We start from the raw sequence: 110,323 nt of genomic DNA on the forward strand, positions 1-110,323 counted from the left end.
CAGTAGAAGGCATTGCATACGCGGCTCTGTGTATTTCATGCAAAAAGTTTTTCAAACTCAGCATGATGGGGATCAAGGCAGTGGAATACCACATGCAGAGAGAGAAACACATAATCGCCAAAAAATATATAAATTGATTAAAAAAAAAATTTAAAAAAATAAACCCCACCAAAAAATGCCAGATATTTCCCAGTTCTGTTCTTCCCTCGTCTTCTCCACCATGCCTGGATAAGTAAAAAGTCATGTTTTATGTTACAATAAATTTGTAAAACAATTGTCCCTAACCCTATGTAATGGGTGTTTTGTTTTTGTTTTCAATACTGGTAATTGTAAAATTTATCTTACATTAAATTACAAGTGGCATTTAAAAAGTTTTTAAAAGTCTTAAATCTAACTTGACTCGAGATGTAGGAAACCTGGTTACCACATGTAAAAATACATCCGTCCAGTGTATATCCTCTAAAAGCATGACTTGTTTTGTATTTTAGCTTTCTCTTAAATTCATTAATAACACCACTAGTTTTCTGTAACAAAGCTTCAGAGCATCAAGATCAAGATCAGTTTATTAACAACTTAACATCCATAACTTCAAAAGCTGTCCTTATAAATAATGTATTACTGAGCTATAAAGCCTCAATTAATGATTAATTTACTATCAATGAATCCCACAATTGCTGAGTTTTAAGAAGTATTAATTTTATGGGAGCTATGGAACAAAATGTAAACACAACATCAGTATATTATCACCTTGTAGCAGTATAAACAGTTGCCTATTTACACATCCAGCAAACACGCAACAACATAAGCACTCATTTGAAGATGTATTATCCGCTAACGTGACGACTGCAAATCCAATATTTACACTCTTTTTTGCTCTGCGGGTCTCCACCAACTAACGAGAAACAAATATCTGCCTCTATAGCTCCCATGCTCCTCTGTGGTTATTATAGTCACTACTGTAACGTTGACATTTGTTTGGTGCTGGAGAGGTAATGACAGCGTTATGATTGGACCAAGATGGTAAAGGAGGGGGCCATGTAAAACCAAAACAATGAGCTAAAAGACGCCAAAACTCTCGTTCAGATGAGAATAATTCTGTGTGTTTGTCACAATGAGTGACAAACAGTCTTTTGTCCTTTAGCTACACTAATTTGGTTGGATCATCAAACAGCTTATTTACTAACAAGTGTAAGAGCAAGCACAAACTCATTAGTGTCATGAGCAAGATGTACTTTAAAGTGTCAACAGTAAAAGTACTTGTTTGCCTCTAGAGAGATATTATCACTGTAAACATAATTTTAATATTGTAGCTGGTGGAAGTGAATCTGATTTTAACTACTTTATATTCTGCTCAGTATTTTAATCTATAAGCATGCACCAGTGTTTATTTTATTATAACATCCCTTGTTTTAGGAAGTGGTGCTGTCCTAATGTGTTCCACCAGCACTGACTTTAACTTTACAAACTAGGTCAAACAATGCAGCAGCACCTTCTTTACCAGACAGAAAGCATTAAAAGCCAGCGGTGAGGCCTCAAAACGGGCTGAGTCCTGCCTCCAGTACAGCCAAAAAGCTTTCCAACAGAGTCAGGTCCTGGTAGGGGCGAGCAGGCTGGAGTGGCCCTCATTTATCAACCTCTTCAGCTCCTGCAGACAGCTGTGGGGAGAGCACAGAGGAGCCGGCGTGTTTACACCACAGTTCAGCCGAGGCCCTCAGGACAGAACAGATGAAGATGCTTGCACACACTCATTTACACATCCTTACATGCACTTACTCAAACAGTGTCGGGCCCAAGTATAATAGCTGTCTGTTCGGTTGGGGTTCACATTGACATTTATGATAGGATGTGCGGCCTCGCCCTCTGACACAGAGCTGGCGCTGTGTTGCAGATATTTTGTGTGTGAGTCATTTGATCAAGATATATTTTACCTTTAATACAGAAGACATTGCTGTGCAGAATAAACTCATGCTATCAGTAGCTGTGGTCAGTGGCTGCTGGCCTGGGAAGCTCCTGATACTATCTTTAACGAGGCTGTGGCACCACCTTGTGGTGAAGTGTGTTATTGCAGTGAAATCCTGATCCACCCTTTCACCGCCACACATTTGTTGTGACATTTGTCAGTCACGCTACAGAGGCATTCATTGGCCAACATCCCCTGTCTGTGTGTTGTCTTGAACTTTGACCTGACTCGGATCAGTGCTGGGATTGGCTTTACTGATACATCTAGATTCTTATTGGTAAACCCGCTCACACCCACTTTACATCTCCCAAATCCAAGTTGAAGGTGAACGTCCTCTTGCATCCCGTTAGCTGTCCCGGTACCTGCTCATCGTCGCCACAGTCTCCAGTTAACAGCAGCCATGTCGGTGTTTTGTGAGGTCCCTCAGGCAGCCCCTGTAGCTGTCTTCAAGCTAACGCAGGACTTCACTAACGACCAGTTTCCCAAGAAGGTGAACCTCGGAGTTGGAGGTAAGATGTCCACTTTAAGTCCGAGCAGCAGCCGTGTAGCTAACGACACCGTTAGCCATGGTTCTGATACGCTGGGACCAACCGTTTTTAGCTAATGTTAGCTTAGCTAGCTAGGTGGTTCTTAACAGAAGCAGGTGTTACGACGAATTCTGTGACCTGTTGAGGAGGTTCCCCAAATTATCCTGCCTTTTATAGCATGTAAATTGTGACACACATACTGGCATGTGTTATCCCAACCTTGTGACCCTCTAATACAGTATTAAAATAGGCTAACACATTTTGATATATAGTATGTTTGCTCTATATAAAAGTATGACTAGTCAGAATTTGACGGGTCACAAATTTCGATGTAACACCTGCACCATTTTCTAGTTAGCATGAACAGGTGTCTTATTTGGTGTAACTTTACAGCTGTGACAGGTGATATAATGCCATTATTTAACCTCCATTTGACATGAGGATTGATTCACAGCTGATTGATCATGTTACTTGCTACTTAGTCACTCCATACCAACTGATTGCAGCTTTGTAGATAATGTATCCCTGTTATATAATAATGTGGGACAAAGGGTGTCATCATTTGTACTCTCTGCACAAACTGCACAAACCCACTCACTGACTGTGGACTAAGGAGTTGATTGGATTGCTGTCCCCTCATGTTGCAAGATCAAGCTCCCGGCAGGAGTTTAAATATTTATTACTTGGTTTCCCTGGTAAAGCAAGCTATTAGCACATTTCAGTCCTCTGTTTAACCGTTTTGAGTGTTAATCGTATTAAAAGTAGTAATCCTCGCTGCTTAAATTGCAAAGAAACAGTGTGAGAAACATTGCTTAGCTCTGTTGTGGCAGTGTGTTATGGCACTGCAGGATGAGGCTGCCTGAGTCCTGTGATTAGTACAGGAGGCTGAGGCCTTATAATCCCCTTCTCTCTGCAAGAAGCTGTGCCGCAGATGGTCATTAGCTAGTGGGCAGCTGGGAAATGTAGGCCAAGCAGTTTCTAGATATTAAAAAATAATTAGAGCTCAAACAACTAGTCCATTAATTATTAGTCGAGTAATTGGCAACTATTTTGATAATCCACTACTTGCTTAAGTTATTGTTGAAGTAAAAATGACAGAAATTAACTTGTGCCAGCCTCTCAGTGGTGAAGATTTGCTGCTTTACTTTTATGTTATATACTGAGTGTCTCTGGGTTTTTGAAGACGTCACATGGGTCTATAGCAGGGTTGGAAATGAACTTTTTTGTCCACCTGACACTGCGGCTGGTGTGGCACTTGGCTGGTTAGAGAAGCAAACCTAGCAGCCACTTGCATATGTCACCAGCATTTGTCTGGTGGCTGGTGCTAATTTCCAACCCTGGTCTACAGAAACTTAACAAAACTTCATTTTACTGTTAGGCATTTTATAGACCAAATGATGATAATTAAAAACAATCTGAAGAAGAATCAGTAATGAAATAATGGTTTCTTGCAGACCTAGCTGTATTGGCTCAAGACTGATTATTCATTTTCTCAGATAGTCTCATCTTTAATGCAGGTAGATGAAAAACAAGATAAAACTCACTGTAGACAATATTTAGCCTGAAACTTATGAGTGAGCTGCAAAGCAAGTTGACGGTCTCTGTTCTGAAGATAAAAAGACTATTGTATACTCAGGTCCTTATCAGGTGGTGACATGGAGGTCAGCTGGCTGAAACACTCAACAGAGAGATGAAAGTGCATGTGTGTGTTACAGTATCTAACTGATCTTTCCAGGGTCAATGTGACAGTCTGCTTAAAAGTCATACTTGAGGCAATATATCAAGGCTTTAATCTTTCCTTCACTTCTCTGTATAATATTGGTCTCCTTAAATTGTTCTTTGCAGCCTACCGGACAGATGAGGGCCAGCCATGGGTTTTGCCCGTGGTAAAAAAGGTGGAAAAGATCATTGTGCATGATGACAGGCTAAACCATGAGTACCTGCCCATCCTGGGCCTGCCTGACTTCAGATCATCTGCCTCTAAGATTGCACTGGGAGAGGACAGTCCTGCCATCCAGGAGAGCAGGGTTAGTGTAGTTTAAGACCACATTATATTTCAGTTTTCAGTGTATTTGCATTTAAACTAACTGTCTTTTCTGTCACTGCCAGGTGGGGGCTGTCCAGTGTCTGGGAGGCACAGGTGCTCTGAAGATGGGTGCAGAATTTCTCAGGCGTTTCTACAATGGAAACAACAACACCAAAACACCCGTCTATGTGTCTGCACCTACCTGGGGTAAACCCACACATACACTCAAACAAACAGTAAAGTAGCACAGAGTGGTAAACATAGAAAGTAGCTCCTCATTCAAGGACTTGGTATCTGAATCCTTTACAGAGAGTTCTGTAGATGTGAGCGGTCAGTCCTCTGTAAAGAAATAGTTTAAATATATTATTTAGCCTGTTATTAATATTTACTCTGTACCTATACACTGTATCGACAGACTTATTCTTTGCCAGTGCCACTATCAGCATGTGGTTGTTATATGTTTTGTCCACTAGAGGGCATTCCAACATTATCAATGAACATATGGAATTACCAACAGGTGATAGCTTTTTTACTCAGTAAAAATCAAGCTTAGTCACAAAATGAATAATGTTATCTTGAAAACTTAAATAAACATTTTAATCTTATATCGTTTATTGAAGGTATACCATGCAGGATTATTGCATAATGCTTGTAAACATGCTCGTCTAACACCAGATTCAGTCTCGTTTGGCGTTTCGCCTCACTATACTTGCGTTTTTTTTGGTGCTGTGTTGTTTGGATGCCTGCTGCTTATGTTCTTGCACCTGGTTGTTATCTTTATATGAAACCCCAACCTCACCTGAGCAAGGGGGTTTGTTTTAGTAAACTATAGACTTCAAAGTGTTGGAGTGTTTTAAGTTTTTATGTTAGAAGCATTTATAAAACAACATATATATTTGTATCTAGTGTACCACTGTATCAGACTTTTTGTTACTGTTTGTTTCAGAAAATCACAACGCTGTATTTGCAAATGCTGGCTTTGAAGATGTCCGTCCATACAAGTACTGGGATGCAGAGAGGAGGGGCCTAGATTTGGATGGTTTCCTTGGAGACCTGGAGGTAAGCAGTGTGTGATTAAGACTCTGGTACAATTTGATTTTGGTCATTAGTCATTCTCATTTGGAGTTTACAGTACTGCTTCGTCTCTCTGTGTCCCACAGAGTTGTCCAGAGCGTTCTATCTTTGTCTTGCATGCCTGTGCCCATAATCCCACTGGAACAGACCCCACACAGGAGCAGTGGATGCAGATTGCAGAAATAATGATGGTATTATACACGAACATGCTCACAAATACAAAACAACACAGTGTCCATACTGTTGTCTGAACTACCACTGCTAACACAAGTGTCAGTTTAATCAGGACATGGTTTTGCATACTTTATTTATCGCAGTTTGATGATTGTTTGATCTTGTATCCCGTTCTTTTCCAGAGGAGGAAGCTGTTTGTGTTCTTTGATTCAGCTTATCAGGGATTCGCCTCAGGGAGTCTGGATAAAGATGCCTGGGCGGTCCGCTACTTCGTCTCCATGGGCTTTGAAATGTTCTGCGCCCAGTCGTTCTCCAAGAACTTTGGCCTCTACAGTGAGTGACCCTTGGGTGCTTGAGTCATACATCACTTGCTTGCAAGAGAGTGATAAAGACTGTTATTCTTTGTACTGTTCTATGTCACACAGTGTTTTATATGGCAACATTTTAATAGTAGAATAAAGGATAAGCCCCAACAGATTGCTGTAACAAAGCAACAGCTGCAACATTGATTTATATTCGACACGTCTTTCTCGTTTCAGATGAGCGTGTAGGCAACCTGACCATTGTGGCTCGTGATGCAGACAACCTGAAACGAGTTCTGTCCCAGATGGAGAAGATTGTCAGGACCACCTGGTCCAACCCACCGTCTCAGGGAGCTCGCATTGTTGCCATCACTCTTAACTCACCTGAGCTCTTCACTGAATGGTCAGCACAAAATATCCCCATAAAAAGAACACTCAAAGCACTGTATGTATATATGTAAAAACAATGTATTTTTTTCCCCAGTGTAGAGATACTCTTTTATTTTTGTTTGACTTTAGGAAGGACAATGTGAAGACCATGGCGGACAGAGTGTTGTTGATGAGAGCTCAGCTGAAAGCTAAGCTCCAGGCTCTGGGGACACCAGGCACTTGGGACCACATCACAGAGCAGATTGGCATGTTCAGCTTCACAGGCCTCAACCGTGAGTACAAAGACTGTACACAGGCAGCAAACCTTTTCTCTCACACACATACCCCCCCCCCCCCCCCCCCAATAGAAACCAATATATTCAGCACTTCAAGGTGCTGCAGTTACACCAAAAAAAAGCTGAACTCAGCTGTATGTCTCGGGGAAAAACACTCTGCTGTCTTTTAAACCTTTTAAGCCCTAAGCCTATTTTACAGGCCTCTGCTTGAAAATTGCATACCCATAATGAAATATGTATATCTCTGCAACCACAACGTCTATTTGAATACTTTTGGTGTCATAATAAAGGGAACATGTGTGAGATTTGTTAAGATGTAAATATCAGTATATGTGTTACATGTGAAGAGTAAATGAAGATGGCACACAGCACAAATGAAAACGTTTCAGGTTCGCCTAAAAAAAAAAAAAAAAAAAAAAAGTATTTTCAGGATGAGTATCCCTTTGGAATGATGCAGCTGTAGCTCTAAACCTCTATCAAATCATAGCACAATATGTGAACATTAACTCTGCAAAGGTTGATTTCGATAAAGTGAAGCAGTACAATATTAGAGAGGTTTTACTACAGACAGTTCAGACAAGGTCTCCATGTGTGCCATTTTGGCACAGTTTGGCACCATGTGTGCCATTTGATTTTTCCCATGTACAAAACTATTTATTTCATTTGTATATCACTAATGGTGTTCAGTACATCCAAATGCAACAGTTTTGGGCATTTTTTTGAAAATTTTTTGAAAACAGATTTGTTTTTTTCATTGATATAAAAATTTATATAAAATACAGGCACATAGAAGAACATGGAATGATGGCAAATCTGGTTAGCTCAGATTGTCCTGAAAAAACAAAACAAAACAAGATATAGCATGTGTATGTAGCCTTTAGAATGACTGTGATATGAGCTTAAAAGTAAAGGCAGTAAAAATACCCCAAAAAGGCCTAGGGCCCATAGGGTTAAGAAATACGACATAATAACAAATCTTTACATGTCCACAAGACACATAACTTCAGAGACACAAGATAAAAGGTGTCATATGTCGACTGTATTCTTGTCAATTCTGCAACAATAATAAGTGCTGGTTGGTGGATCAGATGCACGTCGATAAACTCACACTCTTGGTCACTCCAAAGCTCCACTCGTTTTTCCTCCTTTTCCATAGTTGAAGAGAACCGAGACTTGTTTACGTTATTGTGCCTCCCCTGTGTCCCCTTCATGTTCGTCATGTGTACGTGGTTTGCTGCGTCCTGTTTGGTGCTGGAGAAAGTGCACATATTGGTTGTTGACAAAGCTCATGTCATTGAACTTCCATATTTGCTTGAGCTAAGAGTAAAAACTAAGGAAATGTGTCTGCAACAATAAAATCACTGCAAAGGTCATTTGTTGTGATCGAAAACCAATATAAAGTTACCAGACAAATCCAGGATGTATCTGCTTTCACACATCTCAGATAAGCAACAAATTCACTGTGCACTACTTTAGAAGTTTAACAGTTTTAGCATTTGTTCATAATACTACACAATATAGTATTTCTTGATACACTTCAATATCTTTACAGGATCTTTAAAGTATCTAATCATTAATCAATGAATGATTAAACCTGACTTCTGTGTTTCCTGCAGCCAAACAAGTGGAATACATGGTGAAGGAAAAACACATCTACCTAATGGCCAGTGGCCGCATCAACATGTGCGGTGTGACCACCAAGAACATAGACTACGTGGCCGAGTCCATCCATGAGGCCGTCACCAAGGTCCAGTAGAAGACTACACCACCCACAGCTCTCAGTACTTCCTCCTGCCCGGCCCTGAGCCACCAGATTTCAGAGAAAGTGTTTGTTTCCAGCTGATTTTGTGGCACAAACAAACACTTATTTGCACAAATATGCAAACAGCCCTCAGCTAACTTATCCCCCTCCTTTCAGTGTTCGTGATAAGCTAGACCTGTTTCTGTCTGAATGCACAAATGGCAATTATTCCTTTAAGTAATTATGTTTTTAATTTGTCCTTCTATTTTCTTCATGTTGGTCTCTCACTTATAGTGTGTACTTAGTGTGATTTTCTTTTTTTTTTACAGTAGTGTTCTGTAAGTGTGTGTCTCAACTGTGTCACGATTACCTCAGCAATGCTGACTCAACTGTCTAAAAAATGTTTGTCATACTGTTAAGTTTCATCCATTCCAAGTGTTACATAACAACACATTTTGAATTTTATTTGACCTGCATTAATTAGCATTAATGATTAACAGCACTGACTTACTGTAGCTTTGATTAGACGAAGCAATAATAGTAAATGTAAGCGTTTACCACGTCTATCATGAATGAAGTAGCAGTATTATGGTAACTGCTGAATGTAATGTGAACAAATGAGTTCTCAGGAAGATATTTTTTAACTTGAGCTATGTAATTTATTAATACTACTGTCTTATGCCCAGAGCGGTGACACTAATTACCTCACTTTTAATCAGTATTTATGGAGAGTTTTAACTCGGTGAGCACAAACAGCACTGAAATTTCCTCGCAGTCGTCCAGGTGACTCCGGAGTAATCTCTGTTTTCGGCTCACAGCTGAGTTTTGTGATGTCAGGCACCTGTAAAGTGAATGTTGAGTTTGCACAGCGTCTGTCTGTCCGTAGCACTGGTGCACTATTACGTAAGACCCTAACGTCTGTGGCACAAACACTAATGATCAACCAGTTTGCTATCGTATCACTGTGTACAGTACACCAATACAGCAGTCTTACTGTCCTCAGACCTTCTAATAAGATGAATGAACTCTAATAAAGAACTATAAATAGTATGTTTGTAATGTCGTCACATATGTTGGAATCTGTACACATACTTTAAAGTGAGTGATCATGCTGTATGCACATTTTAAAGCAGTTTAAATTTAAATCTATAAACGGTGGAAACAAGACAAAGCAGACAAGAATAATAGTTCAGTCAATTTATTAATAATTTAACCATCCCTTGTGTAGAACATATGGTCCGTCTCTTGATATCTTTGGGTAGCTTATATAATCATGTGAATAATACATTACAAAACTTTGCCTTTTTTTTATCCTAAACAATATATCAATCCTCACAAATATAGAAATCAGTGTTGACTAGATGCAAAATCTCTCTTCACACAAATCCTCTTACTGAGAGTCAGTTGCCAGATCAAAAGACTTCCTCTTGCATGCTCTGTGTATATAGAGGGGTCAATGCGAATAGCTTAGCAGCGCAGTATCCTTTGTACTTTCATAGCCTTACCAGGCAGCATGAGTTATGTCACTGAGTGTCCCGAAACACCACCTGCGTGTGTGTGTGTGTGTGTGTGTTTGACGGGAGGCGGTGGCTTGACGTCAGTGTGCGTCATATTGCTTTCCTCTTTCATATCTTTCTCTCTGTTCTTGTTGAGCGGTGTACCTGCCAAGATTTCACAACGCAGAGCAGCTCAGTCCAACCTGAGCCACTGCGAACACATTTCAAAAAAGATCAAATCACTGTTTCATTATTGCGGATTATTTATAGAACAATGGCTTAATTTTTTCCTTCAGTAAGCAGCATTGAATGCCCCAGATATCCTCTGCGGTAGATACAGTGACCTTTGACCCTTTCTCAAGTCCCTTTGTGCTGTAGTAGCAATAGTTAAAAAGAAAACTGCCTCGCTGCAGTATTTATTGCACTTTAACTCAACTTTTTCAAAACCTCAGGCTCATTCTAAAACATACCCTTTCTTTAGATATCAGTAAGTGGCACACTGCGCCCGTGTGGGGAGGAGTTACTGCAAATCATCCTACTCATGCATCCCTTTACTTAAGCATGCATATGGGAAAAACACAGCTCTCTACAGGGGGTGTTTCTACAGTAAAAGCAGCATAAACAAACATGCAAGTAGCAACTACTCTGTCCTTGAGAATACTCATAATATCCACCTGGATCCAGCGACCCAAAGACCCCGAACCCATAGCTTATATTGAATTGGTGTATGCAGCTTTGGTGAGATGAACTGTACACAGAAAAGTGGCTTATATGGCTTCTAATGGTGTGGAGTTGATCGCCGCTACGTGTTCTAGGCTCATGTTTTTTAAAAAGGTGACAACATCGAGAGAAAAGGTGGATAGAAAGACTAAAATTGTGTCCATACAGGTACATATGCAGTGTGAGGGAAATGTTTTAATGGGAAGACATACTAGACAGATTCAGTGTGGGAAGAATGCATGTACTGAGTGTGTGTGTGTGTGTGTGTGTGTGTGTGTGTGTGTGTGCATGTGGTAGCCATTTACAATATGCAAGATGACTTATATTGCTATCATCAAATTACTTTAGGTAACTCTGACACTTTAATATAAAAATCAGATAAGAAATTGTTTTTCAAGCACAGGCAAAATTGCATGCGCCCCTCTAAGCTTTCCGAGAGGTCAGTGTTTACCGTAAGTAGTCATTCAAGCTGGAAATTAATTTATGGCTTTCTTTTATAATTGTGTTCTTTTAATCTGGCTTAAAAATTGTGCTCTTGTTGGCTTGATGGCTAGTGTGTCTGTTGGCAGTAGGTGGCACCTTTATGGCAACATTAGGACAATTCCCTGTGCAAACATTTTCAGTATTTGGGAACTGCCGTATAATAAATAAATAATAAAAATTGTTTTATTCGTTGTTTGATCAAGTAAAATCTGGCTCAGATATTATTTAAGGACAGTGTAGGGCTCCGTATTGAGAGATCTTGTAGAGTCCGGATGGCTTAAATGAGATGATTGAATGGATAAAGCTACTATTAGAAGGCTTATATGTCAAGATTTGCCCCGTTTATGACAAAACACGTGAAGAGAACCTCCGTACAGTCCAGTGTAAGGCTGGATAAATCCAATACTATGTTGTTTAGATTTGTCCAATCAAGTTTTTTGTCTGATCTGTCCCACTTATGATCAGCAATCACTTTAAGGGTGTGAAGTCAGGCAGAGGTGGGACAGCGTGTGCCAGTGGGGACCTGAGTATTACTGGTGGCTACATCACTAAGATGGCTCAGTCTCCTGTGAGAGTTGTGTCGGAGCATGGAGGGAGTCTACGAGGGGGTGGTTGTTTACTAAGGAGAACCAGTAAGTGATGCAGAGGAGGAAGCTTCATCCTCAGTGTCACTGTGCTAGCTCGTCACCGGCGGCTGCTCTGAACCTTCCTCCAAACTCTTGTCTCCGTCGCGAGACTTTTTCCTCCTCTTGTTACCTAGAAACGGAGGAGAGATTCAGGTCATTACTGGTTAAAACATCATGCGTTTTATCTTTCCTTTCTCATTAACCCTGCTGTGATCGCCATTAACTGGAATAACATCAGCTGCACTAAGCATCAGGGCTGCTGCCTCAAACCATTAAATACAAGTAAATGAGTCATATGGTTGCATCTGGAGAATCTGCTCTGCTGAGGAGGAGTAGGTTGCAGCGAGGGACACGACACATCACCTGTTGCTAAGATACCCCCGGCACTGTTTCCAGAAGTTTGGGCGCATCTAATGGCGTGTGTGGGTGTGTGCTGTCGCATCAGTGTCGGTGACAAATGGTTTACTCACTCAATTTACGCAACAGCTTTTTCCCGATGTTCTCCTCCGAGCTGGACAGAGACAGAGAGCTGATGAAGGGGGAGGTGGAGGGCTGAGACTCTGTAGGCACGTCTGAAAGAGAGAGGGTAAGGGAGGGAAGAGTCATCAACTCTGCAATGTGACTCAATATAGAATCGAATAGAGAATATTTTGGGATGGAAATTTGTCTTCGGCTCACCAAACACACAAGAAAACATTACAAAAAGCAGACAAGTACTAAGACAAGCATATAGAATCATTACAAAACAACTAAACACGAGATCAGCTCATTGTCTGTCTGTGGTTTAAAACTCAGCAGTCACCTTGTTAAGAATACTGAATGCACTTGGGATGATATATTAATATCTGAAATATATTTTTAGTTGCCAGAGGGACTCTATAGTGCCTCCCAGAGCTCAAGCTCAGACTGGCTGAACAGAGGATGGGAGCTATCTGCCAAGAGACTCCTTGCTTCCTTCCTCATCCTCTCTGTAAAGAGTCGGGTCAAGGCATTTTGTGGCTTGCCAACTATTTTACTTGCCATATATAGAGTGTATTCTTGGATGTACTGTTTAGGTGACAGTACCATACAGAAAGGTGAAAACACTCTCAACCATAGTTTGCTACACTAATTCTAAAATCTGCGGACTAACACCAAAGTCTCTGAGTTTTCTAGGAAGCTAAAGTCACTGTGAGCATGTCTTGAAAATATACTCGGTATTTCCGGAGAAGCTCACATGGGTTTCATTGGTTAACATTAGCCTAGACATAAAACACACAACAACATACATTATCGATTTAAAAGGAAGAACAGTATTACATAAAATGTCTATTTTGTCAAATTTGGAAAGAGGAAAAGAGGTAGTTATGGGGGCGTTGGTAGCGTAGTGAATAGTGCCGGCGCCCCATGTACAGAGGCGATGCTTGTATTACTTTAGTTTAGTTTGGTCATTTTCCAACTTGTAAAACACAAAATTTAAATTTAACATTTATTGTTTTTGTCAGCTCCCTTTAAATCATACATAAATATAAATATGAGTGTATGTATATATACATTATATAGGCATACTGTCTGCCCAAATATCCCAAACAGATTTTGTGTACCCTTTTAATGTTCATATTTAAGTTTTATATTTGTTAATCATCTTGTGTTTAAATAATTTATTTAATCTAATGTGTGTATTACACACTTTCATTTCTGTTTCTAACCCATTCCACACACTAAATAACTACACATTTTAGAATAGAATTTAAAAAGCATTTATGATTTTTGTAAATTTGATGTATTATTACTCTATTAATTGCACATTATGACTTGTAAGGACAGTTTAGGACTAAAGACTTCACACGGGACTTGAGTGCAAAGGCTTGAGACTTACTTGTGACTTGCAAAACAATGACTTGGTCCCTCCTCTAACAAAAGCTGACAAGTAAAGTCATAGCAGCAACATTCCTGAGTGTACTGACTTTAAAAAAAGATGGGGTTTATTGTATGTGGACTAAACTGTTCATGTGTTAGAGGAAGAGTGTGTTATTAGTTCTTTCAAATGCTTCATAATTCTTTGATGTCATTTAATTACACTGCCTGAAAACTTTCAAAGGAAAATACTGAGCGCTGGTTTGTTTTTTTAATCCTTGTTTACCACCATTTTTTGTATATTTGCAAGTTAGACATGCAATTAAAACTGATTCTTAGTGCAACTTCTTTAAATCATCCCAGTCGATGTATCTTGAGTACATAATTCTTATAAAACAAACAAACAAAATGAAACTTTCTAGACAGTATATGCATTCCTGCAGAGGAACAAACTAAAGGTCAGTTAGACTCATGAGCCTGTTTCCTCCTGTCAGGACGCATGCTGCAGCACTCACCATTCTCTCCATAACTTTCCGGCCGGTCCTCGTGGATGTAGGGAATCTCATCCATGCGGAGGAACACAGTGTCGTTCGGACTCCTCTGTCCGTCAGATTTACTGCCTGTGAGGACAGAATTGGATCAATCAGGCATAGCCGCATAGCAGCAGCTGGTTTATAGCTCTGCCTGCAGAGGGAGGTAGAGAACTATATCAGTTAGTGGGTTTTTAAGGGTCCAGTCAGAAGTTGAATAAGACCGTGGGTTAAAAGTATGAGGTTTAAATTCCAACTAAAGATGAGCTTGAACCAGTGGAGGAGATTTAATTGGTAGAATCCGCTGCGTTGTGACTGAATATAAAACCTGGCGGTATATAAGTGGATGCTTCTCTTTTATTGACCACCAACGGAACCATCTGTCCAGTGATTTTCTTTATGACGTTAACGCAAACATGCACAAAGTGGGTGGCGTGTTGCACACAGCATAAGACAGATGGTATGTGTGAAATCCTTTAAGCCTTGAAACCAATACAGATTGGTTGATGTTTGCACCAGTGAGTGAGTCACTGTCAGTGTTTAATTTATAGGATTCCTTTTTTACTGATGTTATAAATATGAGCAAGAAATTCTGTTGTCAGGGTTGGTATGACGACTTTGGTTTTTTATTTACAGAATGTATTATCATTGCACCTGCCAGTCATCAGATCATCAGTTTTCAGGGTGTTCCTGACCAGTCGGACAGTTACATTAATCATGCATTGCTCCTGTCAGACAGGTTTTTGGCCCTTAGCCCACAATGCACTCCAATCAGTGTGTTTGATCCTTTGAACCTCCTCTTTCTTCCTCTTCAAAAGAAGTCTCCACCACAACGATGAATTGTGAAATTCATATTAAGCCTCATGGAGCTGGCTCATCATTTACATTTCAGGGCTTTGGTGCTGCTTTTATCTGTAGAGACTAACTGTGAGTGCAGCAGTAGAATCCCCTCTGAAAATAAAAGAGAGCAGGGGAAATGTTGTGGTGCTCGTAACAAACTTTGTGTCTGAGCAAAGAGCTTGTGGAGGAAATCCAGTTTTAAGCCGAGGAGGGGAATAAACAGATGTTTTTGAGAGGGAGTGGAGGAGAGATGGTGTCACTGAGGGAGCAGATGGTGATGTCAGGTACTAAAGATTTTCATGTCACGTCATCTGAAGGACATGGGAAGTCCAAACGGTTACATGTAGGGCTGCAAGGTGGTTAGCATTGTCGCCTCACAGCAAGAGGGTTTCGGGTTCAAACCCAGGGCGGGGTTCAAGCGCGGGGTGAAGGAGCCCCTCTGTGTGGGGTTTGCATGTTCTCCCTGTGTCAGCGTGGGTTTCCTCTGGGTGCTCCTCCAGCTCCCCAAGACTCCTAACAGGATAAGTGGTTACGGAAAATGAATTTTCATTTAGGGGTTCTTGGGAGTTTTGATGACTGAATGCCATTTTTAGGGAACCAGCGTATGACTGAGGGCTGCATAGGAAAAATGCACAGTATTGTGGGGTGTCACCCCCAATCTGTATTATGATTACTGCCTTGCATCACAGTAATGTAAACACAATTTGTACAGTCAGCATGTTGTCATAAGCATCTACACTACTTACGAACGATGCGGTTTCTTTCGTTGAGCTGGGAGGTGTTACGAAGGCCACCATGGGGATGGAGATGTGCAAGGCGTGCCAGCCCCAGTCGAGTGTGTGTGTGCGTGAGGGGGAGGGCGATGCTGTGTGAGCGGGCCTCTGGGACAGGAGTCCTCCCCTTAGCATCAGGATCCACCGCATCCGGTGTCTGAGGGGAGCTGTCCATCCTGGTGGCAGTTAGGGCGTTTTGGTAGTGGCTCCTGGTGATCTGTGGGGGCATAGACAGCGAGTATCAGATCTGTGTGTGTGTGTGTGTGTGTGTGTGCATGGCTGCCTTTTTACCTGTCTAACCCCAAAAAAGGGCAGAAGAGGTGAAGCGAGGGGGCGCATCCATCATTGAAGGCTAAAATATTCATGGTTGAAATGGAGCTCAATTATCCCCAGTGATTAAAGGGAAGGGGATGTACAAAGGGGAGAGCGAGGGACAGGATGTCTGTGTTCAGTCAGAATCAGGGATTAGGACATATCAAAGGCAAACGCTGCAGCAGAGGAAGAGTTTGAATTTTTAGGAATTTTGAAGATTAAATGGGGGGAGCTTAAAAGTGCAGTCGCCCGCTTGTGCTCCCATTTTTTTTACTTTAACTGTGCAGGAAATTATACATTTAATTGAGACTATAATAACAGTAATTTATGTTTTTTCAGAATGTTTCTGTGTTGTGTTTATCGGTGTTCATGTTTATAACCTTGATGATCTGCAGGTCTGTGAGCTGACGGACTGAGTAGTCTGGTAAGTAGGCCCCTCCTCCTGTGGTGAGCTGACCCACACTGCCTCCACTCAGTAAGGAATCTGATTGGTTCAGACCACTGCCCCGGGAACTATACCTCGCACCTGAACAGAACAGAAGAAGAAAACTTGTAATGTCTTTTGTCTTTTACTAACTTCCTTTCAATTAAAGGTCCAGTGTGTCGGATTTAGGGGGATATATTAGCAGAAATGGAATATAATATAATAAGTATATTGTCTGTAGTGTTTAATCACCCGACAGTAAGACTTGTGTCGAATTGTGTTTTTGTTAGCTTAGAATGAGCCATTTGTTATATCTACATAGTTTCCTCGTCCAGGGAGATCACCATGTTGCACCACCATGTTTCTACAGTAGCCCAGAATGGACAAACCAAACACTGACTCTAGATCGGGCCATTTGCATTTTTGTGACAGCCACCATAGTTAGCAACTAGCAGCGTCCGAAATACACTGATTTTTTAATGTGAAACTGCTTCATTCAACTCCCAGCTATTCAGCTCCTGGTAAAAAACCTCCTGAACATCTTGGGCCAGTTGCACAAAACACCTTAAGTTAAGATTTCCCTTCAAGTCCATGTTAAGGCTTTGTTAAATAAAATCAGTTGCACAAAACATGTCTTTTCCTTCAGGTTTCCTTAAAATGTTCACTTAAGTATTTAGGGTTTCTTCTTTATTTCTTGTTTATGTCTGTCTTATACTTTAGGAATCCCTTGAAGTTAGTTAAATCATTACACAAAAGACTCTGTGGGACTACCACTCGCAGCGTCAGAAATCAGGGTCTGGTACACTGTGTGCCAGGCAGCAGGAAGGGGCGGGGCCCCAAGTGTGCTGATCCCTGGCATCGCAGACTGGCTCTGGGGATGTGAAACGTCACCTCTCTGGTGTGGAGGGAGGTGGACGGTACCAACTAGACATAACTTTGGGCTCACCTCCATGCCCAGCACTGGTTCTGGAACCAATCTCTTGGAGCCTGGGCGCCTCCCATTGGAGGTGTTTTGGGCATGTCCCACTGGCAGGAGGCCCTGGGGCAGACCCAGAACATGATAGAGGGATTACATATCTCATCTAGCCTGGGAACGCTTTGGGTTCCCTCAGGAAGGGCTGGAAAGGGTTGCTGGGGAGAGAGACGTTCTAAGGAATCCTTCTAAGGGATTCTGTGCAACACCCTCAAGTAAGGAAAAATTAAGTCTTTAGGGTCATACTTAAGGAGAAAACTTAAGGTGTTTTGTGCAACTGGGTGCTGAAGTTATCACAGAAGAAAGGTGAGCACAAACTAGCAGGTGCAGGGCTAGCGGCTATCTCAGAGGAGCCGAACAACATCAGAGAAACAATGATTTGTAGCATGAAACTGCTTCATTCAGTGCTTTGACCGCTTTTAATCAGCTGCTCCATTTGTTTTGGAGAATAGGGCACCTCTGCTCATAATTTGGCTCCTAGTAAAAACTTCCTTAACAATGAACACTGAAGGAAAAACCGGGAGAAGTTTCAGCTGGTTGCAATTTGCAATCCTCACCACTAGATGTCACTAAATCCCCCAAAATCTGGACCTTTAAAGCTAACAGAGTAGGGGAAAAAACATGGATTTCTGCAGCAATTATACATCTCCAGGGCATATAGTTTGAAGAGACGATTGATGGTGTTAGACATAGAAGTACTCTGTTATGTAGGCTAGGTCTTTTCCATTCACCTATATTCTGCATGGTTTTCTAGCCGAGTAGAAAGAAATGCTGTTGGAGAGTAATGACTTAGAGAGAGCAAGAAAAAAAGACCGCTCTTTTGAGATGTGAGACTTCTGCAGCTGCTTAAGGGAAAATTCTGGATTCTTTAATGTCCTAAGAAGGGATTTTTCGAATATTTTAATGGGGTCCAATTTGCTTTAAGCTCACCCTGAACATCACACATGCAAAACATGCAAACAACTGCCACAAGAAACAGAGGGGGCTAGAGAGAGAGACAGGCTGTCTGCTTGCTCTGCAGTCTTAGCTGGATTTCATATAATCCTGCGCAGGTCATGTCCTTCCACTGGGAAATTCTCTGAAATCACTTCTTTTAATTACTTACTTCCCACGGCTGCGGCTGCTGCTCTTGCAGGCTGACGCTGTACAGACGCTGGGTGGGATTTAGACAGCACATACACGTCTGCCACCGGCACCACATTTGTTTTCTGATTATTATTGCTAAACTGTCGGCGTTGTCATCATCATCGCCCTCATTGTGATATCGATCTATAATGCTTCATGTGTGCACTTACTTACCAACAGGCAGGGGTGAGATGAGGGCCGGCATGCCATAATAGGAGAATGCTCCATTTTCAAAGCGAAGAGCCTCCTTTCCTATCTCTACCTCCACCCGGCCCTGCAACGTCAGCACAGCCATTTACATGCATTAGCCCCATGCTCATGGTGTGACATACACACTGAATTGATTACTCATCTAATGGCCTCCCACACAGAATTATGCAGACAAACACTGTAATTATAACAACTACAGCAAAGAACAGAGTATCGTTTGGTTTCAGGATTCATCTGCAACATTCTGCTTTACTGTCATTAGTGTTATTTGCAATAATTTACCTGCAGAATAAGAACAAAGTAGTCCACAGGTTTGCTTCTCTGGAAGAGGTAGTGTTGAGGCGCATGCTTGTTCTTGGGGTTGAACTTGAGCTCCTGCACAACGCTGGGATGTTTGATGAGACGCAGCAGGATCTTTTCTGACAGGTGACACAGCCTAAAAGGCTCCACCTCTAGATGGATGCATGTAGACACACACACACACACACACACACCAAAACAAAAGTCAGAGAGAACACCGTGTCCCCTGCCCTGTTACCTTGTCCTTTATCCAGCACTCTGCTTTCTGCACCCACAAACACTCTGCAGCACACAGTAGATGCAAACATGTATAAAGAAAATGCTACCTGTCGACAAGAAGCGATGTGTTGCGAGCAGTAACTGCGGCGAGATCTTCACCTTCAGCTCATTTTCTGCCACTTTAAAGATGGAGAAATCCTGCTGCTTCCTCTCGTGGTTGGATACTCGCCTTTTGTTCCGATTATCAGCTGTGAACGCACGCAGATCACAAATCACATGAACTGCATGGTGTGCAGTGCAGATATCACGTTTCATAAATGCTCTGCTAATAGCTGAGGAAAGAAAAGGTGTTAATCTGTCACTAATTTGGTTACCTGATGAGATATGCCACATAAGTACAGTATTCTTGTTGGCACTACAAGGAATTAGAAGCTGCTCTAAGGCGCTGCTGACCTCATTAGTTGCTGCCGCTTTATGTGCTGCGTGCCACCAAACACCACACATACAGTATATTAGTATGTTTATCCACAGCTGCAGATAGCAGGAGATTATCCACCTCTGATTGATAAATTGACTGATCCTCTGCAGATGCGTGGAGCATTAAATGCATTATATTCCATTAAATACATCAGAGCTGCAGCAGGAACAGCTGGTGTGCTATAAATGCCTGAAGTCTGGAGAGATTAGCTCGCCTGTGCCATACACACACGTAATTATGCACATGCAGACACACAAAAACTAGAGTTTATGAACACCCTCTGCATGTAATTAAAACTGCAGCACACTTAAATGTCCATAGTGTTTTTGTACTTGTTTCCTCGTTGTGCTTTGCAAGTAGTGAAATTCAGTGAGGGAACTAAGAGACCAGCTTAGATATGAAATGAAGGGAGTTTGGCATTTGACGTCCTGTCTGTGAAGAGCCTTTCCAGCCAATTAAAGATGAGAGGATTATGGTGATTATCTGTGAGATTGGGCCAGTTATTCACATTATTTAATTATGCATCAGCAAGGAGCTGGGAGCAGCAGGGGAGGGAACGTGGGATCAATAGTTTAATGAAAAAGCAGAACAGGAGGTGGTGGAAGAAATGAAATTCCAGTGTACCATCGCTGTATAGTACATGTTGTTGATTTGAGCATTTTGCTGCGATGTGGTGGACCACAGAGCTGAATAAAGTCTGTCAGCTGCTGCGACAAACAGAGAAAATCTATTCAGTGTGGGAGCAGGGAATATAATTACATTGATTCACAGCTAATGCAACAGTGACTTTGAAAACTCAGAGTTTCATAATCAGTGCGTTTCTGCATCGTACGTACTATACAGGTCTGTCTCGTCCACAATCTCAGACTTGATGATCTCTTCTATGACGTCCTCCAGGGTGACGATGCCCATCACTTCATAGAAGGGGTCTCCATCGCCTTCGCTGTTCACCCTCTGCACCACAGCCAGGTGGGACTTACCTGCAGTCATCAGGGGAGAAAAAGAGGAGTGAGTTTGTTTTCCACAGTGTCAGTTCAGGCTAAAAACTGCCCGTGCAATGGGGCTGAGAGGCAACGTCACCGGATAAAAATAACACGAGTCAACAGCCTCCAACTGGATCTGTGCAGTCAAGATGAAAATCAGCATTAATACACCAACTGGAGCCGAGAGGCCGTAAACACAGGAGAGATCTATCTGAGAGCTTGAATGTGAAATTATGCCAATGTCAGGACTGCCCTTGTGTGTGTGTGTGTGTGTGTGTGTGTGTGTGTGTGTGTGTGTGTGTGTGTGAGAGACTCAGACGAGGAGAAAGTGGGCATTTGGGGGATTAGTCTGTAGACACTCTGACAGTTTGGAAGACTTGGGCGCTTACGTAAACACTGACATTACGCAATCGGTCTGGGGATGCCTGCATCTGCTGACTAAACTGCCCATGCTGCTGCCACCTCTGTTACACACACATACATACACACATATACGCTTTACACATCCATGAGCAGACCCAGTGCTCCCTCTCAGTGAGTGTTAGGCTGAACATGACAAGCTTGCCAGATACAATGACACAGCTCGCCAACAGCGTCTCCGGAACAAGCTGATGAAACGAATGTGACAAGAAGTTAAAGTTGCCACCACACTCGAACATCACCGGGAGAGAAGGACGAATTCTCATGAACACATTAACAACACACTGTTACTATGCTTGATGGATATAATGTAGTTTTTTTGTTGTTGTTATCATTACCATCACTGTCATGGTTCGTCTTGCGTCAAACAAGTTATCTAACCAAATTTATGACATCACCAGAGCACAGATTCCAACGGTCTCCGACCTTACTTCGAACAAAATCAGCGGCTCATATGAGATGGGCCGATTTAGGGGATCACTGCCAGGGGATAAAATGGATCAAATGCTTTAATCCACTGCAACAAGACAAAAAAAAAATCCTGATTGACTGACAGGCAGCAGCAGCCGCCATCTCCCAATGTGAAACTCCGACTGTGTGAGATTGGCTGAGATGACGAGCTTGTACTCGGTGCTCAGGTCAGCTTGTCTGAAGAGCTCAGGTGAGTCAGAGGTGGATTTGCCATCAGCTGCTGATGTGCCCGGGCACGGCATTACATCATTCAAATGTTACATAATACTCTTGCAGAACGACACACACGCACACACTCACCAGACTCACACACGCAGACGCACATGCCCGGGGCAAAACTGGGTCTACCATGGATGTCCCCTTTGCAAATGTTTCTGCTCCGCCAGTTTCCCAGGCTCCTCCAGTCTGTGTTGTTGCACATTCATAATGCATTACACTGTGTGTTTGCACATGATTGTGCTGCATGATGTGCATATTTGCTGACTTTTCTGCAAACATTGCAGCCAAACAATACAGAAATAATGCATTGTTTATATTTCTGCAACTATTTTTTTCTCCCTGTTATCTTCACATGCAGACACAACAACTTATGCACACGTTTATACCATCATGGATGCCTTCTATGATGTTGTATGTCAATTAGTGTATTCTTTGGTAGATTTATATGCAGTGTTGGAAGTAACTACATTTTCTCAAACACTGCTCTTAGAGGTCTAGTGTGGAGGATTCAGTGGCATATAGCAGTGAAGTTACAGATTGCAGCCAGTGAAACTTCCCCTGTATGCCAAGCATGTACACGAAGGAGAACTACAGTGGCCGATGTGAGAAAACACAAATCTACACGATCTAGAGCCAGTGTTTGGTTTGTCCATTCTGGGCTACTGTAGAAACATGGTGGAGCAACATGGCAGACTCGTTGGAAGAGGACCCTCTTCCTATGAAGATATAAACGTCTCATGCTAAGGTAACAACAACATAATGATTCTTATTTTCAGGTGATTATACACTGAAGAAAACATATTTATTATATTTAATCCCTGCCATTATATCCCCGTAAATCCTACACACTGGACCTTTACATAAAATTTTGAGTTGTATTTTTGAGTTTAGCGAGCGAGCATTTATGTATGCAGCTCTTTATATGTGGAATCTTCTGCAGAGGGACTTTAAGTTGCACTCATTGGTTCCTGGAGAAGCACTGCTGCGGGATTTTTGGATACAATCATCTGTCATCAAATGTCAGGGTGTATCTCAGCTGGTCTTTGTAATCATCTGTAGTTTTTATGGTTCACTTATAGCATATGTCAACATACTTTTTGGCCTTTCTTTATAGTAATATCATTTTGTGTTTTACATTGCTTGTTTTAGAGCTATATATTTTTATTCTGTGCTTTTGTTCTATGTTGTCTGTCTGTAACTTACATTGCTGCCTGTCTTGGCCAGGACACTCTTGAAAATGAGATTTTAATCTTAAGAGGTTTCCTCTGGTTAAATAATAATAAAAAAAAATTCTAAAATAAATGTTATACTACTTTACACTTACACTTTGGTACATTTCAGGGAGAAATATTGTACTTTTTATTCCACCATATTTATGTAACGCCCATTTTTACTGCTTACTGTTCAGATTAAAATTTTACATTCAAAATACATGATCCACTTATAAAATATGAAGCATTTTGTTCTTAATTAAACTATCCAATGGTGCATGGAACTGTTAATAGCTCCATCCTAACCAACTACAAAATCAAAGTACCACTTACATGTTAGTGCATTAATAATTAAGATTGGATTGCATAATAATATAACCTTAGGGGTGGATTTCAGGGGGACATGCGCATTTGTGTCTCCCAGTAAAAGCACGAAAATAGCAGAGGACTTTTATTTTGACAAAATTGAAGACATTTAGGCTATAAACCGCAGACAAGACAAATTGGTGCAGAAAAATTGAGCGTGTTTGTTGCTCAATTTTGTGGCATATGTCAATTCAGGTCAATTCAATTTTATTTATAAAGCCCAATATCACAAATCTCAATTTGCCTCAGAGGGTTTTATAGCATACGACATCCCTCTGTCCTTGGACCCTCACAGATAAGGAGAAACTCCCCAAAAAGCCCCTTTAACAGGGTAAAATGTGGTAGAAACCTCAGGAAGAGCAACTGAGGAGGGATCCCTCTTCCAGGACGGGTGGACGTACACTAGATGTTGTGTGTACAGAACAGATCAGCGTAATAAATGTGATAGATATGTGTTACCCCCAATGCTGACATGACACCTAAGCCCCTGACGCCCCTGATTTAAACTGCAGTACTTTCACTTGTGTAGAATCTACATAGTGTGGTGCTACTTTTACTCAAGAACATTACCTGAGTCCTTCTCCCACCTCTAAGGGAATATCTCCCCCTGATACGTTTAAAGATTTACAGCAGATCTTGTATTGCTGATAAAACCTTTTCGCCAAAGATGCAAAAATTAAAAGGCATAGCTTCCTGTCTGAATGATTTTTGTACATACTCTCTGCTGCACAGTATGTTCTTAGCCTTCCCTTACATTTCTTTCATTACTGCTGACATTTCCATCCTTTCCTCCGACACACACCTCACCCCAGCTCATCACCTCTCTCAGTGAGACGTCCCCCACAGCTCCCAGCCAGGCTTCCTGAACAGCGGGAGGCTTTAATCCATTAGAGCAAAGTAAGAAGGAGGCGAGAGGGGAAGGGGAAAGGTCGGAGCTGAATTTTTCATGGGTTGCTCTGCAGGTTTGGATGGCGACGACCTACAGAGTGAAAGAAGCTTTAAAGTCACTGTGGACTGATAATTAGGTTCACACACACACACACAATCTAAAGGTGAAGCCTGATTTTACCTTTTCACCTCTGCTTATCTATAAATAACACAGTATGGAAACACATAGGCTCAGGCTGGGGGCCCATGGATCATATGTGTCAGAGCAAAGCTCTCCTTCATAATCCTGAACGAAATACAGCTGTAGACCTCCTGACCTACAAGTGGCAAACTAATTTATGACCGTGCCAGAGTCACCACAGCCTCCTTTCACTGTCTCATTGGTCCACTGCTGCCTCCAACCAACATCTATTGAGCTCTCTTTGTCAATGAACAGATTCACATCTTAATCCCCCCTCAACACAAGCCAGTGTCAATGAAATCCTTACATAACAGCCACTCCAGTAGCTTCTCATATCTCATATATTCATCTCCATTTTACCTTGTGACAGCATCAGGAGAGCAGTTTGAGCTGCACACCGCAGGGCATCCATTCAGCATCACAGTCAATGTTATCACTGAGACTGAAGGGGGTCCCTGGGGAGAGGCGACACACTTTTGCTCGGTAGTGCATCACTGCATGTGTACGAAGGACGGCATGCTGTAATACTGTGACTGCACTTACCAGCGGAGATGCTAATCAGACAAAAGATGTGTGATTCAGAGGGAGATAGAGATGCTATTGATCGCCTCTGCCGCCATCCCTGGGAGGGTAAATGCCTCCGTTCATGCTAAATTCTTTTTTGACATCACATTAAAGCGTGGATCCGATAACTGATACACATGGTCTGATAAATAAAGAGGAAACAAGCAGGAAAGGGAGGGGGGGGGGGGGGGGGGGCAGATAAAGTTCAGAGTGTTTTTGCCATGGGAAAATGACTCCTACTACATAAATTCTTAAGATAACCCCACTCTAGTCTGTGGTAGCCTCTAACTTCTGGCTGAACCAGACTCACTGTGTGACACTATATCAGATTTCACATATGGCTCTCACTGCTCTGGGGATCAAAGGGCTTTACTGGCAGGCCCACTGTGGGCCAATGGGCTGATGTATACGTTGACTTCTGCACTGAAATTTAGTTTCTAAGTATCACAGTCACTTCAAAAGAGATTTAACTCCTAGGTAGCAGGATGCATAGCTTTGAGACGGTTCCAAAACACACACATGGCGCCTCACACACCAGACACTCCTTACTCATAAGTTCTGGACATGTAAAAACAGAAGACACACCTCCCTCCTGCAGAGTGCTTCATGAAAACTGATTTTAAAGTGGGTTTACCTCTCTTGAATTCCTCCAGCATCACATCCAGCTTGGTGTCATTGAACACGCAGTGCATGGGATGCTTGTAAAACTGAGTGATTGTTTTCAGGGGAGTGCAATCATCCGGATCCACGAAGGCCAAGTCTTTGACAAACAGGATGTCCACGATGTTGGATCTCTCGTTCTCGTAGACCGGGATGCGGGTGAAGCCGCTCTGCATCACGTCCGACATGGTACAGAAGTCCAGCACGGCGTCCAAGGACAGCATGTAGCAGTCTGACAGCGGGGTCAGCACGTCCTCCACCGTCTTGGTCCTCAGCTCCAGGGCTCCCTGGATGATGTTGAGCTCCTCTTTGACCAGGTCGTGGTACGGGTCTGTGACGCGCAGCATGGCCACCAACTTCTCCCTGGTGTAAAAGTTGCTGATCTCCTGGTGCAGCATGATGTCCAGGATCTTGGAGACTGGGTAGGCGATGGGGAAAAACACCAGCATAAGCAGGCGGGTGGCGCAGAGGGTCTTGGAGGCGATGGCGAGACTGTGTCTGGACGCCACGGAGTGAGGTAAAATCTCGCCTATGAAGAATATCCCAAAGGTGCACGAGGCTGTTGAGAGTGCAGTCATTCCTAAAATCTGGCACATCCACACCACAAAGCATGTGTTTGTAAGCACGTTGCCCAGCACCACGGTGCAAAGGATGTAGTTCCCATGTTTACGCACTGACTCTATTTTCCGTGCGTATTTCTGCTCCTTCTCTGTGCCACTGTTCTGCAGGACCCGCAGCTCCACGGGGTCCAGGGCCAGGATGCTGATGTTCAGACCGCTGCAGAGCGCGGACAGCCCCAACAAGAGTATCGAGACACCCGCCTGGAGCCAAACATCTGCCTCTGGAGGTCTCTCCACCACCGCCAACCAGAAGTCTTTGGTGCTGAAATGCTCCCATTTCACTCCATCAAACGCGCACATGGAGTAGTATTTGATCACCTCCCCTCTGCGGAGGTCTTTAGCGAGCAGCTCCACCAACACTGAGTTGTGACTTGAGGTGGATCTGAAAGAGCCCAGCAGCTCGATGTCAGAGCTTCGGGCATTCTCCTCATCGCACGGATTACTCGTGGACCGGAGCCGCCTCTCCGTGTCCCCGCCGTCCCCATCTGGCTCCTCTATGAAGGCGATCCACGGGGCGGCGGGAGCCGCGTCAGGTCTGCCGCTGATGTTGGGATGCTGCTCCGTAGCTGGAGATGCGGAGTAGTAAACCCTCAGCATGAAGCGGGTCCCCTCCAACGCTCTCAGCATCCCATCCTGCACGGACAGCTCCCCGCTCTGGGTGTCCTCCGGCCGGACGCCGAGCAGCGCTGCTGTCGGGGCCGGCAGAGAGGAGAAGGTGACGGTGAGGAAGAGCAGGGAGAGCCGGCGCGGATGCAGGATGCAGCACAGAGCATCCGCAGCATCCGCAGCCATCATGCTGAATGAACTATTGAAGGACATGGGAGAACTGGGTCACGTGGTGTGCGGTTGGGATGGATGGAGCATCTGGGTGGCCATATCCATGAAGAAGAGGATGGGTACCTTACAGAGGGAGAGAGAGAGGGAGGAAGAGGAGAGGGGCACCAGAGTCCTTAAATATACATGACAAACCGTGACGTAAGCCTGTCATATTTGCTTTCTGCCACTTTCTAAAAATAGAAGGCAGGAAATGCCCAGCCATGGACGACTAATGTGACACACACGGGATCAAACATGACCCTCACCATAGAAACCATTTATTAGGCAATAAATAAACAAATAAATAAATGCTGAGGAAAAAAAAATACACATAAAACATAATTTAGCGGCTGACCACAAACATAATTTAGATCATATATAAGGAACAACATGTTTTATCTGTGAGGCAGCATCTGTGTAAGAGCCACAAATATTTTTAGATAAATACATTGCTGTCCTGACTTGTCCACTAGATGGCAGCATTATCACCTGTTTCACTGCAGCCCAGTTTGACAAGCACTGTTCACTAAACCTAGTAGACTTCAGGCTCTATACACGGGGCAGCTTAATGTGTGGATTTATTTATTTATCATAAAATTATAGTTTTATTTTTAACATGTCCCTTAACAAATATAATAATTGTTGCAATCTCTTAACACATTTTAGAGGAATGCATTTTGATCCAACAGCTTTAAAATGGGCTGTCACATAAACTTTTATACCCCATTGAATCATATTATAGGCTACACACAGACCGACCTGTTAGTAAGGCCACTGTATATGAAGTAGAAATGTTAATATTAACAATATGAAATATGAATTCATATCCAGAAAAATAGGTCATCATTATCCCCATCACCAGGCTGTTTACCGCACACTGATCAGCTGCTCTCGGAGCCCTCCAACAGCCCGATGGTCACAGCCTGTCGGGTTTACGAGGTCGGAAACTGAAGGTGAGAACAGAGTCGTGCCAAGTCTTAAACACTTCCACGCTCTCTCTGCTCTCCATCAGCCACACATCCACCAGAACATTTGGAGGAAAAGACTTTCCACACAAGAAATAAACAATCCCTCGGCTTGCCAGCAGCTCTCATCGGAAGGCAAAAAATATAACCTAAAGAAAAACTATCATGTAATTTTAATGAATATGTAACCTTCGGACTAAATAGTACATTTATTTGCCTGTCAGAAATGTTTAAAAATATCCGTGTAAAAACGCACATGAATTTATTCTTTCATAATAAATAAATAATAAATAGATAGAAGCTGCATTTTCCTCGTTTTTTACATTATTTATGTCGTAATATAAACTTCTCTCGATATCACATATCCATAATGATAGGTTAACAACAGAATCACGCAGGCCCAGGCAAACTGAAACAAAGACAATGGCTAATTTTGGACACACATCTCACATAGTGCTCAACAGGATATGCCTGTGCGTTCGGCTAAACTTATTATAATCGCCTTATAAACTTATAAGAACATGTCATTTTCCTTTGCTGTCAGGCGATCAATAATTGGGAGCTTGTGGATTTCCCACATTTTATAGTCTGCTTTTATTACAGTGTTAAAATTCTGGAATATAATTACAAACAAATACGCGCGGGTGTCCTCAATGTATAATCAATGCAAATGCAAATATGAAATTAAATCAATACTGACAGCAATAATGTGTACCCAAACAAAATGTTTTGAAGGTCACAGTCAACATAAGAGAATGTTTCTCCATAAACTGAGTCATTTTCGTATTTGTGCTCAAAGTCAGCCTTCAAAACTTATAATTTAAGGGATATAATGGTGCTTGTTTTTCGGAGAACCATTGGTGTCTGATTTTGTTTTCACACGAATAAGGAGATTTTCGTTTGATTAATTATTTTAATTCATAACTGGCTGCAGAAATAAACTGTTGCCTGAACCGATGGAGTAAAGTTACACGTTTCAAACTATACCCCAATATATTTGTATCTTTCCTTTGTGTATTCAGTAAATTATATGAGCCAGCAAAGTGCGTGCAGAGCCATGGTGCTGCTTTTTAGTTTTAATCTCAGCCTCTTAAAACAAAGACAAAAGTTAGGCTAAAAACTTTTCACTTTTTATCCAACTCTCGATCATTAAGAGAGGTCATCCTACAGCCGGTGCAACATCTTCAGCAAAAACAATATAAAGACTATTATGGCTACAACAGTCAAAAGAAAACCACGCCATACTCGCACAGGCCCACGTGTAATTTCCTTTTTTTAAATATTCTAAAATATTGACGTTTCGTTATCTTTTAATTTTCTTTTACTATCAGTGACACGCCAGATGTGTCAGAGCACAGTGTCACTTTTAAGAGCTAATTCAAGCAATGTATAAATATATTAGTTAGGAACAATAGAAACCTTTCTATTGATAATAAAACTTATTGAAACCACATGTTGACTGTGACGTCCAGCTAAGCGACAACATGACGCAAAAGATCATCTGATTTTTGTATATCATGGGACAGATAAAGAAGGAAACATAATGAGTCTCAGATTCTGTTCATGCCGGATCCATCTTTGTGCCACAGCTGTATTTGTAAAGTGGATCTGGCACTCAGAAGTGACTCACTTGCTTTTTCACGTCTAGTTTAAGAATTAGCACAAGAGAAAAACACCCTGCTGGAATCTTTTAATGGGAACGTTCGTGCGTAAAACATGAAACGTTAACACCTTGGATAATTTTACGGTTTATAGTATTCGTGAGTAGGTGTTATAGGCCGGGATGAAAAGATTAAATCGGGCCTTTACTCGGTACATTTTCTTCTCATGTAGTTTGCTGCTCATCTGTTAGACAGCAGTGACCTCAGACGACCACTTTTTGCTACACTGACCGCCGGAGGAGACTTTGGAGCGCTGCGCCCTGGAGAAATCACAATAGGCTGCACTTTGTTTGGTGTGTTTTCTTGCTCACCAGTGCACCAAAAACATCTGGATCGGTCATATAAAGAGTTTATAGGTGAGTTCCATGTGTAGAAACTTAAATCCCAAATTGGTTCTGAATGTATTTGAGAGGGGGCCAAACTGTTCCTGTTGCAATCTCCAAATGTCAGAGTCTTAAAATGTGCAGCCAATCAGTTGTTTGTCAAAACAATTTAGGCATGAGATATCCTGTTGACAAGATTGCATCTTTTCTCTTTTTGAAGCACGTCTCCTTTTGTTCTCTTGAACTTGGTAGCCCAGAGGCTCCTGTAGGCGCAACATCGGGTTTCTGTTGGAACATGAACTTACAGTATGTCTGCACATTGTAAATATGATGCGATCTTTCGTCAGTAATCGCTTTTAAGTATGGTGTGCATTTGAGTTTAGGCCTTTATAGTGAATGTATGATGGGAAAATCTGACCTTCAGCGAGTGTAACATCAGCCACATCCCTGGATAGACCTTTACGCAGCCTTTAAATTGCATGAACATGTTCTGTAGTTACTTTTTTCATATCAGTATTGTATAAATTTGACTCTCAATCATGATTTCCTTCATATGAATAATTATCTTTCCATAAATTATAGACAGTTATCTTCACAATAGCCAAAGTTGGTGCGTCAGCCAACGCGGCTTACTCATCGAGTCTTCATCATTAACATCATCATAATGACCTAATAACATGTACACGTGCGCAGCTGCTTGTTAATGCTAAGCACTATTCTGGTTTTACTAAGCCTAATTGCAGGATTTAACTTTGGTTGCCAACAAAATTATATTTCGATTATTGGATTTCACACATGATTTAAGAGAAATATTGGTGTTAACTTCATCGGAACAACACTCCTGTCTCTTCAGTATTTAGAAGACAATGCGTCCTCACCTCTTAATCCTATAGAGAACTAATTAGGAGCAGTTTGTACCCATGTACTTCAGAGAACCTTAGAGGGGCGGTGCTGCCCCCTCTCCTCCTCCCAGCTTCTGGCTCTCGCAACCGGGAAGGCAGTCTCGGGGCGTGCGCTCTTGTGAGCAGCTCCCAAAAATACTCAGAGGGGCGGGGGGCAGAGGGGATGAGACAACTAGACAGGAAGACAGATCCAGATCGATGAGACCGAGGTAAAGAACCACCATCGAACTTCGCCGCAGCAAAGTTTGTCAAGTTGTTTATTTCTTTTTCTCACCTTCAAGCCTCATTACGCGCGCCGATCCCCCTGCTCTCCAAACCAAAAAGATGCCCAAATCCTCCCCGTGCGTATTCCCATGGTCCTCCCTGTGGCTGGCATCTTTGGTTACGTTGTTGGTGCAATCGGTGCTCTCTTCCTCCTACTCTTCTTCTTCTTCCTCCTCAACATATCAGAGGTCTGCAGCCGGTGGGAAGCGGCCGGGCTTCATGGAGAGGACGCTGGTTCTCCTGGATGTCAACACACGCAGTCCGATCAGAGTCCTCAACGACAACTTCCTTTCTCTGCAGCTGGACCCCTCGATCATCAAAGACGGTTGGCTGGACTTTCTCAGGTACCCCAAAGCTTTCGCGCTCACCAACAACATCTGTATGTATCGGTGACCACCTCTGAAATGTTTGCTGGTTCTTTTATTCATTACGCACGCAGCCACGTTGTCTGAATTGTCATGGAGCGAGCCAGCACATTTCCTCCTCACTCAGGGCAGTGAGTGATCCGGTGCTCCACATTGCTGAATGATTTTCATACACTAGCAGAATCCAAACATATCAGATAATTTAATAAGGCGTTGCAGAGGGTGAACGACTCGTCCAAAGGCTTTTTATTCCGGGTTTATTGCTGCTATAGTGCACAATAGAGTATGCAGCGTGCCAGTTAAATGTGTGTCCGTCTAGTCTATAATGCAAAATGTTAATTTCAGCTATTGCGGTTGAGGGTTTATTATTTTCTCTTAAAACAATTTTAAAAATCCACTTTTACTTCTTGCTCACAATGCCACCCATGTTGTTGTAATATTCTTTTACAGTGCATTCTAAATTTTGACTAACTTTCATTCAGTTTTGCGACTTTTCACCTCAGTGCGTTTCTCAAAACAGTCCAAATTTCACCACAGACGCACAAACATGCGCCATTGGCACATGTTTTGACCTTGATTATGAATACTGACGTTTTAAAATACACAATATGGCCAAATCACTCATCCAAACTTTTGACTGACAAGATTATAGACTCATTGCGTGATGGATTGGAAGGGGCATGTTAGTCACATTTAGTTCAGCTTCTAAATCACATTGTATCACCGTCAGATCTAAATATGACCTATACAGAAGATGATCTATAAGGCCAAGTATTACATAATTTTAAACAGTGAATTTCATAAACTGGAAACATACTGGGAAAAAAGTGAGGAGATCATGTTTTACTCTTTGTGCCTCCTAGAATAAAGAAAACTGTATTATTATTTTACAATAGATGCTTAGGAACATTTTTAATTTTCAATTCCACATGTCCACATGGTGTCATTCCTATTCACCATTTCTCTCTGTCACATATACTCCATTACAACTTTGTTCTGAGCTGGTTGGTTATTATTCAATCCATACAGAATTAATATAGTTACCTTAATCAACTACAGTGTGAGAAATGGTTGATGAGGCTGAATAACATCCAGCGGTGTCTCCGGCATTCTGCAGGCCTGTCGTCCGCCACTTGGTGCATCTTCCGTCATTTTATTGTGTGGAGCTTAAGCCGACTGCCACGTAGGCTGTGATAGAAAATCCAATATATGCAACAAAATAAAAGTCCTCCATGTACTTTTAATCGTTTTTTAAACATTAAAACATCACATGTGCTGGATTGTAACTTTTTAAATGTCACATACAACTAAACTGCTATTTTTCCATGCTGTTTTATTTGTAGTAAACTATAATTTTTAACAATTATATTTGATATCAGCGGCAATTTATTATGTTTCACATGCAGAAAGCACAAAAAGGCAAATGTTTTTAATAGGTCAGTGACAGCTGAAAATAAAAGTAGCAGCTACAGATTATTGGGGGAATTCCTTGTTACTTCTAATTTAAAACAGTGCAGAGTAAAAACCTTTCAGACATTAGCTACATATGTGTGTTGTTTTAATCCCTCGCCTCTCGGACTTCACTGTAGGCCTACCTGCTGTAATGTTTTTTCGTCAGGATGATGGATGAAGTTGAAGTTGCTGCATGTTTTTTGGGCCCGCTGTCAAAGAGAAAAAAGTGTAGTGATGGGCCTTTGGTGCTTTAACAGTCACAGCAAAGATAAATGACCTGTAAGCTGTCTGTTAAAGTGTTAGGCTGTCTTTATTTGTGGTGGACACGGGCCTGTGAGCTGAGACTGCTTTTCTGCTTCTCTTAAATCTGAATGTGATTATAAATTGAAGCCACAAATACAGATAGCCTACTATTTTAAGTTGTGCCTTTGCGTGTAATATAACTTACGTGTGTCATTTTGTCCTGTGTGCGTGTGTCCGTAGCTCCAAGCGGCTCGTGACCCTGGCGCGCGGCCTGTCGCCTGCATTCCTGCGCTTTGGCGGAAAGCGGACCGACTTCCTGCAGTTCAACAACCAGAAGAACCTCGCCAAGTTCAGAGGCCCGGGGCCCGACTACTACCTGAAGAACTACGAAGACGGTGATTAGACACGACACTTCTCTTCCTCTGATAATGTGTAGGCCTGTTTGTGACGAACTTTAACAGGATATGTAGGCGTTTGTTCCTGTCTGTCTCTGTTTTTCCGTACCGAGTACAGTTTAATGCAGAATTAATATTTCCTCCTAATGTGACATTGTTAATTCACCTTACATAGCCGCCATTTTGTGGTAAAATGTCGTTAATTAGCGCGAGCGCTTATAACCGAACACCAACCGTACAATGAATCCTCCTTAAGTGTTATGTGAAATTTTTATTAAATAGTTTTAGGGAGGTGTTTCTAATATTTACCCTCATTATATGGAGGGGACAAAATATTAAAAAGACCTCTCAGTATAACACAATTGGCTATGTCACTGCACCCTTACAGTACAGGCTCCAAAATGGCCGTAAAAGTTGAATTAACACCTCTTTAAAACAGTGTCAACAAAGCTTGGGCTTATCATGAGGCTTATGTATTTGTATTGTATTTATTTGTATTAGTTTCAGCTAGGTGTAGGTGATACTTAGCCATCTGAGTGTATGGGGCACTAAGGATGTTTTTGTAACATGATATATGGCTTGGTAGCCTATAACATACAGTGGTGTTACTTTAAAATAAATATATGTCTTATAATTACCATAGAGATTTTCTGTTTTTGTTTTGACAAGAGGTGGTCCAAGCTTTACTCTACTCTTTTTTGTCATTTATTTTTTATTGAAGTTTTTCTTTTGTAAGATCATCAACACAAAAGACAAATACATAAACACAAATATTAAGAAATCATAAGTCCGTTAGCACAGCACCAAACCTAATATCATCAGGTCACCTATTCTACATAGAAAAAGCCTGAAAACAAACAAACAAACAAACAAACAAAAAAAGGTCCCTATGATACAACCAAAGCAAAAGCCCACATCTCCATCTGTATTTTATAAGTGTCGTACATTTCAGTACAGTGTCTAGCTCCTATGACGTGTAGCACAAAACAAACTTTAAATCAAACTGAACAAACAAATGTTTTACTGTTTGATGAAAATAGCAACATGAATATAATATTGTCAAGTCCACGACACTAACAACTTTAAAGTAACGTTAATTTCTTCTGTGTATGCCTGCTTGCAGATATAGTGCGCAGTGACATCGCACTGGACAAACAGAAAGGCTGCAAAGTGGCCAACCACCCTGACATAATGCTGGAGCTGCAGAGAGAGAAGGCCGCCACCACACAGCTCGTTCTGCTCAAAGAGCAACTGTCCAATATCTACAGCAACATCACAATAACAGGTAGGAGATCACACACTCAAAAATAGGTCTTTGTGTGCATGCGTGTTCATATCCTGACAAACATGTTGTCCATGCTCACATAGCAAAGTCAGGACTCTGTGGGTCATGCACGATCATGTGTGTGCGCACTCACACAAGGTTCAAAGCATGCCAATGTAAACCATCAGCTTTCAGAATGACAAATGTAATTTGTAAAAGAGGAATGTGGGGATGGATAGAGGAGAGCAGTGGCAGAGGCTAGTAAACAGAGCTCTGACGTTCTTGCTGGTTACAGTTAACTCAACCTGACCGCAGAAGGAACTCTGGAGTCCTGATTTTGGGTGGGCTGCATTTCTTATCTGTTATTGTGATTGACTGGGAACTGCAGCAGAAAGGAGTGAATGAGGGATTTGTCTGTTAAAATTACTGCAGTTTTTGGGATCATGGTAGTGCATGTAAAGACGGAGTCAGGGTCAGGAATGATCAGTTAACACCGTGTGTGGTTTTAAAGAGCTGGGAAGTAGAATTTGGTTGGTTAAGGGTTAGGGTTAGGTGAGAGAGAAAATGCTTTGAAGCTCGAAAATAAATATAAGGACATCAAAAAGTATAAAAAGTTCAACCCCTAATGCTAATGTAAGTCTTCACTGCTCTGTTGCCTCTTCATACGGACACGTACATACTTTCTATCCTCTTTTGTATCTTGAAAAGACAGTGGGTGGGCAGGATATTCCAAAACAGACAGCCAAAGAGCACCTGGAAAAATAATTGTGGACTTGGGAGTTAACCGGCAGTCCAATCAAAGACAATACATTATCTATGTGCTACATGGGAGGAAAAGTCAGACTGAGAAAGCCTTTAAATGTTAGTGTAATGTACACAACCCCATGTTCACTGCAGATCCAAAGAAATATAAAATATTTTGAAAAGACATTGATAAATTTATGAAAAACAAAGAATCTGACTCTACCTTAAGAGAACCCGGTTGGATGTGTCATGAATATGTTTGGTAGTTACACACACAGCCTGTGGTGTGTTTTGCATGTTTGCAGAAGGTCTCGCTTGGAGACCTCGCTGGATGTTGCCGTAAGCGTGATAGATGTGGACCAACATTTATCAGCTGCGTATTTTCACGCACTCTCATGTGCAACAGTCAAAACATGGTCCTGTTGCATTTATCAATGTAGGAAAATACACAGAGGAGGATTTTGGACCTGCTCGTGTGAGGAGAGGTGGAGGTCAGGAGTCACGTAGAGTAGCACCCTACTATTAATTTTGTAGTGTTACAACTGTGCTAAATGGCACATGGAGCTTGCAGTTAGGGATGCACCGAAATGAAAATTTGTGGCCGAAGCCGAATAATATTAAACGCTTGGCCGAATACCGAGTACCGAATACCGAATATCGTTGTTTAGTTTTTTATTCGTTTTTGCAGATGAACCCCCTCCAGATTAGTGTTGTCACGGTACCAAAATTGGATCCCACTGTACGATACCAATGAAAATATCATGGTTCTGAGTAGTATCACGATACCACAGCGAAAATGAGGCAGATGTGCCTTTTGTCATTCATGAAAACATAAATCACTTTTCTATTATAGGCTACATCAATGATATTTCAATGGAATAAATTACTTATTGACTTATTCATGCTTCAAAAACAGCATCAATGAGTGATGAACATAGGGGGCATCAAAATAAAATAAAATAAATAAATAAAATAAGAATCAACCAGCCCCCCTCCTCCCCTTCATAAGTAAAGAGCAGTCCCTAAAGTGCGGTGAGGTTTGTGGGCCGTGAACTGCTCGTTTCTCCTCTGACACATCACATATGACACATCACAGCCAGCCGAACACAGGGTTCGGCTGGCTCGGCCGTTCAGGTACTTCTGGGCAGTCCACACGCCAAGAAGAGGATATTATTGGAGCCGACTTATCCGTTGCCGGTAAGCCGATGGCCGCCGTATTTGACAGGAATACATTAACGTTACTGTCTGTGTCTGTGACCCCCATTCAACCCACAATCGGTGGGATTCGCCTTTCGTTTCTGCTGCTGGTTGAAATCTGTAGGCTGCTCGCACAGCGTGCTAAATTATTTAAGCCTATTTTGCTCGCTCAAAACTATTTTTAGTCGCAAACGCGAGTGCAGTGAGGGACAGATCGCCACACTGCCGACATTTTACTCCGCGCGTCACGGCACGCTGTTTGATTGCGTTATCAAAACACAACGCTATTATTCAGCCTTGCTTTTAACTTATTCCACTGAATACCGAATGTGTGTTTTTTTTGCTATATTCGGCCGAATATATTCGGTTACCGAATATTCGGTGCATCCCTACTTGCAGTGTTTAATGTTGTTGCCACAGGAACTTAAGGATGTTTCATGTAGGTCAAGCATTTTCAAATGTTTATGTTTGACTTTGCAGTTTTAATCAATCAAGCATATTTTTGGTTAAGCATGCTGATAGCGATTATATGATGATATTTTTGGTATCGCGTATGAATAAAAGCACTAGCAATGTGGATATGTTGGCCAGAGAGGCCATTCATTAAGCAGGAACAGTCAAAAAGTACAGAAAATAATATCACGTGACTATAAGGCTGGGCAGTATATCAATATTATATAATTATTGTGATATGAGACTTGATATCTTGTTAGATTTTGGATATCATTATATCGTAAGTGTTGTCTTTTCCTGGTTTTAAAGGCTGCGTTACAGTAAAGTGATGTAAAGTAAAGTAACTTATCGGACTGTTCTGATCTATTATTTGCCTTTACCCATATAAGCCAAACACTTTTGGTATGACACCTTTGGAAGCAAGAGTATCTCTTCATACATGGTACCTCGACCTTAGGTCCATTTAACGTTTCGTCTGCAAACAGTACCCTTAGAAGATGTGGGCGGGATTGTTGTCCATCACTGGTCCGTCCAGCACTCATTGTATTTCCCCATCTCCGTTGACACCGATGGAAGACTGCACCTCATTTATCATACACAGAACGAGGCTACGCGCTGACATTTTCAGGGCAAAATAAAACAGGCTGCAGTGAGAGTCTGTCTCGATGGTAAATTTAAAAATAGCGGGTTTGTGCATTTAGTCCTTCTCAGGCAAACATAGCCAGCTGAAGCCCATAGGAATGATGCTCCGCAATGCTTTTTTCTTTTTCTCCGAGTGAGGATTAGAATATATGCAGTTCACATAACTCGGTCGAAATATTTTTAAACACTTAAAGATCCACGCATTACTTAAATTCTGTGTCATCTAAGAGAGACGATAAAAACTAAAGTAATGGTCAAAGTTGTCACATTGAAATTTAAGGTATGTTGTCGTCAGCTCATGCAATGTTCCGCCTTAAATGTTGGCGGCAGTCTGTCCAATGAATTAAGCTATTTTTTCTCAGACTACAGCTGCTTCAAGAGGCAGTAAAACATCCTTTCATTTTATAGTTATAGTTTGCCACAGTGTGAACAGAGGTTACAAAACCAGCCACAACTCAGCCCTGAGCAGAGTGACTGTCCGCTATTGGCCAATCAACAGACTGCAGTGTTCACAGCTCCACCTTTTAGTACTGGATCTGTGTGCTAGGTACCCCAGCAGAGGGGTGACCAAAAATGGGGACGGTACGGAACGGTTCCATTGGTACCATCCACAACTTTTTACAGTGGAAACGGAAAAAATGCATATCGAACTGAACTGTATCATACCATACTGCTCCGTAGCAAACCGGGCTTTAGTCATTTTACCCATATTACTGATGATTATAAGTATAATATTTGATTTTCTCCACATTGCCCAGCCCTACTGGACTATCACGTTGACAAAAGACAGAAACTGCCGTACAATACAACAATAACAAAAGTCCCAGACAAGATCTAGTTTTATAGTAATTATCATTATTGCCTAAATTCTTGTAACTGTAAACTTATAAAACCATGGTTGAGACAACTAGCCTCTGTCTCACACATGTGGTATTGCTACAATGTATCCCAAAATTAGGACCACATTTCCCATAAACCCTGCTGCTTCCTGTCACTAAGAGGATGTTACCACTTGCGCTCTCTGCTCAGCTGCAGCGTGGAGGCCTATTTAGTCAAGTAAATAAAGATGGCCATGATTTACTGATGATAAAATATGCATAGCTTCTATTAACTTATTCTGCTAGGTGCTGACTAAAGATGAATTTCTAAAATTTGAGTGTTGATATTTAAACTGATTTCACAGGTGGGAATATGATGAAATATAGTTGACATTATTGATGCAGTAAAACTTATTGTAATGATAAATCACCACTGAATGTTATTTCATCCCAAGCACTTGACATTTTTGCATCATTTTACTGATTGATTAGGACCATATGGAATCTTTTAAAACGTGCACTCTTGGTGTGATGGTTCCTATTAAGGTGTAGAAGTGGTGTTGAGACACAGAGAGCGGCGCCTTGCTGTTTTTTAGCAGGTGCCATAGTCGTTACCAGATTGGTTGGCTGGGAGAGAGGGCGGTCGAAGCCAGGCAGAAGGACTTTATTTACCTAAAGCTGATTTACTGTGAAGTGTTCTCACAGAAACACTCATTCTTTCGAGCACAGACACAAGCTGCAAGTTTGCCCCCTGGGAAATGTTCTTCAAAAGTCTGAAGGATATTTCTCAAAGATTGTTTGGGAGGATAGAGCAGCTGTTTTCTTTTTCTGGTACAAAATGTGGTCTCTAGTGGAATTAACATACAATGACTGCTTTAGTGGGGAAATAAGCCACCAGAATAAGCACTAATGACGCTGGAAAAGTCCTGAGAGTGTGAACATGGTTGCGTTATGGTCTTATTATGGTCTTATTTAACTCAGTTGAACTGTTGAGCATGTTGTGTAAACTAGAATCTGTGGTGTGGTGGTGTGGAGAGTAACAGGGGTATAGACGCATTCGGGATGTGTTTAAATACGGTCTGGTAACAATCAGCCAGGATTCATTGTGTGTGTGTGTATGTGTGTGTGTGTGTGTGTGTGACGGCAGTAGGTGTTTAAGGGACCCATAACAGTCTCGCTCCATCCTTTTCCACTCACCACTGTCTGACCTTTGACCTAGGCTTGTTAGAGCTATCAATAATGGGGCCACTCCAAGCTAAAGCTCACACACACACACACACATACACACGCACACACACACACACACACACATATTCAGCAGAAGAACTAAGTCAAGAAAATACCCCAAGCTCAGACAAGGTCAGGGTCAAGGTCGTCTCATGTCTCTCTCTGCAGGAGTATATCCCTCCATCAGGCATCACTTCTTTAATTCTCTGTTCCCTCTTCTCCACAACTTAATACCTCTCCCTCATTTTCTCCCTCTCGTGTTTACTGTTAGTGTAGCTGTGTATATTGTGACTTCATGTGAAAGTCTGATGTTTATTTGACACTTCAGAGAATGAGGCAGTCAGTCCGCTCAGCTTGTGACCTCAAAGGCCTCGTCCGTGTGTTTAAGGCTCAAAGGATAAACACAACTCAATTTAGGAATTCCTATATTGTATTATTCTTGTAGTCTAAAGCCGGACAATCAATATTTGAGAACACGGACGAGAAGAAAGTTTTCCCAAAACAGAAAAACTGAAGAAGAAAAGGTCAAACACAGGATGTTTTCAGTTTTAAGGTCTGCAGCTGCTTGTGAGACAGCATTGGAAGTATCTCTTTAAATTCTTTCGTTGATTTTCAAGAGAGAGGAAATAATGTGCAGAACTGAGAAGGATACATGACTTTAATCAATCGGAGCTAAAGACTTAAGTGATAATTGTTGCACTAACAGAAAAAAGTTGCATCGTCATGCCTACACAATGTTTATATGGTAGACAAAAGCCATCACATCTAACATGTGGCGTTCCTTCACAGATGTACAATAAGGAAAAACAAAATAAGTCATGATATTTAAAAAAGAAAAAAAAGTCAGTAAGGAGAAAAGGAATAGCTCATAATAATAAAAAAATAGTCATTCTTTAACTTATGATTATATATCCAAAAAAACAAGATTAAAAGTGAATAGGTTGGGCTGCAATTAACTATTATTTTCAGTACTGATTAATGTGCCGATTGTTTTCGCATTTATTGGATTAAATGTCAAACAATTGTGAAAAAAAAAATGTTCCTCACAATTTCCCAGAGTCCAAGGTGATGTCTTCAAAATGCTTCTTTTGTCCAACCAAAACCCAAAGACTCTTTATTTACAATCATAAATGACATATAAAAGCAGCAATTTCCCACTTAAGAAGGAGAAACCAGCAGATGTCTAAATTTTTTGCTTGAAAAATGACTGAAATTATTAATCAATTATCAAAATGAATTAACTGACTAATAGTTGCAGCTCTACTGATGAGTTTGCTCTAGTTGCAAGGATTTATGTGGGATTTTTAATTGGACTGTTGCTGTTGGGTCAGTTATTTTTTGTTTCTGGACTGAGGCGGCTCCTGGACGTCAGTGTGGGAGAGGAAAATTGGGAAAAAGGGCCATCTGGATGGCGGGGCTAAGTAGGACATATTTTTTAGGAAGGAGCTAACCTAGATTGGAGATGAGCAGGAGTTCAGCATGGGCCAGAGCCAGGTTTATGGAGAGGAAATGAAAATGAATTATGCATGTGAGATTAAATGTAGCAGTTCTTTAAATGAATGGGTTTCCTTGCAGAAACTGGAGCACAGAGTAGCCATTATAGCTGTGTGTTGCAATGAGACTTAACAAAGCTAACAAAGAGGCCCAGCAGGCTGGTTTGACACCACTTGATCCATGATGTCATACTTTTAAAACGTCCCAAGTTTTGGTTGGACGCATCGCATTAATGAGCATTATTTTAATGTTCGCTGAGCCAGAAGTTGGTGTCATGATCAGGCGGATGGTATGCAGACTGACATCATGATTTCAACTCTCCTCTTTCTCTCCTTCTCAGTCTGATCTCACGTGTGTAGTATCAAATGACACAAATGTTTACAGTGTGTAATCAGTTGTTAGGTTTAAGTAAACATTGCTGAGAGTACATCAGACACTAATACCTGTGCCTCTGCCTTTGAACTGACACAGAGGAGCAGCAGTCACAGCCAGAAGCCTCTCACTGAGAGCTGCAGGGCTCCACTGAAAGGAAACATGAGAAGAATGACAAAACAGAAAAGTGTGAAGCATTACTAATATAACCCTGCTTTCACAACAAACGTGCAAGTGCAACAGAGCGAGGCCATTATTTCCAACTGCGGTAATGGCTACGAGCTCCTGAGCAGCTGCACGAGTCAGAGTGCAGAGTGTTACACACTTTCACGATTTTCCACCAATTTAGTTTATCTAAACTTTAACCCCAAATGTGCTGACCTCCAGGATGCACATTCTGGCATTGACAGAGGTGTTGGACGAATCTGCAGCTCACAGTGGATGGTGGGTGGGTGTGAGGGCGCCTTGACCTTCATACAGGCGGCTGGAGTTTGCATTTTGTCGCAGACCTGCAATTAACTTTTGCCTTTTTATTAACTGTTAACACAATTACTGGGCTAACCCCCTTCACTTTTATCAGCAGGTGACAAGTAAGACACAGGAACCTGGCTTTTGTATTCACTGACAAATAGTTTAAACAGTACACACACTGCAACGCTAAGTTTAACTCCATACTCTCCACTCTGGTTGCTGCAGCCCAGGGTTCCCACACTCATGTAAAACCTGGAAAATTCATCTCACAATCTCATTTTTCAGGCCTGGAAAAGTCATGAAATCAGTAAAAGTCATTGAAAGTTTAGGAAAGGTCATGGAATTTTATGTAAAAATAATTTTTACAGTAATCTTCTGTGGTTAACTTTCCATGTAATGTAACAGTGCAACAGTTAATGTGTTTTCTGTAGGCTAATTGTTGACGTAATATCGCTCTAATATGCGTCGATGCGTGACACTTTGTTTACCGGCGCGAACGTTTGTTCATTTTCTCCACCCGCTCCGTCTCCCTCCATGTATGCTGGCTAGCAGGAATTATATTATGTTTGAGTAACACCAGGCAAGTGGGGCAAGGAAAATATTGTGACAGTGTGATTTTACGTTTCCATACCGATGCCCCACCACTTCTTTTAAATTTTACGGCATTTTTGGAGATGGAGCAATTGGCATGGACAGCGCAGGTCATTCAGTTGTTACTTAGAGAGCCAATATGCACTTTGTTTCTGTTTTAACTGTTCTTCTCTGAAAGTGGAGGGTCGAACAAATTAACCAACAAGCCAACCGATATATCGGCTGTCACTCCCCCACTCTAGGAGGTCTGCTGCTCTGAGTCCGCCGAGTGCTTCAGTGTTCGAACTGCGTTATGAATGCTCTGGATAGCAGAAGGGTGAAAACAAAACTAGAGTGCACTTGGCTCATGCAGTGGCAATGTATATATGCCCCCGTTTTTTCTTAATAGTACCCCAAATGTTAAAGGGCCAATGTGTAAAATGGGTTGAAAACCACTGAAAACAGTGACATCAGTGGTCAAATTCTAAAACCTTGCGCAGACACAAGTTTTTCAGGAGTAGGTCTATCTAGCGATGAGGTGAATATTTATTTAGAAGTCTAAACCATGTTACGATATTGTAATGAATCACTCACGAGCAGGAGACCAGAGTAGCGTTCGGGAAAAAGGCCCGTTTATTTGAGCACTCCAAAAACTCCGGTAACACTCCAGGGGGTAGCACGTAAAAGACTCCGTCCCAAACTCTGACTCTTCTAGCGTAACACACACACTTCATACACACATGCTCGCTAACAGTACCCAGCGGGGCAGCCCTCCCCTCTCTGCTCCACCAATCTCCAGTCCGCACACTGACTAACAGCGTAGCCTGTAAACAAAACTCAGCTGTTTATTTAGCCTAGCAATATCTCCGGACTATAGTAGCTGCAATGGACGACTTTGAACGCGATTTTGAAGAGTTTCTTGTAGCGGACACAGATCCACAGCCATACCTGTTTGAGCCGGAGTACACAGATGAGGAACTCCATGTGTTGGATGCTGAGCGGGCGAGAAGAGAGGCTGAATCCTCCGCTCCCATTTTGCTGCACAGAATGGGATTCGGTGCTACCATCGTTGGGGAGATATATCACCAGGAGGAAAAGCGCCGTCTTCTTTTCCTCGCACATGACGATTCGGGTTCATTCTCTCCTGTTACGTGGTAAGTGTCGTCCATTCGCAAACTTTATAACTAAAAAAACTTTTCACTACTCTCTATCGACGAACTACTAACACTCTCTGCTGTTTCCTCCTCCTCCTTCTTCCTTCCTTCCGCTGTCTTAGTTGGTTTATTTATACACGCGAAACGCATTCTCTGGCTGGCTGGATTGTCCGCGCTGCCGTACATACATGGCGGCGCAAGCAAGGCCCTTGCTATATATATATATATATATATATATCCAGTACAGGCCAAAAGTTTGGACACACCTTCTCATTCAATGCGTTTTCTTTATTTTCATGACTATTTACATTGTAGATTCTCACTGAAGGCATCAAAACTATGAATGAACACATGTGGAGTTATGTACTTAACAAAAAAAGGTGAAATAACTGAAAACATGTTTTATATTCTAGTTTCTTCAAAATAGCCACCCTTTGCTCTGATTACTGCTTTGCACACTCTTGGCATTCTCTCCATGAGCTTCAAGAGGTAGTCACCTGAAATGGTTTCCACTTCACAGGTGTGCCTTATCAGGGTTAATTAGTGGAATTTCTTGCTTTATCAATGGGGTTGGGACCATCAGTTGTGTTGTGCAGAAGTCAGGTTAATACACAGCTGACAGCCCTATTGGACAACTGTTAAAATTCATATTATGGCAAGAACCAATCAGCTAACTAAAAAGCTAAGAAAAACGAGTGGCCATCATTACTTTAAGAAATGAAGGTCAGTCAGTCCGGAAAATTGCAAAAACTTTAAATGTGTCCCCAAGTGGAGTCGCAAAAACCATCAAGCGCTACAACGAAACTGGCACACATGAGGACCGACCCAGGAAAGGAAGACCAAGAGTCACCTCTGCTTCTGAGGATAAGTTCATCCGAGTCACCAGCCTCAGAAATGGCAAGTTAACAGCAGCTCAGATCAGAGACCAGATGAATGCCACACAGAGTTCTAGCAGCAGACCCATCTCTAGAACAACTGTTAAGAGGAGACTGCACGAATCAGGCCTTCATGGTCAAATAGCTGCTAGGAAACCACTGCTAAGGAGAGGCAACAAGCAGAAGAGATTTGTTTGGGCCAAGAAACACAAGGAATGGACATTAGACCAGTGGAAATCTGTGCTTTGGTCTGATGAGTCCAAATTTGAGATCTTTGGTTCCAACCGCCGTGTCTTTGTGAGACGCAGAAAAGGTGAACGGATGGATTCCACATGCCTGGTTCCCACTGTGAAGCATGGAGGAGGAGGTGTGATGGTGTGGGGGTGTTTTGCTGGTGACACTGTTGGGGATTTATTCAAAATTGAAGGCACACTGAACCAGCATGGCTACCACAGCATCCTGCAGCGACATGCCATCCCATCCGGTTTGCGTTTAGTTGGACGATCATTTATTTTTCAACAGGACAATGACCCCAAACACACCTCCAGGCTGTGTAAGGGCTATTTGACCAAGAAGGAGAGTGATGGAGTGCTGCGGCAGATGACCTGGCCTCCACAGTCACCGGACCTGAACCCAATCGAGATGGTTTGGGGTGAGCTGGACCGCAGAGAGTGTTGGAAAACCATTTCAGGTGACTACCTCTTGAAGCTCATGGAGAGAATGCCAAGAGTGTGCAAAGCAGTAATCAGAGCAAAGGGTGGCTATTTTGAAGAAACTAGAATATAAAACATGTTTTCAGTTATTTCACCTTTTTTTGTTAAGTACATAACTCCACATGTGTTCATTCATAGTTTTGATGCCTTCAGTGAGAATCTACAATGTAAATAGTCATGAAAATAAAGAAAACGCATTGAATGAGAAGGTGTGTCCAAACTTTTGGCCTGTACTGTATATATATATATATACACATATATATATAAAAGCATAATTATAAGGCTACGAAAACCAAACAAATTTTATTTTATAGCGATTATACACTTATATAAACATATTAATGGGTAGAATATTCAGATTCAGATTTGACAATAAACCACACTGGCCCTTTAAGTGAGTCCTGTTTGTTGATTTGCAAAGCGACAGTTCACAATAAATGTATTAGATAATAGTTTAATTTCAGCTATAGTCGGCACTGTGTTAGATAGCAAACTGCATGCATTGAAAGAAGGCGATTGATAAATTGCATTGAAAGTCTTATTGGATATATTAATTGAAAGTATATTCATGGATTGTACCGAGAGGCTTAAGAGGCACATGCCTACATACTTAAGTTGCTGCATTGTTTTTCAGCCTTGCCTCCAAATGAGTTTATCATCAAATGCATAACGAACACACTCATTAATACAGTTGGTTCAGTTTTATCCTAATGCTTGAAAGCCAGTGCCAGACTTTTTTTTAATTATTTCTTTTTTTATGAGGGACAATGTATTGACTGTGCCTTGAGTAGTAGAAAAGGATGCTGTTTAATTTTCCTACAATATTTAACATTTGCCATGAAGTATAATAGATAGTTCTGTTTGTGTTAGACGTTGTGAATGGTCATGGAAATTTTATTATAGGTGCTAAAAGAGTCATGAAAAACTTTAAAATGTGTGGGAACTCTGACAGCCTCACTGTCATGCGTTACCATCACACACAAGCTCTTTGTCTCACTCTCGCAAGGCGCCCCATAGGCGATGCGCTGTATGGTGTTTATGTGAGGTTTAAGGGGTTTTATAGTTGTCATTGGAAAATGTGCCAATATGAGTGACCAAAAGGGGCCCCTTTTTCACAGCTTTTTGGGGGGCTCCAAATATTTGCCTGGTTTGCTTTTCTTGATGGTGCACCTCTGTTAACCACACCTAGGTTGCCATGCCCAGATGTTGTATGAAGCAAGAGCTGAAAAAATGTTGCTGATGGACGTTGTCTCTGGACACAGGCTTTGCACTGCTGAGCATGTCTCGACCTTTCTCTGATCCTACCAGGACTTAAAAATAAAAAACTGAATGAGTATGTAAAAATTAAAATAGGACACAGATGCCAAGTTTAACATTAACACAGTGATTTTCTGCATGTGGTTTGTAGCATCCTAATTAGCTGCTTTGTAGGATGGATAATACCTATTGGGCTCCTCTTGATTCCACTCTCTGCCTTGTGAAAACTACAGTATGTGTGCTTGACGTAAAACTGGTGTAACTAAAGAGCACACATTTCTATATTTTCTCATTGCTTTGGCTCATCAGAATTTTAATGAGCAAAACTCTCTCTGTAATGGAATAATGGAGAGAGGACAGAATGGAATTCGTGTCTCTGACAAAAGCTATTATGAATCACTAAACAGGACATAGAGACGGCAGAAATTTAAAAATCTGGGAAGACAAACATGAGGAGCAGGCACAGAATGGGGATTTTAGCAAACATCTGTGAATGGCTCGAATATGTTTTCATCAAAACAAACTGGCACAGCTGTCTATAGTCAGAGGGCCTCTAGTTATAACTTTCTGTTTTTACTCATTTGAAAATCAAAACATATTTTCTTGCAACAGTGGGAAACATGCACCATCCTTCATATTAGTTCTGCCATATGACTCCTCTCAGCCCTTTATCCACTCTTTCCTTAATCTCATGATCAAACCTCTACAGTAAGGAAGACGAAGAATTATTTCTCCAACATCTGCCTTATCTCCTTTGTTTCAAATCCCCTCAGTGAGTGTGCGCACAAGGTGTGAATTGTGATGGATTCAGTTTTTGGTTTTGCAGCTGCCTCAGTACCCGATCCATCTCCAGTTCACTGCTGAATGCAGATTTATGAGAGTTTCTCCTGCCAAGTTTCACACTGTAACACCACAGTACAGCCAGTTGCTATCACGGCAAGAGAATGAATTTAATCTGCTTTGATTTGTTGATATCCATAATGATATTATTGGATATGAGCAGTCATTGTCGATTTTGGAGAGTGAAGTGGTAAAACAAAGAACATTAAAGGTTATGTGTATGTTTTTACACATTACGGATTGCCCGACTGTTTGCTTTACTGCGCTATTTAAAGAAAGGGACCTGGAAACCTGCTGGGCTTGACTGCCAACAACTGAGGGGAGTCGAAACTCATAAATCTGCTGTGAGCAGAACACCCACGGGTTTTATACAAATACATTAAGCTTTGGAACATCATCAGATACATACAGTGATCTCGAACAGTGATTCCAAACTGAGTTATTCAACAGAGGTTTTCTGTTTCTGACCTGTCCACACAGTTAGGTTTAGTAAAACTAATAACCTTTTTTTCTAGAGGGCATGTTTACCATATATTAATGAATGTTTGTTTTGAAGAGAGATGTTTGTTTTGTGCTGATCTCTCACCTCACAAATTAGTAATTAAGTGTTTTGTCTTTTTTCAGTTTTGCCACTCTTTAAATTTTCTGTGCTTCTATAAGCAAAACAAATTGAATTGAACAGTTTTGTATGGATTAAGACAGTGCTTTTGTAAAAAAAAATAAAATAAAATAATAATAATAATGACCATTTTATGACATTTTAGTCTTTCAACTCTTTATTAATAATTGGCGAAGAGAAAGGGAGCATGAGACACACAGTAGGAGGAGATATGCTAATGATCTGTAGTCAGATATGAATAGAGATTGCTCATACAAATGGCATAGTAGCAAATTGAACTAAGACTAAGACAAGCCTATAAAGGAATCCCTGAAAACACAACGCTGAAATGTAAATGACCTTTGAATGAGCTAAGCTTTCCATGCAAATTGACTTTGGACTCTGCTCAGTTTGGTTTTAGGGTTTCATGGCAAATTATTTGTGGCATTGGGTGAAATGATGCTGAGACGACCAAGGACTGCCGTGGAAATTGCCAAAAAATGCTGCTGGCATGAGCCAGGCACAGCAAAGTGAATTCTTGGCACTTTAGTGGAATCCTAAAAACAATGTCTGCCTGAGTTCAGATATTACAGCCAAGCCCACCTGGCAGGTACTGAACGAAACCAACGCCTAAAGGTCCAGTGTGCAGGATTTAGGGGGATATATTGGCAGAAATGGAATGTAATGTTTCCTTTGGTGTATAATCACCTGAAATGAAGAGTTGTTGTGTTTTAGTTACCTGAGAATGAGCAGTTTATATTGTCTACGGAACTCGCCACGTTGCACCGCGGTTGTTTCTCCAATGACCCATAACAGACAAATCAAACACTGCCTCTAGAGAGAGCCATTAACATTTTTTATGTTAGCCACTGTAGTTAGAAGCCCCACCGTGACAAGCTGTTGGAAAAACACTGAATTTTTAAATGTGAGACTGCTTTATTTAGTGTTGTTACTGGTTTAAATCACTCTGTCTGTTTGTTTGTTCGGGGAAGAAAGAGACCTCTGGAGATGATTCAGCTCCTGGTAAAAACCTTCCAACTGTGTGGATTTTAAGTTATCAGAGAAAAAAGGTGAGCACACATTAGGATGTGCTAGGCTAACACCCCTTCTCTGGTATGCCTGACAGCATCAGAGAAACACCACTGATTTGTAATGTGAAACTGCTTTATTCTGTGTTTCTTACTGGTTTAAATCACCAGGTCCATTTGTTTTGGAGAGGAGGTAACCTCTGCAGATAATTCAGCTTACGATGAAATCCCTCTGAACATCTGGATCAGAAATAAGGGTAGCACATATTAAGTTACTAGAAAAAAAGGTGAGCACACATTAGCAGGTGCTGGGCTAATGGCCTGTCTGCAATGTGCCAAACAGTATAGAAGAAACACTGATTTGTAACGTGAAGCTGCTTTATCCAGTGTTTTAACTGGTTTTAATTGCCTGTTTAATTTGTTTTAGAGAGGAGGAGACCTCTGCAGATAATTTTACTCTCAGTATAAACCTTCCAAACAATGAATACTGAAGGAATTCTAACCAGAAGAAGTTTCAGCTGGTTGCTATCGGCAGTCCTCACTGCTCGATGCCACAAGGGTTGCAGTGATATGCCAGTTTTAAGGTATACCGTGATATAAAATTTGGCGGCTATCATACTGTGTACATTTGTTCTGCATTACTGAAAAAGACTTGTAAGTGGACAGATAGTGTCTCTTTTATTTTAGTTTTTTTCAAAGGGGAGACTTTTTACACATACTTCCATTAACAAAAAAGTTTCAGTTATGGTAATTAAAAGTTTGTTCAACCCAAAATAACCCTTCCATTTTCATTCCTTTAAAGGTCATTCTGACTGATAATGATGTAAGTTGTGTAAATAGTGTAAATACTGTGATACAGTGAAACTGTGATATTTTTTAAGACAGTTATCCTACTGTGAAAATCTCTTACTGTTGAAACCCTGGATGCCACTAAATCCCCTAAATCTTTTATACTGTTCCTTTAAGTAGAGAACAAGGAGATTCTTAAAATACAAACATAGTTGGTAGATTTTAAATTAGGTCATGGAGGACATAATCAATTACAGCTGAGCAGTTTTGTGCATTAATTGACTTCAATTGCATCATATCTACTGACATCAGTCTGAATGAAGGGAGACATGCTCATTTGTGTTATTTTTTAATTGAAACCATACCAACAACTAAACTTCCCTGCAGTGAAGTTTCAGTGTCATACATCTGTGGTTTTTAGGGGTCGAGTTTGCTGCAGTCGTCCTCTTGGCAACCACTTGCCTCTTTTTAGCACAGTTGTGTTTAAAGTTAGCCTTTACGTATATATCGAGAATAAGAATCAGTCTTTAAATACCTTGCTGATTAGATTACTCGTGTCCATACTCTGCAAAAAGTTTTGGACCCAGGATTAAGCCCTGTGGCACACCACAGTTTCACACATGGAGCCTTTTTATAATGCAACTCAGGCCAGTAGTAGAAGTTGTATTTTCAGTCAAAGGAGCTCTGTCAGAGTGTGAATACAGTAAATCACATCACATTATATTTTATGTGTGTTTGGCTGAAGTTATTACATGCATTTTTTTTTTGTCAGTCCTACCTGTCAGTTTACAGTTCAGCAGTGATGTAAGCTCAGCAGGACACGCTCTTGATTGCCATACTGTCTGCTTTTTTCTTCACTCTTTCCACATGGCCCGCACAGATCCATAAGTGTCTGTTTTTCCTTGATCGAAAGAATACCTAGAGTGTTTAAATCATGGATGGACATAACATGTAATTCCATGTGTTTGCAATATGCCCCGAGACAAGTGCCAGCAACCTGCAAACGAATGTCATTTTAATAGCCTGATGCATGGGAAATGTTTGAAAGCAGTCCTTCCTCCCCTATGATTGTTTGGCATGACATCCAACCTCCACATTTTTCCTCAGAACTCTAGAAAACATACGTTTTGTGTCAAATTTCAAATCATGGCATGGTGTTCTTGACTGCTCTGAGCTAGTTCGTACCAAAGGGATGGATCTGAAGCAGGAATGCTGGTACCTTTTGAGTGTGTGGTTGTGGATGTGTGTGTGTGGGTGTAAGGGTCCAGATGAAGTTGTTATCCTGAGGGGAAACATGCCTCCTTCATTACCAGCGAGACACATTTTATTTCCCTAATTTGACTCTCAGGCTGTCATCCGTTATTTATGAGATTGTCCTGTGTGTGTGTGTGTGTGTGTGCGTGTGCATGTGCCTGCCTGTCCATATGTATTCATTGTGTGTAAAGTTTGTACTGGAAATAGAGGCTAGTAAGGGTCTAGGAAACTGTTTCCACTGTTCAGGGAGGTGTTACGCTAATGTTTTTGTCTTTCAACTACTTACACTGGAATTTAACACACTCATTAGCGTCACACAATTATTTGCAGCATTTTTGCACGTGTGTGTGGATGCGCATGTTCGAGGAAAGAGTCTACACACAATGTAGTTGTGAGCTAATTAGTCAGTCACCATCAGGATCTTATATTTTTTTAAACATGAATAGAATAATAAAATTATTTGAAATTACATTAATTTTCTTATTTAACTTCCTTTACTCTGAATAAATGTAAGAATGGTCACCGTGGTTATAACATTTCTGGAAAAGTTTTGAAATTAGAAAAACAGTTTTTCAGGCCTGGAAATGTTTTGGAATTAACACAATGTTTTGTTTGACTTGTTTTTTTTTTTGTTTTTTTAAAATATGTTCATAAAACTCCCAAAAATATGACCATTGAAACGTCAATAGTATCACGTGGTACACATAGAACAGACCAGTATTGTGTCATCGCCAAAGCTGCGCCTCATTTTGGAGGAAAGAAAAGTGCTGTTATATCAGAGGACAAACTGCTGCAAAGCTGTTGTGTAGCCAGTTAACCCAGGCTTTCAGAGTGAGATTTGAGACACATAAGATTCGTGAATGTTGCTGGTGATAGTTACTGATGGATAGCTAACGTTAGCTTAAGTGGAAGGCTGCTGCAGTTATACAGTATAGTATGATGACTGTCATCTCTCACTAAATTTCATCCTATAGATCAAACAATTGGTAATTAAAAGATTGAGTATTTACAGACAACACTTAGCGTAATGATACCTGGTGTACATTCAGTATACATCTGACATCTATACATGAAATATGCAATGACTGTATTAGGTTATTGAGCCACTTGGACGGATGGAAGACTGAAGGCACGTGACATCAATCAACCTTCATCTATTAAGGCATTATGTGAGGTCAGTTTCAGGCAAGGTTGCAAAATAATTATTAGACAGGTCCATAAAACAGACATTTATTTAACAAGACATAACTGCATACAACTTGGTTGGGTTTTCTAGTCCCCACAAAGATGCTTGGCCTTGACGTTTTGCAAAGTGTCCATATGTGCTGGTCTGCTAGCAATGGGCATAATTGCGCAGCTAGTGGTGACAAGAATGTCAAATGAATGAGTTACGTTAGCAAGCACCAGCAGTTTGCTTATATGCAAATACCTGGGCAGTGTGTTTAGGTGCATCGCTATATAGGCCGACCCATTTTAAAGTACTGAAATAAAGTTATGGAAGAGCTTTGAAAATGCATTGGTAAACATGTGTAAAAAGTCTGTGTAAGATTCACTTGGAGAGATTTTCTCCTAATGCTTTCCGTGTAAGCCAGTTTCCTGGAGATTGCATTTACATAATATTCACTTGCAACTGCAAATTTGTTCAGTAAGAGACGTAATGTCGTTCAAACCAGCTCCCAAGCTTAACATGATAGAGTTGTATTATTTTCATGCTGCCTCTTTTTAAAACATGATCTGTTGCTCATTAATTCAAATCCAACATGGTAGCTTCGCTTAAGTTTTCTGTCATAGTTTGAAATATATGTTTTCATCAAACAGATTGTTTCTTTCTTTTCTTTGCATCGGGGACATCAATCTCATTGTCAAAGCCTCCAGTATATTCCTATAAACTCCAGAAAATGTTGCTTGCATAAGAGTTTGGCATGTTTCTCTTCAGGCCACTTGTGAATCCTGTTTAATTCTTCTAGTTTTTTTTCACTCCGAGCATATGGCTTGTTGGATTGTGTTGGACCTTGTCATGGGCCATCTATCACTCCGCGGTGTCCTGCTGAGCTGGAGATTCACACTGCAGCTCTCAGCCCTTGAAATGGGAAAACAAGAGCGAGAGGGAACAAAGTCAGATTAAGAGAGAGGAGACGGAGGGAAGGGAAAAGGGAATGGAAGGACTGAGAAATTAAATAACAGCAACAGACAGATGGGGAACAAGAGGAGGCGTGAAAGAGCAAAGACAAAAAAGAACAACACGTATGAGTAAAACGTTTTTCCTCATATGAGACCAACAAAGACTGCTTTCAGTTTTTCTCTGAACCAATCTTTTTACCATCCTAGCTCAGAGAGTGTAGACCCATCCCAGTCGACTCCTTTGGTGTAAAACTGTGCCTTCAAGCTTGAGCAAAGCTGTAAGTGCTCAGGGTTCAGTTGCTTCACACTTGTTAGATGCCTCAATAGCCTCAGAGCACAAATAACATCTTCAGAGTTCTCTTAAGAAAACATCTTTAATAAAAAAGGGGTGTTTCCAAAGACCTTTCACAAGCCACTAACTTTGAAATTTGCATTCATTTTGGGTCACCTCTGACACCAACAGATGGTAAACAGAACAGTGTTTCATATTATTTATTATATGAAAAGCGCATATTCCTAAATGTGACTAGAATAACAATTTTTGGTTTCATGTATATCAAATGTACAATCTGATTTTATGTATACTTAAATAACTGTTATATTGTTCTCCATGTAAAATCAAAAAAGAACAATAATTGAGAAAACATGTCCCTCCTTGTTGAAGCGCTGAGAAAAAGACTAAAGCTCTACCTGCTCCAGAGGCGTGGCTCCTGGCTGTGACTGACCTCTGACCCTCACATGAAACAAGAAGGGACTCCCTGAAAACTTGGTATTTCACCCAGAGGTGATGCCTTACGCCCTGCGTCACACAGTGTTATTTGCCTGTCTCGTTGGCCTGCACTGGGTCGTCTCAGCATTTTGTGGATAAACTAAAGGTAACCTAACCCCAAAATTAAACGCTCATACCTTAATATAACTTCAAACAGAGATGATTTTTCAGTTTTTTGATCATCTGTTTATGAAGATGCACTTACATTTTTGCTCCTCCTACTGCTGGCATGGCTGCATCTGCAACTACACTTCCCTACAGATTATTGAATGGACTTATCTAACTGCTGATGAATTCTCAAATAGCCCAAACAGGCTTACAAGGCAGACTATAAATTTCTAATGCACATCTGAGGCCACATATACAAATTATAGGAAAACACAAACAGTATATTCTGTATGCCTTCATACTTGTAGTGTATATTATTCAGTCCAGTTAAATAAAAAAAAAAAAAAAAGCTCCAGAAATAAAACTGGCCTACACTTTGCCTCTCAGTCCAAACTTAACATTTCCACCAAACCTAAATAATTCAGGATATTTGCTCTGCATTCTTACGAAGGTGCAGGCAGGTTATCATACAAAGTTTAAATGTGCACTCAGAGCATGGGCTAAGGCGGTCACAGACTGGTTGAAGTGTGCACTGCTACGATTAGCGGATGTGGGTGAAACACAAAGTTTTTGAGAGTCTGGAAATGAGAGGGTGTCTGTGCCTCAGAGGGATTTGAGAAGAAAGTACTTCCCAATGTAGGATGGTGTCTGTAGAGCTCTGAAAACATCTGGTTGATACAACCGAAAGTAAGAAAAAAAAAAAGATATTCATGAGCATGAGACACATTACTTACCAAGAGATGTTTTTGTCCTTATGGGTTTTGAAATACTCCTAAATAATATTTATGAGATGGTAAATTCAGACAGAATTTTAATGAGGTGAGAATAGATGGATGACAGATAGTAAAAAGTGGACTTAGTGATGCCTGAGTTTGCTCTTCACCAAAGCTGCATTTAAGCTCAAATAAAGGAAAAGCATGTTCTTCCTCCATTATAACGAAAATTTGTGCCTCACTATGGGAATAAATTGAGATGCAAAATCTCCTGACACACCTGCAGGGCTTCTTTGTTGCCACTGGGTGATCATGTGTTCAAGAACCATATTGGTTCGGTGTAAATAATTGCACCGGAGTTCTAAATTTAGCGGCTGCTCATCATGAAGTGCTTCTGCATTCAGAGAGATCATGATCAACATGCATTATTCATGCAGTGGAGAAATTACCATGTGGCAGTTTGCAAATTGAACAGATCAACACATTTATTCTTTCAAATTCGTGTTATGCAACATGAATATGCAACATCATGCACAGCTGTAGCGGACGCACATAGCTGACTGGTGAGAAAAGCTGCATAAGAGTCTGAAATAATGCAAACGGGGAGATAGTGATTCTAATTACATGTTTGCTTTATCAGCTCATGACCTGTCTTTATTGCTCACCACTAACATCAAATCTCTAATGCATCAGTAAACAAATCCAGGCAAGGACCTGATATCATGTTTCATTTTAGAAACTCCAACACTCCAGGTGCTCAGCTACCTTCCAAAACGATGATTCAGTGCAGACTTTGTCGAACAAACAGCCAAATAACAAACAACCCTCGTATCCAAACAACATACATAATAGTTCCAGGAAACAGCTGAAATGTAAAATCTTAAAGGGAAACCGACGTCATGGCAGAATTATCTCCTCGACACGTTTTACTTTTCCGTTTGTTGTGAAATATACTGGTTACTGAACAGCTTTAGGTGGTAATGGATTACTGTGCGGCTTTTTATTTACACTTGTTTGTGTGAAGTGAGAGAAGCATGATAGGCTGTGTATTTTCTTGGTCAGACAGGGCTTTGAAAAGGTCTTTAAGTCAGAACCCACATCTCCGTTGGAGCAGGGCATTTGTTTGTTTGTAAATCTTAAAGAGTATGCTCGAAACTTGGCTGGACACATATGGAAGCCAGTTTGGGTTTGGCTGTTAGGATGGTAACCTACTTTTACTGAGACCAACAACAGATAGTGGTTTGGCTACATCTGAAGATCAGTCACCTCCGAAAAGTTTATTGGCTCATTAGAGAGGTAATGGAAGCTTAATGTTAGATGTGTGACCAAATTGTTTTCTTTCTCGTTTGCCAAAGTTTCTCTTTGTTTCTGTTTTTGTTAATTGGCTTAAGTATCCAGTAATTGGTGCCTTGGGTTTTTATTTGGAGATTTTATTAGATCCCAGCTGATGTATGGTCACAAGATGACAGGGGAAAATATGTCAAGTATTTTATGGGCTTTCATCACTTAAGCAGTGCAACACATTTAAAATATATTTATTTTATGTCCTAACTGTAGTATGCAGCTGTTTATGTGTCGTAAAGAAATATAGAAAGGACGAAGAAAGAAACTGGACTACAGTCATGACCGGGTTTCATGCACTGAGGCTCTGGTTGCCCTCCAAGCCCTTTTACTCTGAAACTCAGTTGTGCAGGACACAGCGCTGTGTTATTGAAGGAATTTTATGAGTCCATAAGTGTGTAATGAAATTTGCCTCGGTCAGAGGAGTGAAGCACGGAAAGGAAAAGTAGAATTGAATTTTTTGGTATTTTCCTCAGACCTGCATTCCCTGAGGGAGCGTACAGGACTGCTTGCAGTGGCCCAGGCGAAGGGAGGCCAAGTGAAACCTTTCCCTGAGGTTTTGAACCTCTGCTTTGAATGGCAGGAGCCAACACCTCTAACCAGGAGCAGATGTTTGGCTTTGCTTGGCTTTGCTTGGCCTGGTCCTTCCCCTGGCAGAGTAGGAAACCCGGGGTCTGATGCAGCCAGCATGCCCCACTCGCTACGCTAATAGCCTGGCTCACCATCACTTGTTCTCTCCTTGGTGAACTCCACTGCCTTCAAAATCCTTCACCACAGGTCCAGAAAAGACATGGGAACACATTCACAGCAACATTAGCAACTCAACACTAAAATGATGCTGCAGGTGATCCTGTGGTCATGTTGGACAACTAATAGATTCACCGTAATCTTCTTCTTCTGTGCAGCTTGCAGGAATAATTCAAACAGAAGTTTAAAAATAGGAGAGATCGTTTGCAGCTGGCACACACGGGCAAAAGTTTATAAAAGTCTTCAACATGCTGTTGCATATATTATATTACATTTTACAAGTTACACATTTGAAAGTAAGAGTGAATCAGAATGCATTGTTTAATGTCAAAAATATTTTATTTCTTTTAGACTTATATTTGTCAAGGTTGACTTCAGTATCAAGTTACTATAGTGCTGTCTAATCCAGAGTCTTCATACACATTTATTTAAAAATGATAACATAACCCAGAGAGCATCAGTAATATAAAAAAGATTAAAAAATATGCTGGATTCAGGCGAATCAAATGTTCTGTGAGCAAACAAAATACAGCCGTCGCCTGTGTTTAACAGCGTTCAAGATATTACAGGACACTTTGTCTTTTCATCTTCTAAAACCTCTGCTGAGGTTCTTATCCTCCCAACATGAAACATTTTTGAAATCCTCCAGATGTAACCTAAACATCTTACTCTTACCAGATGTGAAGCAGTTTCTCTGTGCTGACCTCAAACCCTTTAAAATATAACTTATTCTGTATAAACTGACTCGCACATATTTCTGGTGTCACCTGCAATAATTTTTATTTACTCACTAACTTGCTAAAAGTCCATGTGATACCTCTAGTCTGTGGATTTTGCTTTAGTTGGATAATTGTTGTGCTCCATTTTCAGCACCAGCTCATTTTTCTACAAACTACAGAGCAAATTTTAACAGAGGCTTTGTTAATATATAAGTATATATAAGTGGTATTTTGTATCATATAACCACAAACATCCTGAGGAGATGTTTGAAATAAGAAAATATATACAGTATCTATATGCGGTATCTCACTATCCTCTATGCAGATTGATCCAAACGACAGAACCACATCATAACATTCATATTTTTTTATTTTTTTTGTAACTTGTGTGGCTCATATGACTTGGACTTGAGTCACACTTGGGTCACTTTTTTTTTTTTTTTTTTTTTTTTTTTTTTTGACTTTAGACTTGAATAAACAAAATCAAGAATGACTTACAATTTGACTTGGACTTTAACACCAGTGATTCGTGACTTCACTTGAACTTGAGTTTTTTGACTTGAAAATACTTGATATGTTCTCCCAAGCCCAAAAATTAAAAAGTATGATGTTCCAAAAGTGTGTCATGAATCAATTCATTTCCCCTCATTTCCTGAATTAACTATCATAAATGCTATTTCCAGCAAGCTGACACTCAGTACTCCAGATACACTTTGTTTGAACCAATCAGACAGCATCCAATCAAAATGCAGAGGAGAGAGCCATGAAGAAATAATGTAACATTTCCGAGCACCAGTTGGAAAAAAATGTCACCATAGATATTTTTGTTCATGTACAAAACCTATGCAGTGCTCAACCACAAACAAATTGCAGAATGCAAAACATGTGGGTGGAAAAAGAGACACAACAACTTCCAGCGAACTTGTTTTGACAAATAAATACAAATTTCTAAAATCAAAGCAAGATGTTTGTGAATTTAATAGGTTATAAATCTGATGTTAAAATTGCATCACGTTTAGTAAAGAGCGCATTATGACTTGTTTAGGTATCGAAACCAGGACTTGGGACTTGACTTGGGACTTGACTTGGGACCTGTCAGTCTTGGCTTGGAACTGAGGTGCAAAGACTTGCAAAACAATGGCGTAGTCCCGTCTCTGTCTCTGCCACTTCTGCCTCTTGCATTTTAATGACCTTCACTGTTGTTAGTCATTGTCAGAGTAGATTATTTTGTAATGATAAACTAATCTGTGACAGAGACTTGGAAAAATGGTGTAATCTAATATCAAATCACTGCATTAATATTATTGTTTAGAAATTTTGAGAAGGTTTTGTTTTGCTTTTTTTTGTATTGGGTGTTCATGTTGTCAGTACTGTCTAAATTGTGCAAACTAATCAATGAGACAAATAAACACTAAATGTGTTTATTTAGATGGATGATCTTGCAGTAATGATTTGACAGGTCTGTGTAATTTTTAGTTTTCCCACAGTGGGTGTAAATGAATTGGTATTTATTTGTAAAACGGAAAAAAAAAAATCCGTGTGGGATTGCTTCCAAACCCCTTTAGCCTGCAATATGGTTTTTGCTTCAGTTGAAAGCACCACCGCAAGTGTTAAAGCATTAAAGCAGAATGTCATTTTTCCAAACATCAAACATCTAAACAGACTAATTGACTAAAACACAATAATAAAACAAATCAAAATCGTACTTGCGTGCAAACGTCTGCCAACACGTCTTAGTGGAGATGGAAAGTACAAATGTGAGAAAGAAAAAAAAAGGTTTCAAATGTGGAAATGGGCTCAGATTCCAATAATGCAGCTTTATGTGTTCAGCAGACCGCATCGAGGAAACTCAGCAGGAGCCCGAGACTGATGAGAAGACAGTCTTGAGACATTTGGGACATATTTGTTAAGGTGAATGGTGGAAAAAAAGTCCCATTATCTTTCTCCATAAACATCTGGCAGGAATATCCATCACAGTGCTGGGACAAATCCCAGTTTTATCATAACGAGTTGCTGTAGAAACTCAACTGGGACTTAAAAGTGAAGAGTTATGAGAGGAGAGACTGTCCGGCTGGCTGAGGCAGGTGCCCCCTGTAGTGTTTGACCTGCACTGGCCAGCAGTTTGGAGAGGATTGATGCAGTGATTCTTTAGTTTCTTTTTACACAAGCTGCATTGCTATACCACTAAATCATTATTTTACTGCTGTAATAATGAAGTAATAGCATCAATTAAGGTGAAAGTTCTCTAATTTACAGCCTTGAAAATTGGTCTTTGATCATCCGAAAACTGTGCTAAATTAGAGGGTTTGCATCGACAGTTCAAGCCTTTCACGAGGATTTATTACATGCAGATGTTTCGGAAATATGTGAATTACAGACTGGTGAGGAGTAACTAGTTACATGTAATGGAGTTACGTAATTAAATTCCGAAATAAATGCAATTGTTATCTGTTAGTGTAAAAAAAATCTCATTAAATTACAGTTACTAATCAAAATGTTGGTGATTACAAATAGGTTATATCCATATTTATATACCTTTTGGTAAAAAGGTTATATGTAGAATTTAACTATTCCTTTTATTATTTGCATCTCTTTGCTGCGAAAGAATACCTCCTTTCGGCATATTTCAGGGTAGGCAGGTCAGCAAAACTGCTGGGACAATTTTTTAACAGTGCTGTTATTGGAACTCAGCATACCCACGGGCACCTTGAAGTTACACATTCTTATACCCACAATAGTAATTTAGCAACCACAGCAGCACAACTAAACACCACATCATTACAGTTCAACAGACATATTACACACGAAAAAGCATGCCCTCTTAAAGCTTTCAACTTCATTGCTGACCCTAATGTGTTTGTATCAATTTCTAACATAGATTCCTTCCATTTTTCAAAATCTGGAGGTGATGCACTCTTCGAGAATCTGAGGACCACTCGAGCAGCTGTGATGACCCCTACATTTATCACAACAAGGTCATATTTTGATACGTTCGGCAATTCTGCATGGTCCTCCAGAAGGCATAGCTTGGTGATTTAGGTACCGTCATGTGCATCCTCTTCCCTGTGTGATGCACAACTTTTTCCCAAAATAGATTAACCAGTTTAAATTCCCAGATTGCATCTAGAAATGTTCCTGTGTCCTTATGACATTTCCAACGAAAATTATCAGTCAGTAGACCCATCCTGTACAGCTTAGAAGGAGTAAACTAAAACCTATAAATTAATTTACTGAGTAAATTTCCTCCTCACCTCCTTTATATATTTCCCAGTATTTCATAGTATTTCTAACCATCCCTCATTGTCTAATTCACACCCAAATTCATTCTGCCATATGATCCTTAGGTTTTTACAAATATATTTTGGTAACCCATTAAAGATTTTGTAGAATATAGCTGCCCTGTGTGCTATACCAGGTAAGCCAAAACATCTAATACTGGGTTCTTATCGTGAATGAATTGGCACTTAGTGATACAACTTCTGATTTGTAAATACTTCCAAAAATTACCTTTATAGTGCTGCTGGGACATATTTAAATGCAGCACCATCAAGGGTAGGATGTTTTACATAGGGCTGGCAACATGTCCTCACATTTTGAGCAATACTTTTGATTGGTTCTCTTTTTTAAAAAAAGGTTGTACACCCTCTTGGGGGGTGGCTGTGTCGTTGGACAAGAACGCCTTTAGTGCAGAAAATTCAACAAAAAATTCTCTTCTGAAATCAGAAAAGGCTCAAACATCACTGTACAATGTAAAGCTTATTTCCCAGTGGAGAAAACGTCAGCATTAAAATGCTTGATGTCAAAGCCGAAGAAACATCTGTAGGCTAGTTAATGTCAGCGCTGTCAGTGACAAATGTTACATTATTCTGGTAAAGTAACAGAAGTAATTACATTACTTATTACATTTATAAGATATAATAGTAATCTGAAGCTAATACATTTAAAAAGTAACCTTCCCACCACTGATAACAACTGTGTCACGCATTAAGAAGTAGAATATGAAATTCTGGCACACATGTTAAGGGACCGTGTATAGAAATGATGTCCTTGGCTTAAAGTCATTGGCAGATGTTTGGTCACAGGTATTATCACAGAATAACTGTGAAATTATTGCATAAACTTGTGAAATGTCGTTCCATCATTCATTCAATTAAATTTAATTAGATTCATTATCAGTCATTATATTTAAATTACAAAATAGCCAATAGCTTACATAGTAGGTGTGGTCGCTACATTACGTAGTAGCATTCTCAAAACCTTTTGTAACTTTTATCTGATATTATAACTGTGTAATTAGATATAGAACTGTCGTAATGCAGGCGGGTGACTCTGTAACTGTTTAATCTGGCGTTGCTGGTTTATCTGAAGACAGAACCTCCAGTTTGAAGCATAAGTAATGTGTGTGGATATAGTTTAAGAGTGGAAGATGATTGCTGTGATTATGGTGATTATTCTAGCAGTGAAAGGGAGTCTGGGATACCGTGTGTTTGCTTTGCTGCCCTGCTCGGGATCTGGTCTTCATAACCCTCATCCATCACACAGCCTGGGATCAAAGATCCTGAGCTGGGAATGTAGCAGATGTCCTAAATAGCCCATAAACAAATGTTTTGTTTGCTTGGTTTGTTGGTCGTACGTTTTTTGAACATGATGAATTTTAAGATGTTAAAAGAGGCATTTGTTAAGAGCTTAACAATGTCCTGCCGTCGGATGAGTAATCAGGGATCTGCACTGTGTTTGCAGCCTAAGCAGGTGTTTCGTGGGAAGGGCTGCAGACATTGTTTTATGTCCAAACTCTTTGATGGTTCAGGGGCAGTAAAGCCTTGGGCTACGCTCCCTCTTGTTTCACTCGGTCTGCCCGCGGGAGTCTTGTTTCTCTGCAATTACAGAGCAATCAGAGCTCAATTACAGCATCAGCAGAGGTGTGTGACGAGATGGCTAACTGGATAAGAGGTGGAGGCTTTACAACCACCCTCTCTGGGAGTGACAGTCTTACTAATCCCTGGTAGTAAAAATGTCAGGTGTGGCTCTTACATCCCTATCTTTAAAGGCTTTACCTTAAAAACAAAACAACATTAATGTTTTAAGCACTAATCACATTTTAAGTGTTCAAAGAGATGCTGTGAACACAGCTACTGAAGATATATCGTTTAAACTCCATCTGCTGCACTTCAGGGAGTTTTGTATTGTGTGGCCTACAATATATTTCCTTATGAAGAGCTTGACTCTCTTTCAACCCTGTCTTCTAGAAAGTACATTTGTATATTACTAAATTCTTTCCATAATTACGTTGTGGTTCAACCAAAAATATGCTTAAAAAATGACGCCGTAGAATTTGACTAAAGATGATGACCGTGAAACCAATACAATGAGCTAAAAGTTGCTACAAAGCTCTGAACAGCTGAGAGGAACTGCAGAGTTGGTGATCATTATTTGTGGTTTCGTCCTGATGAGCGCTCCTTTCACGTTGCAGAGTATTGATGAGTGCAGCTTTTAGGGCTTTACCGCATGCCATTCTTTTAACATTCGAAGCTTTTTATTGAGTTTCTCAAATGAAGCTTTGATTGTCTTTCTCCATATTTTATGACATCATGGCGCTAATAAAACTCCTCTAACAAAATCTTAAGTGATTCATGAGGCAGTCTTTTTTTTTTTTTTTTTAATCAACTATAAATGCAATTTATGGTGCTGTTAGACTGCTCTATTAACACAGCTGTGTGCCTCACCTTGTGTGTAGCAAGTGGGAGAGTAAACAGTTTTTTGACCGCAGTGAAAATGTTTTTAAAATAGCTCAACACCAAGAAATATGGAAGCAGAATATTTTGTTAGATTGATACATGTTGTGAATTTTGGAAATGATTACATCTTTATTCAGCAAATTTGGTGGGGCTGCCACCTGAAGGTCATGGGTTTGAATCATCAGTCCAAGATGCCTCAGTTGACAGAGAATCTTCTACTTGAGCAGTTTTTTTTCCCTTCAGTCTCAGCTGACTTCTGGGAATGTTTCGGTCACCAGATGTTGAGTGCTGCTGAGTGAGTGGCCCTCGCTTTCACGCTGCTCTCTGTACAGGCAGCTGCAGACCCAGGGTGAGTCTGAGTGAGACGGAGGCAGCTGCCTGGAGGAAGAGAGGCTTTTCCCCAGTCAGACTCTGAGATAACGTTATCTTCCAACCCGGTCACTCTGAAGTTGTCAAAATCTGGCGCTTGGTCAGTGACCCCTGGTGTCAACCACGGATGGAAAAGCAGTCCTTTCACATCAGCATGATACGTGGCTGGTCGTAGTTTTAGTTTAATGGTGCCCAGTGGTGTCAGTAGGTGGAAGGCTGAGTAGGGTTGGTGGGAAACACTGACTTTCATCTGGGAGATCGGGGTTCGCTTTCTGTAAGATTGTAAAGCCAAACCTTTCCTAAACCCAACTTTGTGCATTTGTATTTAAAGGAAAAAAAAAACGTCAGTTCACGGTGTTGTACCAACGTAGTGCGTTTATTGTGAAACAGACTTTACGAAAACAGTAAATTTCCTGTTAAAACAGAAGTATATTTTGAAAAGACAATGCATGTAACAGGCAGAACTTCACCGAAGCACCCAGGGTACCTTGCACATCGTACCTTGACGTGGAAAGTCGATGACCAAATGTCGATATGTGACGGGGTTGGAGTGAGGATGTCTTTTTGCTCAACTCTGCTCAGTAGTCACAAATTTACAACTCACAACAAATTAATATACCTACTGCATGTTTGGATGGCACGATTCGGAAACAATCCTTCGCAGCCAACACTGGAAATTAATTCTACAAATAGTATAATACTGATAATATTAGTGTAGCTTGATCTTTTTCTGCAAATGTGCATTAGTACTGGGTTTAAACAGAATGAACAGACAAATGAAACAAAAAAGGACTGCACAGTATTCGAATGTTGATTTGGATGCTTCAGATGTTAAATGTTGTTGTCCTTATTCTTCAGCACCACTGCTAACAAAATGTTGTCTGTCCTTGGCTTTTAAGCTATAGTTACACAAGCTTGTTTACATTTTGTCTAAACAGCCCTGCCAGCTCAGCTGTCAATCAAACATGTAAACAGGTCCACCCATTCAGAGGTTTGGATGCTAAACAAGCATCTGATGCATCTTAAAAGACCTTTTTTCCCCAAATTTCATTTCAGTAATAAGATGAGTAACTTTCAGAATCACTTTGACAGAGATTTGTTTGCTTTAGACAGAGATGGACCTTCAGTTAGATTCACGAGTTACTAAACAACCTGTCAGTTTATAATAACAGGATGATTCATAAACAGCTTTTTGCTCGCGGTGAAATTCCTTCTCCTCTGGACGTGTTTGGTTGTGGTTTGTAGGTAGTCGCACAGTGCAAACAAAGAGAAGAGACAGACATGGTGATGTTTCTCCCCTGGGAAACAAATACTTCCACACACCTTTGTTGCTTTACAAGCCAAACACAGTGAGGTCATTAGTATCTAAAAGCGTACTTTTCTCATTAGGGAGTGATAGACAGCAACCATTGCCAAACAGATGTGAAAACCACTCACACCCCATACGCATTTCCCTCACACCCTGTTCCCCTAACAAGTGGTTTGAGTTACATGGCCCAAAGCCAATGAAAAGCAGTTGATGTTATTTTGTCCACTTCTCTGTCTTTGATTTGTTGTCTGCGGCCGTCTGTTGCCTAGGCTGAAGTGCTCATGCACACACACACCCACACACACACAGAGCAGCAGAGAGTGGATGTACTTTACATAGAGACCAGTGTATGTTAACATACCACTCATCTTACTCACCAGCTCTGTCGACTTGCTCTGCGTCTCCGTACACTGGGTACACAGAAGAGGGCCACACGCAAGTCTAGTCACAGCAAATTCACAGATTGAGGTAATCTCTCTCTCACACACACACATTTGTTTCCATACACACGCACGTGCGTGCACACATACATCGGTCCCCCTCTACTGACAGAATTGAAAACAGGTGCCCACCACATATCTTGCATTCTTCAAAAATACAAAAGTGGTTTGACCTGAATGGTTTCGCTGGAGTGGAGCCATCCTGTATGAAAGAAGAGTCCATGCGGAGATGTGTGTGTGTAAACATGGAGGCGTTGGGTTCTGTGCAACACGCTGGCGGAGCAGCACAGGCTCACAATATATTGGAACCACATTTCTCCCTCTGTGCAACCCTAACATGCAGTGTCAAGTTAACGTCAGGATAAGTCGCAGATACGCCATGCGAACATAGCAAACACCGCATTTAATAGCTTTCGATACAGTGACCGTAACAGGATACCAGTCTGGCTTTGACCGATACGGATGACTGATCAAGCTGCGTCGATAACAGTTCTTAAACTTTTGGCGATCTTTTTCAAAAATTGCAAATTGGAAACGTCAGTCTTGAGATGACCTTGCTTCAGTCGCAGTGTCTTTTTCTGCAGCCACAGAGGATCTGGCTAGTGGAGTAACTGGGCCAATGAGAAACAGAAGGCAGAGAGTTGCTAGACGAATCGAAGGAGCTGGCGGTGAAAATAGATTGAAGCCATGATGGAGGAGCTGATGATAACTGCGCCACACTTTTGGTTTTCCCAGATATTTAAGCAGTTTACTCCCAAATTTTTCATGAGTGGTAATGCTGTTTGTCCGCGACTGCATGTGTGCACGTGGTGTGTGTTAAGGAATAAATGTGAAATTACTCCTCAGACCATCTGGAAAAACCTGAAATACTGTCATCAACAATGGCCCCCAGCACTTAGATGGATGGACAGTCTGAGAGTAGCCGTTTACACCATGCTTTCCCCACTGAGGTCACAATGCAAATGTAATGCTTGTGTTTCACTGCCCACTTCAAGCCGACGTAATGTGAGTTGCTACAGCTGACAGAGAAAATTACAAGCATCTATGCTCTTACATATGGGAACAGTGTAATGGTGTAATTTCATGCACATGTCTTTTTGACTCACAATCAATGCTGAAATCCACAAAGAATGAAATTACTATCAAAAATCCAAAGTCATTGTCTCACCAGTCTTTTCTGAGGAATGTTTTGAGATCATGTTCATTAGCAGCGCGGACACGCTTATAGTGCATTTGAAGAGCTTTGGAGAGCAACATGTGCATCTTTAGATATGGAAAAACATATTGTATTCATAAACAGGAAAAAAGGCTCAGAATTAATTTCTCTAAACAGCCTTCTCCCCTGTCTGCACATGCCTCTTGAGGATTCGGTTTTGATTTGGCTTTTAAAGCAAGCCAGAACTCAGCTCAAGTCTCAAGTGTGTGTGTGTGTGTGTGTGTGTGTGTGTGTGTGTTTGTGTGTATGTACTTGTAGGTTCCAGGCTGATTTTGATAGGACTAAACATCCAAATTGACATTTGCTGTTGCATTAAGCTGCGTCTGGCAGCAAGTCATTATTTTTCTGCATTACATGAAACCAGAGACAGAAAACAAAGCTTTTTTGCTGTGCTCCCTATTTTCTCTTTGGAGGCGAAAATGATGGGGAATGTAGGAATAAATCAGCATTTCTGAACTGAGACTTTAACGTTGATGACAAGAATTGTTTTCACAAATCACCTGAATTTGTATTTGAGGGAGGAAGTGTAGGAGATGCAGATGCACAGCTGTAGGCTGCGTTCATTTTCCTCTCTGTACACAGAATATTTTACAAAGCAGGCTTGAATGGACGCCAGGTAAGTTATGAATGTAACTTGTGCTTTCAGATGAACCTTGTTTAAGATGACTAAACCTGACTTATTCCCTTTCCTGAGTTTAGAACTTACTAGCAAAATTAAATATGTATTTTGTAAATGTAGATTTAAATGTGTTCCTCTTTAAAAAAAATCCATCTATTTAAAATTTGAAATAGAAAATCTTGAATTCAAAACCCTTATATTTTACGATTTAAGCAATGAGGTGCAATCCATGCCACGGTAGATCAAGTAGAAGACTTTGAGAACCCCTTTTTTACAGTAACGTGAAAAATAATCCCTTACAAAAAAAAATTGCTTCAGATTTTTACATTTTTGGCCCTACCTCCCTTTTCCTGGCCACACTGCAAAAATAAATGTCAACATGGGAAATGTTAGCGGACCGATGTAGTTGGCAGTTGATTCATAACACAGCATTAAACGTGAAGGGCACAGGGTTTATGTTTGTGGTTTACCATCACTAACATTTTAAAACGTGTCTTCCTCCTCTCAACCTGCTTTTCATAACTTTAAGTGAAACCGTTTTGCAATCTGAACACTTTCCAGGTCCTAAAAGCAGGTCTGTCTCATAAGTAACAACACTTTGCAGATCTTTCTTTAATGAGGATAATCAGTGTATTATGAATAAACTGCAGCTTAAAAGTAAAACAGAGCACAGTTTACAGCAGTACCAGGAGAGACTGTCATGCAAAGATTAGTATGACTCAGCAGATGTAGACTATTGCTATTAGGCTGCCAGTGGCTCACTGTTTGGGGCGGCATTTTTCCTCCCTTCTGCTATCTGCATGTTACCATTTTTTAAACCCCCTTTGCTACAGAAAACAGTAATAACAATCTCGGAGCTAAAAACCTACACTCTGAAATTGGTAAGTTTTAACAAAGACTTGGAGCGTGGAAAAAAGCATGCCTGCTTTGTTCTTATGGTGAATTTTTTAAAGATCTTCAACAAATTGAGCATAGTGTTAGTTCAGGCAGGACATGATGTCAAGCTCAGCTCACATCCCCAGCTACATCAGCTGATTGATTAAGGGAGTCAGCTGATAGATCACATGATTCCTTTCTATGCAGCGAATTGGCAAATCTCATTCAGGGCACCCTATTTAAACTGCTCTGGTCTGCCTACGGTTGTTGCTTCCTCTGCTGCTTCCTTTGCAACCTGCCTCCACCCCAGCTCTTCCTTTTTATGCTGTGTCTGACTTATCAATGTCATTTATGTTTGTCATTGATGCTGCTCTGTTCTGTTCCCAGGGTTTTTTTTTTTTTGATTTTTTTTTTGCTGTTGCTGCTCTCTCTGCCTTAGGCTTTTAATGTAGGCGCATGGAAGGGCAGGAAGGTTTGTCCCCTCTGCCTCAGGCTTTTTCTTGTTTGCACGTGGAAGGGCAGAGAGGTGTGTTCTGGAAGAGGCTTTCTACGTAGGCCCGAGGAAAGGCAGAGAGGCCCCAAAACAGAGCCATACTGCCAAATATAATACCGCACATGGAAATAAAGTTTTCTTTGACTAAAGACTGAAAAAAAAAAACTTGTCAACGACCACGGTAAAGCTGCCTTTATTAGATAGGACAGTGTAGGCATGAAAGGTGAAGATGGGGGATGACATGCAGCAAAGGGCCACAGGCTGGAATCAAACCTGTGGCTGCTGCAGCAAAGACATTGCTCTCATACATGGGTACGCCTACTCTACCTGCTAAGCCACCATGCCCAATTGACTGTGGTTTGAACCGGTTGAGTGAGCTCCTCCAAAGCCAGATATAGTCAAGCCTCACGTACAAGGCACCAATTATCAAATTATGTTTTTCTTTTTTATCAGTAAAAGTTAAATCACATTGACATACGTCTGTTACAGTTTCTTTGTGGCATTCACAGAGAATTAGCTATTTTGATGACAGTGCTCGCCTCCTCACGTGTTCCACCAAAACAAGTTAATCCCCAACACTGTTTTGCAAGGCCACGGTCGATGTATTACAGGCGTAGAACTGTCCAAGATGACTGTGATTGGTTTAAAGAAACACAAACACACCAGAGCATTTTTCCCCTAGCTGACTGATAATGCTCCCAGATCTTTCTCTTGCAATGACCCAGTCCTGTGACAATAGGTTTGGCCATGTGAGACTATGTAAAGATACACCTGTCTTGTCAGCCTACAGTAACTTCCTAAAGGTGCAGCTACAGAGGAAAGTGCTATTTCATTGGAAACTTCAGATGGGAGTCTGGTGGGTGGTATATAAACCAGCAAACAGTGTTTGTGTGAGTGGGCCCAGTGTACATAGACCTACGTGTACCTCAGCGTTTGAGGGAATATGCAGAGCTGCAGAAATGAGGCATAACGCTGACTGATGCTGCCGGCCTCTCTGCTTCACAGAACTGGCTTTTCTATCAGATAGACAGCTTGACAATATCCAGACCCCACTCTTTCCGCTGCACACAAATACACAAAGGCACGCAAACACACACAGGCACATACACACACATGCATGCACGCACTGTTTTCTGGGTTAGTTCTGCTTATTTCTGGCTGGACTGTTTGTAGGATAAAAGAGAAGTTTGTAGCTGAGTGAGTACAGTAAAGTCTGACCTCTTAGACAGGCTTTCATTGTGTTGTGTGTAATTGAGAATTTTGAGACCCACTTTAAAAAGTATTACAACACACTGTTAGAAACTGTCACTTTTAAAAAGAAACAGCAAACTGAATAATGATGTTGACTCGGAGATTATTCAATGTCAGTTGGATGAGCGTCATTTATTTCTGGCTTGATACTAATAACAGAAGTTAAGGCATTTTCATGTTGGCTTGATTGATTGTCGACGTCTGTGTTTGTGAAACAGTCGATGATTTGTATTGTTCCCATTTGGCAGAGTAATTGTCCAATAACAATAAGTGCTGCTATTTTACCCTAAATTCACCATTTACCACAATATTTCATTAAATCCTGCCATTTCTTCCCTTGAGTACTACACAGATGTGATTGCAACAACACACACACACAAAATGCAGTATGTGTGCATGTGCATACACACACACATTCACAGTGTCTTGGTAATGTCATTACTTTCGTCTGACTGAGATCACAGATTTGTAGCTTCAGGGCTTTCTAGTGTCTGCATAGGAGCCCCTTCATGTTTGGCCTTCGTGATCTGCAGATTTCCTGACACCAGGAGGGTGAATCTACCCGGCATCTTTTTCTCTTTGGATGAAAGCATATGATCCTCCGCTTTTGTCAGGCAATAAATGAGAGCCGGGCTACACCGACCAGTAATGTTATACTTCCTCCTTGGGCGAGTAGCTGTTGTTAGTGTGTGCAGGCGAAACAGGACCTGGCCAACTGAGGATTAACCACCATTAAAAGTTTGGTTTGTCCTGTTTACCCTGACTGAGACAATTCATGGCTAACTGTAGCTTAAGTATGTACCAGCTCAGAGAGCTCAAAGAGATGTCTTCAAATGTGTTGTTTTGTCTAAGATATTCAGTTTACTAATATAATATGACAAAGAGAAGCAGCAAATTCTGCTATTTGAGAAGCTGCAACCTGAGAATGTGCATCATATTTTCACTATTATTGCTTTAAAAATGACTGATTGCTTTCTGTAGATCGACTTACCAATTAACTGACTGATAACTTCAGCTCCATCTATAATGACTGATGCATTTATAGCTATTAATTTAATCAATATTACCAAAAAATGGAATGATCTACTTTCTTATCCACTGCCCACTTAGAAGAACTACCTCTGACTTCATCATCAGAAAGAAGAAAGCCAGCAGTGAGTACGTCTGCCGCTGCTTAAGTGGAATCAATAGTAAAATTCCCCAGGAAGCAAACTGACACATAAACACGTGGACATTTATTTGATAGTACATGCTGCTCTTAGACCTGCCAGCGGAGAAACAATATTTTTAGCAGCTTGGGGCATCTCATGATGCCTTTATGATGTGTGTGCACGGCTGCTAGCTGTGTCTCGGAGTGAGGCTGGTTGCCTTCTGCTCAGATCTCAGGTGAGGAAAGGCCTGGAATCACTCATCCTGACAGCCACATCTGGCGTTACTTTCTCTGTCCTGTTGCCCTCAAATCCGCTCCTGCAAACAGACACCACTCTGATTTAACCACAGAGGGAAGGAGTTATGATAATAGCAATTATGATAATAACGTTATTGGTGGTTATTAATGAGATGGAGAACAGACAGTTTACTCAGGAGACATACGCTGTCAAAGAGTGCTGTGTGGAATAAAACCATTGTTACTGCTAGTATGGGGTTTTTTTTTTTTGTTTCCAGGCTTTGTCCTGCCGCTGCTCAAAAACCAATGAATGCCAGGTGCAACAAGCGATCTTTCTGTTCTATTTGCTCTGTGGATTATACATAACCACTGCTCTATTGAAAGTAAAGGCTTACAGTAAATGCTGAATAAAAAACCACATTTGCACTGGAGCGTGACTTAATAAGCATTGTTTAGTGTTCCAGCGTATTTTGACTCTGACTTAAAGCCAGACGTTTGTATCTCTCACATTCATTTATTAAATATTATAATATAAGAGAACCTCACACCTTTCACATGACTGTAACAGCTCGATATGTATCCAAAATAATCACCTCACATGCTCCCCACTGCTTTTGTCTTCATTCCACATGAGCTGGAGCGATCAGTTGGCAAGCTCGGCTGGTACCAAACCCACAGTTGAGGGCAAACTCTAGTCAGAACCAGACGGGTACACAGTCATCATCTGTTTCCTGTTGAACCTGGGAAGCAAGGGTCGGATGTCAGGGTAATATTTACATTAATGGAATGACTCCAAACAGATTAAATTTCAAAAACGCTTGAGCTTGAGGTATCCAAGAGCAGCCTGCAGTCGCACGTTAAAATGTAAACAAACACTTTTGGCACTCTCACCATATGCCAGCATCTGTGGTGAGGCTGTCTACTTTACTGCCCAGTGAGAACCATGATTTGATGGAGATAGCAGACATAAATGTGAGTGAGTATTCAGCTGCACGGGAAACAGAACGATCCTGTGCTCGCTGCTTTGAGGAGCGCATCACCACAGGAGTCCATGATGGGAAAATCAGTCTTTCTGGATTCTCACTGGATGTTGTTAAAGACAAAAACTGTTGTCATGTGCATAAATTGGACTCACATGCACAAACACAAAGTCAATACACATTACTGCTGAGAAATGTAATCTCCTTTTGCTAATTGTGTATGTTACAATTTACTGAGGTTGAAGACTTGAGAAGAGGCCACCCTTTTCTGAAGAGTCACATGAGAAGGAGCGTGTTTGTTTAAAAGGAGAAAACCAATGTTTTTCAAATGACATTTTGCTTTCATTAGGTGATCGACATTTTTTTTACCCGTTCTCAGCGTTGAGAACCTGTAGAGTGCTTTATAACACAATATCCCCCTTGTTGTTTTTAGCCAGACCAGTTGCGTGATGGCGAAATTGTTCCTATGACAATACATTTGATTTCTGTTAATGTGCACAGCATCACAATAACAGTAAAAACATGAGTTTTAATTGTTACTTAAAATTAAGAACCTCCATTTACCACATCTGTTTATATTCTCTTCAGTTACACAACAACAAGATGGATAGATAGAGCTTTATTTGTTATTATTTCAAGATAATGACATTACAGAGCTCTTCTAGTGCACAGGGCGTGTAGCAAAATAAGAGTAAAAGAAGACATATAAAGCCAAGAGTCATCAGTTAAAACAAAAAAAGGGGTGGATAAATATCAATTAAAACATTAATAAATACAAACAATTACAGCAACATGATCAATTCTACCAGGAAGTACTATGAATTGGTGGCACAGAGCCTTTACTTTGAAGTGCCGTTCCCTGCTGTAGAGTGAGCAACCAACATAAAGCTATATGACAGAGACAGCCAACTAGCTCCATGACATGGCCAAACACAAGTATGACGCTGAATACATTGAACTGTGTGGACCTTGAACAAATGACTAAGGAGAAATCTTGACCCCATGGCTGGACCAGTTGGGAATCAGTGGGATAAAGGTAAAAGCTGTGTTGTTTATTGTACCACAGCTCAGGGAAAGAAGCTGTTTTTCATCCCTGAAGTCTGAGCTGCAATATTCCCGCATCTCCTGCCAGGCAGCAAGAGGTTGAGGAAGTGGTGGCTGGGGTGTGATGGATCTTTAATGATGTAGTGAGCTTGCTGCAGGCGTCGTGAGGTGTAGGTTAAACCGGACATAGCTGCAAATATAGGTGGATAAGGAACCAGGAGCACCACATATGTATGCATTCATACTGTAGGTTGTAGAGCTAACATGCAAATCAGCAGATCAATGAGTTCCACATGGTCTCCGTCACGTGGGCATGTGATTCCAGGTGCATGAAAAGAATCAAAGTTACAACTGCTTTGTGGGTTTCTCCCAGCCAGGTCTTTAGACAAACTGTACAACTTTGCCGACTGTGCGGGTCTGCACCTGATCCTGGGGCTCAACTCGCTGCACAGAAACCCAGACAACTCCTGGAACACCTCCTCCACCCTGAGCCTCCTCAAGTACGGCGCTGGAAAGAAGTACAACATCTCCTGGGAGCTGGGCAACGGTCAGTACAACACACACCACATATTAGATTACATGATAGACTACAGTCTGTAATAAAAAGGAAGTTCTGTCATGGTGGTCTTTGTTCCTGCAGCTTACTGGAAACCCTTAGATTCAGAAACGTTGAATGAATACAACCTCTAACAGAAGCAACATCATTTCAGTGAAAGACTAGTGAAAACTTTTAATGAAGGGTTGGTCCAATAAATTGCAGTTTTAGGTCCAGAATCCTCTCCAGGAGTTTTTTCTCCACTAAAACTGTGCTATGAGAAAGCACATTTTGTTCATTAAACATTTCCTGAATACAACTGCTTTGATAGAGACGTTATTGATGCCCTGAGCTGTCAGTGAGAGCCCAGCAGATTAAGGGTTAAGGCGAGGGTTCATTCAGGGATGAGAGGAACTGCTAGTCCTCATGTCATCCTAACCATCTGTGTTCCTGGGGTGCTGCAGTGCACACAGAGCCCTGTGTTTCCCTGCTGCACATCACTTCATATTTTCATTTCATTTCATTTCATCTGCAATAAAGCTCACAGTGGAAACTTTAATTTTATCCTAAGCCTAAAAGTACCATGGAAACTCCATTGATTGAACCATTTGAGGACTTGAACCGTAGCAAAAGTGATCATTTCAAGCAAATCACGCAGACACTGCAGGCACAGAGCAAATTAAATGAAAAGGTGATCCTTTAAAATATGCTCGTAATATCCTCATTATAGTTTTCAGGAATGCAGCACAGACACAGCTACTCAAAACAGACATGTTGAAAGTTTTATTTTAGAGCTCTATACAACCTGCTGCCGATAAAATCAAAATGGTCTTTAGTAGGGTAGTTAAAGAGCGGCAGCCCTGCAAAAGTTTAGTTTCCCTCCATTTGGGGAAACTAGCTCCCTCGCTCTCTTTGTTTTACTGAGTCTGCAAGGCCACCCTGTGCGCCTGGACCATTCGCCTGACACTGAGTCCATCTGTCTGTATTACTGCGAATTGCCCAATTATCCCTTTTTCTACTGGCTGTTGGATACTCTCTAGGAGAGCAAGATCAGACTACAACAACAACAATATTCCCCTCCACCTCCCCACTGTTGCTTGTATAAACTCTATCTCTCTGGCTCAGTGTACTGCATCTCCTCTTCCCAGAGCCTAATGCCTACCGCAGCATGGTGGGTCACGCGGTCAACAGCACCCAGTTGGCTCAGGACTACACCAAGCTGAGGACCCTGCTGCAGTCTGTGCGCTACTACCACCGAGCTCACCTCTACGGCCCCAATGCAGGACGACCCCGGAAGAATGCCATCCAGCTGCTGGATGGGTGAGTCAGCAATAAAACATTGATTGGGCAGGATTCCTGTCCTTGTTAGGGAAAAAAGGGGGAAGGTGGTGGAAAGTTATGCTGCAGCGGTTTGTGACTTTTACTGAGCTTTTCTGTGTTTAACGCGCACACACATACACACACACACTGCAAAAGTGTTCAGTGTTTATGGATTTCCACTCTGCAGTTCTGGCGTCTCAGCTCCAGTTATACCGTGTCAACCTAAATAAAGTGTCATCTGATTGATAACGTGACGGCACAATGTCCCACCTGCTGGTTTTACCCAGAAGCTCCACAAGCTTTGGTCTGAATCTTATCTAACAGCCCTCGCTCAACTGCAGCCTGTCCCCTCCTCAGATTGTAGTGTCATACTTTGTAGTCATACCTTTACTGCAAAAAACAAACCCAACCAATCAAACTAACAAACGAAAACATATGTGCAGCTTTGTATTGTGCTACAGTAGTTACCTACAAATCAGTAATACATCACAGTTTACCTTCTTTAAAGGCAAACATACATTTTCAGGTTAAAACATTATCTTCTGGGCAACAGACTCTATTCAGGTCAATGTGAATACCAACTAACTATTTCTTGGTGTAGACTGTTTTGGTGCGAGTTGCCAAGTGTTAATTGAGTGTCCGACACTGAATGTAGGTACTCAGGCTGCTTTTGGATGTTACTGCCTGTCTTCATATGTTAAAACTCTTCAGGCAAAAAATGCTTCCTCAGCTCTGTTGACCAAATAGATGACATCATCTCTTAAAAACATATTCATCACTTTCGAATAAGTTAAGCCCTTTTGAGCATTTCTGTCTGTTGAAATGGAAACAAACCGACGGAAATGGATGCATCAGTGGCCCCGTACAACAAACACAGACTGGAAATCAAACATAAATGGATATACACAACTCTGTCAGTGTTGGAAAATCCAAATAGGAGTGACCTTAGGAGAGAGGTTTTCTTTTTCTGAATTAGAGAATACCTCAGTGCTATCAAGAATTTATGATTTTATCATAAAATGTGGTAACACTTAAAAAGCTACAGCTGGCAACTTTTATGAAAATAACCATATTCTGAAAGAAGTACATGAGACAGATAATCTGTGAAAAATATGATGTCCCTTCCTTCTTTCACTGCCTTTTGTGTCCACTAGAATTGATTGCAGTGCACCCAAAACAACCAATCAGAGCTGAGGTGTCTCTAATACAGCTGTCAATCATGTCAATCACTACTCATGAACTGCAGTCAGACTGTCAAACTAGGCAGCGCTGCTCAAATACAAATCAAGATTGTGTTACTTCATTGCCTATTTCTCACCTCAAATGTTTTCAGAAACATTTTTAAGCGTACTGTTTAGCTGTAAAAATAGAATGTTTTTGGTTTGGCCAGTGGGCAGTTTTTTGTTTCAGCTCATCTGTTTCCAATGTGGCGGCTAGGTCACACACTTTCTCATTTTACAGCTAAACAGTACACTAAAATATGTTTCTGAAAACATGTGAGGTGAGAAATAAGCAATGCAGTAACATAATATTGATTCATATTTGATCAGTGCTGCTTAGTTTGACAGTTTGACCAAAGTTCATGACCAGTGATTGACAGCTGTTTTTGAGAGTTCTTGGCTCTGATGGGTTGTTTTTGTTTGTGTATAGTAAGGCCATTAGAGGCGCTACAAGGTTATACAGTGGGCAGAGGAATAGGTTTTTTTTCCCCACAGATTATATGTCTCATTTACTGCTGTGTGAATACAGTGACAATTTCAGCAAATATGGCAAAAATCTACTTTGTATGAAAGTTACCAACTTTAACTCCCAACTTTGGCATTTATAAGCAGCATAAAATATGTAATAAATGATTTATAACCAGCATTTAGTATGTAATATAGCATTTATAAGCACTTATTCATGTGTTTGTAAACAACAATAACTCCCCTGGATGAAGCTGGGGTCTGAACAGATAACGAATGACAACACAGTAAAACAGAGTTGTAATAATATGAAATATATCTTAATAGGACAATTATAGTTGTTGAAAAATATTTCACATTAATAAATATTTCAAAAATGTCATATCTGCTTACAACTACATTATAGTGTGTTATTTAACATTGAGTTAAATACTACATACTGTAGCGGGCATTACCATACAAGTCAATGTAAAGATCGAATGCCTCGTGCGGATGTTCAGTGTGTAATAATTTAATGAAAGCTTCACATACATACATAACAATATTGCTAATATTTTGTCCACAAGGTCTAATAGATTTGAGCATAGCCATGGGTGAAAAATACAAAACAAACACTGCTATACTTGACATGACTATTGAGTTAGAGATGGTAACCATCAACATTACATTTTCTGTTCTGTGTGGCTGACAGGAAGCTTTAATCAAAGCTGTACTTGTCTGTTGCCAGATACACAGATTACAAGACAGTTAGAAGTGATGGAGGTGGACTATATAGCCCTGGCTTAAATCGGCATTGAATAAATAAACAGGGAACAGCATTCCTTTGAGCCAAAAGAGTTCATTAAGTTAAACCTTTGTGCACTAAAATTGTGTGTGCATATGCAGGTGCGTGTGCAGATATAAATACACAGGAACAGTTTAATGTCTCAGTATATCTCAGCTTGAATCTGTCTCCAGCTCCTCTCTGCAACCACACACATTTTGACAGGTAGTTGGAAGACACAGGAGAAAGAATAATTTGATATGGGTCTCCCTCCTCTATGCACTTGAGCTACTTACATCAGTGAAACCATTAGGGACTGCTGTTTATCTCACTGAGTACTCACAGTTCAAATTTACTCAGAAATAAAAGGTGTGTGTAGTGTTTGGTTCAGACTGATTGATGGGCAGTGGACTCACGGGAAAGGGAGGATGTAGAAGATGAGTGGTGAGAAGAGGAGGAGGAGTGAGAGGATGAAGAGGAGAGAGCCGGAGTATCCGCAGGTCACGGGTGACACATTTAATGACGGGGTGATTCTTGTGTGTTTGACACTGTTACGAGGGGGTGGCTCTTGTGTTTGACAGCCCAACCACTCTAGTGCTCTCAGGAAATAAGATGAATTAGACACTGAGCTGCTCAACAGTCCAAATATCAGAGCCGGACAGACTAAACAAGCCGAGCGGTGAAAGTTTAGAGGCACACACATTTGGGCATGTCTGACAAGCTGTTACCCCCAAATATGGAGAGATTTGGGTCAGGTAGACCAGGAAACACACACACACATACACAGAGATGCACAAGCTCAGGAGGTGGAGGGGAGACAGGGGGAGGGACTGTGTATGTGCGGAGTTGGTAACTGTGTACAGGAGCTTGTATTTAACTAACTGAAAGCAAACTGCAGAGGCTGCAGGAGCAGTGAAAACACTTTAACTGCTGTTTACTGTTTTACAAAACTAGCAGGACGTTAAACTGATTTCTGTCTCCAATTTTTGTAGTTTGCAGTTTTACCATGTTATCTACAACACTTAGTGTGGAGTAGATTAAAGGAACAGTTCACCTCAAAATCAAAACTACATGTTTTTCTCCTAAATATCAATCTAGATTGTTGTGGTTTGAGTTGCAGAGTGTTGGAGATATCACTCGTAGAGATGTGCTTTCTTTGCTATATAATGGAATAGATGGCACTCGGCTTGTGGTGTTAAAAATGCCTAACGCCTGGGCCACACCGCCCGCGGAAGCACTGTGAATAGCCTCGAAGCGAAGCCAGTTTCCTTTCGGCGGCCACGTTAACCGATTGTGTCATCCACGCAGCTCCACGGCCGGCCCTGCAGCGATCGTTTCGGCGTCTGGACTATTTTCTGTGCGAGCCACGAGCAAATGTGTCAAGCCGGGCAGGAAGTCAAACAAAGGAGCAACAACAGCATCCGGTCAATTTTCAGAATAAAACAATTTCAAAATAAAACACCCCGTTTGACAAATGCAATGTATATGTGTGTGTGTGTGTGTGTGTGTGTGTGTATGTATATACATATACTCATTACTAAGAAGTCGACATACATGTACAGTTGTTAGGAAAACATGGCGTATAATTTTATGAGGTTATTTACTTACCCATAATGGAAAAACAGCCCCAAATGTGACGGAGACCACAGCTGGGATCATAAGCACTTGTCGACCAGTGTGGAGAAATGCGTGTCTGAAGTTTACGGAAATGCTCTGGCTCGCGCGAGAATTTCGGTGCGCTGGAGTTTGCAGCACTTCGTTGGCAGTGTGGCCTTGGCGTCAAAAATACATTTGGAAAACTGAACAGCAGTAGCTCCTTCCAGAAATTATGACCCAGTTAACTCAAGATAATTCAAAGACCTTGTTGTGAGCAGTTTCATGTAGGAACTATTTTCTTACTGCCTAACCACACCCACAAGCATAAGAGGTGTGCATGTACTCATACTCAATATGTTGAAAGAGAGAGAGAGAGAGAGAGAGAGAGAAAGACTGGTGTATTATAGAAGCCTAACTAGGGGCTGGTACAAGGCAAGCCTGAGCCGGCCCTAACTATAAGCTTTATCAAAGAGGAAAGTCTTAAGTCTAGTCTTAAATGTGGAGACGGTGTCTGCCTCCCGGACCGTAACAGGAAGATGATTCCACAGGAGAGGAGCCTGATAGCTGAAGGCTCTGGCTCCTGATCTACTTTTGGAGACTTTAGGGACCACGAGTAACCCTGCATTCTCCAAGCGCAGAGTTCTGGTAGGATAATATGGCACTATGAGCTCTCTAAGATATGACGGAGCCTGACCATTTAGAGCTTTATAAGTTAACAGTAGGATTTTAAATTCAATTCTGGGCGTTTATGTAACTGTTGTCAGAACCTCAGCTCTTTTTTAAAAAGGACATTGTTGGTAAATTCACTTTTGCTTTCCACATAATCTGGGGTGAAACAAGGATATACAAACTGTATTGTCTGCCTGCCTTTCTAAACGGGTCTTGCAATATTTCCATGTCCCCGGGTCTCAGCAGTAGAGTTGGTGGATAAAATGTTATTGTAATATTAATGCCCATAACTTTTCTGTAAAGAATCATGCTCATGTTTGATGAAAAAGTGCCTATCAGGTCAAGACATCTCTGTTTTTCTGACTTTCAGGTTCATGAAGAATGCTGGCTCTGTCGTAGATGCAGTTACGTGGCAACAGTAGGTATTTTACCCTTTTTTTCTATTTTATTATTTTGTCTGTAGAAAACCACAGAGTTAATCTGCTGTCCTCTAAAACTGTACACCACTCATTTAACTAACCATAAATCTAAGAGCACAGGCCATGTTGTGTTGTTGCACAGCACATTTGACACATTCCGGTGTGCAGTAGCCAGTGATAACCAGTATTGACACTGTTACTGAAAGAGACTGATGCATAACGTGGAGAGCTGTGTTTATCCTGTAAGTGGAACAACAGGAAAAGAGCCTGAGAGAGTGTGTGTGTTAAATTAGTAACACCTGCCATTTGTCTATTGCACATCCTGTAGGAATGCATACAGACATATCAATGGTTTGATCTTTTCCCCCGCGTTTAATCTGTGTTTCTTTACACATATGTTCGACTTGTACACAGAGACATACCCACTGTAACCTCAAACGAGCCCTGTGCGACTGAGCCAGTGGTCATCCAGGTGAAGGTCAGGTCTAATTAGGAGAAATTAGAAGAAACGGAAGGAGGCAGGGCTGTCAGTAAGGCTTAGGAAAACACCACCCACACTGTTAAAATCAAACCATATGCTCTGGCTCATTCCCTCTGTCAATTAGCCCGTTTTACACTACAGATCCAGATTCCAGTCTAACCAGTCTGCGTGACAGCAACTCTGACCTCTACAAAAGAAGCCAAACGTATAAAAGTGGAGACCACTCATTAACACGTCTATGACACAGGTTTTACTCCACTGCAGCTGGCTGAAGTTGTTTTGAGTTGAGCGTGGTCGGATGGAAACGTAGCGTTCATTATAAACTAGTTAAGAGTATCATATGGATTTGTTAGAGAGCACGTCTGTCTGTGGCTTACAGTCAGAGGTGTGCTGTTGGAGCTTGCGGTGGTGAGACATGTTGGTTCTGTAGTGAAATGTTTGTGTACCTCCAGATCACGACACATGGATATGTGGTTTGCATTATGTTATGACGTTTATTCCACAACATTGTAGTTTGACATTTGCAGCATCTTGCCACTTACTGCCTATCCATTTTTGGATTCCCCAACAAAACATGATTAGTATATATGTAGTCATTCTCTCTCTGTATCTTCTTTCATCTTTCTTTTTCTTATAGAAGAAATCTGCCTATTTGTTCCAAAAGTGTTTGGTCGATTGTCTGTATGCAGTTTTTTTTCTGTAGTCTTTTCACAGCACTTTAACCCTGACCCAGATTTTTTTTTTTTTTTTTACATAAGTTAAAGACTTAAATCACCCAAATGATGAAATAACATTTCCTCTCCTAACTCCACTGATATGTGTAGACTGGTTTGGTTTTATTTTGTTTCGGTTTTAAGATAAAGGGCTCTGTTTGAAAAAAGACATCAGCAGTTACATCTGTTTCGAGACACAGTGTCCCTGTTACTCTGGATAATCCACAGAACACGCAGTCAGACAGTTTTCATAGTTTCGGTCAAAGCTGTTGAGGTCAATGAATTATCCAGAGTAGCCAGGACATCCACCATAATTAACCTTATGTTTTTAAATTCACACCAAATGGAGCCAATGCATTGAGCAGATAGAGTAGAGGCAGCGAGAGTTATCACCAAAAACAGCTCATTTCTTCTGCAAAATGCAAATGCTTCTCGAAAATTGTATCTTCACACAGGCTGCGTGTGCTTCAGCAGAATATGGGTGCCACTCATCATTGGTCTTACCACACAAAACCAACAAAATTTACTGAGTCTATGCATCACACATAAACACACTTTACAGCGTGCACATAGACAGTATTAGCAACATATGCATATAATGATTGTTTTCCCAGATAAACTCTAACATATAATATCAGTAACTTGGCATGACAGTCATTATTAGATTTTAAAAACATAGGCCTTTGCATTTGCTGATCAAACGTGAAAAGTTGATGTGTTCAAGGACTGTCCAAAATTTACAAACACCAACGATAATTTCTGTTTTTACAGTTTCTGGCTGTGACAAAAGGTGTAATTTCGACAATTTTTTAAAGAAGATTTGGGGTTCAGAAGATATTTAGGATTTATACAAAATACAACATTTTAAAGTTGTATGTCCTTTGCCTAAGGACGGCTTTTGTCATTAGTTTCTGATGCCGTAAGTCACTGCCCAAGCTACTTCGGAGTGAGACTGGGCTCTGTCGACAGCTATTGGATGTATTGCTGCAGATGTTCAGTAAGAATCATGATAACTTTGTTGATCTTTTACATTTTTTTCTGCTGTAATTTATAGCGCCATCAGTGGGTCAGATTTTCATTTTTTTCATTACTTTGGTTTACAACCAAATATCTGTAAAACTAATGACTTTTCCAGCAGCCCCAGCTGCACTGTAGTGCTAATAAGCAAATGTTAGCATATTAGCATGCTTCACTAAGATGATGGGCATGATAAATGCTGCTTGCAAAAACATCAGCATGTTGGCATTGTTAATGAGGTGTTAGCATTTAACTCACAGCAGCACCACTGTGCCTAACTAAAGTTCAGCCCCACAGAACTACTAGCTTAATCTTTTTACCTTCACCTCTGTTGTATTGGGGTGTTGGCAAAAATCTCACATATGAGCATCTCGAGTCTGGGCAATAAAACCAGCACTGTCTGAATGATTGGATATCATTAGAAGGAGGCCTAAGTGAGAAAATATGTTTTTATGCAATTTAGGGTTATTTAATCAAACACCCAACTATAACACCCTCTAACCTTAACCACAGTGAACACACTCTGCCTTACCCAACAGGGTCTGCTTCATGGTGAGAGAATTAAGCCAGTCAAAAGTGTGTGACCAAACGGCTGCCAGATCTCACTGTGAAAATATGAGCAAGAGAAGTGAACAAGACAAATTTTACGATTTGCTGTTTAGATGCCCCCGAGCTAAGCCATTAATGTGAGCCCTAATTGTTCCAGCAGTGGGGTATTAGTGGTGTGAACATCTGAGTGTGAAACGAGCAAGCAAAAGCCCCCCGCTAAACTTGTTTTAATAATGAAGTGATGAAAGGTACGCTTTAATGACCGTTCCTGTACCAAGAGCACTTCTCGCACTAAGCACTGTGGTCTGAAGGCAGTTTTTACTTTGGTCAAAAACGTATATGTTCATTAGTTTTACTCTTGCAGCTTCACTGTCGTATTTTGACACATTATACTGATTTATTGGTGGTCCTACATGCCAGAGAGCAGAGTGTGCTGGTTTCTACTGCTGATGGGGGAAACAAAAAAGAGATGTTAGAGATTTGCAATCTTCTCCTTTCTAGTTTGAAAATCACAGAGGGCTTATAAATTCACTGATGGCATTCCTGAGGGAAGCTACATATCCTTCAGCTGTTACGTAATGATGACTGATCAGACGATAACCTGCTGGTCCACATCAGGGAACACATCATCTCCTTACTGTGTGACCCCTCTGCTCACCCCAAATCTCTGGCTACACTTCCTTAATGCTATCCATGACATGCTATGGTGCTCGCCAGTCCGATTCTTTTTCAGTTCCCTTATTGATTTGTAAACAATTCTCTGTGTAGGGGGAAAAAAGTAGGCCTACACATGTTTTCAGCCTCAACACAACAGTTTTATTACCTCTGAGTCTGAACACTGTGGATGAAATGAGAGAATATTTGTTGTTTTCATTTTGTTTTTATAGTCAAGGAAAAAATCTGCAAAGCCTGCCCACATGGTGCTAATGTTATTATAACAGGATATATTTACCCTTAGTAACAGACGTGCTGCTCAGTTGGGAAGCTGTGGCAGTTGCGTGTCGAGTGTCAAATACATGGCATTCCTGGAAGTAAAGCCAAAGTTGCATAGAAAGATGTTTCAGCATATTGCTGGTGCTTCCAGCCATACTTGAAATGATTTTTTACAGACATGACAAGCAGCACTGTTACCATCTTTCTTTGGGAGATGAAGCCACGCTTTAAACCGTTTCTTTCTTTCTTTCTTTCTTCTTTGACTCCTTCTTGTTGCGAGTCTCTATCAGTGTAGACCAGGGACTGGCAACCTTAACAATCAAAAGAGACCTAAAAGTAATTAAAAAAAAGAAAAAAAAGAAAGTTGTCTGGAGCCGCAAAATATATTTGAGTCTTATATGAAGGTAACACAGCCCATTAAGTGTAAATTAGCCTATCAACATATTAATGAATGCTCATTTAGACCTATTAATATATTAATAGGACTAAATGAGCATTCATTAATATGTTTTACCACAAGGTGGCTACTCTGCAGTGGGCTCTTTATGATTACTTTATTTTTGCAGCATTGGCAGTAAAAACAAACAAACCTGTCCACACCCTATTACAGTGGTTCCCAACTGGTGGGTTGCGGTCCAAAAATGGGTCATGGGTTCATTTGGAATGTGGAAAGTGTCAAGTTTTGTAAAAACACACTTTATTTTGAATTAAGGTAAATTTCCAGCACAGAGTTTTTATTTTGATGTGCCGTTTCCTGCTGTAAAATGAGTTACCACTGGACAGCTACTGGACATAGACAGCAAAGTAGCTCAACAACATCGCCAAATGCAAGTATGACTCTAATGTATTAAACTGTGGACGTTGAACTGGTCACTAGGGAGAAATCTGGACCCCGTGGCTGGACCAGTTAGGAATCATTGCACTAAATACGCTGTTTTCCTCCAATACATTTCCTTTTTTGGATTTGGAATCCATTGCTAGCCTAGCTAGGTAGACTCAAGACTAGCTTATGCTGTTGAGGTTTGGTTTCCTATTTGGTGTATTGGCTATACAGTTTAACAGTTGGAGAATGTAAGAACTTCTTAAAGGGAAATTTCGTTTTATTTCAACCTGTCTCCTATCGTCCTAAATTTGTTTCAAGTGACTCATGACGAAAAATAATAGTTAGCATGTTAGCCGTTAGCCTAGATACAGCCGGGGTGCATTAGTAGCGTCAGACCTGTTAAAGCGTAAGTGAACGGGCATCCCTTCAAGTGCAAAGTTAGTCCACTAAACAAGCTTTTTTTCCCACAAAGACCGCCTCATATCGTTAGGATAAATGTCAGAGAACATATAGAAAACGACATGTAAACGTGTTGTCTTACCTTACCGGTGTGCTGCCATGTTTGTTTATCATCTAGCACTGCTTTCCAAAGTGCGGCCAAAATATCGCGAGAACAAGCAGCGATCTCATAGCGTGCCTAAACAAGCAGCAACAGCTGGAAGGATACACTGACGAAGAGCTTCGTGAAATTGAAGAACGGAGGAGGAGAGAGAGAGAGGCGCAACAGGTAGAGGACGAATGGCTGCTGCAAGGCTGAGTAGCTCTGGAGATTGGTGGTCTACCTGTGAATGCTGTGCCCCAGTGCCCACAGAAGAGGAATGCCTCTGTTGCAAGGAATGGGACCGGTTGCAGCCTTATTTTCAAGCCCAAGGCAGACAGAGCAGCAGCAAAGACCCCCGGGAACAGAACAGAGCAGCATCAATGACAATCAGAAATGATAGTGGTAAGTCAGACGTAGCATGAAAAGGAGGAGCTGGGCTGGAGGTGGTTTGCAAAGTCAACAGCAACAGAAGGCAGGCCAGAGCAGTTTAAATAGGGCGCCCTGAATGGGATACACCAATTAGTTGCATAGAGAGGAATCATGTGATCTATCAGCTGACTCCCTTTCATCAAGGGGTTTGAGAGCAGCTGATGTAGCTGGGATGTGAGCTGAGCTTGACATCATGTCCTGCCTGAACTAATGCTGTACTCAATTTTTGGACAAAGCTAGAGGGAGCTACCCTGGAAATGAAGTTCTTGCGAGAGCACAATTTGAATTTGCTCAGTGAGTCACTCTGGCAATCAGTAATGATGCTCATTACCTATGCCCATGAAACCGAGTTGCACCAATCATATCGGTGTATCTGATATAAGCGGGCCAGAGGCGAGCTAAACAGATAACGACAGCGCTGCGACGACAAAGTCCGGAATCAGTCAGTAAACATTGTAAGATGGCTACGGATGAACACCAGTTGTTTGAAACGGCTTTGGCCGCTATGAGTTAGACTTGGCTTTTTCTCTAAAAGAGGAACAGAAGACGGCGCTCGAATCTTTCTTTGCAAGAAGGACGTTTTTGCTGTTTTGCCGACCAGATACGGCAAGAGTCTAAACTACCAGTTAGCTCCGTTGGTAGCTAAGCGTATACATCACCCCGTGTATTGTTCTGATTGGTCGTAGTGTTATCCAGTTGCGTGCAGTGATATTTACAGATGCATGCTTGGAGCCGCCCCTCGAGTTGGGCCATTTTCATTACTCATGGCCAGACCCTAAATCTTTCTAGATTTGGGTCTAGATTTCCAGGCTAAGAGGGAGCCACTGGAGAGGGGCAAAAGTGCCGCATGTGGCATTCGATTTAGATGGATCAGACAATTTGGAACCAATTCCCACCTGGAACCAGTTCTCGATTATCATCCCTACATGAGACTGCAACAACCAAACAACTAATAACAAGTTCTCTGTGATCATTAACTGAAGCAGCATTAATGTGAGAGGAACCATTATTCTTCAGTACTTTTGTTAGTACTTCAAACCATAGATATACTCTGATAAAACCTAAAATAATGGTCTTTAAGTTTCAGTTATGTACTTTTCCATTTTGTGTATTGATTCTCTGTCATCTCTGCTTCTGTCTGCCATCTGATCACATATTTGTTCTGCAGTCTGCACTCTATGTCTGTTGTGCTAGATAGTTTAGTTAGTGAGCTGTCTTTGATGCGGCGCAGGCACAGTGAGAGCTGTGTAAAACAAGCTGACCAAGTGGGTCTTTTGACGGAAAACATTCGGACAGTGTTATTCATTTTTGCATTTAATTGAATTCTGGTCAGTCTGGCAATTTTGGATGAACAAAGGGAAAAATTCTTGGTTCTTAGACTTGAGACAGTGGTATGAATACTGCGCTGTGATCCACTCCGTCCCGCTCAAAATACTAAAACTGTTTTCTTTATGTTGCCTGTTTGTTGTCACATACTGTTTGCTGTGTTTGTATTAAGTAGCGGGTGTTTTGGAAATGTTTGGATGTCTGCTGCTGTCTTTAAACTCCTGACTTTTCTTTTTAGCCCCTACTCCCTTTCATTTAAGAAGCCTTGCCTTTTGCAAGGCTGTTATGGGACTAATAATTTGTTCCTAATGAATTGTCTGGTTAAATAAAGAAAGAAATAAAAACTTCTTTCTTCATGTGGTTTCTGCTCTAATGAACCACCAAACTTAAGCAAAGAAAGCAAAACTTTCCTTTCTACCTAGCCAAAATTTCCTGTAGTGCTGATTTGTAGTGCAAGATTTAGCTTTAATAACTTGTTCTGTTTTTTATTCTCTGTCCATATATGAGCTGGAATTTCATTCCCTGGGATCTGGACTGAAGAATTATTGTGAGCTCTCTGGAAAGATGACAGGATAACCAAATAATTTGTGTAAAGCTATGACTTAATCCATGCGTTGTTTACAGTTTGAGGCCGGGAGCTTGGGACTTTTCCAACACTGTGATGAAATTTTCAACAAGGTTAAGCTCAGATTGCAACAGTGCTTCACCCCACATGAATAAAACTCAGCTCTGTTCTCAGCAGTCTTGTTGACACGTTAGACCTTTCAAAACAGGTTCAGTAGAGGTTAAAGCCTGCTGTTGTTATGATCATATCATCCTCATGTCTTCTGGCCATGTTATTCACAATACAGTCAATTCTTTCTTGGCATCGTCCTGTTTAGTTTGTTGAACTTTTGATTAAGAAATGCACTGCTGATTCACGTTACCTAAGCAACTTGTTTACCTTATTTGTAAATTGCCCATTTTCTCTGGTTTTGGAAAAAAAAAAAAAAGAGCCAAATTGGAACAAAACATTTGCAGCTTTAAGCAGGACTGAACTGAACTGATCTGATCTGGTATTTGATTAATAACATTTGTTGCTTTAGAGGAATCAGACAAGTGATCTGTTGTGCATTGACTTGCAGATTTTATAAATCTCTAATTAACAGGTTCTGCATCGGTTTCTGTTATTTTATTTTGTCACGGTGCTGTATAATATTACCCACAAAAGCAAGTGAGGAATTACTTTTTCATTTTCATTTCATTTTCTTTGAACAAGAGGTTGAAAAATGTCTGAGTAGCATGCGGAGTGATAATGTTCCCTCTGTAAGAGCCCGTAAGATCTGGATTAACCATCACTTGGCAGTTTAGCATAAGCAGTTTCACCTAAGAGAATATATAATACCCTGACTGACTGATTAATTGGCTGTCGTGTAGTTTTACACGACGGCTTATTAGGGTCATTGAAGGTAAAAATGAAATAAATATGGAGCCAGGGCAGGGGGGTAAAACTCAGAGTTTTTGAGATTAAAGTTGAACATTTATGAGAAAAATACTTAGGTATTCTCTGAGATTAAACTAGTAAAAGTATGAGAAAAAACATACAAATTTACAAGCAAATTATTGGGATTATAAAGTCATTAATTTGCAAGGGGAAAAAAATCAGAATTTCTGAGATTTAAGTCAAAATTAAGGAGAAACTTGGATATTCTCTGAAAATAAACTGGTAAATTTACAACAACAACAGAATCTCTGGACCATAAAGTCATAAATTTGCAGCAAAAAAACCCCTCAAATTGTCTGAGATTAAAGTCACAAATTTACAAAATGAAAATTGGGAGAATTATTTTGTCTCTCTGTTTTGTTTTGTTTTTGTCAAGGAACCAAATTGTTTCCCTTTACAAAGTTCGATCAACCTTATGGGCTGATTGTCCAGACTAGTGTTTTGGATGTTGCCTGGCCATCAGCTGGACGTCCTTCCTGGGCGTCCTAGCAACATGGAGTGTGACGTTAAAGTGAGCAGGCCTTGGGCGCCCCGTGGCTCAGTGGTTGGAGCAGGCATCCCATGCGTGGGGGTGTTGTCCTTGCCGCAGAGGCAGTTGGTGCGATTCCAGCCTGTGGTCCTTTGCTGAATGTCATCCCCCTCCCCTTCACACCCAAGTCTGTCCTGTCTTGTGAAGACAAAAGCTGAAAAAAAAAAAATGGGGGAAGTATTTAGCTAACCTGCAGAGGCTTCAGCCTTCAGCAGCCTTATACATCCTAAAAACTGAAAATAATAAGTCAGCTAAGTCTAAAATAAGCCAGTGCTGACTCATGTGTGACACGATCCCTGGTGTCCTGTGTGAAAGTGCTGTTTAACCCTTCATCCACCACAGCTTCATCCCTACATGGACTTTGACGCTCTTTACGTTACTTGACATTTTTGGCAGAAAGCCCTGAAGGCAGATTTCTCCCATGTGCGATCAAAGACAGCTTGGATTAAGACTTTTGGCTCTCGCTGACACCACAGTCTTATTTCTTTTTTGTTCCCCGCAAATTTACGACTTCATAATCTCAGAGAATATTCACGTGTTTTGGTTTTTTTTTTTTGCTTGTTTTTTTTCACGAAAATTTATGACTTTTAATCTTGAAAATTCTGAGGTTTTTTTTTTTTTTTTATCTCTCTGAAATATGACCCTCTTCCCCCAGCTCTCTCTTTTTTTCCCACACTGGCCCTCTTGTGGTGTTGAAGTTTTAAGACTCATGCAACCAAATTTTTTTGTTTTCTTCTACAGTGCAAATAAGATGTAGATGTGTTTTCTAGTGACCTAAAACGTGAACTGTGGGGTTGCTGCTCTCTTGTTTTCCTCTCTTGGCCTCCTGAAGGAGATCTCAGAGAGGTTTACTCTCTGCCCACAGGGTGATGTTCCTCAGGACTTTGGCTCTAACTACCAATAAATTCTTTTCTCATCGTGCTGTCTTAACATCATCTCTCATTACCGTCGCTATGTGTCTTATCTCTCACACACACTGCTGTCCGTATTGTTCAGTTTGAAATCTCACTGCTTCCAGTTCCTCTTTTATGCAATCCCACGTAGAACTGGATTGTTAGTACATGCGTATTACTGAATATGTCAGTTCCTGTTCATCGTAGCTGTTGTTGTGAAACAAATATTGTGTACTACATTACTGAGACCAATGAAAATCATACATAGGGGTTTGGATTTTAAACCTGCAGTCCACATGGAGCCGCAGTAATGGTAATGGGGAATCTACGTCAGTGTGAAGGATATAATAACATCATAAAATATAGTTTTGAATTTGAATTAACTTGGATGGATGCATGGATCAGTGGATAGATCAATGGATGGGAAAGAATATTTCTCTCACAGCATTTTCCATGTATTTCCATTACAGTTATTACATGGACGGCAGAGTGAACAAAGTGGAGGACTTCCTAAAAACTCGTCTGCTGGACACACTGACAGAGCAAATCAATAAAGTCACCAAGGTACTTACATTTCCCTAAACATCCTGAATTTAACCTCTGCCATGAATAATCTTTGCATCATGTATGTAATGTATGTAAATTAGACTGTATATAACCATAACATCATTTCTGAAGCAGCTGCCCGATGCATACCATGAATCAGTTTTAGATCTGTACTGTAGATACAAAATTTACTTAATGTCTGGTGTATATTTCAGAGGTCACATCTCGGGTCGTTCAGACTGCCTCGAGGGAGGATATGAAGAAATAACTCATTTTAAGTTATATTTGCACTTTATTTGAGTTTGCCAAGTCATGCATCAGCCCTTGGCTGGTTTTTGTGATGACAGAGCCACATATGTAAAACCACAACAGTGAGCACTCAGGGTAAAATCATTGTATCCATCATGACGCTGTCTGAACAGTTTTGAGTTTTGAAGTGATGTAGTTATCAGAAAAATAAATGGACTATATTTTCTGCATAAGGAAACCATACCATTATGGCCATGTTCATTGTTACCATGGATGCAGTGAATAGTGAATAAGCAAGGCTGCACAGTTAAATTAAATTAAATATAGTAACTTTTTTTCAACAAATTTTATTTTTTTCTGTGTAGAAGAGGAAAAAAAACAATCTAATATTTATTCAGTATGTTAGGGGGAACTTAATATGAGTATAGGTAGCATTGGTAACTTTACTTCCTCTTTGGGCAGAGATGAACTCGTCTGGATTTGGTGTCAATCAGAATCAGAAATACTTCATTGATCCCTGAGGGGAAATAATTATTTGTTTTAGCTGCCCCGATGTAAAGAAAAGAGATTTATAAGACGTAAGAATAAGAGTATGAAATGAAGTGTGTAAATATATAGCAATAAAATAAAGTAGAAATGAAATGTGCATTAAGATAAAATAGTAAAAATAAAATGCTACCATGTTTAACACTAGTTACTCAAGATATAAAATAAAAAAATTGAAATAAAGTAAAATATATATCGTCACTGTGCTGAGGCTGTGAGTATGACAAATTAACTACAATATATACATCAGTAGAATAAACAACAATAGAATTAGAGTTAACATAAGAAATATGTACAGTTATGTGCTTTGTATGTTTAATTAATATAAAAAAAATATAGCACAGCTGAATAATAATTGAATAATAATTCATTTGAATGAGCTACAGCAGCTGGCCACAAACTTCTGCTAATGATGTGGCAACCTAATAACATACAAAGTCAGAATGCACATACATGTTAACAGTTGGATTTTAAAAACCATTTATTTACATGACAAACATGTAGCTATTTGTACCCAGATGTCAAATATAGTTTGAAAAATCTATTGTGAAGTGTGGAAGAATATGGAATTTTTAATGGGCAAGTAAGAATCCTGACCTGTGTGTCTATCACTCCTTGCAGGTTGTGAACACACACACTCCTGGTAAGAAGGTGTGGCTGGGTGGACTGGGGCCGGCATGGGCAGGAGGCATCAGTAATCTCTCTGACACATATGCTGCTGGCTTCCTGTAAGTACCGTTACCATACTGTAGCTGCTCGAGAAACAGTTGTGGTGTGTTTTGTAGATAGGATCTTTTGATGATAATGAACTGAGCCAGCTGTGCAAGACGACTTTATATTTGTTAAGAAAAAGTATTTATTCCCCATATTTTTTTGCGATGTTTATCACAGTCAGAAGCATTCCAAATGTGTCCTTTCTGTGTGTTCATATGTGTTCCAGGTGGGTGAACGCGCTGGGTATGGCTGCTGTGCAGGGGATTGATGTTGTCTTGCGTCACTCATTCTTTGACTACGGGTACACACACCTTGTGGACCAGAACTTTAACCCTTTACCCGTGAGTCTTTCAGTGTCAGTTCAGCTAATATTAGAATGGCGAATGCTTCTCTTTTCACCCTTCCTCACTGTAATAACAAGGATCTGACCTGAGTAGTCCTGTTTCACTCTGGACCTTTCCTGTACCAGACTCAGTGCCTCGATGGCACCTCTCGCTCTTTCCCGTGGGAGCTATTAGGCGAGATGAAAGGCGTTTAGTGGTGATGAGTGCTTAGACGCGGGGGCGAAATGCCATGTAACTTTAGCTCTTTGTCAGTAGCTCAGGACAGTGTCACTGCTCCGCTCAACCCCCATCACAACTGTGTGCTTCTCTGTGCGGGACAGTCGGCTGCTGAGAGGTCTGCAACCTGAGATGCTGATGCACAGGCATGTTAGTAAAATAGCCTGCAACACTGTGAAATGGAACTGCCCAATCCCGAGTCCCTCCGTGGTTTGGTCTGAATCATGCAGGGACAGAAATACAAGTTCAGTCCTCAACACTGATGAGTACTGATGCTCACTTGAAATTATCTCAAGTTTTATCCTAAACAAAAATAATAATCCATAAAAACTAAAATAACACCTAAAACCAGTACTTAATCTAAACACTATAAAGGCATGCCAAATGTGCATTAACAATAAAGATAGCCAGTCTTTGAAATGCTTGCTCAAGAGTCTGCGTTATTGTTCATGAGGACAAGAAACCAGTAGCTTCATTGGGTTTGCCCATGCCCACTCTGTTAGCAAGAGAGTAGCAAAACAAACCCATGTTTTATGCCGCGCCTATGTGTCTGTGTCTGTGAGACTGATGCTAACTTTGGATGATGTTGGACAATATGAGACAATGGGCCCCTGGGCACAGATAGACAAAAGGCCCTACCACCTCCTCTTCATAGGAGCAAATAGCACAGACTTTGTGGTGGTTTTGATTTTTTTTGTTGTTGTTGTTATGTGCCACTCTGCTGTCACTGTGCATCTTTTAGTGGTTTTGTGTGTCTTTTTGGAAATGTTGAGTGTGGTCATGTGTCTCCTTGTGCTTGTTTTGTGTCCCTTTGAGGTAATTTTATGTCTCTTTGTGGTTGTTTTGCCACTTGTAGTAGTTATTCTGTTTCTGTTTACACTTCTTTTGAATCTATTTTTGTCATTTTGAGTCTCTTCCTGGTTGGTACGTGTCTCTTCGAGTGACATTTTGCGCATGTAAATGGTAGGCCTGTTCAGTAATCTATCCATGATGCTGGACATTATTTACCGTGTGTTTTTAAAAGCGGTGTAACCTCACATGGTTTTACTGATAGTTAAAATTTGCACTGGTAAGACTCAATGTTCGGAATTTGAACGCGGTTTATCGTAATCCCGGAAACTGTTTCATCCCTAATGATCCGCCTATGAAGGGACAAGAATTTTAACAACATAGATGTGTAGGAGACATACTTAACAGGTCGTAATGATAGAGTTAGATACTTTAATTGTCCATGTGGGGACACTGGTTAGCAGTATAATCACAAAGGCATTGCATCACATCACAAAGCCACCAATAAACAGACTTAACACATACATCTCACCAACTGAGATACTTGTAGACATAATAGACATACTCATTTGTCTTAACACAGCAGCAGGAGGGGGACGGACCAGACCAGTTGGACTTTTTTTAATGATAAGGAAGGAGTGGCCACAGTGCAGTGCATTACCTGTTTAAAAACACATAACTCAAACTTATGTTCCTTCCTTGTACTCGAAGTTGGATGTGAGATGTTTGCATTTTTGCTAATTGTCTTGCTAATTTATTACTCTTAAAATGGGGACTTTGAAGTCTTGACTTAGCATTAAACTGATCTCATTTTGCTTGGGAAAAAATTAGAAGTGTGAAGAAGTGATAAAATTCTACCATGAGCCAAGTTCATAAAAAAGATTTATTAAGTTCGTAAAAAGGGATTTATATTAAGCTGAGGCAGAGCAGGGGCTAGAGGCGTACATTAAGGGTGTGCACAGTAAATCATTGTTTCAGCAATAAAGGAAAACTGGATGATGGAATCAAACATTTGTTATTATTCAAGCTTCTTTTATTCTTGCTTTGGTCCGAAATAGCTGCCAGAAAGGCGTATTGGCAGTCCCAAAATACCATTTTAACAGCTAATGTTACTGGGCTCATGAACTAAACGGTTGGGCTCATGAACTTATCTAACAATAATTTCTCACTGAATCCCTCATTAGTTGCCTCGAGCCGGCATGCACTTTCTTCTGCCTCACTTCATCTATAAGATATTAAAAATCGAAATGGCTTCATTTTTCTTTCCCGCTTCGTTTCCATTATTTTTCTGGGAATGACCGTCTCCCGCTAGGATAACAATGCTTTTAACATGGCTGGATGTCTGAAGACTGCAACAGCCTACCTGCTGAGAGAATTCACTGCCAGGCCAACCTGTCCAATGCATGGGAAATTTATGACCTGGACCCTTCCCCTACAGGACGACTCCCCCATTGGTAGAATCCAGTTAAAACCCCTCCGCCCACTGAATGATTCAACCACTTCACTTTTTTCCAGAGTTATCCCTTTTCTTACCTCCTCTCCTGTCCCAGTCATCCTCTCTGTTGTCTCTTGGGTTGTGAACTCCCAAACTAAAGCGAAGTAAAATGAATTCTTTGAGAAACAGAGATGTCAGTATTCAGTGTCTGGCAGCAGGAAAAGGCATATTGTTCCTGTTTCGGGCGAATACATACAGCTGCCTAGCCCCCACCTACATCTCACATACAGAGAAGAGTGATGAGGCACTACACTGCTCTCACAGTTTAGCCTGTCTCAAAGGGCCCTAATACACCAAGCTGATGGTCGGCCATCACTGAGCGTCTGTCACCCCAGTTTTGGAGCTGTGTCCCGCACCCTTGGCAGTAGTCAGCCTTGGACGACTTTTTTGGCCAATTCAGCATATTGGTTTCAGAGTTGACGGAGCCCTTTGGTGAATGAAATCATTCTGATTGGCAGTTCAGCTCAGTGCACAAGAAAAGAAGCAGAAGTCAAGAGCGAGTGAGATCCAAACAAAGCAGTTATATATATGAGGGAAGTTTTTTTTTTTTTTTAACCATTGAGCTCTCGTTTGTAATTATTCATGTTATTGTTTGCTAGTGCACGGTAAATATCCTTTGTTCTTTCGTGTTGTTAATGTGCTAATTGGCTAACTAGTGTCTTGTGTACGTCCTGTCAGTCTTCCAGTTTCCCATTTTGAATGACGAATACAGACTATAGCCGCCTGCTGGTACGGAGAGCCCTCTTACGAAGGCGCGCAGAACATATGTGCTAGTTGTCTGTTGGCTGGTGTCTTTGTGGTGTAGGTGTGTTAAGGCCCAGGCACCAAAACGACATCAAAGAACTACAGGCAACAACAGCTGTCTGTTGCGTCTAGGGCTGCCCTCTAATAGTGGACTAAATGTTAGTCGACGAGAAAGGTCATTAGTCAGCAAGATTTCATTGGTTGCTTAGTTGCAGAAAAAAAATCCAAACAAACATGAAACTCTATTAGGAGCTGCGCCTGTCAAAATAAATAATCAAAACCTATATGACTGGACCATGTGGGAATTTAATTTCTAAAGGACAGACACAGGAAGTGTCCACGCTCAGCAGTCAGACAGGAGTCATGTTAATTTCCAGGGCTGGTACCTGCGGTAATTCCACAGGCTAGTTAATAACATGTCGGGCAGGAAATCCAAAGTGTGGGATCATTTTGAGAAGGTGAAGGACGAACCCAAGGTGATATGTAAACTGATCTTCATTGGTCGACTACAAACATGGCGTATCATCTGAAACATGGAAGTAGCTACATGCCCATTAGCCACTTAGCATAATCATTACTGCTTTACCGACAGCATCATTAACAGGCGGCTTGCTCAGTGTGTGACGTGCACTTGTAGATAAAATATAGGCCTATATTAATGAAGGTTCATTAGTACGGTTTTGTATTTCTCTGTAATGTAGCACAGTGTTAACAATGTTACTGATACTATTCTTTCTCACACCTTGAACTCAAACCATTGTGTTGCCCCGCCCAAAATATATCATTTAATAATCAAATTAATATTACAAACATGTGGGCGACTAGACGACTAATGGCCCTAAATGATGACTATGGGTCGACAAGGAAAAATCTTAGATGGGGCAGCCCTAGTTGCGTTGCATCACGTCATGTACGTCTTAGCAAAAAATTGCACATAAACACACTGCAAAGACTACAACTGGCGGCTGACTAGCACATACGTTTTGTGCCTGCATGAAAGGAAATAACTTTCTCATACCAGCAGGGGGTGGTTGTCTGTATTCATTATTTGAAAAGGGAAACCACAAGACCATCATGAAGCTAGTTGCCAGTTAGTACATTAACAATATAATCCAATGTTGACAAAGCATATTAACTTTGCGCCAGTGAACAATAACACAAACCAGCACAAAACGTTTCTACCAAAGAGCTCAATAGCTTAAAAAAACTTCCACAATATTCAAAGGTCTCACAGCCTCTTGACTTTAGTTGTTTTTTTGTTTTTCTCATTTATGCTTCTCTTGTCGTCCACTTCGCTGAACTGCCACTAAGAGTGATTTCGTTCACCGACGGGCTCCGCCATATGGAACGCTGATTCAACATGCTGAATTTGCCGGAAAAAAGCAGACGAGGGTCAACGGTTTAGGATATACCTCAAAGACTAGGGCGACAAAGGCTTAATGATGCCCAACACTGGCCAATGGCCGTCTTTAGGCTCGGTCTGTTTCAGTGCAGAGCAGTGCAGTTTCAGTGCTTTTGGCTAAGACACAGCCAACATGATGCGATGCAACAGTCAGCTTCCGTCGCAACTCGTTCTGTGATGTCAGTTTGGTGTATCTTGGCAATAACAGCCCCTTATGCTCATATTGAACCCTCTGACTTGCAAAGTGTCATGACTCTGCATGTCACACATATTTTTACCTTTTCCTGGATATGCTTTTGTCTTCATTTTTAACAGCTGTTATCTTTTTATTATTTTATGGGAAAACTAATTAGAGCCTGCTCTGACTTCTTCACGGATTTAGTTAAATTAAAAACACTGAAATGTTGAACTTCCCGTGTAACAGTATGACCTCATACTTTGATCTCTGGATTCTTATGGATTAAAAGTGTCTCAACCAGGCAGTCTGACTCATTGGCCCTGTTTAGCTGAACACTAAACAATATTTTTTATTCCCCTTGTTATTGTGCTCTTATTCCCTTAACTGTGCAGCTGAGGTTTGATTGCTGTATGGTTTTACTTTTCTTGAGTCCTTATGTTACTTGTTTACTTGCTTGTCTTTCTGTCTGTTTGTTGGTCTATATGGTATTTTGATTGGATCTCAAAGTGATGGTTGTTCCACCAAATGACGTCTGTCTGTTTGGAGAGTTGAGGGCAAATGAGACAGGGTGAAAATAAATGCAGAGGAGGAATAGGGAGACAGACAGACAGGCAATTAGACAGGAAAACATGCAGACAGTCAGAGCTGCTGGGATTTAGGACCCCAGGTGATGCCCCAGCCCGAAAAAAAATAGTTTTCTGTCCCACCAGTTCCCGTTGAAAGTTGTTGAAAATATATGAATTTATTGAGGGTTTCTTTTAATCAAGTTTTGAAATTTAAAAACAAAGCAAGAGTGTAGCATCACACCGGCCATCTTGCACAAATAAAACTCCAGACTCATAACTGTTCTTTGTTTTATACACTATGTAATAATCATAGATCACAGGTCTGGCCATACATTCATCCATCCATCCCTCTGCCTGTGGCCAACACTATACAGTTCCATACTGTGCTCTGCTTCTTCGATGCCTTGGCAGCAAATTAAGTTAAAGCCTCCGTGGAAAAAAGAAGCCCTTAAATGTTGCCATATGCAGGATTGCATGAGAACTTCCTGAGGAACACATGTTGTTCTGGGTCTCTCGAAGAGGTGTTGAGTCTGTGTAGTCTGTAGAGTGAGACACAGTATGGTGGACCACTCAACAATGATAACCTAAAACAGCAATTCATGATGGAGCATAATATTTTGTAAAAATGTCATATTTAAGACCTGTCAATTCTAAATGGGTCAGCGGTTGTTGGATACAATGTGACATGCTACATGGGGCAATCAGCTCCAACTAAATGTCGAATGTCAAAGTGCTGACATATTTGGACTTGACATTTTTGTGCAATATGTCTCTTTTTTTCACCCAGTCGCAGACAAGCTGCTTTGCTGGCACATTTCTAAGTCTCACAGCTGGTAAAGCATTTCATGGCTGAAGAAGCAAAATGGAGATTTTAGGATTATTTTCTTTCATGGGAATCCAGAATCCAACATTGTTGTGATAAATGGTCTCTTTCAATAAAGATTCTGATGTTTGATTTACCCTCGTGTTTAAAGGTTCAGTGTGTATGATTCAGGGGGATATATTGGCAGAAATGGAATATGATATAACACGTATGTTTTCTTTGGTGTATAATCACCTGAATAAAGAGTAGGGATGGGCATGAGTACTCGAGTGCTCGTTTGGATGTCAATATTCATTCAACATATAGAGTACAGTTGATGGGGCTAACTTTTAGCATCACATGGCTAATGTTACCTAATGTTATTTAATGGGTTTAATGGTGTCAGTGTGAGTTTGTGTGGACCCTTAAACAGCTTGATGTTGGATGTTAACCGCTACTGCTGTGTTAGCTCTTGCTTGCCAGGCAAAAGTTGAACTAACCTCGAGGAGATCAGTTCCAGAGATGGTCCTTCAGTGCTGCGTCTAACCTGTGTAACGTTAACAGGAGCAAAAGCAAGTTTGCTGATTTTTCTTGTTACGTTTACTAGTCTAATTGAGGCCTGGTTGTTCAATAAATGAATTCTAAATTACACTTGTTTTCCGTTGTTGCTCAATTTACACCCCTATTATAATGTTATATTTCTTTTGCCAGTATAATATAATTTAACGCAAGTACTCAAATATGGAAGTCAGAAGTCACGTAAAATGTCCATCCCTACCACAGAGTCCACCATCTTGCACTGCCATGTATTACAGTTGCCCATTCGCATGGCTATTCACATCTTTGTGTTGATTAGCAGCCCCTCCACAACGAACAGCATCGGAATAACACTGATACTGAAACTGTTTTATTCAGTGTATTTTTCTTTTTGTTTTAGAGAAAAAGAGACCCAGATACTTCTGCTCTCTGTAAAAAAAAAAATCCCCCAGTGTCTGGATTTTAAGTAATTAGCAGACATTAACAGTTACTGGGCTAGGGGCTCGTCTGTGATGAGCCAAACGGCATCAGAGAAACACTGATTTGTAAATCGAAACTGCTTCATTCAGTGTTTTTACTAGTTTTAATCAACTGGTTCATTTCTTTTGGAGAGGAAGAGACCTCTTTGGATTATTCAAAAACCTCCTGGACAATGAACACTGAATGAATCCTAACCTGAAGTTCACGCTTGGCACACGGGAGAAGTTTCAGCTGGTTGCAATCTGCAGTCCTCGCTGCAAGATGCCACCATATCCCACACACTGTTCCTTTAACTATGGTGGAGTTTGATGTTCAGTCAGATCAGATCTTTAAAACTTCCATTCCACACCTGCCTGCTTTTGCATTGTATGTTAAAACAACTATTAGGTGAATTCTGTGTCGAGCATTAAGATAGAATGAACCCATACTGTCAACAAACTAATGCCAAATGTGTGTCTGTGTGTGTGCGTATGTGTTGCTGTTGTTCTTACAGGATTACTGGTTCTCTCTGCTCTTCAAGCATCTGGTTGGTCCGAGGGTTTTAGCTGTGCGTGTGGCTGGACTGCAGAGGAAGCCGCAACCAGGACGAGTCATACGAGACAAGCTACGCATCTACGCCCACTGTACCAGCTACTCCAAGTACGTGCTACAGCTGAACCACCTTGGATTAGTTTGTAACCTGCACTTTAACACAGCGAGAGTGTGCACATCATTATGTACAGTACTTTGATTTTTAGTTTTTCATTTGAAGCTGACAGATGACAAAGCACACATCCTCTCGGCCTCTCAGTGATGTGTAGCAATACTTGAATGTCCTTGAAGATTTAGATGGGAAACAGACTGCTGTGGTTTTATCTTTTCCTACTCCCTGTGTCCTTCTGCACACACACCTGAGGCTCAGTGTCTGGTGGGGAAGAACAAAATCCCCAACCAGCCCATTTGGCTTCCCATAAATAAGCAGACCGCAGACACCCGCTCATTCACAGCTCACAGCCTATAAAACTTAACAGGTATCACTTATCAGGTGTGTGGGTTCTGTCTCTCTGCCGTCAAAGAGCCGCTGAAAGGTGCGCCGGGCCTTTATCCCATCTCGGATTGGCTGGAGGGGGGTATTGGAGGGGGAGGGGGAGGGACAATAAGGCAGTCTGTGCCGGGAGGAGATAAAGACTGCCACCATGGCCTGTTCAAGGTTATCATTTAACCCAGGCCAGTGGCTGTCAGCACCAGGCTAGACTTACGGCCTTACTCTAGACGGGGCTCGTTTACAGGTGGAGCATCTCTTAGAAAAACTGCACAGATAGATGGTTCGATAACTGGGCAGAAGTTGCATAACCAACACACACACGAGGCCCGATGACAATGCGTGCAAATATTTGAAATACTTTTCAACAAGTGTATTCACTCAGCCACATGGTATGTATAGTGAAGTTGGGAGTAAAGAGATGCCCATGGCATGCAGTGCCGCTCAGCTCCACTCAATGCACCAATCAGCCATGGACTCGTGATTAGACAGTGAAGCCCTGAAGCTGAATCCAAAGTTTCAGTTGCGATTATTTCTGCCACTTTGTGGTTTTCCACAGACAGCCCTTAAGTGGACGAGCCATTGTAGTCATAGTGGTTTGAGTGTACTGTGTAAGACAGCAAAGACTGTAAATGTGCTCAGGCAGTCAGTGGTTTGAAAAGACTTTGCAGATTAGACATTTGACTTTCACTGCCCTTTTACCCCTTTTAGCGGTTTGCATGGCATTTTTTTCACTTTCCAGCGACGCTCTGACATCAAACAGCATCAACACATGTTTATGTTCCTGGTTTGGATCGCTAAGAACCTCATCATCTGAAAGGCCTGAGAGGTTATTATCTCCACCTCCATCTAACATCTGATCTACCACTCGGAGCCATGCTCCACGTTTCTCAGAGACAAGGCTCCAAGAGTTTAACCCAGAGCCAGACTCACAGCGTTCCCATACACACAGTATTTCTCCCAGTAAATATATTGAATATCGGCAGTCTTGCAGGGTTGATGAAATAAATGTCTCACCGTGAGCCCAAAGGAACAAAGATAAACACTGAACCAAAAACCAAGATTGCTTTAAAGATGTGAGATTTTGGAGGTGGCGACTGGGAGAGATGTCTACCAGCACTGACCCTGAACACCAAGACCGACATGTGGTATTCACTACAGCTGTGTTGTCTTTGTCCTCATATCTGGGCCCTTATTAGATTTTATCATGTTTGTCTTATCTGTCTCGCAGAGTTATTTACCTCTGGCCAGTATCCCTATCAAGTTGTGTCCCCAGTGCTTTGCTCTCAGGAGAGCGACTCAAACACTGTTGTCTGTGTAACTCAAGAAGCGCTGCCCGTCGCATTCACACCCTTTATCTGACCCTGGGCTAAGCAGTGACAGGGTTTTAATATTGAACACTGTACGAGAGAAGCAGATCTTTGCATCAGATAGCCCTTAAAGGGATGATAACTGCTTTGAAATTGAAAAGTGGTTTATTATGGTTCATACTAAATATAGATGATAACTTGCTGCTTAATAGAATTCCATTCTTGAGCATGCTTTATCTTTCTTTATTATTTTTCTGCAAGCCTTTTGATCCAGATTAGATCAAGAGGCTGTGGTTTGATCCTTTCACTATATGTGATAAAATATCAAAGGCTTTCCTCTCTTTGTAGTCATCTTTAATTATAGAGAATTTTATTCAGCATGGCAACGTAGTATATAATGAATCCCCATTAACAGATGTGGAGAGGAGCCTTTTTTTTTTCTCCCTGATTGTCTTTTCTTAAAGAAAAATTAATGCGATGTTTGTCATCTTCTTTACGGCACCAGTCATAACTATGTGAGAGGGTCCATAACAATCTACATCATCAACCTGCATCGGTCGCGGAAGAAAATCAAGTTGGCGGGGACATTACGGAACAATACGGTCCATCAGTACCTGCTGCAACCCTACGGCACTGACGGACTGAGAGCCAAGTTAGTATTTCTCTCCTTCTCATGCACATACACACACATATGCACATGCACGCTGGCATTGAAAAATTGTTTTCTATCCAAACAACAATGTGAGTTTCTTACAGTGTCCAGTTTTAGTCATTTGTGCGGATCAAACGAAACATTTCCAGGGTATAAGTAGATCTCTCTACTGCCAAAAGGGTTCTTGTGAATTATAAACCAATCCAGAGTTATCAGTCAGAATCTTAAAGACTTAATACTGAACACATTGAACTGTTTGGGGCCAAAAAGGCCGTTGATGCACTTATTTACTTCAAAATATGTTTAAATAATTGTTGAAATATTGTTCATTATTATATTATATTGTCGTCCACATGTTTTTGGAGATTTAATATAAAAAAAATAAAATCAATAAACAAATTCGGGACAAAATGTGATCACTTTTTATTTTGTCTGTAAAGTCAGTCAAATGTCACCTACGCCCCTCTGGCTCTCACCCTTCGATTTAAAAAACATTTTTCCTCTAATGATGAAAACTGTGGTCAAAGCTGTTTTCAAAAAGTAATTATTTTTGCAAAGGTGTGAAAGGCGCTGAGATGAGAAAGAATTTCATAAACAGCTTTATGGGTTTCAAATTATTTTATTTTTTCCAACCTTAATAGGGTGTTAAACAGCAGCGCTTCACACGCTGCAGTGAAATCATTTTAAGACAACAATGGGTGTTGGACGTGAGCTGTAATTCATGCCGAGTTGGCAGGTTGTGTGAATACACAGCACAAAACTTGTAGCTGAATGCTGACACGCAAAATCTTCTTAGATTGTTGATATCTTAGGACAACATGAGGAATAATACAAAAAGATTAAAAGCAAATAAAGAATAAACCCTTATCATTTTTCAGTGAAGCACCGTTACTCAGATTGTCATGATAAACTGCTTTCCTGAAACTGAAACTTGCCAACCTAGTTTTATAAGGAATCACTGACTGAGCCTTTTGTTTGAGTGTGTTTTTATAGCCTGCAGAAGATGTTTTATCAATGAATTTTTATTCCCTATCGTATATTTTGGCCATTCTAGTTCTCAATTCTGTTCACATTTTTTACTGTGATGTATTACACTTCATGTATCGAGGTAATATAAGTCATATTGCTTAAAAATGACCTGTAAAATATAAATTTATGCTTTCCGTCTCTTCCTCTCTCCTTTAAGCCTCTGGCCTGTTATTCTGACTTACACTTAAGCCTTAAATTCTGGAATAACAGTCTAATGATTCAGGACCGTGTGTGTGTGTGTGTGTGTGTGTGTGTGTGTGTGTGTGTGTGTGTGTGTGTCCATGTGTTATACAATACCGACATACGGCCTTAATGGCGGCTCAGGCATGATCCCTCAATAACAGCGTAATAATGGAGGATGTTTTAGGTGTTAGAACAGGATTGTGAGGCAATTAATAGGAGAGAAAGCTAACGATGGGCCTTTTTCAGGCCTTAAGTGCTTTCCTCTACCGCAGGGAGCACAGGGAGACTTTTTATGAAGAATTTAGCAACACCAGATGTCTATAAACGTGTCTGAGTAGTGGGACCTTTTAAGTTGGCCAAGTATTCAGGTCCGTGCATGTTCAGGGAGCTCTGAGCAACTCAGTTTGATTCATAACTTCTCCTCATTGAGCATAATTTTATTTGATATTTTATTGAATTTGAGGTTCACATAAAAATATCCAGAGTCCTCACCTTCATCCTTAAATTCATGAGAACTTTACAGTAAAACAATATAATAAAAAAGGGTTACTACTAACAGCAGCACTTGAAGGTTGAAAAGTTGTGTTAAAGGTGATAAACAGTATAAAAACTTTATTCTTTTCAGAACATGATTTATGTCACACATACTTTAACACTTTTTATTTATTGAGTTGAGGATCATAACAATACAAAATAATGGGCTCGGTCTCTTCATATGCCTCCCCTTTTCAACCTATTCCCTAACTTACACAGAACACATTTCCTGCATTTGCGGGAAAAAATATATATATAAGATTTTTTTTTTTTTTTTTTTTTTCCCCATAAGTGCAGGAAAAGTGCGGGAAATGTTACGGGAAAAAAATAGAAATAAAATATATATATATAATTTTTTTTTCGTAAGTGGGGGAAATGTGTTCTGTATGACCAAACCAAACCAAAAACAAACAGAAAAAAAATCAAAACAAACAAAACAATACAAAAAGAAAATAAATGAAAATAAATAAATGAGTAAAGGTTCACAGCATTACAGTTCTCAGGGGTAATCGAGTACATTTTGGCGTATTGAACACAAAAACCTACACGGAGATGTGTTTCAAGACCTCAGTCCATGCTAGTCCATACTGCCCACTCCTCAGGGCCCGGGCCCTGTCATTTCTACAGTATAGTCCAGAAAAGGGTCCCAAATGTGAATAAACTTGAATGGCTGGTCCTTCTAAAGGTGTAAGTTCCATGGTGCTCTGGATCCAATATGAAACTGTACGAACAGTATCTGAAATCCACTGAAGAAGAGCACACCTCCTTACACTAAATAGTGAAGAGGGGCTAAGGTTCAGAGCTACTGACTGTATCCCAAGAATGCAAAACAAAGGTTCAACAGTTATTTTTGTCTTAAAAATAATTTCGATTTCTTTACACACTTTGATCCAGAAGTCATTAATAAGGGGGGGGGGGGGGGGGGGCAGAAATACGAAGCTTCAGAAATTTTACACTTATTGCAGTGTTTTGAAAGCGAAGGATTAAACTTGTTGTTAGTCTGGAGCCTATATACAACCTTTAACTGCAACTCCTTAGCTTTGTTGGTGTATAAACCTTTAACACTCTTAAACACATTTTAAGGGTAAAGACGAACAAGGTATTTTTAAAATAAAAATAAAAAAATTGAAGGTTCTCCTCATGTTGACTTATGCAGGAAGTTTTATAATATTTTCATTCTGTATTTTTTAAATCATATTAATTATTGTGCAATATTTTTGTGATAATTACCCTTATTCACCCCATAATCCATTTGCAAAAGAGTGCACCTTAAATTACAACTGACATGTGACGTGTGATAACTACTCTTTAATATTCTTTGATATTATAAATGTTTTCTCATCGTAAAATTATTACTGAATATTATCAGAATTAGAATAAAGTCTTTTGCCAAGTAAGCGTTTGGTGCTTACAATAAACATGTTAGAAAATAAAAGTACAACAACATAAATATATAGAAATATGAAAAATATATATTATAAAAGTACTGTAACAAATATGTACAATATAACTGTTTTAGAATGATGTCCGTCTAACTAATAGAAAAAAAGAGTGAATGTATGAAGCTGTTAATAACCTCTGCAATAAACAGCTGTGATGCAGCTCGTTCTGTCCTCTGTTCGAAGAAAGTAAATCATCTCCCCCGAGAGCAAAAAGGAAAATAAAACATTTTTAGCTGTTTGCAATAAGCCAATTTACTTTTTTTAGACTGTGAAATCTGGTTGTCATATTAAAGTACTATAACAACATGTGTCTTGTCAGTGCTGTGAAGGTTTTTGCAGCTTTTATAACACGTATTGCAAAGAGCAGGAGTAGTGATTGTTGCATAAGATGAATATTTTCTTTGCTTTGCTCTTTGAAATGTACTGTCTTAGTGCAGCTGACTCCCAACTGTGCAGGTTTCACTTATGCAGCTGTGATATTCCAATTGTTGTAACAACAGCACCCCCAAGTGTACAAGTGACAGAATCAAACCCTCTCAGACTGAGGGTGTATTTTGCCGTCTTTTGTTGGTGAGTTAAAAACTTCATGAGCTGCCTCGTCTTTATTTCTCATTTTTCTACACCTACCAGTTTTATGTGTCAGGAGGCAGGTAAAGAATTAACACCTCCTTACCTCCTGTCCTCTTCTCTTTGCAGATTTGTCCAGCTGAACGGGGAGAAGCTGCTTATGGTGGACAACGAGACATTCCCGGAGTTTAAGCCTAAGACACTGAGGGCTGGACGGACAATAGCCATGCCTCCCATGACCATAGGCTTTTATGTCATCAAAAACATTAACGCATACGCCTGCCGAAGATAACACTGATCCGTCGCCCCTGTGCCGCAGGAGTGATGCTCAGATGTCCACCAAACCACAAACCCTCTGACAGCTTGACCCAAAGCTTTAACAACGATGTGGCTTTTACATTTTTTACGAACACAGGGAGGTCAGAATACCACTTTTCACATTTTTGTGTCTTCAGTAGAGTGGACATTCAGCTTGAAGACAGATCGGCCCTCTGGTTTAACAACAGCCTCTTCAAGCATTATTTCAATGGTAATAATTAAGCTAGAAAGAAACTATTTCTCTTCTCTTGTTGTCTTCTCTGGTCCGACAAAGAAATACTTGCCCAGACACCTTAAAGGGCTGCACTGAACACTTTCACTTCTCACCAACAACTCCTCATATGCTACAGGACCTGTATGACTGTTTTGTGGCTTTGTATGAAGCTATGCGATATCAGTCCACATTCTCTGACTTGATTAAGCTATATTTTCTTCTCTTGGAGTTTTGTTATCTCCTTGTCTGCCAAGAGTTTTATTTTTCTCTTCTCTTTCATTGACCGACTGAGAGAAAACTCTGAACAGGCAACATTTCTGAAGCCTACACGAGTCAACTTCAGTTTGACTTGATCCTTTCCACAAAGAGAAAAGGCCGTGGCGTGCATAAGGTCATGCTTTGTGTGTGTGTGTGTGTGTGTGTGTGTGTGTTTTATTGATAAAGCTACTGATGTGTCTGTCCAGTCTGTTTTGCCTCTGAAACTAATCGTTTATTCTCTTGCCATATTGAGTGGCTTAAAGGGGAAATCTGTTATTTCTTACGGCTGTTTTTGCAGAGAGTACAATATCCAGGATGCGTCTCTAGAGCTGTGTTGCAGCGATGTGCACCTGGAGAACAATGTGAACCCGTCTGTAACATCTGTCCTCACATGCAGCCTGCATCAACACAAAATCTACATTTTGCTCTCACTTCCAGAATCATAAACTACCAGTTTTTCAGGTGTATTTTATCCTTTTAATCTCACTATCTTCAGTGTGATCTTACATTTTATAATCCTCTTATGCTGCTAGGGTTTTTTGTACTAAATATACATGATATATTTTACATAATTTTGTACAGATTTACTGTCGTATATTATTAGATGATGTATTGTACATAAAAGAAGAGTGACGGAAATAAGTGATTTAAGCTCGATATGTTTACTTACATACAGTATACACCTAATTTATATGATTAAATACTTTGCTATGTCTTTATATTTCTTTTTTCAAGAGTTATGTTAGTGGTACTAATGCCCCGACTTTAAAGGAAAATTTAAAATAATTTGTATTGTACTGAATAACAGGGTGGCTGGTTTAAGATGCAAATGTCATGGGTGCAGGTTTTTTATTGTATTTTATTTCTTTTAAGATGGTTTACCCCTGTTTGAGATTAATTTTAGTTCAATTTTATAATATTTTAACCATTTTATTTAAAGATTGGATTGTTATTCTTTAGACTAAAACAACAGAGTGAGTAAAAATGTCATCATGTGTTCTGTATTGACGTGAATAAGAACAATGGTAACATTTCTACACTCACACGGTGGAAGATAAGCAGGAGCAGGAGCCCCGACATGTTAAATATAAATAATATTTGTCGTATGAATGTGTTAATGCGTTAATGTAGAGATGTTCATATTTCTTTTGGAGAGCATTATTTTAATATGTAAAGTGTGCCTATATATTATTTTTTCTTAAAAAAAAAAGTTTACATTGATAATAAACACCTATAAATACCTACAAAGTTGTATTTGTTCTGTATGTGAATGCAGTCCTACTTTAGTTTGTCAACTGGTCAGACGAAATTAAATGTTGCTTGTAAACTAAAAGAGTATTTGGAGAGAAGTTCTACTTCTGTATAAACAGCCGAGTTGCAAAAAAGGATCATTTGTATGTCAATTACTCACCAGTGTTACGCTGAACTTGTGAGGAAAACACTGCTTTTCTCACGTCTCAGTGAAGAACGAAGAATCCAAAAACAGATAAATTAACAATTCCAAAAATGGTGAACATTCATCAATTCATATGCATTTTCTGTTAAAATACTGTAAATGCATACAATAAGCGCACATGGGCAAGTGCGTTTGAACTCTGCTCGTGCTTTCCGTCAGCAGATTTCAAAAGCAAGCACTTGCCAAGGTGCGCTCCTTGTCGGTGTGTGAGACTGTTTATGCACAAGTGTTTTAAATGGTAACATTTTAGAGAAGAGGCATGTGTTTGGGAAGTACGGCCGGATAAATGAGACTTGAATTGTACTGCATGAGTTGTATAAATGTTTGGATATTTTGATGTATGTTGTTGTTTTTAAACCCAACTCCCTTTTACTTAAATTCAGTCTCAGTTTTTGGATTCTTCGTTCACCGTTAAGACATGCGAGAAAAGCAAAATTTTCTTAATGAATTCAGGGTAACACTGACATTTTTGTGGGTGAAGTATTCCTTTAACTTTGAGCAATGCAGCTACACTCCAGCAGGTTTCCTTGAGACCATGTGCGTCTGCAGATCCCTGTTACATCTTGAGAAGAAGAAAGACATAAGAGGATATGATGTATGTCTTCACAGGAGCACAAAGAAAAGCAGATATACCCTCCTACAGAAAGAGCCTATAAATAGAAACTGCCAAATTCCAGCAGCATCCTAAAACAAAAGTACCGCGGTATTAAAGCCACCATCGTTAGCGCACTCACTCACTCACTCACACACACACACATTCACAAACTGCTATACTCCGAGGCCCCAGATGTGGAAGCAGCTGGGGCGAGTCTTTGTAGTGGAAAGAGTGCTGTCTTGTCACTGCATGAGGCAGCAGCTGATGGGAAACATGAAGCTTCAGACCTCAGCTTTGGCCCTGACAGGCTGAACCTGGGCCAGATCTGGCTCAGTGTCTGCTGATGCATAGACAACGAGGATCTGCTCGGTTGGATCACATAGACGGGACATGAAGGATCTCGTGTGCCCTTAGACTAAAGGGCTCGTTCAGTTTCTCCCAGACGTGCGTGGCATGTGAGAGCTGCTCTGACTTCTGTAGCAAGCGAGACAGGGGCTTGAACTGTACTGACGTTTCATAACAGTGAGTCATTAACACTGCCAGCCCTTCAAGAGCTGTGATCCAAAGCATGTACCTTTAATTACATTTTTGTTTTAAGTTCCATTCATGGGAAATGGGCTCTTTGCTTTCATGTAAGTAGCAGAAATGTTTG

General features: G+C 40.7%; 3 protein-coding genes across 3 annotated transcripts; 2 read left to right on the forward strand and 1 right to left on the reverse strand.

The window, feature by feature from the left end:
* Positions 1 to 2,262: 2,262 nt before the first annotated feature.
* Positions 2,263 to 9,519, forward strand: got1 (glutamic-oxaloacetic transaminase 1, soluble). The gene is made up of 9 exons (XM_033613289.2): positions 2,263 to 2,469; positions 4,333 to 4,514; positions 4,597 to 4,720; positions 5,460 to 5,572; positions 5,674 to 5,778; positions 5,944 to 6,094; positions 6,301 to 6,466; positions 6,583 to 6,725; positions 8,345 to 9,519. The coding sequence occupies exons 1-9, from the start codon at positions 2,361 to 2,363 to the stop codon at positions 8,482 to 8,484; spliced, it is 1,233 nt and encodes a 410-aa protein (XP_033469180.1). The 5' UTR covers positions 2,263 to 2,360; the 3' UTR covers positions 8,485 to 9,519.
* Positions 9,520 to 11,203: 1,684 nt separating this feature from the next.
* Positions 11,204 to 27,315, reverse strand: cnnm1 (cyclin and CBS domain divalent metal cation transport mediator 1). Its single transcript, XM_033613288.2, has 10 exons — positions 25,752 to 27,315; positions 20,651 to 20,794; positions 19,444 to 19,584; positions 19,100 to 19,269; positions 18,782 to 18,881; positions 16,466 to 16,611; positions 15,747 to 15,990; positions 14,146 to 14,250; positions 12,265 to 12,366; positions 11,204 to 11,924 (listed from the first exon to the last, which is right to left on the reverse strand). The coding sequence occupies exons 1-10, from the start codon at positions 27,214 to 27,216 to the stop codon at positions 11,845 to 11,847; spliced, it is 2,697 nt and encodes an 898-aa protein (XP_033469179.1). The 5' UTR covers positions 27,217 to 27,315; the 3' UTR covers positions 11,204 to 11,844.
* Positions 27,316 to 31,174: 3,859 nt separating this feature from the next.
* hpse2 (heparanase 2) lies at positions 31,175 to 108,868 on the forward strand. Its single transcript, XM_033612598.2, has 12 exons — positions 31,175 to 31,672; positions 33,629 to 33,783; positions 34,907 to 35,068; positions 74,154 to 74,327; positions 75,464 to 75,635; positions 80,719 to 80,766; positions 90,955 to 91,048; positions 92,447 to 92,553; positions 92,766 to 92,880; positions 100,586 to 100,731; positions 102,929 to 103,075; positions 106,960 to 108,868. Exons 1-12 carry the CDS (start codon positions 31,389 to 31,391, stop codon positions 107,120 to 107,122), a joined length of 1,767 nt encoding a protein of 588 aa, XP_033468489.1. The 5' UTR covers positions 31,175 to 31,388; the 3' UTR covers positions 107,123 to 108,868.
* The last annotated feature ends 1,455 nt before the right edge of the window (positions 108,869 to 110,323 follow it).

The sequence above is a fragment of the Epinephelus lanceolatus genome, chromosome 17 (genome assembly GCF_041903045.1).
Source record: "Epinephelus lanceolatus isolate andai-2023 chromosome 17, ASM4190304v1, whole genome shotgun sequence".
NCBI classification, from domain to species: domain Eukaryota; kingdom Metazoa; phylum Chordata; class Actinopteri; order Perciformes; family Serranidae; genus Epinephelus; species Epinephelus lanceolatus.

Bases quoted from the DNA above. Each gene is read 5' to 3' on its own strand.
- got1 (XM_033613289.2), top strand. From the start codon at position 2,361: ATGTCGGTGTTTTGTGAGGTCCCTCAGGCAGCCCCTGTAGCTGTCTTC. The intron at 6,467-6,582 runs GTCAGCACAAAA...GTTTGACTTTAG, and splicing joins CCTGAGCTCTTCACTGAATG to GAAGGACAATGTGAAGACCA. The intron at 6,726-8,344 runs GTGAGTACAAAG...TGTTTCCTGCAG, and splicing joins CAGCTTCACAGGCCTCAACC to CCAAACAAGTGGAATACATG.
- cnnm1 (XM_033613288.2), bottom strand. From the start codon at position 27,216: ATGTCCTTCAATAGTTCATTCAGCATGATGGCTGCGGATGCTGCGGAT. The intron at 14,251-15,746 runs GTAAGTAGTGTA...CTGTCCTCACAG, and splicing joins CGAAAGAAACCGCATCGTTC to GCAGTAAATCTGACGGACAG. The intron at 12,367-14,145 runs GTGAGTGCTGCA...TCTCTCTTTCAG, and splicing joins GGAAAGTTATGGAGAGAATG to ACGTGCCTACAGAGTCTCAG.
- hpse2 (XM_033612598.2), top strand. From the start codon at position 31,389: ATGCCCAAATCCTCCCCGTGCGTATTCCCATGGTCCTCCCTGTGGCTG. The intron at 92,881-100,585 runs GTGAGTCTTTCA...TTGTTCTTACAG, and splicing joins AGAACTTTAACCCTTTACCC to GATTACTGGTTCTCTCTGCT. The intron at 103,076-106,959 runs GTTAGTATTTCT...TTCTCTTTGCAG, and splicing joins ACTGACGGACTGAGAGCCAA to ATTTGTCCAGCTGAACGGGG.